The sequence below is a fragment of the Fringilla coelebs genome, assembly GCF_963513975.1.
Source record: "Fringilla coelebs genome assembly, chromosome: 5".
Lineage (NCBI taxonomy): Eukaryota > Metazoa > Chordata > Aves > Passeriformes > Fringillidae > Fringilla > Fringilla coelebs.
Window position 1 is genome coordinate 33,030,656 of NC_140033.1, and position 102,429 is coordinate 33,133,084.

Below are 102,429 nucleotides of genomic sequence, written 5' to 3' on the forward strand. Positions count from 1 at the left end.
ACTCTGATCTCCTGTTTAGAACACAGGTTTAGTGCTGTGAACTGGAGACTTACCTGTTCTGGGGGAGTTATTTTCCTCTTGATGTGTGAATAGGTAAAAGAGATTGCTGCAGTAGCCAGTATGGAGAAATAGACAACACCCAGTTCAGAGCAGTTTGAGCCAAGCACTTCAGACACTGAGCCTGGCTGCTGGCACTCATTCTGTGGTATTTTTCAAGGAAATACAGTAAAGGCCAGGACATGTTCGTGTGAAAAGCACCTTCTTGTGCTATGTGCAAGCAAGGTGAGAGGTAATTCTGGAGTGTTCTTGTTTGCCCTTGTGCAAGCTGAAATTGGAAGTGTTTTCAGTTGCAGCAGCGTAGGCCTGAAAGGGACCCAGCCCAACACCCTGCACTGAAGCATCCAGTACTAGTAAATGGCTTCTCAGGCTGTTTCATTCCTGCTTTCCTCCAAGGTGGTTTTAAAAAATTGTCTGTTTATTGCACTTTCTGTTCTCTATCTGTCCCTTTACACCTCCTGGAAAGGGCAGTGTTCAGAACTGGAATTTTGAAGGTTTTTTTAAATCCAGGATTATTCCTGCAACTGCCAAATCTAACTTTTTATGATGCTGTGTAAAGTACTAACTTGGTGCTGTCTTTCTTGCATTCATTTTGTATGTGAATAAGACAGGGTATTATAGATAAAGTAGTTCTGTTTTGCCTTCACTTTACCATGAATACCAATGAGAGAAGTAGAGTGCAAAACTCCCTTCACTAACTCTGTAAACCTAAATATAGCCTTGTGGCCTTGCACATAGCATGAGAGAAAATAGCATTACAAGTCTAAGATTTCTCTCTTTAAATACAGAATCTGGAATGTGATCAGAAATTTCAGCTGTTTCCAGAATGTCTCAGGAGGAATTAGAATGCCAGTATATTTTATGACAGCAAAGTTCAGCCTCTTGGTTTTTTTCCCAGGCAAAGTTGTATTAGAACACTGGCTCTGAAGCTCTCCCTCCAGATAAACAGGTGCTTTCTGTATGCCAGTAATCCTAGACAGTTCTTTTAATCTAGACTTGTCAGATGATACTTTCAGAATCTGCCCTCTTTGCTCCTAACATTTTTCCACAGGTGTGAGTGAGCAGATGTTAGAGACTTCTGTATTTTTATCTGCTCTGGTTTGTCAAATGAGCACTCAGAGTCAGAACTTGTGGTTCTTATAGTCCTTTGTGGAACTTTTAGTAATACTGGTAAAGAAGGGCAGCATAACTTGTACAGAATATCTTCTAACACCTGTTGCCAAGTGCCAGCACTCATTTTTAAATGTAAACTAGGCTGAGTGAAAATGCAGGTCACATGGAAAGAACACAACATCTACCTTAGTTCAATCTATGTAAGTAAAAGATGAGGAACGTTTCCAGGAAGTTAACAGGCTTTACACTACAAGTGTGTTTTGTTGAACAGTAGGTCTAGGATTGGTCATGTGCATAGTGCTGCTTCAGAGCCTGGAGCAGCCCAAAGGCAGGAGGACACTCTTTTCTAAAGGTGGGGCTTAATTACTGCTGGTGTTTTTTCTTTAATACCTACAGAGAAGCTTTTGAAGTTTCTATACGATTTCAAAAGACCTGAAATACTTTTATGAGGTTTTTGCCTTGTTAATTTGAACACTTCAAAAGCAGAGGAGAAAAACCACGAAGCAGGTATCCAGTAAAAAACGTAGTTAGCTCTGTAGTATAAGACTTACATGTTTTTTGTATTATTTTAAAAGATCACAGCTAAGCAAAACCACAACACAGGTTTTTTTTTGCTTAGGATTTTCATGTTGTAGGAGAAGAGTTCTATGTTCTTGGTTTGGATCATTCATTGGACAAAGGTAGATCATGTGAGCTCTGCTGATGCTTTCACTGATTTTCATCAACAGCATGAGACTATCCCCATGAATCTTTAGTCTCATCCTTGATGCCTTTGCTGCCAACACATAGGAATCTGCAGAGTCATTCTTGCCAAGCAAGAGTTGTGCAGCTGGCTTTTCCCTAGAACTTGCACAGGAAAAATGAGGAAGTGGGTGAATCAGTTGAGTTCTATCGAGTCCCTCTTATTTCATGTTTTTAGAAAATGGGTGGATTGTGGCAGCTGGAATAAGTTCAAAGAACTTCAACACCTTGAGAAATCAGATTACAAATCGGAGATTTGTGAGCAATTACTGGACCACTGCTCTAAACACAGTCCAGTGGATATTATCAAAATACTGACAGCTGAATCTGACTAGAGCAGCATCTGGAAAGCAATAGATTAGCATTGCCCTTTCTTTCTAATCATGGAATTCCCCTGCTCCATCCCTTGAATGAAATATTAAGGCTGTGTATTTCTTTTTCTAAAACAGGTGATTCCTTTAGCCTTGTAACAGCAGTTTTCTTCACAAACATGGCTTGTTCTTAGAAATTAATGACAAGGAGATGTAGCAAGCTTTTGTGACCCTGATGGTAGTGTCACTTGGGCTGTCAGTGATGGGAATGTCTAAGTAATACAGAGCTGCCCTTTCTTGTGGTGCTACAGTAAACTTTATAGTTTTCATAAGCTGGAACATCAAAAGAAAGCAAGCAATGTGCAGGCAGCCATTAAATATTTTTGTCTGCTTAATGGAATACTGCTACCTCCTTGCTGAAGGAGAAATGAAACTGATACCACATGGTTAAGCAGAAATGCAAATTAAATGCAGAAATAGATGTTTTAATAGCTTGTGAAAGCCTCAGGCTTAAATAGGTTAAAGGTGTACCAAGTCACTACCTTCTATAGTTCAGGAAATTTATGTAGTAGTTTTAAACAGAATCATGCAACAAATTCAGCTCCGTAGCAGGGATTGAGGTGAAGAAGTAGCATGTACCTTATTGCTGGTCACAGTTCCCATTCTGGAAAAAGCCTCACATGGGATTTTAGTCTTCCTCTTTCCTGGGGCAGAACATATTACTCTTAATTATGAACAGCAGTTTCTCCATTGTGCTTTCCGTTTCCCATGTATTCAACACCACCAGTTTCCAAGGAAATGCAAGCAAGTACAGGTTGCATTTCACTTTGTTCCCTCACCTCAGGCTTTCTTCCTGGTGCAAAATAGTCAGGTGGTGTCCTGCTAGATACTAATAAGATTCCTTGTGGCCATATGAAGTAGCCCATGTTAGGCAGGAGGGCAGTAAAGCAGAGGCTTTTAAAGGCTTATAAAATAGGAATTCAGCCATTACGCACATGGCACAGCTTATTCCTGTAGGAAGGTTTAACTCAAGCTCAGTAACAAAGACAAAGTTTGATAGGCAGTTTATTTTTTTCTTTCTTCAAAAGTGCAGCAGTGAACAGGGTCCTCTGGAAGGGCACTTTCTAAACAGATGTTCAAAACAGCAGAAATATACTCATGACATGCTACAGCAAAGTATGCTCACATACAGAGAGACATACAAAGACAATTCATTTTAATTGAATCACAATAAATGAAAGCTGTTTCATTATGTTCAAATACTGTATTCAGCTTGATATATCAGTCTCAAATTTAACTTGATTGAAAAGTTAATATACTTGCTTTGGGTGTGCATTTCCATGTGCATGTCCCTGCTACAGCTTCCTTCCCCATCATGAAGAAGCCCAGTTTTCTGGGCCCATGCTGGGTAACCAGCTACTGGCTGTATTCACTTACGCTGAAGTGATGATAATGAATGTTGGTTTGATTTAGGGTAACATGATGAAGTTATTAATTGTATTTCTCCCTGTATAGTATCTATTTTACCAGATCAGATCACTAAAAAAAAAAAATCATAGCTCTGCTTTTGCTAATGATTTTTTAAAAAAGTAAAAAACATGATCACATTTTATTTAAACTCAACTCTGTACCAGTAAGGCCCTTTATTTAAAACTTTATGTTTAACATTAATGCCTTCCATAACCAGGTATAGATGCAAGCTGTGGTCAAATAATACATGAAAGGGAATATCCAGAAAGACCATTTAGTTTTACAATAACTTAGCTGGGAATTAGATCAGGATAAGAGTCAAAGATCCTTCATAGTGGTTTTTTTAATTATCAAGGATAAGAATTAACACTGTTCATTTGTGGCTGTAAAAATATTCAGAATTAACTGCTTTATGGCAACAGACACAAGTGATAAACTGCTCTAAAAGCAATGGAAGGCAGGCAGCTCTTGGTTCCTGTTCTTCCTTTAACTACATGCTTAACAATTTTCAAGTCTTTATCAAAAGTGGGAGCAAATCAAATATTCTCCTAAACCACTAAGGACTGATTAATTCTGAATCTCAGTTTAATAGAACATTTACTACCTATGCCAGATTTCAGGTATAGTGTGGTTCTCTGACAGTGTGTTAGATTACTGAGCCTTGGAATGAAATGCTTTACAGGTATGTGCAGACAGCAAGAGTATTAATTTAGTTAAAACATCTGGTCACTCATACTGAATAATCTGCATCAATTCTGTCAACTTTCACATTACTAATTAGGCAAAAAATAAATAATTCAAAAGAACATGTCCTTGTTAGGGCTTAAAATCACTTTAAGAAAAGAGTGTATTAGAATTATATTTCTGTACCCATAACAAAGTTTTTTTTCCAATAAGGAGCAACAGAATGAACATTACTTGCACTGAAACTTAAGCAGAAACTTGATGTACAACCCAGATTTGATAGGACTGATGAGGGTTTAATGTGCAGCAATGTATTTCACACTAGCCTCCACACAGCTACCAAAATGAAGTTCAAACAAAGAACAGGTCTGAATTGCTAGAATTCTCCAAGCAAAACACTACCTACACGAGCTCAGTAAGAAAACCCTTGGGAGCATGAAGACAACTTTGGTTTGGTTTCTAGAGACAAAACAGTGTATAAAGGATACTGATGGCCAATACTAAAGCTTGAAAAACAAAAAGCAGGATAAAGCTACAGTTGTAGTTGAGAAAAAAAAGTCCTGAGTCTTTGAAAGCATGTCAGGAGTCTGACTATCCAAAACCCTCTGCATTTATACAGACGCCTCAGCTGAAACATTACCTTTCAAGCTTTTTTTTTCTTCCAAATATTTGGTCACTTCTGAGAGATTTGAAACAAAAGTTCTATAATAATCAAACCTGCAGAAGTTTACAACTCTAAGCTACATTAAGGACTTCTGTGCCTCAGAACTAAAAGCCAAGAAAATTCGACTTATTTTGTTCTAGCGTTGCTTGTATCCAGTTGGTAGATCTGCACACTGGGGTATGCATCTTCACAGTTTTGAGTCATACTTTGTTGCCTGCTTAATGATTAGTTGAAATAATCATGCTCTCTAGTGGGGTAGGAGATGTGAAATAACTGAACACCAAATAGTTTTGCTACAGTTTGTTTGACAAGGGAATGATTATCATGCCTGAAAACAGAGTTAATTTGCTCACAAGCAACGCAACTTGTCTTGCAGAAGATCCATAATTCAGTGTTTGCAGATGGTGTTTTGCCAGTGAATCTGTACAGAAGTTACATGGTAATACAAGTTTATGTGTTTTTCAAGATTTAAAAAGATACTCAAGTTTGGGTGCACATGATGGCTGCATTTCAGATAAGCCTAATCAGAAGGCTGAAAAGACATCACCCTTTTGGAGGGAAACCAAGTGACTTCTGACATGCAGACCTTTGGTGTGAAGGCCACTTTTTGCAGGTTCCAAGTAGTGGGGTCTCAATCAAAAACAACACTCTATGAAGCATTTAAACTGCCTAAAATAGCTCTTAGCCTAATGTCTAGTGAACAATGATTCTATGATTTATTTTACCTAGTTGCTTTCAAAATAATTTACTTTCAAGAATCTAATCAACATAAGAAGTTAGACAATTCAAGAGATTTGGAAATTAGAAACAAATCACCTCTACTGTGGTACCCTGGTTGTTGGATTTTTTTTATTTTAGTATTACTTCTGTTTGTGGATTAAAACAGACTGAAGAGTTAGCTCAAAGTACAGGCACACTTACTTGAATACTTGTTAGTATCAACAGTCTCTTAACTCACTAGGAAGTCAGTCTAAAACCCTAAAAGGTTTTTCAGTAGTACACAGTAACCCAGCCTAGCATTTAAAACCAGGAGGCTGAAATTACATTCTTGTTTGCAAGCTACCAGAGCTGTCCTACAAAATTAATTCATTGGTCTCATCTCAAAGTGGTCTCATTGAAAGACTATTTAGTAGATGGATTTTAATTCTGTACAAGACACTTGCTACTCAGACCCTACACTCTTGACTAATGCCCTCCTACTCTCTTTTGGGCTAGTTTGCTATTCTCCTTAACAGCCTGGAGCTCAATACAGGAAACCTATAATTAAGCACAGATTTTAAGAAGATCTGTGACACTGAATATGGGTGAGCATTACTGTGCAATAGCACCTGCCTATCTAACCTGACTCAAATGCACACTTATTTTTTAGAACAAAATAAACTGTTCAGATTCATAGACATAGGTTCACCTCTGTGCCTGTGATATGAAAAGGTACTTGAAAGACAAAGGTGGTAATCAACGATCTGAGCAAGACAGATTAGCTGTGTCTAACAATTTACAGTTAGAGTTCAGCTGTAAAATATATATATTGCACAAGGCAACCAGCTAAAGACAAGGGGTTTCCTTCCAAACAGGGTTTGAAAAGCCCATTAAAAGTCTTCCAACTGTAATCAGCGAAAGTTAACAGAGACAGACCTGCTGCAGTCACTGGAGAAACTGGTTGGTGGGAGCCCATTGCAAGAGGCCCCTAAGGGTCTTACAAGAACTGTGCAGAAAACCTCCGAGCCCGTAGGCCGTGATTGCTGAACATGAGCCGTGGGTCAAACCTGTACCTGCAGAGAGCAACAGAGTCAGCGTGAGCTGCTTGGCTTGAAGTGAGCGGCACTTTTAGAGAGCTTTGTGCTAGAAGAGCTCTGGTACAAGGTTGTGTGAGAAGCTGCTTCCTCAGCAGTACACAGCAGCGACAATTTCTATTACAACAGATAAACTGTAACAACATGCAACCAAAAAGCTGAGTCTCCAAAGAAATAAATCCTAGCTACAATGTACAGGCAGCATAGGGGCGTGTATAGCATCAAGCATTCAGGAGCTACTTTCTAACAGAAAGCTCTGCTGTCCCAAATGACAAACTTATGTTGCACTTTAAGGACACTGAAAGGACATTTTAAATACTGCTTAAAAAAGCTTTGGTGCAAATGATCAGTGACTGAGTTTTGAGGCACAAAGTGCTATTTACTTCCAACAGGGAATACAGACAGCTCAGGTCCTGCAAGAAACGTTCTTGCAAACAGCACCTCCAGGAGCAATCAGAGCTAGTACTTGGAAAATACCTGCCTACAGAAACCAGTAGAACTTTTCCTGGTTTGCAGGCAAACCTGAGGTCAGTCACTTGACTACTCAGAACAGCTGAAGTGTATAGTTGTGCTAAGTCAACAATGTCTGACAACATTAAAGTACAAGTATCATATCAAAGTTATACATGGTAAGTTAAAATATTGATTAACCATTAAAAAGCAGCAGCATCAAGAAAACATCTCTATTAAAAAAATCAGTATGTACATCATAAATACCCTCTATAAAAGCAGAATTTTAAAACTCCATAGTTCTATTTCAAAGGGTTACAGTAATGAAGTGTAACAGCGTTTACCCGGGATCGAAGACACCTGGTGTACGGCACGTTGCTCCTGAGCAGGACTGCAGCATCATTAGTCGATAGTTCATCTTCTCTAGAATTTCTTGATCGATTGTTTTAGCAATGTTATTGATCTGGTGTGGATCTGCAGTCAAATTATACACTTCCACAAACACCTGTAGAAGAAAGTTCCTGTACTGTATTAAGTCCTGAATGCTAATTAACAGTCATATTATTTGAGACAAATGCTTTATGGCAGCACACAGTCTCAGATGTTAGTTTGAACTCTGCTGCAGCAGCCCCACACATAAGCTGTGTTCAGCCATGCAGCTGTGTGGTCAAAGACAGGACAGCACACAAGCTTTGCAGTAGCACAGTTTTGTTGGAAAAGTTTTTACTTTCATCTAAAGTACTCACCTGCCACAGCAGATTCTTTTCCAACATTTGTTTAATGACTGTAAGACTACAGTAAGAGGCCTTGCCTAAACTGGCAGTCCTTTCACTAATGGATCTCAAAATAACTTTAGTTCGTGACCATTACATCAACATTCTATACTCATTAGCTACTTAGAGCTATCATACTGAGACAGGTGTCTTAACTTCTCCATGTACAAAATAGCTGAATACAAGAATGCTACAGCCTCAAACAGGAAAAGCTTATTCTGTGTGCATGTACTTTCAGTTTTGTCTGGAGGATTTTAGGGCAGATTAGTTTTTTGGTACATTAAATCTCTAGACACTTCTGTGGGACAAATACTGGTCAACAGTATCTCAAGAATTTAGCTGTGGTTTTGTCTGTGCTAGAGTAGGAGGCCTGACTGAAGATGGTACTGATAAAAACTGGCTGAGTTGTGTCTAACTTTGATAAAGACATATCTGGGCAGACTTTGGCCTTTTTCTTACAAGGTTCACTGCAAGGTTATAGAAGCCACATTGTTGCACCTTTCCCATACTGTTGGTTTTATTCCATCTAGCTCAGGTAAGCAGAGCGACCCAAAAATGCCACAGATGTACCTTAGTAGAAAAATTCCAAACTGACATGAAGAGTATTATTGAGTCAACTTTGGAGACTACTTTTACAAAGAAATCAACAAGATTGTTTAACTCGATCATAATTTGTCAGAAAGGGGAAAACCGAAGTCCAGGGTCTGCTAACTGATATTTTGGTTTCCTGTACAGCTTTTGACACTAATTGCAGAAACATCTTGTGGGATTTCCTCCCCTGGCTCAAGCTGCTCATCGTAGACTACCACACAACATGTTGTGTGGTGCATGTTCATGCAGTGCCTGACAGCACAGTTTGTTAGATCTGTGACCCAACTGCCTCAAACCCCACATCCTTGTTGGAGCAGCTGTGTGCAGACAAGCACAACTCAAGATCAGCCCTGTGACACACCACCTTTTGCACGTACAGCATGTGCTCCCATAGTGAGCAGCCTCTGAAGGGGGGACATGATGTCCCTTACACCCAAACTACTCAAGGTCAGAGACCTTTCTCACTGTTGTAACTTCACTACTATTTTTGCCAGACAAACAAGCAAGTAATAGATGAGAAATTATTAACCAGGAATTTCAGGTGTTCACAAGTAAAAGAGTTGAACACTGTACCTCTGCTGTGTTTATGGTATCAGAAAATATTTGTTGCTCAAAAGAGACTGCTACATGGAGCTAGGCTTAAGAGAGAGAACTGAAACCAGTCCAGCACAGCTCCCTGTGATGCTGTCAGGTGATACCAGAAAGTAATCATAGTTTAGGCCTCACTCCCCTCCCACACCCTTTTTCTCCCTCCTTCCCAGAACCCTGCTACAGTTTTGGTCAAACATTCACAATAAGAGATAAGTACTTGAGTGTTTATCCTGCAAGCAATGCCAGTCTGCCTTTCAGAGTACTTCATGGAAACCTTGAGAGCTGATAAGAGTGCAGACAGACACAGGTTGTGCACAGCTGACATCTGCTAGTCAGACACACTTACCTCCCGGTCATCAAATTCACAGTACTGCAGATCCCAGGAAGCTGACAGGGTCCTTACACAAGCATACGTGTTGTTATAGGAATCTTCACAGACACAGTCTGGGAAGCAGTGCTGTGAAGCAAGCAGCAAACAAAAACTTCAGGGCAGATTAACTTTTCCTAGAGTCTGTACCAGCTCATGCTAACTGCAGCTAACAGATGAACACCCAGATCTTAATTTAACACATGGCAAATTTCCACTGGGGATTTTAAGCAAAAAACTCAGCGTTGTTACTAAACTCACCATGACTAAGTGCATTTTGTCTGGGAAACAACACACTACTGAAGACAGCACCAATGGGATGCTTTACTTTAGTAAAGCAAAGCAAACCTGCTTTGATTTAAAGTAACTAGTGACTTAAATAATAATCACAAACAAGAGTTGTGCAATAAGGTTACTGAAAGTTTAGAAAGAACATTATGTCATTGCCACACACTTGACTTTAGCCACACCTTCCTGCATCAGTCTCCAGCCCGGAGGCTCCATAGATTCCCAATGAAAGGATTTTTGTCCTCTCTCTAGTCATATGGATATGTCACTTCCACATGGCTGGACATCTCCTTCCAATTGTCAAATGCAGCATAGGAGCTACAGAGCTGGCTCCTGCTTACCAACACAGTGGGAGCTTACATACAGAACCAGGTTAGCCCACACAAACAGGTTTAATTCAGCAGCTAGTCCCTAATATTAACAGATCTTGTCTTACTTACTGTGACTCCAGGTCCTAGGCCAGGACAGGTAGGATCACTGCCATTGTATCCTTCTCCTTGGTACTCCACCAAGAAGTCTGATCTCCACGTGACATTTTTGTCTCCTCTCTACGAGAGGTTAACACAACTTAGTATCTACTGTAATGTGAAATAGAGAAGATTCTCCATGCTTGGAATAACACTAACACTGTCCACTGCTTACTAGGCAGTATCAGTCTTAAATAATTAGCTTTAGGTTAGAAGGTCTTGTGTAACTGGAAGACAAGGATTAAACTCCAAAAATATTAGTACACCTTCCTGTGAGGGTTTAAAATACTATCTTCAATTTATAAAGATCGTGCAGTAATACCAAGTAGGAGCCCCATGACCAAGTCCTACTATCCTACAGACAAAATCCCTGCAACAAGGCTGCTTCCCTTTGATTTGTATCACATTACCACAAGAGATGGAAAAAGATACCCTTGGCAAAAAACCAACCAAACAAAAAAAGAAACAGCTTTAAGAAACAGCTAGGTTTTAAGCTGGTCTATTTGTAGCTGCATTTTAAAAGACAGAGGAAGATGAAAGTTTACAGTTAATATACAGCACCACCACAGGCATATGCAGCAAAACAATGAGTTTCAAATTTGATTCCACCAGAGTTTAGAACAGGTGCCTTTTACCTGCTTCTGTCTAAAGAACAGCTTAAGGTTTGGATACAAGGTTTAAAGAGCAAAGCACCATTTTAAGTCTGGATGATCTTTCCAAGCTTACTTTCCAAGTAAGCTGCCTTCAATTTATGGACTAAATTTAATTAAAACTAAACAGATCACCTGCAAGCAGCTTTATTTAAATAGGCTTCTGCTCACCTATTAGAAAGGTCAAGTTTGCTTTATAAAACCATATGCACTCTTCTAGAGTGTGGCAGGAAACACCAGTTCTACTGAAAATGGAATCAAACCAAAGATTTAATAAGAACAGCCTGCTTTTCTCCTACTCCTATGCTGAGAAAAGCTAAGGAAAAGGGGAAGGAGAATGCAAGATGGAAACAAAATACAGGCTTCAAAACAGGAATTATTACAAATGTGAGAATTATCCAAAGGATGACAACAACTTTCTATTATAATATGACCACAAAGTTGTAGTTGCTTATGAAGTTACATCTACATTTAAACATACCTACTTTTTTCACTCAGCTATGAGCTGATCCCACTTGAAAACAACATCAAAGGAAGAATCTGGGTTATGAGTCAACCTAATCTATCAAAGGAAGTAACACTGACTTTGAAGAATTACCCCTGCAAGAGTCATTGGTTACTATCCCTGTCCCTACTTACCAACAGTGGCAACAGTGACATCCCATCCATCTGGGTTTTATTCAAGTCATATCCCGCAATATCCAGAATAGTGGGCCCCAAATCAATATTTGCAACAAGCATCTGCAGGAAGAGAAGAACTTCAGAAGTTCAGAACCTATGTTAAATACTCATATTTGTAGGTACATCTAAACACTACCTAATTTCATCTTCATGGGCTAATGGATCCTGTAACATGGACAAACAGTGGCAGGGAATTTAGAAAGTGAGTCATTTGCTTTTGTGGCCTGCAATGGCTTAATTCAATTCAAGCAGGAACAGACAGCTTTTTTATATGGAGGCCTAAACATTTTCTACCACTCTGTGTATTTCATTTTATGGATACATATATATAAGCAGGGCAACAAATTAGCAGCTAAAGTGGTAACTATGAAACAACATTAAAAATAAAATCTGTACTGGGATTTCAGTTCTTTCTTACCTTGTTTGTCTGATTTGGTTTTATCCCTGGTCCTCGAACCAGCAATGGAACTTTGATATCAAACTCATAGAGCTGCCGTTTGTCTATTGGCAAAGAAAACTGGCCTAAACAAGAGAAGATGGAAAAGTTAAATGGCTTCTTGTTTACATTATCAGCCTTGTGTTACCACAGAGTGGTTTGGGTTGGAAGGGACCTTACAAAGATCATCTAGTTTCAACCCCTCTGTTATGGGCACATTACTACTACCAGCCCATTTTTAACGAAGAGAGCTTGTTAACCTGAACTGTATTAAGAAACTGGAGGACAGCAGAGATAACATCAAAGTATAAACCATATCTTCCAAAGTTTAACAGCTTAGATACTGCACTTTTAGTTGTACAACATGATACAGACAAGTCTTTGACAAATTTTTACTGGATAACCCTCTTATACCAACTCTTCCTACAGAACACAGAGACCCTTCCTTTATTTCTGTCCTAATTTTATGCATACCAGGATACACTGGTAGAAATTAATGCTGAAAACCACAATCAAAAAAAACCACCCAAAAATAACAACAAAATCCCAAACACCCCACATTGCAACTCTAGATTGTTTCACAATTCCAATCAGTACTTCTGACACCTATAGCTTTCCACAGCTGCTGTTCCCATTTTCTGGAGTGGTCATGAGGGTGAAAGGTTATGCAATTCTGGATCCTCTACAAATAAACAGTAAGCAGTGAAAATGTTACCAGTGTGGAAGCCATTGTCAGATGTGTAAAAGATGTATGTGTTGTCTAACTCTCCATTCACTTCCAATTTCTTCACAAGTTTCTCTATCAGGTCATCTACTGACAGCAGAGTTTGCCACCTATAAAGAAACAAAGTACTCCACGTTTGAGTGTGAAAAAATTTGGAATAACCCTGACTGCAAGTAGGGCATTTATACCTTGCTTCCAGTCAGCAGTACATGCACTGTAAGTGAATTATTTTGCTTACAAATTCTGAAAAAAAAACTTCATAAACTCCTAGACTTCTTTTTAAGGCTGCAATCAAAGACAGAAATACATTGTTGGTTCCCAGTTCTTGTTGATTTCTGTAGTGTCTGTGAAAGACATCAAAATGCAGATTACTTCTTATCTGGACACAGTGAAGACCAACCTTGAAGCATGACGGTGACAAAGAGTCAGTTATCTCCTGCAAGGTCAATTGTTATTAGTTCTTTATACGTAATTTAATATTAAAATGCAAAACAACCATGAATTTAGTTGTCTTTATGGGATCCTTTCTGCTTGAAAACTGTACCAGCTGTTTTGTATTACTCATGTAATGTTAGGGTCCATTATTTCAGTCTATCTAAAGCCTTTGACAGGCACAAGTTCTTTTCTTTGTCGTGGGATTTGCTGCTGAGAAAAGTGATTGCTTCCACTACCCTCTACAGACTAATATCACGCTAACTTAACTACAGCTATTCAATTCTTGGATTCTGATGTCTCTCAGCTTAAAACTTTGTTGCATAATTTTTACCTTCATGTTTTATAAAGCAAAAGTCTGAAAAATCTCGGGTTTCCATCTCAAAGTGACAAGATAATGCCTGGTAACAGCTCAAAATTAAGATCAACACTTTAGGTAATGTTTGTTTCAAAACTTTTAAAGAAAGCATCTGTGGTACAAACAAATATCCTTCCTCTTTATTAAAAAAGGGAATAAGTCTTGTCTGCACATTATTCACCACATCCCCTTTATAAAAAGGAATCTAGCACTTCCCCTGGCCAGTCAGGCATTCCCATGTACAGACTGAGAGGCACGATTAATAAATCAGATTGGCAGACAGATCAACTACATTTGATGTACATCATGTAAGAAACTGGAATTAAGTGAAGTAGAAGGTAAGGTCAGTTTTTATATAAAACCCTGTGGTGGAGCGAAAGAAAAGAATAGAGAGACCAGGTGAGATTGTTTTTTTTTGTGACAACTAATGGCAGCATTTGTGAATATGGTATTTCTGAAGCCAAAGTTTATTTGCAAAATGTAAACAAAGTCAGGAGGTCTTCTGAGACAAGTGACAGAGAACCATTAGGGGTAATCTGATATCAATTGTCAGACTTACTACAACTTTTTTTAAAAATCCACAGCTTTTAAATTCTGGTTAGAAACCTTAAGCAACAGAAAAATTCTTACCGCTTTCTGTAAGCATCATCAAGAAACTGGATTGAAGAGTTGCTCATTGGAGTCTTTGCTTGTCGAATTAACCAGTGCTTGTTCTAAAGGAAAAAAACCAACAAAGATTAGAGTATGGGAGAAGCACCAGGTTTTAAGCCTTTCTTAGAGCAATTACAAAAACAATTCCTATGAAAAAGTCTGGCAATGCTATCAAACTGACCTGACTTTAGTTTTCCCTGTTGGTTCATGCAAAATCTAAGTTTCAAGATTAAGATACAGTACAGCTCCATTATGCTTGGCCCTTGATGTGAAGAAAACAGATGTGGATCTTTTCAAAGCACTTCAGGGAAGAAAGCTGTGAAAGGATCTAGGGAAGGCTCTCTCAGAGGTAAAAGTGTGATAGTGTAAGACAGATCTGAGGAAGACAATGTGAAGTGTTGAACATCACTGTAAGATTGAATTTGGCTGTCAGAAGTGAGGTACTTTTGGGACTAATATTGGTGAGCATCTCAACAGGTAGCAAGGTGGGCAAAAGCACCTGCACCCAAAGCAATTAGAATTACTTGAGTTATAAACAGATGAGTTCAAATATCTGTAACAGTGCCACTATCAGATCTTTGGCAGTCTAAGAAATCAGGGCTGGTGACTACTGAATGGAACAGAACATTATTATTTTATTTTGAATCCAAAACAAGAGCATTTCTTTAGCTGCAGCACTGTAGATTCTTCTAGATGTATTCCCAACTTTCAGAAACAGCCCCTTTCTTTCTTTCCTCACCTACATCTCCAAAGTAATGGAAATGATGCAATTCATATAAAGAGTGAGAGTGATACTCCCACATTGAAGGACCAGTCTGAGCTGGGTCACCTGCTATACAAATACATGAGAAGGTCTGTTGTGACCAACCTGAAAGTTAGTATCAGTGGGGATCAGAACAAAGAATGCAGCCATGTCAGGGCAGCTTTACACTTTTTCATTTATTAGGTCAGAGATGACCCACTCATCACCCTCAGCTTAAGGTGGTCACTCCTATCTGTAGAGCCTCTTGTTATGCAATTTCCCTCCTGTCACAAGCAAGAGACTGAAGGGCTCAGGCTTTAGGGACTCACAACAAAGTGACTCATATCTCAACTCCCCTGTTTTCTGCTCTTGACTACCAAAGGAAAGATTTTTGGCATGGAGACTTAATACTCTGTCCATTTTACTTTAATTCTGTTGCATTGAGCTGTTTCTTTTATAGGAGTTGTAAAACAATTCTCTGGAGAGACACAGTGTGTCTCAGCTGAGAGAGGAAAAAAAGTAAGGAAATACAGCACAAATCCTACCTTCAGCTCAGCAGAAGTTCTTCAGAGAACAAAGGTGCTGGCAACATCACCAGTGCACCAGCTACCTTTCACAAAGGCTGTTCTTAGGAGGAGCTTCGTAAGGCAAAACCACACTGGGTAACTCAGACAGGTAAGCAACCTAGTGCAGCAGAATCCTCCTCTTTGAATATTTTATTCTTCTTACCTTTCTCTGAAGTTTCAAAAACTTCACACAGCACTCAAACACCTTTGTGGATTTCAATAAACTTCACACTCACTCCGAGTTCTCAAATCTGCTTCCCTGTCATGTCTCTTTCAGCACTTACATACAAAGTAGTCCACCAATCCTGCTGCCTCCCTAAGCTCCATTCTTGGAGAAATTCTAGGAGATGGAGACAATATTCAATGTGTTGCAAGAAACAGAACAGAACTTTGATGCAGGAAAAAAAAAGGCATGCGAGGGAGATACCCAACACATATCTTTAAGTTCTCTTTTGGAATGGCTTAGATAAAACTCATCTGGTCTATTAATTCTGCTTGGGAATCCAAGCTGCTGATCATTTCATACCATTTCTAGCTGAGGATCTAAAGCAGAAGTTAAACTCAGACTCTGACCCATGATGTATACAAGAGCTTAATTCCTATTTTCCATGCTGAGATTCTGCCTAAATAGTTCCCCTTAGCAGCTCTTGCCCACATCCAGTACAAGGAAGTGAGGCGACATTTCTCTAGGAGTCAAGACTGTACAATCCAAGACAGTCAAGCAAGCATTACAACATCACTGAGGGTCTTAGCCTATTTACATGTTTACTGCTACTGTAGGAGTCATGCTCGCCCTAGAGAACAGTGAAGCTCTAGAAAACACTGAAGTTCCTAGAAGATTTAGGCTTCAAGACCACAACACACCCAGCTGCAGAAACACACACTAGCTGTGTCTAGGAAGGAAGGTAAAGCTAGTCTTGTTCCTCTAGTAAAACTGCTGTGCCCACAGATACTAATTGCCAAACATTAGGTCCAGCATTTTGTTCTGTATTATACAAATAATACAGAACAAAACAGGCAGAGCTTTTACACCACGTAAGGGAACTCCACAGTGCACATTTTGCCAGCTGCTGACTTCACTGGTCAAGTTACTTCTAAATCACTAGTTTAAAAGCACTCTATTACTGTAATGGAGTCTTAAGACAAAATCTGGAATCCCTTTATGGAAGAAAAAACCTCAGTCTGATTCCCACTCTCTAGTTTGAAACTTAAACTAATTGGGCTAAAATATTTGTTACTGCCTGCAGCCCTTTTCTGTCCTTTCATTCATGCTTTTCTATCGTACTGATGAGCACATGGTAATTTTGCAAGCTACAGTCCTCAGCTAAAAACAAGTCTCACTCTGTACTACAGGAGTCACAGTGACCTGAGGTATGACTGGGCTCCCGATAGGCATTTAGGCAACAGTATCTCAGTCTTAAGATTAGAAGCAAATCTTGAAGTGAAATAAATGAACACTGAACAGCAATGCATTCTATATTTTAAATTACTTGAATCAAAAATATAAAACTTCTTTAAGTTTTCACCAAATTAACTGCATGTGAAGTTCACGCACTGCCAAAGTAAACTGCAGCAGATTAGTCTAAACTAGACCATATCTGGCCATATTTGCTGGCAGTGGGAGGTACTGCCCTGTCACGAGGATGTCTGAATTTGTGACATTAGGTTATTTTAGCAAATAAGTTTTCAAAGCACTCACTAACTCTGGGCCCTATGGTTTATTATTCCAGACTCCTCTGATTAATCTGACACACTTTCACCTTGAGGAAGCTTTGCCACAAGCTCAAGGAATGGACTGCCCACATCCACGAGCAGATGTGTGAAGGAAGACAGGGCTCTTGCCATTCTTCACCCAAGCCTTTGAGTAGCACATTACCCATGTGTTCCCCTGAATATGCCAAGAGCAATCATAAGAAATTTTTAAGAGCTTCAGAAGAGTCTAGAAATGGGACACAGAATTTACTTTTTGCCTTTATCAATTGTAATTCCATTGTACTGCCATATCACTCTTGCCACTATGTTGTTTTTCTACAAGACATAAGCGCGCAAATACCTCAAAGTCACAACAAACTTATCTGACCCTGACACACACCGATTTAGCTGATTGAACAGCCAGCAGTCCTAGTACTCGCCTATTCTAATGTAATATGCAAGCCAGGGCCACTGCCTTCTGCTCTCACAAGCTAGAATAACCTACACACAGGTTCTTGCCAGTAAGCTTACCTTGCCATGAATATTGAAATTGCTGTTTCTTGGTGCACTGACATTCTGAAAGCTCTTTGTATACTGTGGAGCAGGTGTCCAAGGGGAGTGCGGTGCTGGGGTTGCGATCATCATAAAGAAGGGTTCAAAATTAGATTTGTACTCCAAGAAGTCCAATGACATGTTGGCCTGTGAACAGTATTGTTGGAGAAAAGTCATGCCTCAAAGGAAAACAGCAACTATTTGACAAACCCAAACTAGACATTCATAACTTATTTAGAGCTTGGTAATACTGCAAACATTTAAACTATTTCAAAAACTTACTGCTTGCTCATGTACAAATGTCTAGAACAGCAGTTCATAATAAAAATAACCCCAAGTGGCTCATGTTAAACAAATCATTTTTTTCACATCTTCAAACGACTTTCTACTTCAGACCCTTGCATTAATTAGATCTGGAAAGCTCATCAGAAGTTTGGGCCTATTCCAAGTACAACAAAATCCACCTATACTCTGGTTTAATCAAGTAAAAATCAGAGCTTTCTTCAACATAGTCCAAGTCTGAGACTTTAGGATACCATCTCCCATTTGACAGATCTCAGTTTAAGAGCTTCAGCTTTCTTTAGAAATAGCAGTAGTTCTGAAAAAAAAAAAAAATCAGCCCCACTGTTTATAGCCTATGCTCATTCTACAGCAAGCTGCAAGATTACAAGGGCTGAAAACAGAAGGTCTGGTGAAGAACAGTGCCAAAATGCACACACTCACAGCACTCCACTTTCATTTTTGTTTCAGCCTATACACAATTTCAAGGAGCAAATTAGAAGAAATTGCGAGTTCCATTTTCACTTCCCCTGGGTCAGCCTTTAAAACTACAGCTTCAAAGGTATTACTTGTAGATGAGTTCTTCAGTATTTCAATCTTGCAATATTTTTTTCCTGCCTGATAAGTATAGCCCATTTTGGATATCCTTTTCTTTCTCTAGGAAAAAAACAATACACCAGGAATTCCCCCTTCCTTCCTTCTAAATTTAGCATCTAAGCAATGAGGGCTCAACTTCAGTTATACGTCAGCAGAGTCAAGAAAGGATAAGAACCATTCAGAAACTCATAGCGCGGCCAACTTTGATTTCATTAGGAGCTTAAACTGCAACACATGAGAAGTGCACTAAAAAGATTCAGGTGTTTGGATGCTTAATACCACACTCAAGTACCCAGGTGCCCTTACACAAGAAAGCTTGAGCATCACATCACGCAACACAGGAACTTGGCATAAGCAATTTATTCCTGTGCACTGCCCAGCAAATGATTTGCACACTGTCTCTGAAATGCTGGATACACGTTCGGTAACTACAGGAAGAAAGTAGAAGGCAACACACTGAAAATCATGATACACTGCTGTATCAATAGGCAACATACCACAAATAAGCAGTTTATGCAACAATGACCTGTTGGACAAAATGCTTACGAGCTGCTGAAGGATCAAAAAAACCCAGTACAATGCCAGTAATAGGATAGTCTCACTTCTGGCTTATCAATTCCAATCTAGCTTTAGACAATGTAAATCTAAATTTAATCAGACAGCTGTTCAGTACCCTAAGAAACATCAATCTGTGCTGTTGCTAGTGAGCAGCTGTCTGTATTCAAGCCCCCAGTGGAATTAAACTCCTCAGGGTCTCAATGAACCTACAGGACTGAATGAGGAGACATTTCTAGGGAAGAGTTTTAGTGAGTGCTAAGCTATATATACACTGTAACACAGTACCAACCTATACACTGTAACAGCACGTCAAATTATGACTCCAGCTTGGCAGATGGGAGGAGGACAATTCCCTCCTTTCCCCCAGCCACCGCTACTTGCCAAACAGGGCCTTAAGAGAGCGAAAGTAACTCTTCCATCTTTTCTCAAAGGATCTGACATCTTTGTTACCTCTCTATATTTTACGCACATAAAGAGGCTAAAACCTCCCCGATCAGCTACACATTGCCCTTACATACTATGAAGGATTGATTAGATTTTAATATTTACAAGTTATCAGACTGATGGAGCTGGAGACTACCGGATAACAACACATCATAACATCTAAGAAACAAAACATGGTGGGAAGCTTATTTTTACATGCTTCCAAATGAAATCCTGACCCAGTTAATCTGTTAAAGAAGTTGCATATTATAATGAAACATATCCTTGTATCAAGTAAACTAAATCTCTGCCTACCTGTTCCTCCTGCAGTACAGCAGCCAGTATTAACGCCTCAGTGAGGCTACTGGCTAGCAAATGGCCAGCTGGAACCCCTTTCCTCTCCACAGCTCAAATATAAGCCTGTCATTTTTAAATATACTCAGTCTTGCTTTGCTGATAAACGACCACAGACCCTCATGACAGTACAATTGTCCATTTGTGAACTAAAACAGCCTAATAAATTATCTCAGCCTTTCCCAAGTCCCCAGCACGAGGCATTATCTGGTCATAAGCAGTTTCTGTACCGCACATTGCAAAGTTACTTACCAGTACATCTGTTAGATAATCCACACTGTAGTTCTCACCATGCCTTCGTGCTTTGCCATTTACCGAGAGAGTATAGTTGTAGTACTTTGAATTTTTCTCCTGTGAAAAAGAAAAGTGACACAGATACTTATTCAAAGCAACATGTACGTTGATTACTTGAAAAAATCCCAATTAATTGCCCCTGAGCATTTGTGAAATAAATTATGAGCATCTGCCATAAGGATACTGCAAAAATTCTCAGAAGTGGTCTCCATCAACAAAACTGGGTTTAGTGCTATCTCATACTGCTCTGGCTTTACAATTGCTTTTTTTTCCTCTAGGCACCCAATAGGAGTTCCTCTTGTAAAAGCCACAGATCAAATGTACAATTAAGGAAAAAGGGAAAGAAAATTTTCATTAAATCATTAGATGTTCTTTTCCTGCTCTTTCATAACCAGCAAAGTTAGAACATGAGTTGGATTATAAAGCAAACAAAATTAAGTTATTAAAAAAAAAAAAGTCACATACCAAAGCATACCAAAAACTCCATCCAGGAGGGACATGACCTACTCCCCCTGCATCCTCTGCTCCATACTGAAAAAAGAGAGATCATGACTCACAGTTTCAATTGTGATGAATCAAAGCTAGACAATGTTTCATATTCATGTGCTTTATTCAATCCTACTCAGAAACCATGTGAAGCCAAATTCAATTTCAGAATGTGAAAAACCACATATATATGCATATAAAAACACACAGAGGGCCTATTAAAGAAACCAGGGTTCAATAACTAGACAGTAACTGAAAGTTTAGCAATAATCAGAAAAATTTAAGTATTATTCCCTGCTCCATTCTGCACGTGAAAATATGCAGAGATCCTGGAGAACATAGGGTACATATCAAATAATGAGCAGCAATCAAAACATCCATGTGACAAGACACTTGCAGGCTTTGTGATAACAGTTCACAAGATACTAAAGAGAATTCCACACAGACCAACAGCTTCCTTCATCCTCCCCCAAGAGGGGTAGGAACTTCAAGTAATGCTAGCCTCTTACCACCTCAGTGCCAAATAATCTACAACAACTAGGCTTTAAGACAGCAAAATAGGGAAAGTAGCTACTGAGTCAGTGCCAAACTCAAAACAGAGGGTGCCTTAGAGCAACACAACGGGTTTTCTCAGGGCAGCCCTCCCCAATCTACGTGGCTTGCCTAACTGCAGGCATGAGAGACTCTGCTGAGTCAAGGGATGCTCAGAGGAAGCCAGCTAAGTTTCCCTTCCCCTTGCTGCCTCAGGAACATCAGCAGACACAAATCTGTGCCTGGCTATGAAGATTCACATTCCATTGCTTTATCATACCACCGTTTTCCAGCATGAGATACAAAGAAAACATGCTGTTAAGAACCCCGTAACTCATACAGCTCCGGATGCAATTCTATCACAAATGAGGAACATGCAGCCTTACAGCTTTCAGCGCTGAATTTAACATCTTACTATGAGCTACTAGAAACTAGAGCCTAGTTAAAAAGGCAAAAAACCTAAAGCACACATACAAGTGACTCAATAATAAAAGTGCTGGGTAACTGCTATAAAAGAGCTCTGAAAATACCTGTTCTCCTGATGAATTTGCCTCAGTGAGCACTTGACTCTTACAACAAACCACAAAAAAACCAAACACCAAATACCTCATTTAAGTACTTTCCAGCAAAGAATGTTTGATAACCACACATAGCTTTGAGCAGTGCTGGGAAGGTGTACGGTTCTTGAATCTTCTGCCACAACTTGCTGCTACAGTTCCCTTCCAGAGTGTTATTGACGACATGATGATTATGTGGATATTTTCCTGTTAAAATGCTAGCTCGACTGGGACAGCAAAGTGCACTGGGGACATACTGGAAAAACAGAATGAGATGATTTAAGACTGGAATAGTAAAACAATTTTATGTCAAAATTTATAGTTTTCAAATATATCAGCTAACAGGTTGACTAATATATTAAACAGTAAAGCCTACTTCTTTCTGGACATCCAGAATTATATCCAAAGTATTTTCACTAGTAAAAAACTGCACATGAAACCAGCTTCAGGCCTCTGCAGCACATGCCCTTCAACTTCTCACCACCAGTGTGGACATGGCTTTTAGACGGGGCAAGAACTCACTAAAATACTGTCTGGTCGTTGACTCCCTCCATTATTTTAGCCATGGAGGTACATTAGAATATGAAAAGAGTGAAGTGACTTTTCATTGGGCATGAAGCTGATAAAAGTTTTGAGCAGCTTCTTTTAATGTTCAGACTACGCAGTTTTACTTTACAGATTAAGGAAGTGAGCACGAGTGCTTTCAGAAAGTGAAACTACAGCTTTTGAACATCATCTTAAGCTATATTCATTTTGAGACCTAAAAGTAGGTAGCAATTGAATTTTAAAAACCCTACATCCATACCTACAGGTTTCCTAAAACTGATACCATTTTTTGATACCTCAGATACAAAAAACACAAATGCACACACCTCAGAAGTTCAGAGCTTTAATGCAAACACTTACTGCATTTACGAAGGTTATTCCCATCTGGGCAATAAGAGTGTTAGTCTTCTTTAGGGGGGTCTGAAAGGAAAGCACCAAAATGGTATCAGCTAAAAATGCAAGGATGCCAGGTGAAGCCAGGGATTTGAAGCAGGCTGCCTGGAAAAAGGCCCAACACTACAGGTTTTAGGAACCACCCCGGCAAGACACTAAGAGCGCCCTTTCCTTCTCGCTAGGGCCTGGCGCGGCCAGAGCGATTGCACAAGTGTGGAGTGCTTACAGGGGTATCTGCAGCGGCTGGTCTAGAGAGGCCCCAGCCCCGGCCCACCCGAGCCCCGGCGGCTCCGCAGAGCGGCTCAGCCCACCCGTGGCAGCCCCACCGTGACGCTCCTTCCGCGGGGCTGCTTGGCCTGAGGCCGCAGTGAGCCCCTGACCGACCGGCTGCGGGCGGGCTGGGCCCAGCGCGACCCCGAGCGACCCTCGCCCCACACCGCGCCCGCCGAGCTCGGTCTCGCCGTCTGACAGCTCGATACGCGATCCGGGCGGGCGGCGAGCCCCCCTCGCCACACTGCCGCCAGCCCCGCGCCCCCCGCCGCAGGGTTACCATGCCGCCCAGGCAGACGTCCTGATCGTCGGTGAGAATAAGCACCACGTTGGGCCTCCGCGCCTGCCGGACTGCCCGCGAGGGGCCGAGCAGCAGCAGCGCGGCCAGCGGCAGTGCCCGGAGCAGCGCGGCGGGGGACATGGCGGAGCCGGGCGGGTCGGGGCCGCCACAGGCGCGGAGCGACCACGGAGCCGGAGCAGCAGCGCGCGGGCCCGCCCCGCCCCCGGCATATGACCCGGGAGCGCGCGGGGGGGCGGAGTCACGTGGCCCGGGCGGCAGCCGCGGCTCCGCCCCAAGCCCCGCCCCCGCCCCGGGCTGCGCGGAGGCGCTTCCCGGGCGTGAGCTCCGCGCTCCGCTGCCGAGGGCTGGGTAAACATCCACGGGAGGCGTGCCGGCAGGATGGAGCCAGCTCTTCTGGGTAGAAGAATGGTCATCTCAGCCAAGCAATAGGGCGAGAGGCCACGGGCAGAGACTGATGTACAGGAAGTTCCACCTGAACATGAGGAAGAACTTCTTTACTGTGCTGCTGACTGTGCACTGGAACAGGTTGCCCAGAGAGGTTGTGGAGTTTCTCTAGCTGGAGATATTCAAGAACTGGCTGGACGCAGTCCTGTGCAATGTGCTCTGGGATGACCCTGCCTGAGCAGGGACGTTGGAGCACTCAACCTTACCCATTATGTGATTCTGTCCATTCCTGACCTGAATTAGTCGCGGCTGTTACGCGTGTGGCCGGGCCTCCCTGCACCGCCATCGGTGCCGCAGCCAGAGCCCGGCTCTGGCGGCTGTGCGGACTCCGCCATCCGCTCCGCGTTGCAGGCGGTGTCACAGGGACCGGCCACAAGCACAGGTACTGAATTGCTGGCAAAACCGGGCCGTCCCTCCAGCGGGGAGCAGGAGCGGGACGGCCGGCAGGACGGCGGTGACCTCCGCGGCAGCCGCACAGTGCATGGGTACCGCGTCCGGTGTCACCGCGCCCGGGGTCACCGCCCCGAGGCGGAGCGCGGTCCCCGCCCCTCGGCAGGTGCAGCGCCCCCGCCCCGGCCTCAACCACGGTGCGCGGGGAGGGAGCGGAGCCGGGCGCGGCGCTCCTGGCTGGGCTCTCCGACTCGCTTCCCTTTCCCCTGGCCGCCCCTCCCGGCGTGTGACCGTGGGACGGGCCGAGCCCGGAACCCAGCGGCGGCGGCGCGGAAGATGGATGTGGCGGAGGCCGGCGCGGGCGGCAGGGTGGGCAGCAGCGCCGACAGCCTGGCCGAGGAGGAGGAGGAGGACGAGGACGAGGCGGGTCCCGGCAGCGGCCGGTCCAGCCGCACCTCGTCGCTGGTGAGCGGGCTGCTCACCGAGCTGTACAGCGCCGCCGAGGCGGCCGTCCCCTCGGGCAGCGCCCGCTCCCGCGCCCTCCGAGAGCTGCAGCAGCGGCCAAGCCAGGTCAAGTACCTGCGGCTGAAAGGTACAGCCCGCCCCGCCCGCCTGCCCCTGCCGCTTTTCCTCTGTGCGTGCAAGGCAGTCCTGCCCGAAGATGCCCTCCGTGCCTGCGCGCACGTGGCTATCTATGTGTGTCTATATGTCCATTTCCAGGCTTTTTGCATGGCCGTGGCTCCCAGAAGCTTCCCACGTGCTGTTAGCTGAGAGTTCCTTTTCGCTAGGGCCTCCTGTGCTGTTTGCCCCTCTTTCGTTTCAGGTGCCCTAGGAGCCGAATTAGGGTAGTCTGCTATTAGTTTCTGTGACAGACTGCCTAAGCTTTTGTGATTCTGTGAGTTTGGTGCTTTTCCTCACTTACAGTAATGAATAAACGTCCAGTTTTTTCTTTTTTCTTTTTTCTTTTTTCTTTTTTCTTTTTTCTTTTTTCTTTTTTCTTTTTTCTTTTTTCTTTTTTCTTTTTTCTTTTCTTTCCTTCTTTCTTTCCTTCTTTCTCTTTTTTCACTCAGTCCTTATTTTCTGAATGTAGAAAAGATGGTGCACATCCAGTATCGTAAGAGTTTTTCTCAGAGCCTTTTAGTTCTGCTGGACCTAAACTAAACTGGACAACTGTAAAGCTTATTTGGACGTTGGCATGTCTTCCAAAAAAAAAAAAAAAAAGGAGTTTAATGAAAAATGTTAATGCTGGAGTCAATCAGAATCTAAATGAAATTTCCAAAGAATTCTTATGAAAGTTAGGAAGTTAGGTAGCCTCAACAGCGCATGTTTGTGAAAGACTGAGACATGCAACTTCAAGTTGATCCAATGAAGAGGAAAAGAGAACAAAGGCCTCTTGTCTGCTGATGTTTAATCACTTTTGCTTTTAATGAGGAAAAAACTCAAGACGTGACTAAATATGCCTGTTTTTCAGAGCTGTACAAACAGCTATCTGCTTCCGTGTTTGGCTTCTTAATGAGATCACACGCCTTCTGATGTTACTAGGATGTAGCTCAAGTTCTTCTGTGTGTCCTTTGGCAACCTGCGACTCAACAGGAAATTTTCTTGTTCAGAAATATCTTCTGTGGTGTTTCAACTCATTAGTTTTGCTGCCAAGTTACTCTTTTTTTAGAGGCACAGCTAAGCGGCACAAGTTGAAAAGAGTAAAACACCAACACCAGACAACTCCAGTGGTGACTGTATAAATTAGTTAAATTAGTACAAATGCAACCTTTTTTTTTTGTGGGGTGTTTTTTTTTTTGTTTGTTTGGGTTTTTTTGCTTTTTTTGCTTTCAAATCCATAGATCTCGTTTTAAATTACCTTACCTGGTACAGATAGTTGGGAACTGCATCAGAGCAGCAGGTGCTGAAACAGTGTAGTGGCTATAAAATACAGTATTGTGTTTTCAGTGGCTCCCCCGTTCTTGTAATCATACTTTTCACTAGCCCATGGTTGATGGTCATTTCAGCCTAATTTGTCCTTTTCTTTAAGCTCTCCAGAGTTATTGAAAAAGCTTTGCCAGATGAGCTGAGCTGTTTACCATCCACTGATAGTAGCTTTTCCTGGGTGGGTATATATTTTTCTCATTAGATCAGGTTACTGAAGAATGGATTTTTTGGATTGATTTTCTTTCCAGTGTCAGGGAACAGGGGTTGCACTGAAAGTGATAGTTTGAAAAGTTAGCTGCAGGGAGCAGGCAGCTGTGTACATGCTGGTGGCAAGCTGTACCAGGCTGTTACAGGGAGGAGCTGAAGAAGTCAGCATGTGATAGGCAAGACCCAGGATTTCACTGGTGGGGGGTGAGAACAGACCAGAGGACTCACAAAAATGAATAGACTTAGGACATCTTCCCAACAACTCCCTTTTCTGGTCTTGAAGCTCACCTCATGAGGGGACAACAGAAATATTAGAACTAAGCTGAGACATTTTGATGAACTGAAGGGGTCTGGTGGTGCTACAACTGGCTGGTGGAGATAACTGAGGCCATGACAGAAGTGATTTAGTTGCATCTTAGTGAAAAGAATTTCCCTCTTAGAGCTTACTCTGGAGTTGCATTTGTAGCTCTGCAGGCATCTTCTTGAACGTGTTCCCTTGTCTGCTACAAATGTATATCTTGTCCAGAAAGCTTCTGGGAGGTACTGTATTTAAAATGTATTCCCCTGGTTGCACTCTTACTGATATATTCTGTCTGTATCTGTCACGTTCCTAGGAGTTAATAACAGTATAGTTGTTAAGATTCATACTCTGTGCAATAAATTGAAGTACTTTTGTTTAAAAGGAAATTAAAGACTTTGGCTCAGATTCTGAAAGTGTTTATAACTGGGAATTACCCCAGTCAATAGAACTTGTCATTTATAGAAAGCTTGTATTTGTAAATGTCTGTGGGGCAAGTGCCTTTGCGTGTCAACTACAATAAGCTGCTTGTGAATTCTTTTGGCACGTACTGAAGTTGTTTTCTCTGCTTGTTGGCAGATGTTGATGAATTAACAACTATAAAACGAGAACTGAATTACAGAATTTCCGTTCAATCAGCAAAGTTGCTCCGTCTTCTGAAGCAGAAAGACAGGCTTGTACAAAAAGTCCAGAAGAACTGCGACATTGTCACAGCTTGTTTACAGGCAGTTTCCCAGAAACGTTGTAAGTACTTTCTGTATACTAGTGTAAATAGTTTGTTTCATTAATGTGGGCAGTGTTTCATTTAAGCCCTCACTCTTAATTTAAAGTCAAGAGGCCAGGCTATGCTATTCCTTAGTTATGACTGTCTCCTAATGATGTCAGTAGTACCTGGAAACAGGCAAAGTTCAACTAGCTCAGCTGGGTAAGCTGCTGTAGCCTCAGCTGTTAATTCTGTGTAACTCCTTTCTACCAAGTTGATTCAAGGTGAAGAGTACTAGTAAAAACAAACCTACTTCCCTCAAAGCCCTTTATTAGCATCAGTATTTTGGGGGTTTCTGAGAGATTGCATGGGAAGGAGAAGAAATGTTCTTTAATTGTTTAGCCTTTTTCCCCCACCCAGTAAAATCTTTTTATTTGACTTGGCAAAGTTGTCATCTTAAGATAGACTGAAGTGCTTTTTGGTAGTTCTTCTAAAGTAAAACTTCACGTAACGTCATATGTAAGAATAAATAGAAATTATGGCCTTGGAAAGGATGTGTGAAAATAACCTAATGTTCCATCTTATTTTTTTCATTAACATGCAGCCTGACAGGTACAGAAATGTTCAGGTACAGTAAATAAAGCATGGTCTTTTCATAAAAATGTCTGTAGGAGCTTTGAGGTGCATGTAAAGACTTTACTAAAATAATTTCACTGTAGTGGTATGTGCTAATGTAGTCAAGGTAAGAGCTTGTGTGTTAATGTGAAACTTAATTTTTAAGCATTTAAAAGTGTTTCTTTGTTTTACTTAAACTTGGCATGAAAGTTTTTTGCTGTCATCTAGTGTGTAGGCATATTCTTCTCTAAAACTCCTTTCTTAGCGTCAGCTTGATAATCAAGGCCTCCATGCCAGCAGTATGGAAGCATATACTATAGTCTCCTTTTAAATGAGACTACTTGAATCCTCTACATATTTAGAGGACTTGACTGTAAATTCTGAATTCTTTTTTCCCCACATAGTGGAATCTCTGTGTAGAGGTAGAACTGTAGTTTTCAATTAATCTTAAGTTCACATTCAGCTGTTTGAATGCTTCCATTAAGCAATCTATTCAGACCAATTGCAAACAAATACTGTTTCATGAAAAGATGGAAATTCTGTCTGACCCTTTTTGGTTACTGCTTGACAAATTAACTCCTTGTGGTAATTTCAGTTAGTTCAGAAATTACAGGGCTGATAAATTTGATCTCTTGTTTTCTGGCATAATTTTTATGATGCTCTAATCCAATTCTACAGATAAGAAAAAACTGTTAAAAAAACTCGATTCTCAAAACTGTGTTCAGTGTCTGAAAGTTGAGGATCTGTGAGTTTTGCAGCTCACACAGGAAGCCATCAACTCCTCAGTCTTAGACCTGTGCTGGTTCTTGGTCTCTGCTGCGTGCACAGAAGAGGCCTGGCCCCTGACAGCTGTGGGAGCCCACATCTGACTTGCTTGTGCTTCAGGGCCACCAACAGCCAGCCCAGCACCTTGGGCCCTGGAGTGGGTAGAGTAAATGTGGAGGAACGGTTGCCAGGGTCAACTTCATAACTTACTGTATTTCTCATTATGCTGTTGACCCTTGTCCTTAGCAGGTGATGCTTGTTTTCCATTCAAAAAGGTATTACCATAGAAAATAAAATTCACTGCGGAGTGAAATACCTTTTGGTTGGATGTTCATGGCTCTGTTAAAAGAATGATAAATTGTTCTATAGAATATATGGTAAAATCAATACACTGTGCAGGACTTCTGGTTTGTATGATATATGAATGAAGAGTTTCATTTTAATAATTCTTTTTTAACCCAAATTTAATTATAAAGAAAGTAAATAAATTCTCCAATGAAGAAAATTAGTAAGAAAGCAATCACAGTGATGGCCTCATGGCAGACATGGCACTTGCTTCTCTTACTCTTGTGATTTTGACTTATTGCTGTAAGAAAAGGTATATTTGTCCGGAAGCACTATGAAATATTTCAAGTCCATATTAGAAACAAGCAGAGTGCTTTATACACTTAATCATATCATTTGAGAAAAGCAGAATTCAGTAAAAAACAACGAGGTTTTGCAGCTGTCATCTAAAGAGTATGTGAAAGACATCTCTTGTGCTTTACATAGTTGTAGCTTGCTTTCATTACTAAATATATTTTGACTGATCAAATTGCAAACCAGAAGTTCCCTGAATCACAAATTGTGATTGGTTTTAATCAAAACAAACCCAAAAGTCAACCAACAAACAACCCAAATCAAAACCATGTATTATCTGTAATTTATTTAGGAATAAAAAGATCCAGCTTAATTGTAAGTCAGTCTGGCTGGAAGCAAGCAGGAATTAAATCTGATTCAATATAAAATAAGCTGAAGTTACAGAAACAGAAATTTCATTAATATTCTCTTGTATTTTTAATGAAGAAATAGTTTTAGTTGAACATTTCCCCAAGATATAAATAGTTTCTCTGTCACAGCTGTGGTGCTATGTGCCTATAATAACTTTAAATGGGCCTCATGCTGTGTTCAGAAAGATCCTTAGTATTCTTTCTTGTAATACTTGTTTAGAAAGTATGGTTAAAGTATTAATCTTCTGTTATTTGAGCATTGCTTCTGTATAGAATTTTCTAAGATAACAATAAACATTTGCTTCCTAGTTTTTCTTTTCCTTTTTCTGGTTTGATTTAATGCAGTGCCAGTAGAGGGAGACAGAATATTTTATTTTGTGCAGAACTAGAGGTGTATCTCTGGTTTTGATTAGGATACAAAAGCCATCAATCTTCCTTAAACATGAAGAGAAGTGCTTTACAAGTGTGGTCAGGTAAGAATTGGATGAAAAGGTTTAGAATCAGATTGTCAAATAAATGTTACTTGCAAAGGAAATACTAGTTTCCCTATGTGAAATAGATGGAAAACAGTGGCAAATAGCTTTTTAGTTATAACTGAGATCATTAATTCCCACGTGGTTGTCAAAGTTATTCAGATGCTCCTGAACTGAATGTTTTTGAATCCAACTCCATAAATTCAGAAGGTTATGCCTCAGAGTGTTAATTGGACAGAAAGGCAGCATGAACTGGCATCATCTGGGTACAGATTTGTCCCCTGCATGTCCCCTGAGCATGAAGAGTTTACTGGTAGAAGGCTGGGCTGTGAAGTCTACTCAATTTCTGAGAATGAGTTACTGTCTCTATAGCATCAGCTTTTCTCACAGGGTATGGAACTCAGAGGAAACTGGGAAAGCATTGCCTGATGTTATTTGCATGATGCATGATTCGGAGAGAACGGAGCAAGATCCCATTACCATGTGTAGCTGGAGAAGTCCAACTTAGACATGCAAAAGTAGTCATACATCTAGATTAAATTTCTGGTTTTGTCTCCTCATTCCCTTCTCAGTCCTACTGCAGTTCTGTGTCCTGTCCCATCCTATTTTTTTCCCTGCCAAATGCTTTATTAGCTTTTCTTAATGACCCAATCTTTAAATATTGAATTTTCCAGCTCTGTTCCATTTCCCCATCCCTGCATCTTGTCTGTCTTGCAGTGTCTACCCCTGTCCTTGAGTTTTCTTCGCAGTATTCCTTGGTCCCCTTCAGCTGTTCTTTCTTGTCTTTTTCCTGTATGTACTAATTATCTAGTTGCCTATTTTCTCTATCCCTCCTCTTCCCTCAACGTGGTTACAAAACCAAGCCATAAATTCACAATTTTTAGTTCATAGGATAAAAGTTTGGTTAAAGGTGTAAGAACAACTTTAACACAATATAGGGTGGACACAGCTAATATTGATTTGCCTGAACTTGAACTTGATAAGGTTCTTGGAGGAGAGGAAAATTTTTCATAATGAAAACAATCAGCCATTGAAATAATCTCCCCAGGAAAGTGGTGGATTCCTCCATGTTGGATGCTTTTAAGATTTGGCTGGACAGGATGCTGGGCCATTTTGTCTAGACCATGCTTTTGTTGAGAAAAATTGATGATCCTTGAGGTCCTTTCCAACCTGGTATTCTGTGATTTGGTGATTGATTTCATTCTGTGTCAGATGTCTTGCAACATGGGGCAAGTACTAATGTACATAATAATTCATGCATATCAAATTTTGCCTCTGGCTCATCTGTCTCTTCCCACTCACTTCCCTGTAGTTTGATGTACTGTTGCAGTTGTATAAATATGCTTTAACCTGGAACACCCCCATTGCTCTGGTTTAATTTTTTAATTTCTTATGAAGACTTGAATTGCTCAGTGAATATTGCTGCCATAGCAGTTTAGTGGAGGTGAGCGGGGCACTTGTTAGCAAGGATTTTCTGATCCATTCTGTGTCATGTGCTGGTTTGCCAAGAGTGAGGTAATGGAGCAGTTAGAAAAGGAGATAACCTGTATTTAGTGATGCTGGAGCTTGGCTCAGTGGTAGCTGTGTGCTTGGTCCATCAGCTGCACTGGGTCACTGGGCAACAGTTCTTTTGATCTCTTGGTGAAGTTCACCTGCTGGTCCCTTGGGATGGGCATGCACAAGGCAAAATGGCTTTTGATCTAAGTGTGCTCTTAACTGACTTGTTCACTTTTACCCAGAATTATTAATAAATTGTCACCAACATGTTTTATGAAAAATCCTTTCCTTAGGATTTTTCATCCTGAGAAGCTGAGAGGCCTCAGGAACAAAATGTAAACAGTGATTATCTGCTGCTGTGGAATGCAACAGGTGGATCTGTGATTGCTCTCATGTGGTTGTTTCTAATGAATGGCCAATCACTGTCCAGCTGTCCAGACTGTCTCGGTCAGAGACAAGCCTTTGTTATTCATTCCTTTTCTATTCTTAGCCAGCCTTCTGATGAAATCTTTTCTTCTATTCTTTTGGTATAGTTTTTAATTTAATATATATCATAAAATAATAAATCAAGCCTTCTGAAACATGGAGTCAACTTTCTCATCTCTTCCCTCATCCTGGGACCCTTGTGATCACCGTCACAATAAATTATGTAATTTTTGAAAATATTACAGAAGAGCCTTTCAAAAGACCCACCTATAGCGATGAATATAATATTAAGTGCCATTTGACTTACATACTTCATTCAGCTTCAGCCAGCAGAGATTCTGGAAAATCTGAAAGCTTATTCAAGTGCAATTGGAGCCTAGGCTGAGAAGAATTACTTTTCTTTTAACATTAAGCTTGGAGGAGAAGAACTGCAAACTTTCTGCAACCTTCATTGCTGTGCATCAGGGCATTAAGAAATGTTTCAATAAGTAGGTGTGTGTCATGTTTAGTATTTGCTAATATAAATTAGATTGTGTATTTTGAGTATCTGTTAGACTAGGAGAGAGTTTGAGTATTGTCAAACATAATAACAGCTGTGTTGACGACAGACTGACAACTAATCACTCACAGAGTAATCCCGAGGAGTTTTTAGGCAGTGAATTCCATGGTTACTTTCTTTTAATGAGAATATCATCTTGGAACTGGTCTTTGAGCAGCACAGTTGGGATGCTGGGATTTGGGGAGTACTTTAACAGAGCAGCAAGTCAGTCAAGTTCTGGTGTAGCACTGTGTCCCATCCCTCTCATAGGATATTGTTCTAGAGAGCTATCAACGTAGTACCCAGATTTAAAGTATAATTGTGCTGCTGATGGGATGTGAACAGAGAGGATCCTCTTGCAAATAAGGATTTTTGATGTCTTTGGTCACTTGACGTTCAGTAGCATTGGTAAGCCCTAGGGGGAGAGACCACCCCATAGCCAGCCACTATCTTCAGAATGATCTGTGCTTGCCCCAGAATGCTGACTGGTGTGTGAGTCAACAGAAGCCCTTGTCGGGCTAATTAAAAGTACTTAAACTGTCTGCCATCTTCTCTTGCTTTTACAGCTGTTACAAAGCCATAATATCAATTCTAAATTGGCAAACTGTGCAGTCAGTTTCCTTACAAACCTGGTAAAATGTGTGATTGTGCAGATTTGACACCTCTCAGAGGCTACTTTGAGGCTAATTTCAGTTTCTTAACTCCTAAGGTGAAGTAAAGTTTCTTTACTTTTCTGGTGTTGAAAAGATAATTTTTTTTCTTTCTTTTTTCCTTGAAAGAAAGTGGCTGGATTTGCTGTCTAATTTGGTCATATATCAACTGAGAAGTTCTTGTTGTCTGTGTCACTGCAGAATATCAGATTCAAAAGGTGGCAAGAACTAAGTGCTTGGAGTGTTACAGAACATGGAATCCTCACTTTTGAGGGAAATTCTGCTTTTAGGATACAGCAACTAAAAGATCTTGTTCTAGAATGAAATGAAACACCCACTCACAAGAGTCAATTGCTTATGAAGCAAAATTCTGAAAGTTCGCATTTCAAGCTAAAATGCTTTGTTCAGATGCCTTTTTCATTTCATATTATGTAACGAGCTATTTTCAAGTAAGATGATAAGATGTTTAATCCTAAAAAGAGTGAAAATCATGCTTTTAGCATTTGGAAATCTATTTTAGTCAAAGATGACATTTTGCTGCAAAGGACTTTGCTTTCCACAAACTGATATTTTATGTCAGACCTTTCCATTAAAGTGGTTTCAACCAACTATATTACAGAGATCCTCCTGGGAACATTCTGCAGCTCACTCCCTGGCTGCTCAGCACTGGGATTGCCAGGCTGGTTAGGGAGCTGAGGAGCCCACATGCATTCCTAAGCCATATGTTTTCCTTCTGAGTCTGTAGGGTAATGTTATATGAATATGTACTTTTCTGTGTCTCGTACTTTCCTAACTCCTTTGTCCCTAACTCTCACCACTGAAGTGTCTTATGTCTACTAAAAGGACTTCCCAGCTTCCTCATAACAAATACCATCTCATAATTGGCTAAAATTTGAGCAATTCTTGAAAAAGTCTTTTATTATGGGCTCCTTCAGCTATATTCTTCAGGATTTAACTAAGCAAACTCTCTTGGTGGCTGCTTCGACTAGTGTCCGGAGACAGAGGTAAGATTGCTTTTGTTCAAAGCCCTGGGAGTCTCTTTCAAGTGACTCTGGGCTGTGCTCAGTGTCAGCACAGGGGATAAGACTACACCTGACTGGCACTTTTTTCTTTTAAGTGTCATTCTACTGCTACTGTTATAAGGGAATTGGCTGCATTCAGAGCTGGGGTCTCTGCTGCTGGTAAGTTCCTGGGGACAGTGTGGAGCCTGCTGACTAAGAGATCATTATGTCCCTCTGGCTTCTGGCTCACTGCTGCCAGTCGTTTTCCAGTTCAGTGAGCTGCTGTGTCAGGGGTGGTGAGGTTTTCCTTAGAAAGGGAAATTCCAGGGGTTCAAGGCTAGGTGGAAGCTGAGCAAAATGAGCAGCTGACCTCAGGGCACTTGTCTCTGAGAAGAGAGGGCTTTCAGTTGCCTGTTCACTTCTGCCTGTTGAGCATCAAACTTGGCCCCAAATGTGCTTCACACAGAAACAGGTGGCTGCTCTGAGACATACCCTTCACCCACAGCAGTGTGGTGAGACCTGGGAGACCCTGGTTGACCAGCTGTGCTGTCCCACTTCTGTATAAACTGTGGGCCCTGGGACATAAATAGCCATGCTCCTGCAGCCTATCATCTCAGCCCACGTTGAATGCTTCCCCTGGGAGATGGCAGACATCTGGGATGAAGGTGTAGTGGGGCTAAATTGGCCTGTCTGAAGTGTTTTGGGTATCCTGTAGTTGGCCTCAGCCTCTAAAATGAAAGGTGCACTCTGCAATGGCCACCCGAGATGGTGAGAGAATCAGCCACTGACCATCTAACTATAAATAGTTCTCTTTCTTTCCTCCCTCCCTTTCTCCCTTCCTCTCTAATAAATAGTTCAGCAGTATTTTTTTAATGATGTAGAAACTTGATGGGATAGTAACAGTGGATGTGGTTACAACATAGAAAAATATTTTGCAGAATAAATATTTCATTGTTTATCATGGAACTGAACAGTAAATTCAGTAAATCTGTAAGCAATAATCTGGCTGCTTAATCTAGGCCTGGTTTGCAACAGAAAATGCAGATTGTTTGGTATAGGGATGTACAGATCCCTGTCCTGCAGCATTTCATGGAGGATGTTGTAACTGTCCTTTGTCAGTGTGCTAGCAGCTGTGACAACAATGAAATTGGTTGAGTTAGTGCTACACCAGAAGTTGTGTTTATTTTGGGTATGCATACAACCTGGAGACTGACTGCTTAGCTGCTTCTCCATATTTTTCAGTAATCCTGTTGCTGTTGCAAAGTCACAGCTAACCTCACAGGATTAGCTTTGTAATGCATGTAGAATTTTGACTCCACTGAATTACACTTTTCATAACAGCTGTGCCATGACAATTTGATGTATTAGAGAGTGCTTGTTATATAAAATACTTTCTTAGTATTAGAAATAGGGATTAATGCAACAGATTATTTGTGGAGCTTTTTGGATTGCTTATCAAGCAATACTTGTAGTATTTCTATACTAATTTGCCTGCAAAAAGTTGTTCTCAAACCAGTGATCTCTTATTTCTCTGGTACTGCAGTGACTTTGGAAGGTGGGATTTGATTAGCTCCAATTGAGGAGGCATGCTGGAGGAAGGATGCTGCTGTTTGGAGACAATGAAGTCAGAACAGCCTGTTCTCTGTCTACAGTCCCTGTCAGTCAGTCATGACAGTAGAAATAACTGGCAGCCACTGCTGTTCCCTCTGCTTATTTGCAGCTATTCAGATGGATACCTGATCAACGGTAAAGTTTTGTTAGTCTAATAATTCCCTGAAAAACTGGAAAAGCTTTTATTCAGTCACCTAGGGATTATTGTGATTAAATGAAATGAAGTACCAATTTCCACTTAGGTTCAGGAAGAGTGTGAAGCAGCTCATCCTGCTGCAGCCCAGGTCTGCCCTGGGGCAGGGCAAGTGCTGGCCATGGGGGCAGGAGTGGAGTGCAGGGCCCAGCTGAGCAAAGGGCTCAGCCTGCAATGTCTGTGTGCTAAAGTGTTTGTGTGCTTTGCTTCGAGGCGTTATCAGCATCCAGGCTATAACCTAGGAGTTCATTGCACTAACTGGCAGTTTGCAGGGAGGCTGCTCCACAACCCATGGTGCCAAAGGCCACATGGGAAGCAGTGATGTGTGAGAAATGCACCTGAGTGCATTCACATTTCACAAATCTTCACAGTTCTGAACTGATGGTAGATCTGCTCCGATACCTGCAGGTAGTGAGAGCCACAGCATCTGTGGCAAATGTTGGACAATCAAGATGTAAGGGTTTGTGTGTATAAGCTCACATCAGGGGTGGCTGTGTGAGCTGCACAACTGTAATATCATATAATTTCAGTCTTTAATCTTTTTCTGACAAGCTTTTGGATGTGGAAGCAGCCTGACAGAAAAAGTTCTCTTAGATTGCATGCATAGTCTTTCACACTTGTCTAGCTGAGCACTGCTTTTCTTTTATTCTGCTGGGGGTTGCAGTTCTGTAAAAGAAACTATGCTGTTCTTTTTTCCTACTGAAATGCTCTTTTCTAAAAAAAACCCAAAAAACTCAACCCCAAACATTGTGACCTTATAGGAGGGTTAATGGGGCTTCAGTGAAAATACCCAACAGGGTCTATGGCCTTTAAGTAACACAGATGTGTTTTATCTCTAAGTGGTACATGCTAAACATTCTTTGGTCACATCAGCCTTTGAAGAAAAGATTTCCTGGATACTGCAGATCAAATGGAGGATAACAGATGCTTGGGATAATTAGTGCTAGGAATAGACTGATTTATGGAGCATCAGGCAGTGCCAGCAGCTATGTTTCTGCAGCTTTGAGATAGTTTGGTGTTTAAAAACAAGATAGAAAAGTGGGCTGTGGCACTTAGTCGGTTTGAATCAATAGTCCTGCTTATAATTCTGCACTGGAGCAGGTCTGAAGGAAGAGTTAAATGTGAATATCAGATTTTTAAAATGTTTTTCTCCTTGAAGCTTTTAATAACCTGAATGAATCTGATTTACTGAGCAGTAAATAGTGCTCCTCACATACCCTTGAAATTTGCCAGAGAAGTCAAGTCTGTGTTCTATCTTCACATAACATCATCTTACTTACAAGCCTATAATTTATCTTTTTCTTAGTAAAATCTGGAACCTTCTTTCTATGTTTTATCAACAGTGAAATATCTTCTAAATTTAGTTCCCTATAAATTACTGGTAACTCCCTAAAATCACAGAACCTGGTTCTGATCAACATGGTTTTTTTGCCATCCATACAATACATATGGCCAAATACAGACCATGAACAGTTTTTGGTTCTTGGGCTAGATAAGGAATCATCAGTAGCTAACATTTTATTTTTCTGTGTGTGTTTGTTGTTTGTTTGGGTTTTGGGGTTTTTTTTCCCAACATGTTATTACTAATTTCTAGTCTTATCCAATGCTCATTGGCAGAAATAGCTATTGGACCTTAGATCCTGAAGGAAAAATGATTATATGGTGAAACTAAAGGAAGTCAGGGTGGGGAGGTAATCAATGTACATTTTTTTAAAATGTATATTAATCTGAAGAGCTAAATATTACTGATATTTATAGTAATATCTGGAGAGGTCTAGAAGTCAGGTGCCTATTGAGCTGGACAAACTAGATATCACTGGACAAATAGATGGTATGAGACTCTTTGGAAAACAAACTTAATGAGACAAGGCTACTTGAAGGCTGGCAGAAGAAGCACATGTTTAAAGAAATGATGTGAGTTGTCCTGAGCTATGCAGCAGTAAGTAAATAGTCACAGCTTTGCTGTTAGCCAAAAACTCATGCTTGTGTGTTGGTGCACATGCTCAAAATCAATTTTAATGGCTCTAGGCTTCAGTACTAAATGAGCCTTTGATTAATCCTAAACACATCCAATTCAATAAACTTGCCCTGTAAGACTGAGTTATGAACTAAGTTTTGTCATTTAGCTGTTGAGTCTAAAATCTTTAAGTAGTAATGTTGTTGGAACTGAGAACTATTTTCTCCTCTTCATCTCACAAACTTCATTAAAGAAACTCCGTGTCAAACTTGCTTAAATGGCTAACGTGTGTATTTTTTTCAGAAAGTGGAGGTGGTGGTTTGAGGTTCCTTTGCTTTGCTAGCTGCTTTGTTTCCAACACTTGGAGAGTATGCTCTGTGAAGCTACATCCCACTTGGGAGAGGAAGAGAATTAGGTGGTCTGGAGAACTTGTGGTTGCAATAGCTTCACGGACATGAAAAACTTTCTTTATGGAACTCGTAGCATCTACAAATGGAACCAATGCATACATGATCAAAAACTGGGGTGGTGGTGCAGGCCTTGCTATTGACTGATCAAGGTTTGTGGTTCCAAGAGCTCTATGGTGCTTTTATGAGCTTCTCCAGGAGTCAGCACCATTCCCCTCTCCAACTCCAGAAAGAGTTGTGTTCCTGTTCCTGTGGAGGCCATGTGTACTGGGAGAGAGGATCCATGCTGGAAGCTGGACTCATCCTTGGGCAGTGTAGGACAGCCTGGCTCTTTGTTACATGTCTAATGAAAGCCTTCCATGGGCTGAACCTAGTATTTAGGTTCATGTCCTTAGCATTACTGCAAATAACTATGAGTCAATGTATAAATCTTTTATGTATAAATGTGGTCCATTTCTATAATAATTCCTGGTCCAAAGGAAAGAGATTTCACCATTAATAATTTTTTTTAACTTTCAGTTAGTTTTTAATCTAGAATCTTTCCAAGTGTTCTAATTGTGGATAAATCTTGTCTTGGGGATATAGGATCATTTTGCTTTTTTTCATTATGCTGGGCAGATAAAAATCCTGCTATTTCTGAAATAGCAGTTCAGATCAATGAAGCTGGTGATTCACACTATAAAATTCAATTTGTATGCTAGGTGCTAAGCAAATAATCAGATTCTAATAAAGGAAGAGAAGTTCAGTTTTAGATCTGGGACGTGCTATGACCTCCATTTTTCTGCAATATTATCTTAAGCATAACTACAAATCATACCTGTCAGAATTCTTTTTCTCATGTATTGCAATAGTTTTTCTGCTGAGTTGATAACTTATTTTTTTAAATTACCATGTAGCATTTAAGCAGGATTCTGGAGTGTGACTACTGGCCAAGGTATGCATTTGCTTCATGTTGTTTAGCAAGGTTAGGAACATTTCTTAACTTTTATAATTGTACTTTTCAGCAATTTTTTTTTATTATGTAGGCCTCTTCAACAATTTTTCTTCTTAATATTTGCTTTACCAAAATAATGTTTTGAATTTCTTTTGTAGATACAAATAATTTCTCTGACAAAAAGAAGGTCATTTGCTCTCTGAAACCTCACTTCCATTCATTACTTTGCATTTAATTAAAAGGTGTTCCCTCTATATTTTATCAACCATGTAAGCATTGCTATGACTTTTAGTCCAGTTGTTAACTCCAGACTTTATGCTGCTGGTTACTGCAGCAGTTAAAATATATTGTTACTCTAACATCTTTTAAAAGCTTGCTCACAAGATGCAACTATCTACTATAGCTTTACTGCTATAGTTGGCACTTGAAGGCAATAAGTAAAATACATTGATTCTCCCCCTCCTTTTATATTCTTCATCACTGTTCCTCAAGTGGCAATTATAACTTCAGGGTTTATTTACACATTTGAACCAAATTAAAGAAAATATAATAAGAAACCTAGATGCTGTTGCTGAATTACAGACACACAGCCAATTTTACAACATGGAGATATCAACCCACTTATCTATAATTTTTCTCTGATTAAGAGCTTGTTAGAAGCATGAGGAAACTTCTGCAAGCTCCTTTTTTGTTGGGTGTACTTTCCTCCTTTTGGAAGACAACATATATATGAACAAAGAATTAAACATAAAGTGGAATTTCAGCATTGGATTAATCACCTGTTTCAGTGTTTATACATATGTTTTTACTAATTCTATTGTGTGTGCTTTCCTCATGGTCATTGTAGATCTAGTCTGTCTTCCTCTTGTTGCTTTCATATCCAAAACTCTTCACAGCCTACTTTTTTCTCTGTTGTCCCATCCTTATAATTTCTTACTTAATATACGAGCTTGGCTCCTGCCTCCTACCTCCATCCCACATGTGTTTTAAAACAAGTACGTTTTCAATTTCCCCTCATGCTGACATTTTCTTCTAGATGTTTCACCATATTGAACATGTTGATGATTAAAACCTGATCTCTTAGCACGCTTATTGACCTTGCGTGTTCATGGTGCATCCCTTGGAGCTCATCTCTGCCATGAAGGCCATAGAAACAATAGCAGCTCTTATGTTAAGAATATTGTGGACTATGCTTTTCAATGTCATCTGGCTGTTGACCTGTACTTCTCAGTCTGCTAATGTGTTTGCTAATGTGTTTTCTCTCTTTTCTTCTGAGCTTTTACTGTACTTGAGCAGTACCTGTAGCAACAGTGCTGGAGCCCAGAATCAGGATTTACAGGCACTGCAGTGAATATAGATAGCTTTAACAGTACATCAGGCGTACTCAGTTGTGCAAGTTTGTTGTCCTTTATTATTGGCATAATAAGGTGAAATAACTGCTGTTTTGTGATCAAGCAAAATTAGTCTAAGCTCCTTTTTGTTTCCCACATAGATAGTTCTGAGTTAAATCTCTGCCTTGTTCTTTCAGTGTAGCTATTGAACCATATGTTAAAAGTTTCCACATCGCATCCATTTTGTAATGTCAGTAAGGTTTTAGGTTTATTTTCTGAAATATTTCAGGTGCCTGTGATCTGTGCTGCATGATGTTTAAAAAAACCATGAGTTAGTTTCTACTTTTTTGGAATTCTTTCAATTCTCTCCTTTTAAGCTCTGGAAACAGTCCAATCCCAGTGATGGGCCTGGAAGTGATATAAGCCACCCTTTGCACCCAGCCCGTTGGCATTAGTTGCTGTCACTTGTGTGCTCTGGGTTGCTGAATTATCAGCAAATTTAAATTCTTCTATTCTCAAAACTAGTTTGACCTAGGAACTCCAGGCACTACAGAATGCAAGCTTATTAATGGTGTGGTAGTGAGAGATGGTGACATAGAAGAGTTAATAATTTGTGAAGTAAAGCGTTTGAATATTAACATATTCAGTGTTAGCTTGATGTGGTTGTGTTGGAAACAGGTTTAAGAAAATCTTCTGGCTTACTGCTGAGAGGTTTTTTGAAGAACTCAGGGAAAATAGGAGCTTTTTACTCTACTGGATCAAGTACAGATCTGGGAGATGGGTTTATGCAGTTCTGCTGTTGCCGCCTGTAGCTCTGGTACTATACAGATGTTAAGTCTTTCTGCATGTCCCTCATTCATTTGCAGTTATGTATTTACAAATGGGTTATGAGTGGGTGCAGGGGGATTACAGGCACATCTGTATGTCTGTTTTAGTAACCTGCAGTGCTTTTGAAGGCTTTCATATACTCACCAACATGAGCCAATTGCATAAGCATCTTGTGCTACTCTATGAACAACCAAGGGATTGAGGGACTGCAGTCAGCCTTACCTGCACTGATTCACTGCCCAGGAATGTGGTGCCTCCCTAGATGGGAAACTGGTCATTGCAGCTCCATGCCATTGTGCTGTTAACTGCTTTCACAATTGATTTGCAGATGTATTATATTTTCAAGTGCTTTCACTAATGCTGGAAAACTCTGGCATACTTCTCAGGGTGTATCTGTCAAAAATTTCAAGAAGCAATATGACTATGAACATTATTCAACTTGAATACACTTACTGGATATAACTGTCCATCATTCCCAAAGAATAAGTTATAACCTGCACTTGTCGGCAGGGGATGCTAGCTCTATTGAGGGGACCTTCTTCTCTGCTCTCATCAATCCTGTCATAGTATATGCAAGTGTGTAGTACAGGAGGGAGGAGGGGATAATGTGTGTGGGAGGAAAAGGGAGAATTAGGTAAAAAAACCCCAAATGCCACAACTAAAGATCATAATAAAGAATCTTGAGTCTGAAGTTCTTGTGGCTGAATCCTGATTGTGATGGCTGAAGGATCATGTAGTGTATATGCAGTTGTGAGCATCTTACATGAGTTACAGACTGGGAGATTCATTTCCTGTTGAAAGATATATACCATTCTAAGCAGTATATTTAAATTATTATCTCTAGATTAGTCCTCAATAGATATGGCTAAACAACATGCAAGCAATATTCTTTTTCAGATATCTTACCTATAAACTAGAGAGTTCCCTAGCTTCTCTGTCATAAACTCACCAAGAACAAATGAGCTGGTTTAGGCTTTCCTTAAAAAGAAGGCTGTATTAGTGTAATTACCATGCTCTCAGTTTTGGAAGGGGGAAATAAGTAATAAGGTTATGTGCCTGAAGTCTAAAGGAAGAGGAAACATTTGACTAGCTGCATGCTTCCTTAGACTAAATCATATAAATTTTTGTTCTCTGTTCCTGGAAATCACAGATGTTATTTCCTGTCCATTGTGTAGTTTATATCTATGCTGAATACCTTTGTGGAGAAGGATTGGCTCTGCAGCTTTTGTCTGTGATATCTACTATAGGACACAGTGAGGTCTTGGCCTCTTCTGTGACATTTGTGTACAGTCATACAAACAATGACTAATGCAATGAAAAGGTTTAAAATATTACAGCTGTGTTGATGAGACTGTGGTGTGTGAACACACTGCACCATTTTCCTGAGCCATTTTTCCTGCTTTCAACAAGTGTGTAGAATTAACCTTCGCTAGGCACAAATACAATAGCAAAAATTTGTTTTTGTATTTTTTCTGGAACCATCCTTTGTGCAGTAAAGACAACCCTGGATTACTCGTCTAGCAACAGAAACCAGCTTGATGGCAGAACTGAATCTGCTAGTCCATAATCATGTTTCTCCTTCTGCATAACACAAATCTCTCCATAGGCTCCCTTGCTAGGTGCTCCTGCAGCAGTGATGCAAACAGATACACAAAACAGTGCCACAGGCTCTGTGCTTGGTGGTCCACACGGTACTTGCAGGTAGCTGGTGGATCTCAGCGTGCACTCCCTGCACTCAGGTAGCACATCAGTGCCAGGGGCTGTGGACAGAGCAGCATGGGCAGTGCAGGAGGGGATGCTCCCCTTGCAGGCTGATGTGAGAGGAGGGCTGGGCTGTGCCACCTCACAGGCTTTTGTGTTCAAGGGAACTTTTGTGTTCATGCTGTAGCATCCGTGCCCCTGTGGTGTCAAGGACCCAACGAGCCAGAGACCTCTTCTCAAGCTGTCAGAGGTGGCTCCATCTTGTGTGTTGGAGAAGTGTGAAACTCCAGGTGGGTTGTGCTTGTTTTTAGGCTTTTAGGATGAAGCAGAAGGAAGCAGGGCTGTTTTTTTCAGAGGGGATGTTTAATAATAGAACACGCATAGAACTTGGTAGGATAGAAATTTTGTGCCCCAGTGGTGGAGATGGTTTAATGGGCTAAATGTATTTAAAATAGTTTTTCCCTCTGGGAGAATCTCAGACTGGCTTATCTTTTCTTGTCTGTAATGTGGACATATTTCATTCCATTTGTTTTCTCTTGTATGCTGTCATTTGAAAGTAAAATCTTTTTTTCTTTTGAGCCTCATGGTGAACTACAATACACCTCAAAACATATGTTGGTTTATTTGCTAACTTCTGTAGAGCTATTTGAAATCCTGTGGTAATAGGGTTACATTTTCTGGATTTTTGGGGGCTTTTTAAAGTAGTATATTGAGCCCTGGGGCTTAGCAGACAGGGAGCCTATGATATGGTCAATATAACAGGTTTTCCCTTGTGGTTGCAATACATTTTTCCCCCTCATCCTAATGATATATATTTCTTTCTGATATTTGCTGTATCATCAGATGCTGTTTAAATGTAATTTCCAAAATCCTCTTGGACGAATCATATTACAGTACTATCATACAATATATTTACTCTATTTTTTCATGGGTACATGTAATTGTAAGTATTTTTGCTGACATTGGTGTTGAGAATTGTGGCAAATAAGCTTTGACTGTTTTACTGGGATGTTGTGATGCAAATCAGAATTAAGAGAGGTCTCTACAATTTTCTGTGAAATAAAGGGGAGGATGTGGAGTTCGTGAAATACAGTGACCCAGCTGAAGATATCTTACCATTTTTAGTATTTTAATTATATTCAGTCTTCTTAGCATACATCAGAAGAGAGGTGGTGAATTGTGCCCTAATTGGGCAGTTGAAGCTCCATGCAAACAAATAGATTCTTTAAAAGTAGATTGCTCTGTGGCCCCATTTCTGCTGCCTGTCTTTCTGTTCCTGACACTGCCCCATCTGTTTGTACTCATTGTCCCTTTCTGGCAGCCTGTGTTTTACCTCATTGTCCCAGTGCAGACACAAGTGGGCTAAAGATGGAGAGGTTATGGGTAAATGGAGTTGGTTAAAACCTGGCATTGACCTTGGGACTGACCATCCTAAGTTTGATTGCAACAAAGGAACAAGAATACACATAGTATTCTTAATTCTGGCCTTAAAAATGGCATGTGTGGCAGATGATGGTAAGATTGTAAAGAGGTACCAAATGAGGAGGTAAGGTTTTTCAGTAAGTGACTCTGTTGTGTTGGAGGGAATACATGAACTACAGAGGGAGGAAAAAAAGCAAAGTCTCATGTTGATTATTACAAAATACTGGAGATGAAATATCTTGCCTAGCCAAATGTTTTGATTTTTTTTTCCCCTCAAAATCCTTTCTGAATGTTATCTGTATTGTCAGTAAATGCAGATGAGGGCTTGTGGACATGACCAGATTTCCATGCACTGGTGGATCAAACTAGGTTCATGATGGTGGACATGTCCTGCCACAGGCAGATTAGAGGCTTTGCCTGATCAGTGATTAAAACCCAACACCATCCACTTTTCTAGAGGCTAGGTTCTGGCTCTGAAGATATGTATATGTATGCTTAATGGGAGGCTTATCCCTGCATCTAAAATCCATTTGTACTAATGATCCAGTGAGTCATCAAACCTATTAGTATGGCTTGGCTTCTTCCTTTTGTCTCCTGAAGTTCAATTTTTGCACTTTTTCTTTCAGAATAACATTGTATTAATTAGCTGGCATGCGGGAAAGCTCCTTAATGGTGTGCTTGGAAGTATCTGTGTGCCAAATCACAGTATGATTGTCTTGGTTGTTTCCAGTTTTCTTGTAGAGACAAGATGACAAGTAGGAGAAATAGCAGTGATGGGAATACTGAATTCATTTTGAGAGCTGGTTATCTTCCTCAGCTAAATATTGATATCTTTCCTAGACCTGATTTCTAATTGTTTAAAAATTGGAGGTGACACAGTTTAGTGTGATGACTGATACTCACTGTCTGGATAATGAGTGGTGATGGCTTTGGTTATGGCTTCCAAGACTTTGGGCAACAGCGTGTGGTGTTGGATTAGTCAGTCTTGAAATGATCCAAGAACGATGTGGTGCTATTTGCAAAAGGTGCTCGAGCAAGAGGAGAATAATATTACAGAGATAATATGGCTATTTCTGTATTTAAATGTTGCTGCTATAGTCCCATTGGTACAATCTGTACACCTAGGGAGACTAATTGATTTCAAATTTGATGCTTTAACCACTAAATCATCATCTCCAGCTGGCACTGAAATAAAGTGATTTGCATCATTTACATCAGCAGGGAAGTGTCACCTTCGTTAAAAAAAGAACCACCGACACACAGACTTAATTATCTATTCAGAGTGCAAGCTAGCAGCTCAAATGTAGTGACTTTTCTCCAAAACCCAAGCAGATATTTAAAGAGGCATGATCAAAATCACACTTCTCTGAAAGCTTAACAGTGACTTCTAAAAATAGTTATAGCTGATTTTAAAAAGAGGCTGGATTTTGTTTTATATTGTGTGTCTTTTATATAATTAGCTTTACTGCTTATCTGTTGCCAGTTTTCTCTCCTCATAATGTGACTGAGGAACACAACTTTTTAATAAAGGAGAAAAATGTTTCAAAGCTACAGTTGTTGGCAGGTAGACTGAGACTTCTGGTAGCTTGGCCTTTGAGCCTGACTAATGTGGTGTGATAAATCTGCTCTCCTTCCACAAAAATGCTGAGTGGTTTAGGTTATAAAAGCTACCATTATTTCAAACGCTTTTCCTTTTTTTGATTTTTGTCAAATCACTAGTTTGAGAATCTCTGAAACCTTTTTAAGATGCTCTTAGGCCAAATAGCATTGGAAAATGCATCTAATAAAGTGCTTTGGAATAGCTTCTTTTAACTATTTAGTGCCTGGCATGTTACTTGTAAGTGCAGTTGCAATGTAGATTCATGGAAAAGGCTGTTATTTTAGCTGAGGATTGTTGTGGTTCGTGCAGAGGATGTTCAGGGTCTCTTTGGTGGTGAGTGAAAAACAGAAACTGTGCAGCATGCTTGCTTGTGCTGCTGCTGGGGCTGTCGCTGAGCAGGACCCCAGCCTGCCCTGGCACTGAAATGCTGTTAAACTCTTTGCTGTCCCCCTGCTCCGTGGTCTGATAGTGCTGGTCACAGGACAGCTTTTTGAAAAAGGCAGTAGGATTATCTATATGTGTCCAGCTGTAGGCCCGAGTACCACGTGAGAAGACCCTTTGGCCGATATTTACCTCGTTTCATTCTCGGGAGAAATGTCACTACTGCCGCCGGTTATCAGGCATCAAGCGCGCCGTGTCCGCATTGCCGGTGTCGGGCGGTCTCCGTGCAGCCCGGGGGTCGTGCAGCTGCCCTGGGGCCCTTTGGCACAGCTGAGCCCCACCGCTGCCGCCGGGGCTCCCTTTATTTCTAAGCAGAACTGCTGCTCCCCTCGCCCGCTGCATTCCAGGTGGTGCTGGAGGAGGAGGAGGAGAGGCTGCGAGGCTGCTGGTTTATTCAGGCAGTGATGCTAGGATTGTGGGCGGGAACAGCTTTTTTTTTTTTTTCCCTTTTTGTCTTTCTCCTCTCCTTGTCCTCCCTCCTCTCTCCGGCACTCGGACTTCGCTGTCTGCAGTGCGGGTGCCCGCACGCCATGCCCCCCAGCCCGCCGCCCTAGGGCGAGCCCCTGGCACCATGCGGCAGGACAGGCTCACGGGCTCGCTGCGGCGCGGGGGGCGATGCCTGAAGCGGCAGAGCTCGGGCGGCGGCGTGGGCACCATCCTCAGCAATGTGCTCAAGAAGCGCAGCTGCATCTCCCGGACCGCGCCGCGCCTGCTGTGCACCTTGGAGCCAGGTACCCGCGCCGGCCGTGCGATGCTGCGGCTGCCGCTCCATAAGCGGCTTAGCGGGGCGGGGGGAGCTGCCGGGGCCTCGGGGTCAGCTCAGAGAGGAGGAGGCGGCCGGCGGGCGATGAGGGCCGCGGGTAGGCGCGGCGGGGCGGGGGGCAGCGCCCGGGGGCGGCCCCGGCCCGAGGCAGACGCGCCTCTCCGGCCGTCGCTGCGGAGCCCCGCCGGGGCCCGGCCGGCGCGGGGCGCCGCGGTCGCGGCCTGGGGCCGGCGGCGTGTCCGGAGCGCGGGGCTCCCGCCCGGGCTGCGGCGGCCTGGAGCGGGGAGCGGGGCCTGCGGGGTGGCCCCGGTCTGGGCAGCGGCCGAGGCACCGCGGCGGGTGCGAGGCGGCCCCAGCGGGGAGCGGGCCCGGGCCCCGGCGGGAGGCCGGGGGCGGTCGGGGCCCTGCGGGGAGGCAGCGCGCTGCCCCTGCCCCGGGGGACTCCTCCTGCTCGTGTCCCGCCCGCCCCGCCGATCCCGGCTCCGCTCTCCAGATCTCCTGGTCCTTGCCTTGCTCCTCCCGCCCGGCGTCGCCGCCTCGCAGCGCTTTTGTGTCGTCTGTCCCTAGTGCCTTTCTCCCTCCGTCTCCTCTCCCCCGGGCACGGCGACTCAGCTTTCTGCCAGTCCCTCCCCGAAGTCTCCTCGCAGCCTCCCCAGACCTTTCCTGATAAACCTGCTACCTCTTGACCTGCCGGAGACCCCTCCTACCGCCCAGCCTTTGTCTGCGGTAGGGTGTTGTCTAAATTTGCAACCGTGCCTATTCCAAGGGGAAGGCATCAGCTCTCCGCTGTTTTCTAGATCCTGCTTCAATATCAAATCTTTTAAGAACTGGGTGGCCAGCAAACGACGTGTGTCTACTCCAGGGAGGGGGGCTCTCAACAGAAGCACAGATGGATGATCATGAGTGAATGCTAGATTCTAGTTGCCTGACTAGTTGCATCAAAATTTTGGATTTTTTAAAAAATGAAATATCAAGAAATTTCATTTCAATTTACCATGTTAGAACTGTCACTTGCAGCTAAAACGTTCTTGATCTGTTACCTAATTTTAGGCATTTACAAAGCATGCAAGCCAGAGATCCACTGAAACACAGAGCAATACATGGAAATAAATAAAGATCAGTTTCCCATTGTACTAGTTGTGTGTGCATCAAGCATACAATGCTCATTGCCTCTGTGTTTGAGATGAGTTTCAGTAGCTGTTATTAATAAGGTCTCAGATACATTTTGGTAGATTTATGGGGCTGCTGTTTTCAAGGAGATTTCCTGACTTGTAATTCTCAAAGACCCCTGCTCCAACAGTAGTCTGCTATTATCCCAGGTAATGACGTTATCTGGATAATGACATTCATGTATTTACACTCACACAAAGACCAGGGGATGTGATTGGGGTGTAACTATGAATGCCACAGTCCTAAAAATCCCCCTGGTTTGGGGTTTCCATATTGTTCATATGTAGGTAAAGACAATAATCCCGTTCAGGATACACGTTTTCATAGAGTGGTGGAGATGGGACAGCTAATGAACCCTTTAAAAATATGCTGGATGAAATACTCTTCAGATTTACTTAGTGTCTCTCTTAGCTGTCTGCATTGTGAAGTTTTTCTAGACTGAAAATTTTAGATGTGCTTTGATACATCCCAGTGAGCTCTGGCTCCTGATAGAACTGGTTTCATAAAGAGTTACTCAGGATGTTACTTTTAGAGGCAAATTACAAGGCTAAGAATCTTCCTGAAACAACCAGCAGCATAAATTGATAGTTTACGTTGACACTTCTCTTTCCTTGAGCATGGGCTCCTGCTGCACACAAATCTGCTTTAGGCCTTTTTCCTTGTTTATTTTTGATAAAATATTTATTTGCATTCTGTGGGAGAGGTTTCAGCAGCTGTGAAGTACAGCTGAGAACCTATAATGCTACTTCGCAAGTTTAAAGATACATCTTTGTAGCTTACAAACGTGCATCAAACACATCATCTTCCTACACTTTCTTGTGGTTTGATATTTCTGAAAAAATCCCAGATTTTGCCCTGTCCTTTTGTTTAACGTTGCTGAGGTTGCACTGGGAATTTGATTCCATCACCCAGGTACTTGGCTGCCAGTATTTTTCTCCCCTCTTGTGTCTCTTTGTGTGGTTCTGTGCTACATTTTGGTTATGCAGAGGAAGACTGCTAGGGTTTGGGAATCCTAGGGATATACTCTTCCCTCTTACACCCTTCTCTTGTCAGGAGTTATTGTGTGTTTTTCACAGGAAAGGACTGTGGTTGGGGGGGTGTTATATTTTCCTCATTTTAATTTTTTTTAATATAACTTTTCTGCAGTGGTTTCTGGTGACAGGCTTGGAAGGGCATTGAACAGAGCTTATTTTGGCATTCCCCTACCTTTCAGAAATTTGTTGTCAAGCATGTACTTTTGTGTGTCCTTGTATTTGTGGAGCTAATAATTCCAGAGTGTTCCCAGCATATTCCTGCTGTTATGAGTTAATATGCTTCTCAGACATGAAGAATAAATTGAAAGTGTATGAACTGGAGGTGATATTTAATATGTCAAATGACACTACAGCCTGGCTGATTTGATGTGAAAGGGTTGAGTTGTACTGACAGCACTCAAAGTAAGAACTACTGCTCCATGTGTGGTGCATCTATGACAGGCTGTCCCTGCTGAGGAGCTGGGAAGAAAAGTTCTCTTAAGGCCTGAAGGGGTATTTTTTTGCAAAAAGCATGTGTTTATGTAATGGAGAGGAATGTGACCCAAAGATGGAGGACTGTTAGAAATGGGAAAATCCAGTGAAAATAGGTGCAGACATGTGAGAGGGTTGTATGGGTGTGGGGTACTGAGGGGAAAGAAACTATTGGGGAATCTAAGTTAGTTTGTGGAGAGAAGACAACTGAATAAAAAAAGGGCAATGCTGGAGAAAGGAAGAATTAGGAAACCAAGAGAGGCTGAGTTAGGGATAGGCATTAGTTTCCTTGAAGCTCTGAAGCTCAGGAACAAATTCCTTGGGCAGAGTGCAGAAACTACATGTAGCAAGATGATTCTTGTGCCAGAAATAAGTAGTGGGCAATGAGATGCTGCTCCCATTTTGCTGGTTGCCTTCTTTGCTCTCTCTGTATGGTTGCAGCTTTTTTTACACGTGTACTTGCTGTATTTTTTATTAAGCAATGTTGTAATTTTTTGATTTTAGGAAATACAAATTCTTTAAAATGAATGGGAATGAGGAACAATTTGTATATGCTCTGGGATTCATTCCCCATGGTTCTTCCCCTCCCCTCCCAAAAAACTGTCACATAATTTGATTTGGAAAGTACTTCTAATGGAGAACAAATAAAGAGACACAGATTCTGTGGCTTTTACTAGAGGCTGTTATGCACGGCCTGACCAAGCAGTTCCTCACCATGCTGAAGTCTGGTGTTACCATGTCCTGTAATTCTCATTTACAGTAATTTTCACACCTGTCTTAATTGTTTGCTGTGATTTAATTAACTTTTGTAGATGGATGATCTCGTTTCAGTCTCATTTAATCAAGGGTCTCATTTGAAGGGTCTCATTTCAGTCTCAGGAGGGACATGTACCTTGACTGTAGTGTGAGCTCCCTGGTCATGATGTTCATGTAACTATAGATAGATTTTTCCTTGCTCTGAGCTTTCATCTTGCTGTACTTAATCTTTTGAAGACCTGGAAGTATCTGCTTATATAGTTCTTAGGAAGATTCTAAAACAGAGAGAAAAGTTGTTACTGGGATCTTTTAAGTCTTAAAAAAACTGAAGTAATTAATATTTGGCTGCTGGGTTGGAAATGAATACATGGTCATTTTGGAATGCTATTGGTTCTTTGCTGCAAGGTAGTGTTAGGTAATGTGTCAGCATCTGTTATTTTAACAAAAGGAGTTCTCAGTCATGATGTATTTTTGTATGTATTAGGGTTTTACAGTACTTACTATTTTTTGCTTGAGAATGAAGTTCACATTTTCCAATTTTAGCAAGTGTGATATAATTTAATCTTAGGTTGCTGCCATTGTTACATTGCTTTGAATTATCTATTTGGAGCCCCTGCCGAGAGCCATTGCGCCATGGGAAGAAATGCTAATAAACAGTTACTTCCAGGAATAGCTATTAATCCTTCAATGTTTTTTTAAGACATATCTGTTATAGTTTGAAGTCTCTATTTCTCTAGGTCTGACAAGCATGTCTTTTCGATCTGAAGCAGGGAAACGAAAGCACTAATCCCCAGGTCTCAGTGAGGCAATTCTAAAGCGCTACAATTCTAAACAGTGCTGGAGTTTGTGGGTTTTTTTTCTTTGTTTCTATTCACTCACTCCCAACAAAGAAAAAAAGCCATGGAGAAAAAGGTTTTGTCTTTAGGTATATAATTATCAGGTAGTAAGGCTTTAAATTACTTACCACTTCAGTATGCAAATCCTCAAAGGCATTTTACATTTCATAAATAGCAAATGCCACTACAGTTGGGTTTTCTGTCACACTTGTAGGTTTAGACCTCCAAAGAACTGGGTATTACTGATGAGTTGATTGGCATGGATATTATATACTTAAAACCTTGCAGGATTATAGTCTGGGTTTTCTGGGCATGTTTATATATATGTGTGTATGTATATATATATTTCTATATTAAAACTGTTTGGTTTCATATTCTGAAAAGATGAGAAGCTATGAGTAACATAATTGTAAATGTGGAACAATAGCATTGTATTAAATTGTGGAGGGAAAATAAAAGAGAGCTTCATTCTCTGTGCCAGCCGATGGGAAGGAGGGGATGTGATCTGATGCTGTGTTCAGCACCTGAGTTCTGGACAGCGGCATTTGAAGGTCCAAGGAATTGTACATCCAAACTGTGGGATGGAAAGCAAATTAAAGACTTTACTGTGGATCATGTTCTGGCATACTCCAGTGGCATGTTGGGATCCACTTGAGATTCTGATATTTTATTTAATATTGTATGAACAATTACTACACCTGCTTCATAACAAGTAAAATAGTTTGCTCATATGGCCAAAATAAAATCTAAGCTTAAATAACAGTACCACCAAATATGTGTTATGGTCTGAGGAATTTGAAAAAAATGTATTCTGAACAGTAAAATAATTTTCACACATCAAACTTATAAATTAGTTTTGATTGACTTAATGTCAGGAAGCTGGCATAGATGAAAAGAAACTGTCTGTGCACGTGTATTTTTCTGTGGAAACATATTACAGTTTGCAGTGTCCTAGTATAGTTTGTAGACCAGTGAACTATATGAATATTAGTGAAATGAGTTGTGTCAAACTACATTATTAAAGAGCACATTACTGCATTTTGAAAATGTTTTGTTCGTGTACTTCTTAACATGTTCCTTGAATCCACTTTGAAGACAAAATTCACCAAAATAGGCTGAAATGTAGTTATTAAAACAGGAAGATAAAATTTTGTGTTCTTGTTTCAGCTGTGAGATTTTTGTGTTTGGGGTTTTTTGGCTTCTTTTTGTCTTCTGAGCTAAATGAATTAATGAGCTTTTTTATTTTTTTTTCCTAGGGGTTGATACAAAATTGAAATTCACTCTTGAGCCATCTTTAGGTCAAAACGGTTTTCAGCAGGTAATTTGATTTTTTTTTTCTTGAGTTTATGAAGGAGTGGGTTCTCTGCAATCAAGGTGCTTGCCCTAGTTCAGAAGTGCATTTGTCATCATTATATCAGCATATTATTTGCAATTGTATCAAGAGCTGTTTCATTCGTATTCAGAAATTGGAATGGGCTTTCCTTGTTTGCTCAGATATTTTCTAAATCCTTGTGTCCTAGAATATTATACTTTAGTCAAATCATCAAGTAATTAATCTGTACCTTCCCTGTGAGTGGATTAAGCAGTTATACTCTGACATGTGTGCAGTAAAATGAAATGAATGTGCATGTCTGCAAGGTAGCAAATGTTGCTATGCTGTACCATTAAACTAATGATGCATATTTTACATTTTTGGATGCTTTTGCTTTTAGTGGCATGATGCCCTCAAAGCAGTGGCCAGACTGCCGACAGGCATCCCAAAGGAATGGAGAAGAAAGGTAGGTAGACCTCCATGCCTTGTGGGCCATATTGCCTGTAGGTTTCTCAGGGGAGGTGAATTACATCAATATTATCTGTTGGTGGGTTTTGTAATGCACAACCTTTTAAGTTGTACTGGGATTTTTCCTTATTTGCATTATTCAGTGACAGCCTCACAGGAAAGATGGAAAGGCTGAAGAGACAGGTAAAGATGATGTTTTCAATAGTTGGGTTCTTTCTGCTTCAGGCTTAGGTAACTTATTCTGGTACAGATGTTATTGCCTCATACTGTCAGTCTCAAAAAATTGCACTGGTGAAATTGCCCCCACATCTGAAGACAACTGAAAGGAGAACATATCTGCAGTGTGGGCTGTCACACTTACGAAGGTGAAGTTGATAGATGCTTAATGCTGACAAGAATGCTTATAGAAACAGTTGTTGGGGAAAAGGCAGATTACCAAAATTAGGGAAGTTCAGAGTAAGGAGTGATGTAGAATGGCAAAGTGCAGTATTAATGGGAAATTGCACTGAGTGTTGTAGAAAAGAGTCCATTGGGATTTTGCCAGACTTATGTTATTGCATTCTTCAACATTTGAAGTCCCCTAGTATAAAAAGAAGCAGGTCTATTAATTTTTTCTTAAAAACTGAGTCACACAACCTCAGCTTTTATAACAGTTTTAATAAAAATATTTTCAAATATTCATAAAATATGTAGTTCCGTGTAAAATGTATAACAATAATATATTATTATATATAATATATAAATTATAAAGATAAATTATAATTTTATATTTTATATAAAATATATGATTTATATGATATCTGTTACATATATAATTATATATTTTAATATATATTATATATTTACATAAATTATAAATTGCATATGAATTATATAGTTCTGCATGTTTCTGATGTATCAGCTTAATTTCTTTTTCCTGTTTCTGCTGTCTTTCTAAACTGAACTGTACCTCTTTACAAATCAGGGGAGAAGGAAGAGAAGACTTCATGGCATTGTTTTCCTCACATCATGATTAATTTATCTTTAATCTACAACTTCAATGAATCCTTATACCCATCTAACAGCCTTTTTTCTTTCCTGCAATATTTTTTCCCACACTCTAGAAAGTGTCTCAGACACTTTTCTGTGGTACGTGAGGGGCAGAGGTCACAGAATCGCGGAAGAGCTGAGTTTGGATGGGACCTCTGGAGGTCATCTGGTCCAACCCCTCTGTGCAAGCACGGCCACCTACAGCTGGTTGCCAAGGACTGTGTCCTGGTGACTTCTGAATATCTCCAAGGACAGAGATTCTACAACCTCCCTGGGAAATCTGTGTCAGTGCTCAGTTGCCCTCACAGTGAAATTGCGCTCCTTGATGTTTGAGGAGAACCTTTTGTGTTTCCGTTTGTGCCCATTATCTCCAGTCCAGTCATTGGTACAGTCTGGCTTCATCTTCCTTGCATCCTCCTTTCAGGTGCTTAGACACACTGGTAGGATGTCCCCAAAGCTGCCTTTTCTCCATTCTGAACGGTCCCAGCTCTCTCAGCCTTCCTGCCTAGGAGAGATACTTTGCAACTGGGTGTCCCCAGCATATACTGGTGCTTGGAATTGTTTCTCCCCAGAGGCAGGATATTGCTCATCTCCTTGTTGAGTTTCATGAGGTTCTTGTCAGACCATTTTTCTGTCCTGTCAAGGTGTCCTTGGGCTAACCAGCCACTCCTCCAAGTTCTGTGTCATCAGCAGACTTGTGTGTGCTCTGCCGCATCATCCAGCTCAGATCTGTCTTTCCTTTTCACTCTGCCCATCTCTGTGTTTGCTCACATGTGATGATGACATGATGCTAACCAAAGAAGTAGTGATATGAAAAGAGATGTTGTCTTTTTACTGCTATTCCCCGGTTTCACAATGATTTTAAGGTAGATACCAAAATAGAGGAAGTATTTTGTGGTGACAGCATGTTGATTGCCTCCTTTGCTGTCAACAAAAGGAGCAGGTTGACCTCTGCATTATTGTTGTGGCATGTGACATCTGGTTTCTGGGGCTGGCAGAGATAAAGAATCCAGTCAAACAACATCTATAGGATGTCAGCAGTGCTGAGGCTGTTGGGAAGCAGAACAGTGGTATTCCTCCACATAGGTGGCTTCACAAAAGTGTAGGAAGGGACATTTAAATGCAGAAAACATGAGATTCTGGTAGCTGTCTATAAATTCCTTCGTCATACAGCTATCTCAGTGTTTAAATCTGTGGGAAGTGTCTAAATTGTTTTTCTCACTTGGGCGAATTAATGGCTGATATAAAACTTGACCAGTTTGCTTTCATGATTTCTTTCAGTTTCCTGAAAGAAAAGATCCTTTATTGTTACTTGTTGTCATTGTATGATCTGTCATGTGCCTTTCATGGTTCAGGAAGTTTTCAAATTTTTAATAAAGGTCCAGCCTTTGTCTTCGATACACAGGCATAAATCTGTTCTGGCAATTATTAAGCTTTAAAAGTAGTGAATATGTTTGTTTCAGAACTCCCTGTAGCACCAACAGTTTAGGAAGCCCTCTTGTAAGAGTAAGTTGTTTTGATCCAAGTCATGCTTTCAGATCAATCCCAGATGGTGAATACTAGATGCTATTTGTTCTGCAAAGTCATCAGAAGAGACTTCTGATAAAGAGAAGCACCAACACTGCTGGATTTCTTTTGGGAGTTTCCAGGAGATGTATCCATGGTTGAGTTTGAGGAAAGCCAGCAGCTTTATCCTTTTATCAAACTCTTTATCCTTTTATCAAACTCTTTATCCTTTTATCAAACTCTTTGTTGCTTATGAGGATAGAAGGTCTGAACTGACAGAGGCTCCTTGCCTTGTGTTTCCATTTTGGAGGGCTCCTGTGAATTCACTGACAGCTGACTTGCATCTTTGTAAGCAGTCCACAGATCTGGATGCTGAATACTGACCATTTCCTTCCTTTCTGTTTTAGGGAGCAAGGTGTTAATTTAATTGTACAAAAATTGTTGTGGCTAAAATCCTCTTCTGCATATTTCAAATCTAACAGCAGATCATGTGTGGGTGAAGCTGATAAGGTTTATCTAAGGTTCATCAATATAGACTGACACTTTATATTTTATATAATCAGAGAAATAATTAATTTTGCCATATGTATTTCCAGGTTTGGTTGACCCTTGCTGATCAGTACTTACACAGTATAGCCATTGACTGGGACAAAACCATGCGTTTTACATTCAATGAAAGAAGTAATCCTGATGATGACTCTATGGGCATCCAGATAGTAAAGGTAGCCAGCTAATTTGTCATTTCTTTTCTAATTTTTAAATGAAAAGTTGACATTTGAATTTGGATTTATTTTCATCTCTGCAACTGCTTTTGCGAAAAATGTATCTTAATTCCCTTTGGCCCACCAAAGTTTAGGTTTTTTGCACTAGTCTGGTTAGTGTTAGCTAGGAAAAAGATGCTATTTCTGGGGTTTTTTCCTTTCATTTTTACTTTCTTTTGATTTTGAAAAAGTGCTGGAGTTAATGAAGACAAAGTGGGTTATGAACATAAGTGGGTTTTTTCCTTCTCTGTAAATAAACACAAATGTTTTCTGGGAGTAAAAGCATATTTTAAAATACAGCAAATGAGCATTCTTCAGTTGTTTTACAGGAGTGAAACACATTTGCCTATTTGTATTTCTCAGCTGATTAATGTTTAATATTTAAAGCAGTCAGCCATTTTGTACATTTTGCCTTTCACTTATAAATCACTTAAATTTCAAGGACACAGTTTCTGGCTTGTGTGTTTGGAAAAGTCAGTTATCTGCTAGTTCTTTTATACTTTGATAAAAACAGGCACCTTTTTTTCTTCAATTAAGCAGCTGTTGTGTCTTGCCTGTTTGAAACCCAGAGATTTATTAACATCTTCCGTGGCAATGCAAAATCTTTTAGGGGACCTGTTTACCCAAGAGCTTGCTGAAACTATTTCTTTTGGGTAAGGTAAAGGTTTAACAGACTAAAAAAGAAACATTTTCATCAACTTTGAGAGTATGTACTGGGAGGGTAGAGGTGGAAGGAAAACTGGGAAAGACAAGAGAACTAACGGGGTACGGAAAAGACATCTTTTCTCTGCTTGTCTTGTCATTTTTATTTCCCTTTTCCTTTAAAGGACCTTCACCGAACTGGCTGCAGTTCTTACTGTGGCCAGGAGGCAGAGCAAGATCGAGTGGTATTAAAACGTGTTTTGCTGGCTTATGCCAGGTGGAATAAATCTGTTGGCTATTGTCAAGGATTTAACATACTAGCTGCACTTATTCTGGAAGTAATGGAGGGCAATGAAGGAGATGCCCTGAAAGTGAGTAAATTTTTTTTTTCAGTGTCAAAGGTTGCTTTTACTTAGTAAACTTTAGAATAAACCAGTGTGTGAATTTTGGAGACAGACTAAAAGAGCACAACTCAAAAGAGTTAGCTGATTTATACTGGTGAACTTTTTATTTTGTTATCCTGTCTCAGCTAAAATGAATAGTTTGAATGTTATCAGTGTTAATTTTTTTTGGGAAAAAAAAATGGGACCACTGCTACTTACTTTAGGATATCTTATCCCATAATCCCAAATCTGCTTGCAAACACTATAGGTAGCTGAAATATTAAAATTCCATAATCAGCATCTTATGTGGCAGCTCCGTGTGAGGCAGTTGATAAATTGGCTATATTTCAAAGCAAATGCTAGGAAAACTAAATATTCAAAATGAAAGTAAATCGCTTTGAAGCTAATTTCTGGACTAGGGTAATCTTCCATTGTTTTGTTTTCTTAGATGGTTTTTATTGTAAATAAAAAAAAACTTCATGAGAATTTTAATATGTCAGAAAATGGAAATACAGTTTACTACAGGACGTGGTTTAAGGTTTGGCAAGATCATGTGCAATTTCCTTAAATAAATTTGCTCATATATGTGAGTTGGGGTCAAATTAATAAAACGTGCCTGTGACTCTTCAGATACTGAGCTGTTTGTTTTGCCTTAGACAATGATTTAAATATGGTAAATATTTAAATTCACACAGAGCTCCTAAAATATAAAGCTTGTGGCAGTAGAGTCGAGCTAGCTGGTATTTAATCCTTCATTCTAGACAACTGCCTGTAATAGGAAGAAAATACCATAATATACCAACTTTATATCAGAAAGTAAAATTTCTTTTCAATAATTCTTGCTTAAGATTTCCTCAATATTTTAACTGTAATTTATCGTGTTTATTGTGATCCTATACTGTCCAGAAGGTCACCAAACACATTGTGGTAGCATAGGAAGTAGGATTGCCCAAGGTTTATGAAGTCCAAGTTGATGATAAGAACTGTGTCCATCCTTGTGGTGTCTGTTATTGTGAGTTGTGTCAGGCTCCTTGTGTGGAGGAGACAATGAATGGAGCCAGTCTGCCCCAGGGAGGTAAAACACTGAAGGCTGTTTGCATCAAAACTGGTCTTACCTGGCAAAAATAAGATTGGAAAATAAAGTGATTTCTTTTCCAAGCTTAGTGTGTGGACTTTGCAGGGTTGGAATTTTCCCAGCAAACAGAGGGAAGAGGGGAAGGGCAAGAAAAGGGCAAGGAAAGGGCAAGGTGGGTGGGAGGAAATAAGAATTTTGTCTTAGCATGTGATGGTTTTGTTGTAGTCACTGCCACCTAAAGCAAGCAGTGATTGAACAGCTACAGAGGCCTGTAAAGGTGCCCTCAGGATTGTAGCTATGGGGTAGGTGTGTTTGGGTTATTGTAGAATCTGGGAGTTAAGGGAGCAAGGGCATTCTTTGGTCTTGCCAGTCAGGTCCCATTCCTGGGGAGGACATTATAAACTGAAGCTCTGTGTCTGGGAAGCATCTCCCAGGGGCTAGGAAACAGCAGGTGTTACTGATGCCAAGGGGCTTTAACAGCACAGGACCCAATGTGGTAGCTTCAGTGAATGCCCAGCCAGTCACACTTGAGTGTTCACTAGTTAAGGTAAGCATTAAGTTAAATCCCTGGAGTTGCCTCAAAGTTAGCCTACAGAAATTATGCTAAGCAAAAAAATCCCATCTTGGATGAGTAGAAACTATAAAAGTCTCATAGATACTGGAACTTTAAAAAAACTTTTCTTGCACGTTATTGCGTGGAAATGCTACAGAATCAAATAATAAAAATAAATATGTAGATATGTGTTACAAAGAAAGTATCTATTGCAAACTGGTAAATACATGAACTGCTTTAAAAAAAAAAGTCTTCTCAAAGCAATTAGCATGTTGGTGAAACAGAATGAACTTCAGTGTTGAAAAAGATTTCTGTTCTTCTCTGTGCTCTCATATATCAGAGATCAATGAGGTAATACTATTCAGTGGGAAGGGAGCAAAGGCCCTTATAGGAGGGTGTCTTTAACATGGGGGCTTATAGCTTATGTCATAAGGAATTAATGAAATCACAAATGGCATAGTTGTAAGTTGATGTTGCTACATTAAGTTACTCTTCCATTGGTTAAAATACATCTGAACAAAATAAAGCATATTTTTACAAGACTGTGGGGTAACCCACTATTCAGCAAAGGTTAGGTAATGCATCTGACAAAATATGAGCCTGTCATGCAGAAGCTGTTGATTTGCCTGTGTTGACTACTGTTCCACATGCTTTAAACCATGGAACATAAGACTGCTATTGCTGGAGAAATCTTTCAAGGACAAGTGGCAGAATGTGGTCACAAGCAGCTGGGAAAGAAAACAGTAAGACTATGTCAGGTGGTGCTCTTGGTAGTCCTGTGTCTGAGAAGCTGTTTCTGTGGGCCTGTATGTGGAGGTGCAATGCTTCTCTTGAGAATTAAGGTCTTTATGAAACATGGTAAGAATGCTCATATGAGAGAAATGTAGAAGAGGTGCAGATGGGATGACTGCAGCCTCTCTGGATGTGGTTAGTGTAGTGGCCGTAGAGATCGTAAAAGATCCTCAAGTGAAAGGTCAGTGTCTTCTGTCAGGCTGATGATAAACATCAGCTTCTGCATATTTTTTGTTGCTTTGTTCATTCTCAAAAGTTTGACAGTATCCATTTAATTCCTTACCATCCATGTAGCTGAGATACCTCACTTGAAACAGATGTCTGCTTAAAATGTCTCACGCTGCTTAATTTAGCACCTTCTAAAGTGACAAGATGGAGTGCAGCATATGGTAACAAATCACAGTAAAATATATGGAGAATTTCTTTTTAAAGAACAGTACCTTGCATTTTGGAGGGGCAAAATGGGGGATTTGCAAAATCAGTCTTCTTGTTGTGGCATTAGCCAGAGAAGGGATAGTGACGCTCTCCAGCAGTGGAGAATCTCATAAACAGTTCCAACATCAGAAGTGTCAAAAATTGCTTTTGGTGGGGGTAATGCTGCCAGCTTGAGTGACATAGCTTACTGTGATGCTGATTTCAGTCATAGATTTCAGTAATTTCATGGTTTATAAATTCTGGACAGTTTGAAGAGGCCTTTGTATCTTGAATGTTTGTGGATACCTAGGGTACCTGAGGATGCTCAAAGTGATAATATTTTCTCCCCAGTATAAGTGGAGGTGCCATAAGCATCTGTTGCCACTGGCTCCAATTCATTCTTTAGTGAACAGAGAAATTTTATTTTTCTGTTATTCCTAGAAAATATCTGCTCTGTAAGTCCTACATGATAGTCTTTCATTCTGCCCACAGATCATGATTTACCTAATTGATAAGGTGCTTCCTGATAGCTACTTTGTCAATAATCTCCGTGCTCTCTCTGTGGATATGGCTGTTTTCCGAGATCTTTTACGAATGAAGCTTCCTGAACTGTCCCAGCACTTAGACACTCTGCAAAGAGCTGCTAACAGAGAAAGTGGAGGTATGTTCAACAGAAAATGCTATTCAGGTCTGTCTTGCTGTTGTTTCATCTGAGCACTGATTTAAAAATACAGTATTTTAAGTGTTTACATGAGTTTATTGTTTAGAATATGTATTTTAAATTTTTAAGATGAAATATGATGGTTTCTGTTAATGATAACCTTCACATAAATAGGTGTACTTCCAGGAAAAAAACAAAAGGAAAGAGCTTTGTCCCACCACTAGCTGTAAATAGAATTGTGTTGACAAGAATATACAAAGCATGGAGTGACAACACTAACACGTAGCTTAGTACAAGGGCTACCTTGGAAAGGTAATTTCTTGCCTTAGCTCAAAATAGGTGTCCTCTTACTGCTCTGTGTAGTTGCTGGCTCATATAGCTGCTCTGGGAAGAGTTACAATGTGAGAACCAGTGGGGGCTGGTTAGTATTTCTTCACCTGGATCCTTACCAATAGACAGGTACAAAACTCAGAAGTATATCTTGGGTTCCTACCTGAAAACTGGCTTTGCATTGTGATTTTTTTTTTTCCTGGCATAGCATTCTGTCCAGACTTACAGCTCTTTTATTTGGGAATGTTCTGGGGAGGGTTGTTAGTTGATTTGGTTTCTTTTTCAGATTTGGTTTCTTTTTGGGAAGTTAAATGCACTCTGAGTTCCACCTTAGAAAAGATCTGCTGCTATGATCCATGTGTCTATGCCCAAACTGTATAAAAAACAAACAAATGGTATCAAGGAGATATTTACTGTTTGAAGGTGTTTTCACAGGCTGGCCTCTCTGGTCATGGCCTTCAGTTCATCAGTTGATACTAGGATGCACAAAGTGTTGTCTGAGCATAGCAAAAAAGTAACATTCTAGAGTTTCAGCCTGAAATGCTGCATTTTGTTTGAAACTTAACAAGTACACCAGGACATTAAAATAATAGATATGACTTTACAGAGACAGTCTCCTTCACCTTATCTCTGTGTAGATAAAGAATTATGCCATCAGTTGGTGAAAAAATGCAGCATTTGGAGCATTTGATGGGGAAGTTGGTGGATTTTTTTTTTAATTTTTTTTTTTTTTTTGAAAGAAGCTTTTATTTCATATGGCTTAAAAAAGTGTGGTGGTGTATTCCAGGGTTTATAGTCCAAAGCCAATGATGCTGCTTAGTTTTTTGCAGTGCAGCAGAATGGAAGGTGACTATATAATTTTTCCATTGTTCTCAGCGTATCTTTGGACAGCTGCAGGCTAAGTAAGTTTTGAGCAATAACAGAGGTGCTAGAATGTCTGGTGGATTTTATGATGCAGTTTATACTCCTTGTAAAATGTTAGTAAATTGCAGTTACTTCAAGTAACTTGTTTTTTGCTTGTTTGTTTTTTTAACTTCAGGAGGCTATGAACCCCCACTAACAAATGTCTTCACAATGCAGTGGTTTCTGACACTCTTTGCCACCTGTCTGCCTAACCATACAGTTCTGAAGATCTGGGATTCAGTGTTCTTTGAAGGCTCTGAAATTATACTGAGAGTAGCTTTGGCTATCTGGGCAAAGCTAGGAGAGTAAGTGGTCATTTTTATCTGATTTTTCTTTTCAGTATGAGCAATGTTTAATTTTTGTTTTCCTTAAGATGTTCTCAATTCTAAACAAGACACAATCTTTCAGGAGAATGATTGTTTTGAAAAAGCTGCAAAAAGGACCTTTATGGTTTCTTAAAAATACGTGATTCTAACATCATGTCAGAATGGGCATGATAATTACTTGATCCTTTTTGCAGAAAATGCCTCCAGTAACATGTTGGAGTTGTCTGTGTATATTGTCTTTGTGCTGTGCTAAAAGGTTGGACTTTCCTGAACATAAACCTCTGAAGGAACTGATAAATATTCTGTATAAAGGCACCCAAAGAGATTTGAGGGTGACCAACTAATTTAGTTGGGTACCTGAAAGTGGGGATGTTAATTCCCTTAGTTTCACTTGAGGAGATTTAAGGATTTGAGCCCATTGGCTTTGCCCAGTACAAGAGTTCAGTGTTACTAAGGGAATGACCCTGTGGTATGTGAGTGTTTTCTGTTAAGGCCTGAAAATGAATTTTCCTGATATTCTCTGCTTTTCAGCACATTCCAGCCAAGTTTCTATTGTAGTCCTTTGTGGCCTTGGAAACTCACCACATGGCCAGAACACAAGACATGGTTAGCTCTTCAAACCCCTCTGTTGTCAAAGCAAATATTTGCGTTCCAATGAGTTTACAGTGCTCCCAGAGAAATGAGTTTTGTCACTGGCTTCAGTGGGAGGTGTGAGCTCTGACAGGTCAAGCAGATGTTAGTTCAGCTGGAAACATTTTTCAGCTGGCATCAGCAGCTGCATCGATTTTTTTTTCTTGTGATGCCTATTAAAACTCATCTTCCTTTGTTCTCTGAAATTGAACCACTGGGTTTTATGTTCAGTTCTGTCCTTGGAGGTTTCATTTCCTTTTTTCTTTCTGAGTAAATTAGCACTGCAGGCCAGTTGCATTGTAAGAGGATTTGTTTAGTACATTTAATTTTTAATCTGAAGAATAATAATTAGAATAATAATTTCTTGAGAGCTTTTTTAATATTCATTTCAGTTCAATGAATGAAACTTGCATAAACCATTTGCATTGGGATTAAGCTGTATGTAGTTACACAGTGTTTTAGATAAAAAGTTCTTCCAGTGGATCTCTGTACACTCAAAAGTTATAATTGTGAATGGTACAATTAATAACATGATAAAAAGGAAGTTACTACTTTGAAGATTTTACTGTAAAACCTAAAGAAAAATTAAACGTGTTTTAAGAAATTGAAAGGAACAGAATCAAGAAATATGTAAGAATGTGTCTAAGAGAAATAAGTTGATCACACTGCACATCTTGTAACTGTTGTTTGTGGGGAATGGGAGAAGCTCTGGTAAAAGACAAGGCCCTGTTTATGCTGGGAGAAGATTGTGGTATTTCTATTTCTCTTTGTCCAACATTAGAACTAGAACGGGGGATTTAAAGAGGTGTGGCCAGAAATAGTGTTCATAGTCTCATGATCTTCATACTTCTCAAGATTCATTCTCAAAATGAAAATAGGGTGAGAAGTGCATTTTTAAAATGTAGGTGGCTCAATCGTACTTCTGTTTTGAGGGAGGCTGAAGGAATGGGGAAGTTAAATATAGGTGCAGTAGAGAAAGCAGTGTGTGGAGGTCATGAGAGACTGAAGGTATCAGCGCAGGTAAGCCATAAGTTTGTGATAATTGGCTACATACCTACTGTTTATACTACTTTTAATTTGGTTTTAGCTATGTAATCATTATTTTACCCGTGTTGAGATTTCAGGAGTTTCAAAGCTCAATGGTTGTTATGTGCAGTTGCTGAAGATCAAGGGAAGCTGCTTCTTCTATTCCTTAAGAAAAAAGGCAGTGTATTTTTTTTCATCATTCCACAATCTGGGTTTTAGAGGAGACGCTACAATATGTAGCCATCAAAGCAGTTCCTTGGGATATAAGAAAAACAAATTTTTCACTTGACAGGAGAGATGTTTAGCAGCTGACCCTGATGTGTGTAGCACACCAGCTCACAAAAGCATATTACTCATATTTTTTTCCCTCTAGATGACACTCTGTGTGTTTAGAATGATTCTGTGCTTTTAGAAATGTAAAGAAAAGTGCAGAAAAGTATCCAATTGAACCCCTCCTTCCCAAACAAGGCAAGCAAAAGCATTCTACCAAAGCAAACAAACAACCAAAACCAACACTGTCGCCACCCCCAATTTAGAAATAGCATTCACAAATATGATGAGTGAATTTTCCTTTATTGTGCTTTATGTTAGCCTAATTATTTTTTAACACAATGACATGTATGAATGCACCTATTCTTAATTTATTCCACAGAAATGGTTTCTGGCCAGTGAATATCTTCCTGTCTGACAAAGTTCAGACAGTGAATTTGGCCATTTGGTGCATGGTGAAGAATGGATGATAGATAGTAATAAATCTTTATGCTCCCTTTTTGAGCTGATAAGAGAACCCCTCATGCTAGTAGGAGGCAAAATGTATTGATTCTTGTGCTGTAGAAGTGAAAGGGGCAGAGGGAATAGCTTGTCTGGAGATACATTAATCTGTTATCATGAGGAGTCAGGACAGTAAGCTGTAGTCAGTGCATCTTTTTACTGCTGCAGCTTTTCCAATGTTGTGTGCATAGTTTTATTATTTGGAAGTCTAGGCAGAACTGCAAATAAACTGAAAAGTTAAGCCGTCTAACAGAAATGCATATTTTATGATGACGAGAAAATCAGTTTTGTTTTGAGCATGTAGAATCATATATAAGAGTCAAATAAAAACTAACATGTATTTTGATGTAGGCAAATTGAGTGTTGTGAAACTGCAGATGAGTTTTACAGTACTATGGGCAAGCTGACCCAGGAGATGCTTGAAGACAGTCTGATTGACAGCAATGAACTTATGCAGGTGAGTAATTGTAACATAATTAATTTTTGTGTTTTCTGTGTTGATTTCTTCTGGTCTTGATTTCTAACAAATTACATTTTTCTTCAGACACTGCAGAAACCTAAATTCTCCTAAGAATAAAAGTTTCAGATAACAGATTTGAGCTAGCAATGAAACAAGCAGATGACCTGCAGTTAGAGCTAGACTCTTACTTTTATATGAAATGTAGAGAACCACCAGGTGTCATTTAATAAAAATTGATTCTATGTTGACAGCTGAGTCTTTTGGGATATAATGCTCAATTCCATTTACACAAGATTTGTCCCCATTTTTAGGGTGTTCAGCAGTCACCATTTTTAGGATGTTCTTTTGCCTTATTTTTATGTTTTGGTCAGTTTTTTATTAGACTGTGTCCTTTCCATTCTGCAGACACTGTGGGAAATAAGGGTTTATGAAGTGAGAAGTGTATAAAAAGTCCTTCATGATTTTAAAATAAACAAAACATGAACAGTCAGTAGTGTACTGTAAACAAAGACATTTGTAGATAATTGCAGTGCCTGAATTATTAAAGCATATGCCATTGTATGAGAACAAAGACCCACATTGTTCTGGGAAAAAGCCTTTATTATAGCAGATAAATTAATTAATTTATTTACAATTACACTTATTCTTGTGATACTTTTAAGGTGTCTCCTTAGATGCTTTATAAGGACTTAGTGCTACAGTTCTGGAACTTTCCTTCGATGAGTTAGAGCATACTGATCAAATGGGAGCAGGTACAAAAAACATAATTAACCTGAAACTTTGTACCTGACTTAAGGGAAGGAAAAAAGTCAGTCTGTGAAGCCACAAAAGTTTAATAACAGTTGTTAGCAAGTGACTTCTATTACCTATTGTTGGAAGACTGTGTTAAAATGCACTGTTTTCAGTTCTATTATTTTGGTCACTGTTTTTTTGTCTAGTGAGGAAGCTCTAGGAATGGGGGAAGTGAGTGTTGTGGCTTTGTTTTGCTTCAAAAATGGAAATGCAGCTGGTCAGAGGTGCTCACAAGCTTTTAAAAAAAGTGTTCAAGTTCTTCACAAGTCAGTTCAGAGAGTGAGGATGTGTAAGGAGGGCAGCACAACTGACATCTTCTCATTTTGTTTCAGTTCCTAGTCTCCAGTGTGGTAGAAAATCAAGATGTGGCACTTATGAATAAGAATCATTTTGGGGAAGCTGGGCTGGTCTTTTGTGACTCTGTGAATTTCTTTCTTTGCTGCTGTGTGTAATAGAAGATAAGGCATGGGTAATTTACTGGTTGGAGGGATTATTTTATTTTTTTTAATTCTTGCAGTTATAAAAACGAGCAAATTAGCAATCTTTTTGTGCTTCAGCAAAAAACGAGTATTTGGCACAGTACATATGTGTGTTCATAGTCTGTGTGTGTATTTATGGCACTGACAGGAGTGCTAAGATAGGATAGCATTGCCATTGATAAGGAGAATGTGGCAGGTTTAAGTTCTGTGTATGGAGGAGCAGTGTGTGTGGTTTATGTGTGTCCTCTCAGTCGCAGAAACCACAATATAGTTTGCAGAGCTTTCTTCAAGTCAAAGGCAGGCACTGGCAGTGTAGCCATCTCTGAGGTCTCCACTCTTTACCCTAAGTGGAAAGAATAAGGAACTACAAGATTTACCATTAGGGCATATAAGTGCTACTATGTATCTAGTTGAAGAAAAAAATTAAGAAATATGAACCATTGCATTAACGAAAAGATCCAGGCTGCTTTAACATGCTGGTTTTTAAATTGCTTTAAGCTTTTTCAGAGAAGTCATCCAGAGATGCTTTGTTTTCTTTTTTTTCTTTTCGCTTTTCCCCTAATAAAAATCATAATTACTAATTTACATCTAGTATTTTTTACAAGATGGCTCGAGGACTAGTATCCTACTGTGGGGAAAGGATTATAATATCCCACTCTGCCTTCCCATCACATTTCAGAAGAGCTCGCTGGTGGCAATCATCTCACTTCTCTTTAGACTTGCATAACACTTACATGTGCATCTAAACTACTTGTCCAGGCTCACTTAAGCCAGTGTAACAGGCACTTCTCAACCAGTGGAAAACAAATTGTGCTCTAAGAGCCTTGTTTCTTTTAGGAGTTAGAGGAGGGAGGTACAACTGGTCCTTCAAGGGAAGTGTTGACAGAGCAGATGTCTAAAGTAGAACAGGGGACTCATGTCCTCATTCTTTCCACCAGCATGTATAGTTGCTGCAGTTTTATTGCTCCCATGCAGACAGTACCTATAGTTAGGATGGGAGCCTTAAAACTTTTGCAGATTTGGCCCTTGTGTGACAAAAGCTCTTAATGTTTTACTGAGGAGAGCATGAAGGCATTGGAGGAGCAAGCCAGCCTACAGTTTCCTCCTTTTTCAGATTGAACAGTTTGGGTCAATAAAGGGTAAGTGCTGTACACATCAGATTCTAGGCTGGGTATGTATTGGTTCCAATATGGGGACAGAGGGCTGTACATCAGGTGTCTGCAGACATTCTAAACACAGTGTGCTAAATTGAGTCTGTGCTTCCATGCCTTGTCAGAAAATGAGCATTTTTATAACCAGCTAAGCTGATTCAGTTTGTACACCCAGGAACATTGCAGCACAGAGGACAGAAGCCAACTGGAGGAGAGGCATCCCTTTGTATTTACCAGAACGGAGGGGAACAGGGATTAATCCTTCTGAGGTACTCTAGCATTTTGGACTATCTGCCTAGGCAGCTGCCCTGATTTGATGGTATTCACTATTAACTTGCTACTTGAGTAGCCCTTGGTTTGTTTTCTTTTGGGTTTGTTTTTGCTTTTGCTTTTTGTTTTGTTTTCTTACTCAAACTGAAAAGAAAGAAGATCCTTAAACCAGTGAGGGGCAGCTACGGAGATAAGTATGTTTGATAAGTTGTCTGCAAAATGGCTTACCCTGTTTGGAAGCCACGGCTCATCACCTCCCATATGGTGTTCTACTGAGGGTGTAGACAGCTTTGCATTTTTAGAGTAAGGCAAAGGATTGTCAAATGATTTGAGGTGAGAATAGAGGGGTTTTGTCCTTGTCTCTTTTCTTGTTCCCAGGATCTGTCCCTTACGTAAATAAAATGCTAAGTTTGGCTGCATCATGCTTTTGTGTGTAGGCTATTTCTCTCTGGGACAGTTCCCTAGAATTAACCAAATGGCATCCAAGGCTGTGTGATGACTAGAAAAAGAATGCTTTGACTCTGAATTGTTGCTGGGGGGATATCAGAGGTGTTGGCTGGCAATATTTTTTTTAAATTTTCAGTGGAACTGGCACTGGCATAAAATTTGTTTTGTGGATCTCTTAGCCAGGTGGTAAGCAAGGCCTGCAGTTATAACCTAATAACAATAGTTAAGCTGAAAATATGTATGCTAAATGAAAGAACTTGTACGAGATGTGGAAGAGACACAGATTGGAGACAGGCAAAAGCTAAAAGCATAATCTGAAACAGTAGGTACAAGGAGCAAATGGAGGAATTGGAGTAGACTGCTTCACTTAAAGGGTAACTGGCATATGGAACAAGTTACCTGAGAAGGACATTGACGTAAGGAGTAGAAATAAATTCCAGACAAACCTCTGGAGAGAATTGAAACATATGGAAAAAAATAAAACCTAACAGGAAAGTATGGTGGAGATCAAACAAGCAGGCAGACATGTTGGGCTGGAGCTAGGTCTTTCTCCAGATCATAAAATCCCTTTGTCTGGTAGACCAATGGGAAATCTTTGTTCAGGCTCTAGGGAATATTTGTCTTTCACAGTAGCATTGTAGTTTAATTGAGTGGCAAAACTTCAGTTCATGCAATGGATTTTTGAAGGTATCTTCCTTTCCGTAGAGGCTGTGCAGGGCTTGAATTGTACAAACATTCTCACACAGAAGCCTGCTGAGGGGCACTATTACTCTGTCTCTGATTCAGAGAGGACTGTCCTTCCTGCTCCTCAGTGCTTACATCATTGCCATTAATTAAACTTTTTTCCCTCCCTATGTCAGGAAATGTCTAGTACTGAATTCATGTTTGCAATTTTCCTTAGTGTACTTAGCATAGACAAGGCATGGTTCAAGAATGGATTATGTGGAAACTGTTCAGAATTTCCTTTCATCTTAATTGAGGTCATTTGCCTTCAGATGAAAATGTCACTGACTTAAAAGCACAGGAAAAAAAATATATAAGTGAAGATTTACTGTCATAGCTAATGAGAAAATTTTATGTTGCTGTCTTTCAAAAGATATTTAATTTTCAGGATGTGGAAAAGCTTTAATGTTTCAGAGAAACTATGGGAAATTATATATATATTTTTTTTTTTTTCTTCTGACCTTGAGACTTGGCATGAATTATTTGGCTGTTATTTGAAAGTTCTGAATAGTGAACAAAAACAGGGGAAAAAAGGCACTAAATTATGTAGGAACAAATCAGCAGTGATATTGCAATGAATATGATATATCCTTATGCCAGGTTGGCTGGTGACTTACAGCAAAAATAATGCTGAAAGGAAATGCATTTGCAACTATGTATCTTTTTAAACTCTGAGTATTGATGTAAAGAAAATGTATTAGCATTTTGATGACCTTGTTTTAGAAAAACTACTGCTTTTACCCCACCAAATCCCACCTTTAGCCTCAAAACCAACCAGCAATCAAAACTAGAAACAGAGGGAAAGAGAACTTGGTATGTTGGATCATTTCTCTTTAGTGATGATTTTTGTGCTGGCATGATTTCCTTCACACAAGCTCTTGAGAGTCTCAGGTGAAATAATGAACCAGCTAACAGTCCACATCAATGAGCAACTGCCCCTTCCTATCTGTGCTAGTGCTAATACTTAGTTGAATACTTGAGCAAAAGCTTAGGTCTCCTGGAAAGATCCCCAAATCCTAAATGATGCATTCTTGTAAGTGAAATCATAATTAGAGGATGATTTCTGGTGTGCTGTCAAGAAGGGGTTGACAATAATTATTAAATGAATATAGGTGTTGTGAAGGATCCTACAGCTCATGGTATCAGTTCCTTTTTTTTTTTTTTTTTTAACAGAACTGTGTATCTTTCTAGTGAGTCAGTCTCTATTTTTCTTACAGGAAATACTGACTGATTCATTAAACTAGACCATTTTCTTACAGCATGTGAATGTGCAAGAATATGCGGCCTTTAATCCTGCAAGACTGCTGTGGAAGTCTGTTCATGGAAAAATCTTTTGTGGGACTGTTACTTAAAGCAAAAGGTTTTTAAGTTGCCTTTTTTTTTTCACCCCCAGACTGTTTACACCATGGCTCAGTTTCCTTTCCCACAACTGGCAGAATTGAGGGAAAAATACACATACAATATTACTCCTTTCCCTGCTGCAGTAAAATCAACTTCATTTTCAGGGTAAGTTTGAAATGCACTGCTTATGGTGTATAGAGTTATTGTTTACCCTTTGCAGATGAAAAGGTAGGATCCTCCCTTGTGCACTTCTAAAATAGATAAAAATGCTTGGTAATGTTCACATTTAAGAATGTATCTTCCTTACTTCTCTTATGTTCTCTTTTGACAGCAGGTTAGGCAGAACCAGAGACAGTGATGAAGAGAATGACTTAGATGATGAAGACTCAATTGCTAATGCAATTGGCTGTCTTGGACCATTAAGTGGGTTTTTGGCACCAGAGCTCCAAAAATACCAAAAACAGATGAAAGGTAAAAGTGACTTCTTTAATTTTGGAAAACACAGTTAAATCTATACGACCTGGCAGAAATTATTTGCAGTTCTGTCTGTGAAAGCTGCTATGGAAAATGTGTTTTCTTTGCCACAGAGGTAACAGCAGGTACCAAATGACTTGCTCTATGCTCCATGAAGATGTTGTCAAAGCCAGATTGGAAGGTTGTAGGTGTACAGTAAATGATGGTGTGAGTTACAGATTTGGCTACAGTAATAATAGCAAAACAACCCCATAGTGTGGCCCACACACAAAAAAGAAGCATATGTGAAAAAAATTCCACCCTAAATCCATGCATATTTCTGAGACAGCTGTTAAATAGTCAGCATTTTCTGAAGGATGTTCATTTAATAAATGATCTTGATCATTTATTGACATATGCATGGCTAATACTGGAACCTATCAGCAGTGAGTGAACTCTGCAGGTGATTTCACTGCACTTTTGGCCAAACCTTCAGGTTGTTGTATGTTTTGGATATATTCAAAATGTCACCATTTTTCAAATCCTTTTGCATGGAAATTTCTTGACAGAATTGTATGAACACCAGTGCAAATTCTCTACAAGCAGTACAAGCTGCTGATCCATACAAGAAAAGTAATAGCCTTTATGAAATGGTACTGGATCAACAGTGATTTCACAGTATCTTGGGAGAGGCCATTTTTATTTAGCCCCAGTTCAGCACCACCTTACCCTCAAAAAACCCCAGACTGATGTAACAAGTTGCTGTTCACACTTCATCATTCTTGTGTCTTGGTTTTGCTGAGACTGGTAAGCTGCAATTTTCCTCTCGATTGCTGTGGTGTTTTGTTTTTCCCTTCCTGGGGGACTCTCTACCTGCTGCTTCAAACTAGCACTTAGTCAGAACATCAAACTGCTGTTGCAAACTAAGCCAAAGACAAATAAACATTCCTTGAAAAAGCATTATCCTCCTGACCCTGTAGTGCCAGGTTGGTGCATCAGAAACAGCTGTGAAAATAAACTGCTCTGCTGCTAATGCTCTGCAGCTGTTGGTCAGAGACACTCAAGTTGTCTAATCCTCAGCTGCTCTGTGCCTATCCTTTTTGTTGCTGCTAGCAGCTTTCTCCCTGTGGTATTCTGCTTCTTGCTGGTAGCACTAGGTTGCTTGTTTGATCTCATGCCTGCTTGGCTGTATATTATAACTTGCATTTTTGGCCTCTACGACAACCAAGTATCTTTAATAATCTGTTATTGAATTACTTCAGTGGTGGCTTGATGTACTTTTGAATATTTGAAGAGCTATGCTTACAACTTTGCACTGCCTTGTTAATTGACTTTTGTACTCTTTAACCTCCCCTCAAACCCCTGCTATTCTTAAGCAGTAGTGCTATTTATAATACTTCTTATTGTAAATAGCACAGCTTAGTTAAATATACATATTATAATAATTTTTGAATTGAAGGTTACAGTTAAATAAGATGGTAGGAATCAGACTTCCCTTGGAAATAATCTACAGAAGTACAGATACATCTCTCGAATATGCCGGTTTATTCCTCACCTCCACTTTATGCCCTCCTTCTACAGATCAGAATGAAGAACAAAGTCTTGGTTCCAGTAACATTGCAGAATTAAGTCCAGGAGCAATAGATTCTTGCAGAAGTGACTATCAGACTGCTTTTAACAGCATGATGATGGAGCGTATGACCACCGATATTAATGCACTGAAAAAGCAATATTCCAGGATAAAGAAGAAGCAGCAGCAGCAGGTTCACCATGTGTATATCAGAGCAGGTAACACATCCAAAACGTGCTTCATTTCCTGATTTATTGCAAACTAACTTCATCAGGCAAATGACATTATTTTACATTTAACCAAATAGACAAAATAAGAAAGACTGATGATATAACATTATAACAAATGATGACATTAATGATATAACATTAGTAGTAAAGTGGGTACCACTTCATGCAGACAGAAAACAAGAAGGTGATGTTTTTTCTTCTTTTGTCAGGATCTGAAGATGATGACCCTGGGGTTTTCTTAGGTCCCAGGGACCAACTAGACAATGGTATTTAAAAGTGGCTTTGCTGTCTGGGTGCATTGTGTTGATCTCTCTGATTAAAAAAATTAAAAGTCTTGGCATTCTTGGAATTGACATATTGATGCACTGAAAAAATTGAATGCAGAGATGAGGATGCTTCAGATCATGTGGCAGGTAGATTCCTAGCTGGTCTGTATTATCCAAACGCCTCTAAATTCATCTGGGCATGACAAATTATGCAACTGAAGGAACTGGCTTAGATGTTCCATTGTGGCTGGCAGTTTCCTTAGCCATAGTGATATTGTTGTGAGGACTGAGCTGGACATCAGACCCTTATCTAACAACCCATGTTATGGAGTCTGTCTCCCTGTCAGACTCAGCAGTGCCAGGGTTGGCATGAAATGCGTAGCTGAAGGTTTTACTGGGTGTACAGGCTGAACACAGCCCGCCCCAGTCATTCCTCCCTGCTTAGGTGTGTCATCCTTCTAAGTTCACTATTGAAATTCACTATGCAAATGGGTCACTGTGGAGAATTTTTATTTCTCTTCTAGATTGGCTAAGCCTGGAGCATTGGAATACATGGAACTGCAATTTTTTATTTACATGGTTTAGAAGGACTTTTTTTTTAATATTAGTGAAATGTTTGCTTTGAACAGAGGCTGTAGCCAGCAGAAACAGTGCGAACCGTAAATGTTGATTCCCAAGGATGCCAACCCCTTCTTTCCAAACACAAATCTTTCGAATCTTACTAATCATGATACAGGGCTGGATTTGTCATTTAATCAAACTGTCATCTAATCACTAATTCTACTCCTCTGTCTTAATAAGACATGGTTTTATGCATTAAAAGTACTTGAGTTAGTTTTCCGTTTTCCAGTCACACAAGCCTCATGGAGAGGCTTGTGTGACTGACCTCATATGGAGACTGAATTGCCTCTTGCTGTTGGAAGAGAAATGAAGGAGAGGGGAACTATCAGAAGCCAATATTAATGTTAAACTATCAGTTATAGTTCAATTCCAAAAATCGAGAAGCTATTTTTTAAATTATATATTTTCATGGAATTCCTGGCTTTGGATTTCCCCATAGGTACAAAGCAGTGAGGGAGGGCAGAAAATCCTTATATGGAAGGTGCTGCTTTGTGTTCAACTCCAAGACATAAGTGAAATTCAGTGATGATTTTTAAGTTTGGATTGTTTTTTTTAAATAGATTCTGTCCTACAAACCTTTGCCATATCTCAAGAAAGGTCTCAAATTTGGTGGTAGATTCTTAGAACATTAATTTGTTTTGTTCTTTAACAATACTGTGTTTCTTTTGAATGCTTTCTTTCAGACAAGGGGCCAGTTACCAGCCTCCTCCCTTCTCAGGTAAACCATTCCCCAGTGATAAACCACCTTCTTTTAGGAAAGAAGATGAAATTGAATAACAAGTCTCTGAAAAATGCTGTTATTCACATCCCAAGCCATGCTACGGGGAAGATGTCTCCCATTCCCCAAGAAGATCTTAAAACAAAACTGAACTCTCCGTGGCGCACTCACATACGAGTTCATCGGAAGAACATTGCCAGGACCAAAGGCCAGCTGGGCTACGGGGATACTGTAGGACTGATAGATGAGCAGAGTGAGAGCTGTAAAACAAATAGTCCTGGTGCAAAGGAGGAGGCTTCCAAACATTCTGACTTTGCAGAAAGACAAGAAGGTGGTTTGGATGACAGGACTACTCGGAAAGCTGAGCAGCAGTCATCTGAGGCAGACTCTATGGACAGCGGTACAAACATGTCCATGGTTCAGCTAAAACTGGAAGCACTGGAACTCACCTCAGATACCCAAACTGATGTGGAGCCAACATCCCATCAGTCCAGCCAGCCATGTTTATCAGAGTCTTCCACTTCATCCAGAGACAGTGGAAACCTGGCTAAATCTCCCCAGCCTGGGAACCTAAAGCCACAAGTCTTCAATCCTTTTCCCAGTGTCAAGCCTCTTCGAAAGTCAGCCACAGCCAGGAATTTAGGGCTATATGGCCCCACTGAAAGAACACCAACAGTACACTTCCCACAAATGAGCAGAAGTTTCAATAAATCTGCCAGTGGCAGCAGCGGGACAAGGAAGCGATGATGTGCTGGTACTTATTATTTCTAACAGCAACAAAAGAATTTGTATTGCCTTTTTTTTAATGTGTGCATGTGTATGTGCGTCCTGAAGCGTTTCTAATTGCTAGTTAAGTAACAGGGACAAAAGTGGTTACCAGATATATAAATAGGTGTCTTTGAAAATTGTACTTCCATGTTGTTACAGGATAGATTAGTGAAGATGCACTCTGGCACCCTATTGTTAATTCTGATGGTCCTGTGCAAAATAAACATTAATTTGCAATGTGAAGCATACTGTTTTTTAAAGTCTAACTCAGACATTAAATCACCAGCTGCCTTTAACTCCTCAGCCCCCCATGGCTGCCTCCTGTCTAGCTGAGCTCAAAGGACCAATTGTCTAGAGCAGCAGACAGGTGTAACAGTTTTTGTGACTGTTAAGCAGCTTCCCCATCCGACCTCATCATCATACTCTGGGATGTATGGAGAAGCCACGACAAACAGAAGCACAAGCAGCCCTGGCAATCAAAAGTGTCACTTTGTGACATCCAGCTTCAGATATTCTTGAGCATCATTTTGTGCTTCTCTTCCCACAGCAATTCTCTGCTGATACTATTTTTAATAGAAACCTAAACACTGAGCATGAGAACAGCAGACATAAGTCCATCCACAACACAGGTTTGCTCTTTCTCTGTTACAGGTGTACATACATACATTTCTGTTACTTACTGCTGGAGAGTTGCAGCACTGTAAAATTAAGAATTAGGTACAACTGTTTGTATGGTTGTATGATTATTATTCTGACGCATCTTGGCTTCAATGGATTTAAAAGCTATTATCTAGATTAGACTTGTAGTTAAATAATATTTGCCAGCTTAGCAGTAGGTAAAATATATGAATGTTCCAAAGTAGTTTAGGGGTTTAAATTCTATAAATAGAGTGATTAGATACTTAGAGTGCCACTTCCCATTAAAAGCCAACACATCAGCCACTATGTTAGTGGGATGTGCCCTCGGGCTTCCATGTCTTGGTTCCTCTTTGGTGTGAAAGTGATAAACTGAGTATTTATTTCCAAATCAAAAAGCAGAGCTGATAAATACCGTAAGACAAGTATTTATATGTATATAGCAGAGCTAGACAGAGAAACTAAACCTAGATCATTCAACTTCACGATTGCAAAATCAAGTATTTATACTCCAAGAAATTCAGGTTGTTCTTAAATCATTGCAGCTCTGTCAAATGGTATGTACTGACTGTGATTCATTACCTTGATTCCAAGTTTCCTGTGGCATGAAAAGGCCAATATTTTAAACTACAATAATGATGAATCAGCACCATTGTATGTAATATCTTACTTGCTTTAAAAAATTATTTGTTAAATTTGCAAATTAATATATATCATTGTGTATGAATGTATTCCATAACCTATAGTATGAGATACCAGTTTTACTGTATACCATAACTTATAAGCTGTACAATATACTCTCTTCATTGTTGTGGGAACAGTTTTATTTTGCTGTTGTTTCATATAAGTGTATGCATATAAAGTAATATACAACTATGAACACTATAATTATAAAACAGATGTAGGTCTGATCTTGCCCCTGCCTTATTTCAAGGAGATAGTAGTATTGTCACTAATGATTACTTACAGTGCTAAGTAAATTTAAAATAATGTAGAATTTAGTCTCTGATTATTGATTGTATGTGAATTGTTTTTGCACTGAATTAGAAGAAATGGACTTCTCAAAAATTTTTCTGTGAATCATCCTCCCCAGTTTTTCTTAGCTTCAGTGTATCACACAGCTGTATGCTGAACCCATAGAAATAAAAGAACTGTCAGTCTGTAAAACCTGCTAAAATGGTCTAATTATGTGCATGAATTTTCAACATTTTATGAAGTAAGCAGTGGGAAATCAGTAAGTTATGCATGATATAGGTCTGGGGAAAGAACAACACATTCTAATGATTCAGAATGAATAGTAATTCACGAGTGTGCATTCAGGTCTTGGACTGTTAGGATTGAGGTGAAGGAACCACAGCTGCTCAGTGCATTAGTTTGATGATGCTTGCTGCAGGAAATTTTCCTAAAGTACTACTTGATGAGCAAATAGAGTGTCATGTTAGCTACCTCAAAGGTGCATTTCTGTACCTCAAAGGATATTCACTCTCTACCTGAAATACTGTTGGAACATACAGCAAAAGAAACTTCATTGTTTAGTACGGGGACGGAAAATTAAAATGAGGTCCAGAGAACCAGGAACTCCAGAGAAGTTTCCCATTATTTTTCCTTAAAGAATCCCTTGAGCAAATGAGGTCTAGTGGTGAAGCAAGTTGTGCTTGGAAGAATGGCATCGCAGCACTGAGGATGCTGGGAAGTATGATCGTGGGAATCTGCTCCATAAATATTTTGTTCTCTTTGAACTTTCTTGTTCTAATGCTCTCTTCCCTGTGACAAAATGACATTTCTTATTTGTTGAGGTTTTTTAAAATTCCTAGCATTTGGTTTTTGGGGGGGGGGGGGGGGGGGTTGGTTTTTTTTTTTTGTTTTGTGGGGGTTTTTTTGTTTTGTTTTTGGTTTGGTTTTTTGAAAGGATTTTAATAGGCTCATGTTGACTTTTACTTCTGAGCATGGGTTTCACCATCATCAAATGAAAGCTCTCAAAGGACAGGCATTCGATTCCAGTTTGCAGATACTTACAGGTCTGCAAGTGGAAACAGGTCCACAGCTATTCAGAGATTATTAGAAATTGCCTATGCTTTGGGGGTAAAAATAGCAGATAGAAGAGAAGTTTTTCAGAGTTGCCTTCAGCAAAAATTGGTTTCATCCACAACTGCAGCTATTGTGCAAATTTAATGTTATGTAACTCACAAAAATCCTACCTCCATTCAAAGCAACCTAAGTGGTTACTAGAAAGGCAGCAAAACATTATTTCATGCAAAAGTAAAATGCAGCCCTTTACATAGGTATTTCCAACTCAGGTAAAAGCTCGTTTTCAAAATTCAAGACTTAAAATCTCTATCAATTTTTCACAATATCTATTTTAAACAGAAATATTTCATACAGAAATAAGGTGAGTTGTTTCACTGTACTGTAGTTTTTCTTGACCTCCCTTGCAAGGAGTTATCTTGTGCCCATCCATGGGCAGTAGTAGCATCTGGCTGAGTGGCAGGGAGCCAGTATCATCTGACAGCAGCTCCACTGAAGTATGAAGAGATAGAAAACTCATCCAAATGCATCCCTATCCTAGTCAATGCTTCATTTGCTCCAGTTTTGCTTGCTTTTTATTGGCGAAAGATTCATTCAAGGCAGGGGGTTGTCATAGAGGCCTGCCAGTGATTTGAGATGCTCAGTCATGCCAGGTGAGCAGCCTCAGGCTGTGTGCCATCAGCCAGCAGGGACTGGGGAGGTGACTGATTTCTCAGGCAGCCAGAAGCTGCTGGGACACCTTTGAACACCTCTGTGTTAACAGTGGCCTTGGGAAGGTGGGCTCCTTTGTGGGAGGGGTGAGCCCAGCACACTGCAGGAAAATGCATGTGTGAAGGGTCTCTTCTGCACACCCTTTCCCAAGGAAGAGCCCTCAGGGCTTGCACTGCCTGATGGGCTGATACAGGATATTTGACCGGGTTTAGGACATAGAAGTGGTTGGCAGGGTCAGACCATGCTCAGGCCCAGCCTCCCCCAGCCTGCAGGATGCCATTTCAGCTGTGCTTTGACCTACAAGCAGCACACAGCACTTAATGGCTCACCACAGGTTTAGAAAGAACCACAAATGCTTCCAAGTCTTTTTCTGATAAAACTGTATCAAACCACACTGGTTTACCACAAATAAGCAGGCAGGCGTGGTGGTGGCACCAGAGGCAATGCATGTGGATGGAGAACATGGGAGGAGGGAAGGATCAGCTCTTCCAGGCAGAAGGTGCAAGAAGTTTTGAGGGAAAGCAAACTCCTTGGTGCCTGCGTGGCTTTTTAGGGTTTTTTAGTTGTAAACAACAAGTCTATGACATGCTGCTTCCTGCCCATCTTTGCTGTGTTCCCAAAGGTCATGGTCTTGCCTGATGCCAGCAAGGTGCACATCCTGCAATGGTGTTGCCCACCCACTTGGTAGCCCAACCACCCACAGTGGTTGCTCCTGCCCTGGCAGGAGGGAGATGCAGTGGAGAGCCCTCTGTTGAGGTTCACTGTGGCTCACTTCACACTGAGCTATCTAAAAGGGCCTCTTCTCATGGACGTGTATGGGTTTTTGTTCTCGCTTGTTGATTTTCTGATGTTTTATATTTGTTGGTGTCATGGGGAAATTTTCTGATCCTTTTCTCATTTTTTGAATACTGCATCAGGAAAGACAAATGCTTTCTGCATCTCGTGACTCAATAGTTTTGCAGCTATTCCTCTCTGTTTGGCTTGTATTTTGCCTTTGTGAACTCCCAACCCTTGCTGGTATTCATTGTCTGGGTGTTTGATGAGAGTTTTCAGGAAGAAAAGGATAACCATGCTGGTCAGCTTAGCCCAGTGTCTTTTCTCTGACAACTAATGGTTGGAAATGGCCAAGTATGGAGTCCTGCAGGAACACAGCACACCCAGAGATAGCCTTCCCTTGGGGCAGTGATCCAGTTTTGTCTGGGTTGAGTACATCACCCAGAGGTGAGCCAGATGTTGAGCCAGCAGCTCACCCACAGCGGCGTGCTGATCTGGGCAGCTGAGTGCACAGCAGGGACACAAACAGGGGTTCATAAGCAGGATCCTTCACATGGAAAGGATAATAATAAGGGAGACATGGCCAAGAATGAAAAGAATAATAAACCCCACTAAATGTGAGCCTGGAGCAGCAGCTGTTGTCGTGGTTCCTGCTGGGTGCCAAACTGCCTCTGTGGGCTCCACTTGAGCTTCCAAGCTCATGGTGATTCCTCCCTTCCAGGCTGACTGGGCTCCCCTTGCAGGGGAGATGACAAGGGACTTAGCTGGAGGAATCCTCCAAAGGGGCAGAAGGTGGGAATGGACGGGAAAGCCTCACAGGCCCCAAGAGGGTCAGACATGCTGCCAGCCCCAGACCCAGTGCATCACACAGCTTGTTCAGTGATTAAGGACTCACGGGCTGTAGTTCCCGGCCAGTTTTTCAGCCCCTTTTGTGTCGGGGTCTCTATCTTGTCAGAGTGACCCCAAGAAAAGTTGGAAAGTCTCTTTTCCCAGCCCAGCGCTTGAAGAAGGAGTCAGGGCTCTTCATTTCTCGGTCTCAAGGTTGTTTATAGTATCTTATCTATAAAATCCTTTCTCCTGTCCTGCCGAGGTCCGCTCAGCAGGATAGTCAGAGGCACTCTGCCTGCCCCCGGGGCAGTGTTATCTTTATATACTAAAATCTGCTGTAACATGTTTACAATATTTTCCCATACCTATCACCTATGTTAGACAGTGAGCTTCTACTCTAAATCAATCTAAAAGTGCCAACATCACCACTGAAGATGGAGGTAGAGAAAAAGAAGAAGAAAGGCCAGACACGCCCAAGTCCCTCCATCTTGTCCCCAAAAACCCCTATACTAAAAGTCCCAAAACCTACATTTACACCCTTTATTATTACACTAACTTTATTATTACACTATTTAAACTGCTGTGGCTTTTAGGTCTTCATGTAAAGTTGGCAATTTGCGCCACGGTTCATAATCGAACCCAGAGGTGTTCTGGGCTCTGTGCCAGGGTCTCTGAGCCCCCTGGCAGAGGTCCCGGCAACTCCGGACTCCCAAAGGGATGTCCTGAGTTCCAACACTTTTGGGCACAAACAGTGGGGTTGCTCTGCTTCTGCTGCTCACCTCCTGCACCTTGCTTTCCTTTCCTAACAGTTCCAGTGGCTGCTGTAGATGACACATGGGTACAAACCCCGAGTGAAGGGCAGGTGCCAGTCTGTGCAGACCCATCACAAGGACAGATGTGGAAGGAAGGTGTCCAGCCAGCAAGAAGGAAGTAACTTTATTCCTAGGAAAAATAGGAAAGGTCTCCAGCAACCACCCAGCATAGGCATAGGAGTCCAATGTTAAGACTTTGAGAGGCCAAAGATTTCCAACTCACCAGCAACCAGTCACAGGTGCTCAGGGAGAGGAGAGCTGAGTGAAACCTTGCAATGTATGAGCCTGTAGTTCCAGGCACCAAAAAGTGTCAGAAATTGTACCATTTTTTTGGCCCAACTTTGACTTATAATTGCAGCTTCTCTTACTCTTCTAGTGACATGTCTTAATGAAACTGGGTTTCTTTTTTTACTTTCTTTTACTTTTTTTCTTTTAATAAACCTTTTTATCTTCACCAACGTACAGACCTGATCACCTTCTGCTTGTTCCCACACTACTAGTCACTTACATTAGGCACACATATTGCCCTTTTGAACTCCAGATTACTGTGTACAATAATTTTTATACAGTTTCCCCTGCACTAGTAAACTTTTCACCCAGTTACAACAATACTGTTCAGTGTCTGGCCTCCAGCGCTCTTGGAGAAGAGGCCTTTCTCCAGAGGGAACAAAAGGACTCCTGTCTGCTTGGCAGAGGGCCAGGTGACTCGGTGTTGCTCACGTTCCCTATCCCCAGTAGCCAGCGCTGAGTCACTGATTTCCATCCAGACTGGAAAGTGTTTGTTCCACGAGGTGTTTGTTGCTGAAGAGGTGCTGCTTCTGCCGCCCTGGGAGAGGCCAGTAGTGCCACACTGCTGAACCTCCAGGCTGGTGTGACAGACAGAGCTGGGGAGGATTTAACTATTGCAGTTGGCAAGGCACAACAGCAACTTCTGTAGAAGTGCTGCAGCGTCTGGCCACAGAGATGCAGTGCTGCTGCCAGGGTTAGACCAGCTTTGCAGCCATCCCAGCAGCAGGGCAGCGATGTGTGCTCCGGCCCAGAGCGCTGTGGCTTGCTGTGTTCACCCCATTCGAGGTGATCTTCTGGGTACGGTCACTAGGTGCCACTGGTGCTCCATGCAAACACCACTGCTGCCATTCCTGGGAAAGGAAATACAGCCACAGCTTACTGTTTTCAATTTGTATTCATTTTCGATCAGATGTGAAGCAGTTTCTAGTCTGTTTGCCTTTTATTTCACATTGCAACCCCTCTGCTCTATTTGACTCCTTTTAGTAAGCTCACTAACCTTGCACAGTGATCCCAGAGCACAGAGGCATCCTGACGGTGTGTTTTTGGAAGCAGTGCCCAAAGCAAGACTCTAAAATGCTCTAAAGGCACTTTCTCAGTCAGAGGTATAATAAGCTTTCTCTTTGGTGAATGAGCCATCAAGCAGAATTCCAGTTGCAGGCAGATGAAGGAAGCTTGTTGGATTCACTGAGTTGAAACTTATTTTATGAGTGAATCAGCAATGACAACCAGTTCCTGCCAGTCACGAATCAGCTGAGGTATTTTACTATAAATACAGGAGTTAAGCTGTTCCAAAGGCTGAAAGAAAAAACCCACCTTTTGGTCAAACTTCTGCAAAAAATAACCTCAGCAAAACATACCTGTACTAATAAACTCCTCTCAGATACTTACCAGCTTGCTGCTCTGCCCTGGAGAGCTTACTGCTCAACCCGTGAATGTTTTAAACTTCTGGCGCTTGAAAAAAACACATTTAGGTATCCAAATGTGGATCTTGTGCCTTGAGAATTGCTTGCCTTAGCTGAGAACTGGAATTTGAAGTTCACGTGCCAGTCATCAGTAATCAGTACTGACTCCAAGTGGGCCCATGGGGATCTCATGAGGTTTAACAAGGCCAAGTGCAGGGTGCTGCACCCAGATCAGGGCAAACCCTGGCATCAGCACAGGCTGGGGATGGACAGATGGAGAGCAGCCCTGATGGGAAGGACTCAGGGGTGCTGGGGGAGAGAGGCTGGACATGACCCAGCCGTGGGCACTGCCAGCACAGAGAGCCAAACATGTCCTGGGCTGCATCCAGAGCAGGGTGGGCAGCAGGGCAGGGAGGGGATTCTGCCCCTCTGCTCTGCTCTGCTGAGAGCCCACCTGGAGAGCTGCATCAGCTCTGGGGTCCCAGGAAAGATGAGGAGCTGTTGGAGCAAGTCCAGGGCAGGCCCCCAAAGATGGATTGGAGCACCCTCCTCTGAAGACTGCCTGAGAGACTCGGGGTTGTTCAGCCTGCAGAAGGATGTGGGGAGGCCTTAAAGAAGCCTCCTGGTACCTAAAGGGGCATTTTAAGGAAAATGGTGACAAAATTTTTAGCAGAGCCTGTTGTGATAGGACAAGGGGGCTGGTTTCAAACTAGAAGAGGATTGTAAAACGCTGGCACAGGTTGCCCAGAAAGGTGTGGATGGCCTGGAAACACTCAAGATTAGGCTGGATGGTGCCCTGAGCAACCTGGTCTATTTGAAGCTGTCCCTGCTCATTGCAGGGGGTTGGACTAGAAGGCCTTTAAAAGTCCCTTCCAAACCAAACCACTGTGTTGTTACATGGTGGCTTCTCAGGTAGATGCATGATCTAGACACAGTCACTGTCAGCACCCAGCAAAATGATAGGAGCCTTAGATTTGTAACTCAATTTTTCAGCAGCTTGCTCTGCAAATTGTTGTGACCAGACACAGGCACAGGCTTGACACAGCCTCACTGAATGTGCACCAGACAGTTTGCTGCCAGGAAAAAGCATCAGCTGAATGCAGGTCACTTGAAAAACAACCATCCTACATCCATTTAAGGACTTAGGCTCTTAAAGCAGGAGCAAGATGTTATTAAGATGCTTAAAAAGAAATGCAGCCCTTGCCTAGCCCTTGCAAGCCCTCACAGAGCAGCAGTGGCCTTTGGTGCTCTGTAAAATTCCCCTGTTTGGGTTCAGCACTTCCCATGCACCTAGAATTGTCCTTTGCTTGTGTCACCTCTGTGTCCCTCGGCTAAATCACATGAGAGCAATCCAGTGAAGCTGAAAAACGGACTCTGATTAAATCTGAGATTGATCTGGTACATCTAGAGCTCCTCCTTGCCTTTTAATAATGAAATTCAACACAGGGCAGATCTTGATGTGTGTGGGCAGAGCCAGAAACAGACTGATTTGGGGCATGAAATCAGGATGTGCCAAAAGAGATTGCGGTCGTTTCTAGATCAGAGCAAGTGTGATTAGTTCAGCAATGTCTGGAGAAATTCAGCAATTAGTTGCTTTAATTGCCATTTCCAGATACACTTCAGAGAAAGGTGTTACTTTTAGCTCAGAATTTGTTTTTCTCTTGTACAGCCAGTGATGTCCATGACCAGAATCCTTGAGACTGGACAGTTCCACCCAGTGGTTCCCCTCCTGAGGAACAAGTGTCTTTACTGTTGACTATACCCTGTTTCAGAGGATCTGCAGCTCCTGTTGGGGTGGCAGCACCACACACACAAAGTTGAGTTCCAGGTGCTAGAACATGGCTCTGTGCCATCTGCACAGGATGCATGGGTTTAATCCTGTGGGCTGTGGCTTGGCAAAGGGGAGGAAGATATTGACCTTTCCAAAGTTGCAGACAATAGCCTTGTTTAAAAAATAGCTGTAGATGGGTCTGTGCATCCACTGGAAAGGCTTTCAAACATGAAGTGTATAAAAGCTGTGTCCTAGAGTTCTGACCTCTCATGTGGATGAGGGAGACCTGGACCCCACCACATGTGTGTGGTTAGATTTTTCATTATACTGTAATTATGTAAAAAGAGGATAGAGCCCTGTGCAGGGAATTGTCTCAGCCTGAGGCTTATTTCTTTAGATTAATAAAAAAAGGATGAAAGATAGCAATGATGTAATTTAAATATAAAATCTCTATTGGAGGTAACCCGTAATAAATCTGCTGTGTCAAATCTCAACTTGCTTTCAGGCTTCTATTTGGCAGTGAGTACAGAAATGAGACCTGAGCACCTTTGGCTGGAGTGGGTCTGTATTTTGAACACACAGATTTGTGCATGTTTTTTCCTTCAAGGACACACAGCGTGCAGGCAATTGGCTGTTACATTTGTTACAGGTATTACCAGGCTGCACGGTGAGCACTGCTATTTAAATTAAAGTGATGGCAAGCCTGCTGTAACCATTCCCCTTTCTGTTAGAAAGTGACAGCGCCTCAGGCAGCAGCTGGCAGAGAAGGGCTCTGGGCTCTGAAGCCGCAAGCAGCACTCGATGATGAGTTAGAGGGGCCAGAGCACTACAAACACATGCAAGGTTGGTGTTTGCTGGAGCTCAGTACCAGGAAAAAGAGAGCTGGAAGCATCCTCACTGTAATGAAGCTGCAACTGCACAGTTCATGCAGGCAGGTGATTGGTTTTTACCCTGTTCCCCTGCCAGCAGGTTACCCTGCAGTGCCGCTGGTGCTGATGCTGACCATGGCTCCCAGAAGCTGCTGCTGGTCTCCAGGAAAGGACTTAAGGCACAAACAAATGTTCTGGGTTTGGCTTAGGCCTTCCTGTGTCCCCATGGCACAGGCTGCTGCCACCACTGTCAAAGCTGGCAGTCTGAAGAATTTCTATTCCTTCCTTCCTTCCTTCCTTCCTTCCTTCCTTCCTTCCTTCCTTCCTTCCTTCCTTCCTTCCTTCCTTCCTTCCTTCCTTCCTTCCTTCCTTCCTTCCTTCCTTCCTTCCTTCCTTCCTTCCTTCCTTCCTTCCTTCCTTCCTTCCTTCCTTCCTTCCTTCCTTCCTTCCTTCCTTCCTTCCTTCCTTCCTTCCTTCCTTCCTTCCTTCCTTCCTTCCTTCCTTCCTTCCTTCCTTCCTTCCTTCCTTCCTTCCTTCCTTCCTTCCTTCCTTCCTTCCTTCCTTCCTTCCTTCCTTCCTTCCTTCCTTCCTTCCTTCCTTCCTTCCTTCCTTCCTTCCTTCCTTCCTTCCTTCCTTCCTTCCTTCCTTCCTTCCTTCCTTCCTTCCTTCCTTCCTTCCTTCCTTCCTTCCTTCCTTCCTTCCTCCCTCCCTCCCTCCCTCCCTCCCTCCCTCCCTCCCTTCCTCCCTCCCTCCCTCCCTCCCTCCCTTCCTCCCTTCCTCCTGCCTCCCTCATCTAGTCTCCCTTCCTGCCTGCCTTTTTCTGTCCTTCTTTTATCCCTGAAAAGATCAAAAGCATTTTCTAGAGCTGATTTTTAGAAAAAAGCAGAAAATCCCCACAATGGTACCAGACCTGGATGTAATATTTAATTTATCCAGCTTTCCATTTCACATTTATTTTTTCTTACACAAGACCTGTGATGTGTCTCTAGACTTTCAGGAGAAGAGAACTGAATGGTTTATCTCTCTTCCAGTACACTGCAGTATCTGGTGATCAACAAGGCAATTTTGACAAGTGCACTCCTATTATGAACCAGGCACAAGTTTCATTTTTTTTCATGTCTACTTTTCTCCTCATGAAGCTTTGTAAGGTGGGGTTTTTCTTTTGTTGTTGTTGTTGTTGTTGGGTTTTTTGTTTGGTTTGCTTTGGTTTGTTTTTTATTGTCTTTCCCCTCTGTTGCAAGCCCTGTCCATTAGATATCAACACTGTGGAGTTTTTCTCCCTTGGTGGATTTTTTTGGAGCCTTAGCTGCTCACATCAGACCATACCAACAAAAACACCCCAAACCCCAAACCAGAAGAGAACATTGCAAGCCCCAAACCAGAAGAGGACATTGTTTCTAGCTCTCTTAGGTTTAAGAAGGTTTTTGCTGAAAGTTTGAACATCAGAAGGGAAAAAGTTCTCCCAGAGCTGTTACTCCTATATCCAAAATCACCTTCTGGGTGATTTTGGAGGTGTAATGTGTGACTTCTTAGCATTCTGACATTAAAAAAAAGCGTTGCTGTCCTTCAAAATTGAGAAAGTAGTTGTTATTCAGGTTGATAGCAGCAAATAAATGACCTGCCTCTTGAAGGCAATCATTCTCAGAGTAAAAGATGAATGAGAAACAGCAGAAGCTTGAAGGAAAGTGAGAGCAATGCTCCACCCTGGAGAGGACTGGGGTGGGCCTGGCTTTTCTCTTTCTTTCCTTTCCAGTACAGTGCCCTGTGCTCTGGCTCCCTTTCTTAGAAAACAACTAAAGTATGTATCTGAGACTATACTTTGGCCTTGCTGGAATTGCTCCAGTGAAATACAAGTCTTAGAAGGGAATTACTACACAGCTGACCCTGCTACAGAATTAGCTGCAGGTTAAAATTTCTCACTGTCTGCATATTTCACTGGTGCCCAGGGAAGATGGAAGAATGGGAATTTGCTGCAGTCAAAACTGACTGTGAATGGTGAGTGAAATACAGTTATTTTTTCTCTCAGAGGTGTGTTCCACTCTGAGGTTCTGTTGGAGACTATGGATAGCTTTGATGAAGGTCCTTTGACGACAATGAAAAGAGCCATGACATATGTGCAGAAAACAAAAAGGAACTCCTGGTTTTATCTTCTCCTTTTCTCACACAATGGGCTGACTAATTGGAAAAAGGATTGGTAAGTTGCATCTTGATTGTTCACCAGCTTTTGAACTCTATACAGAGCAGAGCATAAGCCCTGCTTGCTTTTCTGTCAGTGCCCACAAGATTTTCAAGCTCTGCCATTCACATATGCAGATCATTACAGATGAAATGTATTTTTCATGATGTTTTGCTCACTACTCCCATGCAGAGAAGAGCTGGGGTGGAGAATGCCTCATATGCACCAACCCTGAAGTTATTGCTTTCAGAGTAAGTGTTGTAATATAACTCTGTTGTCTGGGTGCTATTGCCAGGCTCTCTTTCTGGCTCTTTTGATAGTTTCTAACATTGCTGTGATGCAGATTTTTAGTTGGCTTGCACCACAGGATCTTACTTGAGGTTAAGGCAGCTCAGGATGGGAGGAGAGTGTCAGTTTAGGTCCTTAGTTGCATTCAAGTGGTGGTCTCAGCTGAGCAAGGAGGGATTCCATCTTCCTTGGTGTTTGTAAGGTCCTTGGGCCTGTTGAAGGAAGTGGAGATATGCCAGTAAGGTGTCCCTTGCCCACGCTCCCTGGGCATAGTGTCCCTCTAAATCCAGACAAGTTTCCAGCCTGAGCTGCTGCTTCTGTGCAGCTCTTGACCTAAATCAACTGGTCTGTGGGACTCTTCCATCCACACTGTCACTGTTGTCCTTGGAGGAAATGGGGAGCTGCTCTTGAGGCTGCCCTTGCAAGTAAGCGCCTCCTTTTCCATCTATTCTCACAAGGGAATATGATTTTAAGGCTGAACTACAGGAAATCTGCCTCCCTGGCTTTAGTCTCACAACTTCCAGCAGTGGTTCAGACCCATCATCTAGAGAGCTCAGCAGTGGCTGCAAGAGAGGTTTTCTGGGGAAGGAGCATCCCACTGGCATCTGTCCAGCCAGGAGTGGACAGATCAATAATGAAGCCTGTGGAGAGTGGTGTCCAAACTGCACCCAGCCCCTGTGGCAGCTACCCTGAGGCAACTCTGATTTTCCATGTCAGGCTTTAGTCTGAGACCAGAGTGCTGAACACAGAAGGTCTGAAGGTGTAGGCACACAGATTGTGGTAATTGAGAGTGGGGCTGGGGCCAGCCTCATCCCCATGGGTACAGCAGGTGAGCAGCACTGGCAGCAATGAGCCATGGAGTGCCCAGGGGCACTGACCAACCCCAAAGGGAACAGAGGGGTCACAGGGGCAGTGCATGGACGTGAGGGGCATAAAAGGCTGGGCTGAAGAGCAAGAAGGGTGAATGCTTGCACCCTTCTGAAGTGCAATGGGGTTACTCTGTATGGGTTGAAGCTTTCTGAAATTGTGTGCTGGTACTTTGTGTATCGTGGCATCTCAACTGTGACATGTTCTGTGGCACAGAAGTTGGTCTATGGTTTGCTGTTGTTCAGAGTGAAGTGGCAAGCCAGGACTAAGCTGGTGAGCGAAAATCCCTTTATCTGGAAGTCACAGAACCCTCTCTAGGGAGGTGTGCTGAGGGGAAGGTCTCTGTAAGGCTGCACAGAGCTTTAATGCTTATAAAAAGAAGGGCACCTGGCATTATGATTTTGAGCACTGCCTGCTGCTACATGAATCAGTAACAGATTATGTGTGTATAAACATGTAACCCTGAGGGAAACAAGGCTGACTTGGTCCCACAGTGTGTGGTATAGAGCTGAGAGGAAAAGTGGACTTATATTTTGTAAGAAATGGGTTGAAACATTCTGGGTAGATTTTCCTAGATTTAGTTAAAGTAAAATAAAAAAGAAAAAAACCTCACAGTGTTGCCTATACTTCAGACTCACATTTTTAATGAAACATTGCAATTTCCAGTTTCTATTTTTGCGATGTTTACGCTATGAGATCTAACTCAAATCATATGTCCTATAGCATTGAGAAAACCCTTCTCAATTGGCTTGGGACACCCCAATCCTCTGGCATTTTACTTTTGAGAGAAGAGTGGGAGTGGTTTTTGTCACCCTGAACTAGACTGTTAGAGAAGGGAAGGGGAGTTTGTCCTTCCCTCCTTTTGGCACACCATTTGTGTTTGTCTGAGCACTAGGCAGCCCACAGGTCAGGCAGGCTCCTGGCTTTTGCTAACTGGATGAAAAGGGCTCAATGCAACAAAAATTTGAGTTGCTTCTAGAATAGCTATCAGATTCACCTGAAACCTAAGGCAGATATTGGTCTTTTTAGAAAATACCAATGCTCATCTAGTGTTTGCTGGTTTTCTGACAAAGAATTGGAATGATCTCCCAGGTTAGGATGCTCTGGGAAGTGTGACATGAGACTACAATGCACACATTAAGCAAATAAGCAAGTCATAAAGGGCTAAAGAAGGCCTGAAGAGATGGAGGAGTGGCTTGTTTGAGAAGAATAGGGATGCCTCTTATTTTGCATTAGATTTTACCCTTCCCTTGTGCAGTATTCCCTAGGTCAATTAACAGTTTGCTGTGACTGGAGCAAAAAATGGTGTCTCCTCTTTCTTTTGTTTTGGTCACTCCCAGGCATCTTGGGTTCAGCAGAAAGCTTTCTGACTTTGATCCAACTATTTGCTCACAAATTTCTGATGCTGTTCAGTATTTCACAATGGCACCAACAGGGAATGTGTCAGCACAGGGTTTCTACTGAATTAACAGGCTGTTAGGAACAGCCTTGGGACAGGAGGGGACAGAGGCCACTGCAAGGCTGGGATGGGAGTAGGGGAGGTGAAGGAGGATTGCTGCAACATGGCAATAGAAGAAATAGAAAAGAAAGTAAATAAACCTGAATACTAATAGAAAAAAACAAGACCAAAATAAAATTATTCCATTTTCCCCACACCTTTCTGTTTTGTTTGCCTATTGAGCACTGTCAGGCACCTTGCCTCAGAGATGGCTAAGCCAGTGTATTGCCTCAGCCACTCTGAAGGTAAGCAACAACAGCACTAACAACAAAATTAACTGGTCATTTTTTTGTTTGTTTTGTGAAAGAATGAATTGGACAGATGGAGAGTCTACAGACCTCTGTATACCATGATTGCTATCCTCACTGTTATTTCTTTAGGTACAAGTAGATTGGCATCAAAAAGGATAAAAAAGGGGACATTTCATCAGGCCAGCCTGATACTGATCATAAATGACAACCAAATGATTTGCAGTACAGTCTGAATCTTGCATAGATAGAAGCTACTGATGATTATGATTTAAAAGACTCTGGCTGATTAAAGTTAAAGAATTTACTTAGTACGACACAGTGAGCCAAAACCAACAAAAAGTTGAATCCCTTCACTGTCATCTCCAGGCTCAAATACAGCCATCAAAATTGCTAATTTTCTTCAAAAAACAACCAATTCAAAACAAAAAGATTCCTCTTGGGTTACAAGCTAGTACCTCTAGTGTCCATAAATGGCACTGTCTTTAAAACACTTCTACAATTTTGTAATAACTGTGGGATTTTGTTCCTTCCAATACCTGGTTAACTACACATTTTGTTACTTGGGTACTAAAGCTGAAGTGATCAATTTTATGTATATTTATTTACTTTTGAGAAACCCATAGGTTTGGTTTTTTTTTGGTAATATATGCTGTATCTCAGAGTTCTGCATTCAGTTGTGTTTCTGCTATGATAGTAATGATCTTCCCCTGTTTCACAGTATCATCTTATGTGAATAAGCTTCTCCTGAGCATGTCCCTGCACAAATCTGCTCTTCAAACCCCTGCCCTTTGACATCTACATTTTGTGGAGTGGCCTAAAAATGGAATGTTTCAGGTTAATTTATTTTCTAGCTTTAATTAATTTCCCTCACCTTAGTCAGTTTCTCATCCCCATAGTGCTTTTCCTTGTAATCTTTCCCCTTTGCTTTTAAAATTCAGTTGAAGGTTTTTCCTTGGAAGAACTGAAGTTCCTTCCTTGTCATAAAGCTGTTGTAGACATAGTAAGCCAGGATATTTGAGGACTTAAGGGCAAAATTATCTCTGGTGAATTATCCACCAGAGGATATTGGTTATTGGATATATATTGGTTATAGAGGACCTTGATATTTTGGCTTGTGATTTTTACTGAGCCTTTTATGAGGTAGGTATTCCCTGTTGAGTCAAGGGGAGTTGCAGGCACAGTAGAAAAGGAGGGTACTTGAGTAAGCATCATCATATGAAAGTAAGAAGAGAATTTTGCTTTGTGCTTTCAGTGTCCTTGAGAGTATGGAAATTATGCCAATGGCATAAAGTATTCTTCACTCTTTGTTAACTGTTAATGAAGATTGGGGCTGTTATGTAGTCATGACATTTCCACATTAGTAGGTCCTTCTCTCACTGAAAAGGGGGAAGTTAGGCTTAGTTGTGTGGTTTATTGACCAACTTCTGTTACACACCATCCCTGAGGTTTTAAAAAAGACAAATTTTTCATTTTGGAGGAGAGCAAACTTCTGCTGGAGTGAACAATGGCTGTGAAGGTGCCAAGAGTGTAGGCTGCATTAAAAATCGTTCTCCCCCACCAAAAAACCCCCCAGTGACTGTCAGTCCAAGCAGACCCTTTCCAAAGAAGGGTCTTTACTGGGACCCTGCTGCATGCCAGCAGGGTTTGTGTAGCCCATGCATTTCTGGGGCAGTACCTACCATTCTCTGAGATTTTGCCACTCTATTCTCAGCACAGCTGATTTGGACTTGACCCATGGGCTGTGCTTTTGTGAGTTGAAAGCAATATTCCTTTTGGGTGTTTAATTCAGATTAATTGCTTTGAACACCTTTGCTGATGTGAAAGTGCAAGAAATTGGCTGCTTTTTGTAGCTCTCTTTTCATTCTTCCCTCCAAAATTTCAGAAATGTTTTCTTTATCATGTGGTGATTTATAAGTCCAATGTAGACAATTGAAAAGGAGACAGCCAGCTGTGTTATTTACCTTCTTTGGCACCCTGAGCCTCCAGCTAGGTAATCTGTTTAAATTGTCCAATATTCCTGGCAAGGCTCTCCTCGGTTTTCTCTTTGGTTTAGTCCAAACCCAAGGATATTTTTTCTTTTATCTTCTTGTTCCAAATTTCAAAGCCTTGATAAAGAAATGCATTGTCCTTGGAACAAGTGAAGGTGCCAGAGAGAGAGGAGGGAAGGGAGCTTGCCTGGAGAATCTGGAAATAACTGGGAATATTTCTGAGTGTAAACCAGGTAGGGTCCTGCAAATCTAAAAATCTACAAAATGTTAAAAAACTGGTGGGGGGTTACTTGAGTGAAAGGAAGCACTAGGTGAATAGCTTGTTATCCTCCACCATGTGTGATAAGACTGGAATAGACCGCTGTGGTCCTCTTGTGGTTCTCTGTTTAACACCTTACAAGGCCTCCTACCACTGCAGAGCACAGGGGGAGAGAAACCCAAACCTGTTCTTCTGCAAAGCCTGGCTTCCAGGCATGGTCAATCCCTTCAGATGATGCCTGTCATGTTTAATAGGACTGTGGGCCTTATTTTCTGAATTTATTTAAATGGAAATTCCTAACAGAATCTTGGAGGAGAAACACCTTCCGATAGCAGATGTGCCCAGGTAGGTATGCGCATAAAATTTCAGCGTTCTCTGCCTTAATTTAACTGCAAATAGCTTTTAGTTATTCTCACAGCTCATCTCTGAATCTCCACATTTTTCATGCTCTCCAGAAAAGTACTTAATTAATTCAAGCAAACAGAAACTGTTTCAGCAGGAGAGCCTGAGAGTCTCATGTGGTGCAAGGATCTCTACTCAAACCTCTGCTTTCTGCCAAGGGAGCATAGAGAAGCTGTGGCTGACCTCTGTGTGGGGTCCTGCCCTGGAAATGTGTCCTGGGGAGGTCCTGTCTCATCAGCCAAATAGACTTTTCTCCCCTCCTCTGCTCTGGGAACTGTGCTGTGCCACAGGAATTAGAAACTTGGTGTTTAGGAGATTTAGAAGATTCCTACAGGATTCTGTGGGAAGGAGCAGTGCTCACAACACCAACTCACGGAGGAGATAACATCCAGCTACTGCCCATGGGACTCAGATGGTGCCCCTTGGGCAGTGTGGTTTCTGAGGCTTTCCAGCTCCTGTTTTCTTGCTTTTGGTCATCACTGAAAAAACTTCAACCAGAGCAGGGTTGCATCCAGGACATTACAGTACAGGGCTGTCACTTGAGAGTGGTTTCCACCTTCATTTCTACCGAATTTATCCGGTTCCCTGTTCATTTATGCACCTCCGTGTTCTCTTGACACTGGTGTGACACCTTAGCCAACTGTTAGTAATATAAGAGCAACATAGATTCCAGTTTTAAGCAACATAGATTCCAATTCCATAGATTCCAGGTCTTGCAGCCCTGAAATCTTAAAATTGGTGTCAGGATCTGTTTTCTGCTAGCCTGTCTGGCTAGAGTTAGTTCTAGCACCCTCTCCAAAGCAAAGCTTGCATGCTGGGGTTCATACCCTCAGGGAAATCACAAATGGGTCTGTGGAGCTCTAGTGGCTCTCCTGCCATAAGATGAAGCTGAGCAAGAAATGGTGTTAGCAGACACTTTTTTCCCAGGTTAGTTTTCTATCAAAAGAGTGCTGGCTGAACTCAGCTGAGCCTTCCAAAGGCAGGAGAGTTATATGGAGGCAGCATGAATAGAGCAAGGAGCCAGCCTTGTTTAAGGCTTTCCTGTCAGCAACCTATGACATGAGACTGAGGCAGAAAGTGGAAAAGTACCAAGCATTACTAGTTAAGTGTAGAAAGGGAAAAAAGTGACAAAAAAGATAGAAGAAGATTGAAGTCTCTATATGGGAGGATTTAAGTCTTCAAGCTCAAGTGTTTGTGAAAGGGTTGGGAAAAAATTGCACTCCATGGGCTCTCTCCCCAAATAAATCATTGTCCTCTGTGTCAGCAGCACCACCACCACTTCCCTTCAGTAATAAACCAGCAGCATCATCAGGTTTCTTTGTTTTGGCCTATTAAAGAATTTCCTTTTTTTTTTTTGTTCTTCCACATGCCACCCATAAAATTCTAGCTGTCTTTGTTTCTCTTATTAGCTTTTTATTCCTAAGCTGTACTAATTGTTATCAATTCATCCTTTCATTCATGTCTCATTTCCTTCTCTTGCTTCATAATATTTTTAGCTTATTTTGCACTCTTACAAAGTCAACTCATTTTGTAACCATCACAGCCTTCTTTTCCAATTGTGGTATTGTGGCTTTCTTAGCATCTAGTGAAATATTCTTAAATATCTCCTAATTAACATTTTTCTTTTTCGAGTCATTTCCCAGCTGACTTCAGTCAATTGTTTTCAGCTTGGCTGAAGGCTGGCCCTTTTCAAGCCTCAAGGATGTGTAGAGCTTGGACTCTGTTCTAGTTACAGAGAACAAAGGTACTGAAATCATGGCTGCTGCCTCCTGTGCTTTCACTGCCTTCTACTTCTGCTAATGGTCTTTGTTTGTGTAAACAGGAGGGTTAAATTTAAATCCTCCCCATGCTGGATGTAATGCTTGAACTCAGATACTGCCCATGATTCTCAAAAACAAAGGAAAATCTCATATAGGAAGTTCAAGACCCTTGAAATTCTGATTTTCTCCTTCCTGAACACCCCAGATTGGTCTGGTGGGACTCAGCCATCAGCAGGTCACTGCTCTGCTGGCACGAGCAGCCTGTGCTTTGCTTACTAGGCTGTCTTTTTCTCCACCCATGAGTCTTCTTGCCTTCCTCTGATTTTTCTCCCCATCCCTTGGTAAAGGGGAGTGAGCAAGTGGCTGTGTGGGTGTTTGGCTACTGTCTGGAGTCAATCCAGCCCAAAGAAGACAAAGCTAACAAGGGCTCACAGCCACATATCTAAATAGAGGAAGGGAGGGCCCTTTACCTGGAGGTGAAATCTGAGCTCCGAAGAGTGAACCTCCTCCTCTCATAGCAAAATGTAGAGAATTAAAAATTTATAGCCTTCTTAACATTAAACACTGAACTTAAAGACATTGAAGTCCCAAAAAGAAAGGACTGTTACACTTCAGTGAGCAAGAGAGCACTGAAGGATTGATGTGCGACTGATGCCAGTGTTTGGGTTTCATCTACAGCATCTCCCCTTTCTGTTACAGTTTCCATCAGCAGCTTCCATGGCTGATTGCTCCTGCTGCAGGCACCCCACTGCTTCATGGGATCCTGGTTTATTAATCCAAGCACTGGTTATTCCCCCCTTAATTCTGAATTTTTGCTTTTTTTGTCTGCTACAGAACATCAAAGGATGTGGTCCTTTCTTTTTACTATCCATGCTTTTAGCAGTGGGAACTAGAGAACTTGCTGAAGGACCTGCTTTTCTGGAAATTTCTTTGTTTTCAGCAAGACAATTTCTGGACAGTCAAATGCCACTGATGCATATAGATTTAGTATTTAAAACCAGAAAGAATCCTGCAGTATTGGAGGCACTTAAAAGCAGCAAGAAGGTTTTTTTTTAATTCAGTCTGCTGCTGAAACATGTTTGGGATCTCTGTGAAAGTGTATGTGGATTAATAGCATGATTTCTGAAGAGGAAGGCATCAATTTTCTAGGATTGTGTGGGGTTAATACTGTCTTTGTGGCTTTCTAAAATTATTTCTTCCTAGGCTATGAAACACTGCTCAGCACACGCAGGTTATTGTGGGCTTCAGTTATGATAGAAATACATGTACTTTATCTTCTCCTGGAAACATGAAAGAGCTTTTTTACTTTGCTTTGCTTTATGAACTCTTTCAAAATGTTGTTTCCACTTTGAGACACTGTTACAATAAAATATTTACTAATATCAGCCTATATATCCAGAGGCCAAACAAATACAGACTAAAGACTACATTTACATTCTCCCCAGGAACAGGCTGCAGGCCTATATTTTGGGACCTGTTCTACTGCCCACACTGTCATGATACTTCTGTGTTCTGTGGTGCCTTTTGGAGCACAGTTTTGGATTCAGCATCAGCCATGTACCCCCATCAGCAAGCACTGTGGTAGATCTTGTAGGCACAGGCTGAACAGATGCAGACCCTGCTGTGCCATCTTTGGCCATAATCTAGGGCTATGTCCACCTGGGTTACCTCTAAAAGATGCATGTTGTGGGTTGAGGGGTTGTGTCTCACATCCAGGCAGCAAGAAGGAGGAACAAATTTTAGAGCAAATGTAGATGTATTCACATATAGTCAAAATTAAGTATAGAAGTACCTAAGGTCTCTCTTAGATTGGGAGTGTCTCGGTAGCTAGATGAAAAGACAAACACACTTGAAAGACTTTTTGCCATCCTTTGGCAGTCCATCAGGAGCAGCCCACTCCCCCTTTCTACCCAAGGCTTCTGTGACCTGTCCTGCTCCTTACCCAAAACAAAAAATGCCCCTCTGGAGTAGATTCTGTTTCCAAGGGGAATAGCCCTGGTCCCAAGGGGTGTGGGTTCAAGATACAGTTGGAGATACTCAGTCCACCTAAAATTTAAAGCTGAAGCCACTCCAGAGTTGTGTTGAACATGTTGCATTAATCGTCCCTTTGCCAGCCGTGTTTTGAAAGCTGGGGGGAGGAGGAGCACAGCATTCCTTCATGATATGCAAATCTGGTTGGCTGTTTGTTTGAAGTACATGGCTCCCTGTAATTGTAGTTTTCTACTTTAGATTTCTAATCCTGTTCATTCTGTCATGGATTTGCACATATTATTCCAATCATGGCAGGGCAATCCATAGCTTTCTTTCTTACTATGCAGCCAGACTAATGTCTCTGAAATCAAAGTCCTGGGACTTATTTTGTTTATTTTGCTTCTTTTAAATAAAGAGACTTTCCAAACAAAGAGCCAAACAAATTTTCCAGTGGGCTTCCTAGATTTGTTCTGCTTCAGTTAAAGAAAGATGTAGGACAAGTCAAAGTGTATTATGGAACAATGGAAAAAACAGAGATTAATACACTGCTTTTTCTTTTTTTTTCTTTCCCTTTTTTAATTTTTTTTTTTGTCTGTGTTGAAGAGCTCCCTAAACAAAAGCAGCAACGTTTCAGAGTCCAGATCTGGGTGTCCTTGAAACATGTGTCTGATCTCACCTCTCTGAACAATGAACCTCCTTACAAAGCAAGTGCCAACTGCTCTCCCGGAGTTCATTTGAACCTCCTCCAGCTTCAGAAGAAAAAGAAGCAAGAAATTCCACTTAGGATGCCAGCAGGTCTCGTTCGTGTAGCTGGCAGCTCTGAGGGATTCCAGATGGCTTCAGCCCTTCTTTTGAACATATCTTTTGATCTCATTAAAGTTTCCTCCTGATTTCACCTGCTCTGTGTTTACCGACTGAAGGATATGCAGGTGGACATATTAACTTCACCATAGGACACAAATGGATTTCATTTTGACTTTGTGTGCAGGAGGGAGGTTGTGTAGCACAGCTAATGCAGCTCCAGTTCCACTCCATGATTTATGATTCAGAAACCACAGTATAATTTTAACAGACAGAACAAACAAATGGAAACCCTTGTCTGTCCCCAGTGTGTGTTTTCTAAATGTTACGACGTGTACTCTTCAATCTAGTGGTCACCTAGGAAGTCAAGAAAGAAATGTTTTTAGAATTCACTTCCGTGATCACGCATTTTTTCCCGTTCTTTGTTTACATATTTATAGATCTCTTTATTCACAAACAAGTTGTTTGTCAACCTTTTGAGCTATGTTTAGCTATTGGACATTTCCATAACAAGTAGCAAAAAATAATTTGTTTCAGCAAAGACAGCAACCTAATTACATTTAATATTGTATCTGACTCTGCATGTTGTGGAAAGAGGGAGACCAGTCAGGATCACATGCTGGTAGACTGCTGGCAGAAGAAGATATCAGAGTGCAGCAGAAAAATAAGATTGATGAACTGGATTCTTGTCAAGGAGGACATGGAATGGGTCAGTCTGCAGAGACACAGGACTTTGCTGGTTGGGTTAGCATGTGCCTTCATCTGAGAACAGATCTTCTCAGCCCTTTTAAACTGCTGAGTGTAGAGCACTTCTTAACTTCAGTTTAGGTACATACACCTTCAGCATGTTGGCTGTGTCACGATGAGGCTCAGGTGTAACATTTTCTCCATAGTGTGGTCTCTGTGGGGTGCATGAGTTAGAAGAAATCTGTTTCACATTTTCCCAGGTGTGCTGCTTCTGTGAGAAGCTGCCAGAAGCACAGAGCCAATGCCAGCCAGCTCCAAGACAGACCTGCCACTGGCCAAGGCTGGGCCCATCAGTGGCAGTGGAAGGATCCCTGGGATAACAGATTTAGGAAGAGGGAAAAGTCTCTCTTCAGGAGCAGACAGAGAGGAGCAGAGTGAGAACCTGCAAGAGCCACAGCTCTGCAGGCACCAAGGTCAGTGAGCAGGCAGGGGAGGGGGTGCTGCAGGTGCTGGAGCTGAGCTTCCCCTGCAGCCCATGGTGAGACAGGCTGTCCTACTGCAGCCCATGGAAGTGCACAGTGGAGCAGAGATCCTTTGGCAGCCCACAGAACATCCCAGGCCAGAGCAGGTGGCTGCCTGAAGGAGGCTGAGAGAGAAGCTCTCAGACCCCAAGAGAAGCTCATGCTGGAGCAGGGCTCTTACAGTACCTGTGGAGACAGAAGTCCGTACTGGAACAGGTTTCCTGGCAGGAATTGTGACCCTGCAGGGGACCTATGCTGGAATAGTCTGTTCTCGAAGGACTGCAGTCTGTGGAAGGGATGCATGCTGTAGCAATTTGCAGAGAGCTGCAGCCTGTAGGAAGGACTCACGTTAGAGGAGCTCATGGAGCGCTGTCTCGCGTGGGAGGGACCCCACTCTGGAGCAGGGGAAGAATATGAGGAGTCTTGGCCCTGAAGTGGATGGAGTGGCAGGGATAGCGTGTGATGAATGGACTGCAGTCCCCCACTCCCCATCTCCCTGTGCTGCTGGGGGGGAGGTGGAAAACTGGGGAGTGAAGAAGGAAGAAGAAAAGTGCAGGGGGAAGGTAATTTTAGCTTTGGTTTTATTTCCCGTCATCCTACTCTGATCTGGTTGGTAATAAAGTAAACTGGTTTCCCCCAAATCAAGTCTGTGTTGCCTGTGACAGTAACAGGTGAGTGATCTCTCTGTGTCCTTGTCTTGACCCACCACTTTTCCTTATATTTTCTCTCCCTTGCCCAGCTGAGGAAGGGGAGTTGCAGAGTAGCTCTGGGGGGCAGCTGGCATCCAGCCAGCATCAGCCCACCAGAGTCCATTAGAAATGGCACTGTCAGGGTGAATGGCATAATACACACTGCTGATGATGAGAATAAACACTGCTTAGCGACTCTTCTGTGAAGTAAAATCCAAAACATGTTTTTTGTCAGAAACATTTAAGTCCTCCCCAGCCCCATGATTCACACCTGCTGGAAAGATCTGATTAGGTTCCTAGCCAAGTCACCCAAATGCTCTGAGCTTGCCCTTCCTGACCATTTGCTTCAGAAGGATCTCATCTGACCAGTGCAGATTCTTGTAGCTGACAGAATGTTCTAGATGCTATCTCTAACTAAGGGAGAGAAGCAGGCACTTCCACACCGTGGTTCTCCCCATCCCAAACAAACAGAAAAACAACAACCAAACAGAGCAGTCTCTCCAGCTGTGGGCTCCGCTGATGAGAGAGGGAATATGTGGCAGCCAGCAGGAATTTAACTCATTGCCTAACAAGTGAGATGCAACCTCCTGCCTCCTGATGGCAGCCACTCTTGTCCCTTTCCTTTCCTCAGGGAAAAGTCAGTAGGGATGCAGCTACTTTCTTGGTGCAGTGAGGAGGCAGAACTGACCTGGAGCAGGACGCTGAGCTGTGGAGAGCCCTGCCCACAGCCATTCCTGAGGCTGGAGGCTGGAAGGGCCCCCTCTGACTCTGGCATCGACTCATCCATTCACATGGCTCTTGAGTAACATGAGGTACCTCCTGCTCTCTCAATGACTAAGCATGTTGCTTTTCCTGCCTTCACAGCTCTTGCATCTGCTGATGACCTGCTGCAGGTTTCTCTTCTGCATAGCACAGTGTCCTAATTAATATATCCCAGTTATTGTATTAATCCTAGTGCAGCCTGAATACATCCCACTGAAATCAGGAAAGGTCAATGAAAGGGTTGAGTAAAATTTGAAAAGGGCAATTTCCCTACAGTTTGTTTCTATTTTGTTTGCTTGATTGATTTTAATTTAAAGGTACCACAATTACACCCACCAGATAGATAGCTCCAGGTTCTTGACCTGATTATGGGAAGGAAGAGCCCTACTTGGGCTTTGCTCTATTTTCCAGGTTTCAGTGGAGCTTGTCAGCCTAATTATAGTTTTGAACCTACCATCACCACCATAGAAGGTGATGTGAGCATTTGCTAATATGGACATTTAAACCTTTGGTCTTCAGATATGCAACTCAGTGACAATCCTTCCTGTGCACGTCCTGACTGGTCACTTGCTGGCAATCAGTGTTGATTTTCAGCCTAGAGAGACAGGTTTAGAAGCAAATGTTTCTCATGATTTTTCTGGACAATATTCCAAAGGTTACAGACAACTTGGAATAGTTTGAAGAAAAGCCTTTTGAAACACAGACATGAAAATGAAGCTCTGTTTACCTATGCTGTGTGGCAGACATTTCTCTCATCTCTGGAGTAGATTGTTAGTAATAAAACCACACGAATTTTCATGCAATGTCCCTGGAAAATGCTCACACATCAATTTTATGTGCATGTAGATTGAACACGGCATGGAGACACTTTTGTTCCTCAGTATTCAAAGCATTTTGTTAGAGGAGAAGTGGGAAAATAAATGTCTGGGAGGAATAAGCAGATGTTTGCTGTTAAAGATCAGCATGTTATACAATCGAGTTTACAATAAGTGCTTTTAAATATAAACTAACTTCTGACCAATGTTTTTCAATGTACTGTGAAATCTGCATGTCATTCCTTTTGTCATTTGCAAGTAAACACCCACTGGAGTGTTTTATAGTTTGTAATATATGAAAAGGGCTTTGTTCATAAGAGGCTCCTTTGATTTACTGTAAGATGAAAACCTATGTGCCAGAAGTTTTTGGTTCTCTTAATCAGAACTGAGCAAACTTTTCTTCGTCTTGACCGCTCTGATCTCATTGCCTAAACATACCAGCAAATAGCTAACAATTGTGGTGGCTTTTTTTTCTTCTTTTAACATAGCTTTCTTCCCTCTGGACAGGGCAGATGTTGGAGACTGGCTTCAGCAGCCAGGAAAGGCATCTTTATCTCCTGACAAGCCTACAGAGCTTGAACCCACAAAAACAACGATAATGAGGAAGCTTGCAAAAATAAACAGACCAAATGGGAGCATCTTCCTTTTCCCAGTGCCTCTGTGCCAGATACTAATGCTTAGCTACTGTGCTGAATCAACAGCTGCAGCTATGAAAAGCTATCTTAGGTTTGCTAAGGTGGACAAACCCCCCCCCCCCCACGACTGTTGTCAAAAAGGTCCAACAAGTGTGAAGGACAGGTGTCCCCTCAAGGAGGAATTCACATATTCCTGAAGCAAATGGTCCAGCACTGAGGGAGGTATCCAGTACCTGAGGGAATCAACCATGTTGAAGGTGA

At 41.3% G+C, this 102,429-nt stretch overlaps 2 protein-coding genes across 4 annotated transcripts; one reads left to right on the forward strand and one right to left on the reverse strand.

The window, feature by feature from the left end:
• Positions 1–2,793: 2,793 nt before the first annotated feature.
• On the reverse strand, positions 2,794–23,628 carry GNS (glucosamine (N-acetyl)-6-sulfatase). Of its 2 annotated transcripts, XR_014616203.1 has the most exons (15): positions 23,413–23,628; positions 22,830–22,889; positions 21,973–22,179; positions 20,815–20,880; positions 20,308–20,406; positions 17,824–17,991; positions 14,272–14,354; positions 12,843–12,961; positions 12,110–12,213; positions 11,650–11,751; positions 10,334–10,441; positions 9,585–9,695; positions 7,628–7,788; positions 6,676–6,812; positions 2,794–2,926 (listed from the first exon to the last, which is right to left on the reverse strand). XR_014616203.1 is itself a non-coding variant. In XM_084206907.1 (14 exons), the coding sequence occupies exons 1-14, from the start codon at positions 23,551–23,553 to the stop codon at positions 6,737–6,739; spliced, it is 1,605 nt and encodes a 534-aa protein (XP_084063033.1). In that variant the 5' UTR covers positions 23,554–23,628; the 3' UTR covers positions 3,284–6,736. The 2 variants fall into 2 exon arrangements, 1 of the variants encoding a protein (XP_084063033.1); XM_084206907.1 differs by lacking the exon at positions 2,794–2,926 and having other exon boundaries at positions 3,284–6,812.
• A 975-nt stretch (positions 23,629–24,603) lies between these two features.
• Positions 24,604–76,497, forward strand: TBC1D30 (TBC1 domain family member 30; the record flags this gene model as incomplete). 2 transcript variants are annotated; one of them, XM_084205914.1, is made up of 14 exons in its annotated part: positions 24,604–24,859; positions 27,278–27,442; positions 53,067–53,128; positions 53,523–53,588; positions 56,722–56,847; positions 57,714–57,899; positions 61,238–61,406; positions 62,776–62,944; positions 65,744–65,849; positions 71,108–71,220; positions 71,387–71,526; positions 73,090–73,296; positions 73,518–73,574; positions 74,879–76,497. In XM_084205914.1, the coding sequence occupies 14 exons, from the start codon at positions 24,604–24,606 to the stop codon at positions 75,658–75,660; spliced, it is 2,604 nt and encodes an 867-aa protein (XP_084062040.1). In that variant the 3' UTR covers positions 75,661–76,497. The 2 variants fall into 2 exon arrangements, with proteins under 2 accessions (XP_084062040.1, XP_084062041.1); XM_084205915.1 differs by lacking the exon at positions 73,518–73,574 and having other exon boundaries at positions 24,768–24,859.
• Positions 76,498–102,429: the final 25,932 nt, after the last annotated feature.

Coding starts and splice junctions, on each gene's coding strand:
- GNS (XM_084206907.1), bottom strand. CDS start 23,553: ATGTCCCCCGCCGCGCTGCTCCGGGCACTGCCGCTGGCCGCGCTGCTG. Junction 10,442..11,649: donor TGTCACTGTTGCCACTGTTG/GTAAGTAGGGAC, acceptor AACCTCTCGTAG/AGAGGAGACAAAAATGTCAC. Junction 9,696..10,333: donor GCCTAGGACCTGGAGTCACA/GTAAGTAAGACA, acceptor CTTGCTTCACAG/CACTGCTTCCCAGACTGTGT.